The sequence below is a fragment of the Cibotium barometz genome, chromosome 21, assembly GCF_041138505.1.
Source record: "Cibotium barometz isolate CiBa-2024 chromosome 21, ASM4113850v1, whole genome shotgun sequence".
NCBI lineage: Eukaryota > Viridiplantae > Streptophyta > Polypodiopsida > Cyatheales > Cibotiaceae > Cibotium > Cibotium barometz.
The window spans coordinates 33,480,751-33,624,929 of NC_141066.1; the positions used below are offsets into that span (position 1 = coordinate 33,480,751).

The 144,179-nt window shown below is 43.0% G+C and overlaps 2 pseudogenes across 1 annotated transcript; both read right to left on the bottom strand.

The window, feature by feature from the left end:
• Positions 1–21,018: 21,018 nt before the first annotated feature.
• Positions 21,019–99,764, bottom strand: LOC147627105 (uncharacterized; annotated as a pseudogene). Its single transcript, XR_015268413.1, has 10 exons — positions 99,737–99,764; positions 98,592–99,628; positions 49,516–49,645; positions 32,135–32,598; positions 31,952–32,032; positions 31,756–31,854; positions 22,496–22,639; positions 22,218–22,305; positions 21,686–21,757; positions 21,019–21,515 (listed from the first exon to the last, which is right to left on the bottom strand). The product of XR_015268413.1 is annotated as an uncharacterized LOC147627105 (transcript).
• Positions 73,031–75,089, bottom strand: LOC147627106 (uncharacterized; annotated as a pseudogene).
• Positions 99,765–144,179: the final 44,415 nt, after the last annotated feature.

A 144,179-nucleotide genomic window follows, 5' to 3' on the forward strand; every position in this document is an offset into this window, starting at 1 on the left:
ATCTTGGGTTGTTTTATCCCAAGGGGGGATCGTTGCCACCAAATTTACATGCTTTTTCGGACTTAGATTGGGCTGGTTGCTATGACACAAGAGTGTCCACAAATGGTTTTTGTTTCATGCTTGGTAGCTCATGCATATCTTGGTTGAGCAAGAAGCAACCTACTGCGGCCATTTCTAGTTGTGAAGCTGAGTACAGGGCAGCTTTCACAGCTACGGTTGAGTGTGTGTGGCTCAGACGGCTTATGGCTAACTTGGGTGTTGGACAGGAGTCTGCCACCTCTATCTACACTAACAGTCAGAGCGCATTGGCAGTTGCAAGAAACCCAGCTTTTCATGCTCACACAAAGCACATTGAGGTGCATTATCACTATGTCAGGGAGAGACTCTCAACAGGAGAGATCAGCTTGGCCTATGTGACAACCTTGCCGATCTTTTCACAAAGGCGCTTCCTCGTGAGAAGTTCGAAGCTTTCTGCAAAGCTTTGGGCTTGCTCCCCTTTGTGGATTGATCTACTTCGGGCATGGCACTTCCCTATACATGAGTGCCAGCTCTAGTTCACACCATCACTCCTAGGGGGATTTGTTGCCATATATATAGGCAGTGATATTTGTGAACACACTTAGGACCGTCGGGGCACTTTTTCCCTCTTTAGGAGATTTTTCCCTCGGCTTGTATATACGCCCATCCTTCTAGGGCTAACTTATCTTTTGTACATTGACACAATCTAATACATGGTGTGTTGTGTGCATTCTTGCTTCTTCTTCTCCAAGCTTTGTGTGCTTTCCTGCAACCCTAATTCCAAAAGTCAAAGTACCATTTTAGGGTTTTATCTTCTAGAAGCTCAAATGGAGGTAACCACCATTTTTTTATTGCACACAAAAATATTATATTTTTCTTTCTTTATTTTCTTCTTTTTGACTTGAGAATCATTCTCCATCCCTATATTGTGCCTCTTGAATCTCCTATAATGATTCCCCCTATTGGATTATATCTCAGCATGGTGTTCTTCTTTCTACTACCCATTAGTGTTTTACTCATCAATGTTAAGCATTTGACATTTTTAAAGCTTTAATAATGGAAAAACATTACACTCTGTAAGAATTTCATTCACACTTTCAGCATTAAATCAATTACCATGGTTTTATAATTCACTATAGAAGTATGACTTCTACAATTGTAAAACCATTACTGGTTATATAGTCATAGAACTAATACTTCTACAATCATAGAAACTAAATGCTACAATCATAGAAATTAATTACCACATTTATAGAGATTGTGCACTTCCAACTGTCATCTTTCAAATCATCATCATTTAGATCAACCTCAATGATGTGGTAGCAGTCCAAAATTTCTAGAAAATGATTGTTTCATAATAGTCTTAGAAACGATTTCTATAATTGTAGAAATCCTAACCTATAGTCATAGAAATCCTTAAGAGAGTAATTTTGAGGTTTTGTTGCAAACTTTCTGCCATGGTTTGATGAATCTAATTTATCCCTTACCCTATTGTAAGTTGGAAGGGCTATTAAATAAACATGAAAATAAAAAGCGATAAAGATTAATTTTGATTTTGATGGTTTCTCTACAAAAAAACATATAAAATAATAATATTCCTAGAAAATTAACAACAAGCATTAACCTTTCCTTATGTATTTTTCTATTGTTTGCCATGGTATCCACCTACATGTGGAATACAAGGTGGAATACAAGACATAAAACATGAAAATCCACACACACACACACACACACACGATTTAAAAAAAAAAACACAACTTGCCTTACCTCTTAGTTAATTGCTCAACCTCCTATTTGCAAAAGTTACTCATGCTTGCACTTCTACTCTATTGTCACTTTGTTTTTGTGTTTCTCAATCCACCATCACGTAAGGAGAAATGCTTGAAGGATAGGCTATGCAAGAACTACCCCTCACACACTGGTACTGATACTTGCTACATTTTAGTGAGTGGCAATTGTTCATTCTCATATGTAAGATATGAGATATATTTGCAGTTTGAAAGGACATAGACAACACTCTCAAAGACCAAGAGCTACAACCCAAAAACCCATAAAAAGAAGAAATCTCTTTATGAAGAAGAAATTAGGTGCTTTACTAGGAGTGAATAGTAGACCCTATGATCCCTAGTCCATGTTTCTCCAATTCATGTTGAGGTTAAGATGTAGAGGCTAGGAGATGGCATGGCGAGGACTATGCATCTCCAAAGAGGAGATGTTGGAATTTGGATTTTTATTTTGGTGGTGGTAATGCTTTACTTTTATTAGAGTGTATTTGCAATTTGAATGGAGGCATGTTGTTCTCATCTTTGATAGTTGAAGGGAGGGTAAGGGTTATGCATGCTTTCGTCTTGTTAGAGTGTATTTACAATTTAAATGGAGGCATGTTGTTCTCCTCTTTGACAGCTAAAGGGAGGGCAAGGTTATGCATGCGCATTTTTGAATGATTTATTAGAGAAAAGCTTATTTGTGTATGGAAATTTGTAAAAAAGAAAGATGTATGGAGTAGTTTGTGGCACGCATGGCTAAGCACATGGAAAGCTTTAGTCACATATAAAGTGCTTAGTCTCATTGTGTATGCATGTCATATGAAATGCACAACATACATCGATCAAATGTGCTTGACCTATATATTGTTGTACTTGGTGCCCTCATTTTGAGATAAGTTATTAGTGCAATTATCTTAATTAAAGTTGTATCACTTATTCTTCAAGTTTTTTATTGTACTTATTAATTATGGATTATATGTTTGCTTTGATCTTCTTCCATGTTCACCTTGAATTTGTCAATATTGCATGTGATATTGGTGGAAGGGATCTCTCTAAATCAAAAAACTCTCATTGTGATTCTTTAACTCACTCCACACCAACTAACCCCAAGGGGGTGCAACATCTCTTGGGACACAATGGGCTACCAAAGGAGGTTTGTCCTTAAGGATGTAGGCTCACATTTTCTTCCTAGTCAACATTTTGTTGCATGTAAAGGTGCTATTTTGAGTGATTTGAAAGCTAGGAAAAAGTTATAGTTTTTTGAACTTTAATAACTTTTGCTATGTAGTCCATAATCACACAAAACTTAAGCAAAAAGATTTCTTTTCATCTATGCAAGATTTCTTTATGTAGATAATTTTTGAATATTGGATCGCCCCAATTCAACTTACAGATCTCAAGAAACAATCATTGTAAGTTGACCCTGTCCAGAGGCGTTGTCAACTCTTGGCAAAATATTATCAATGCTTGGCATTTTCTCCCACCTCAATTACTCTTTCTAAAATCAGACTTTTGCTAGGTGCTATAGGGACCTAGTATTAGCCTTGTGTGGATGGGTATATGACCTCAAATATCTAAATTTAGAAATTTCCTAAATACGATGCCCTTGCTCTTTTTCTTGTTTATGCCTAGCTAAAAAAATAGGTGGACACTTGGAAACATGATTTGAGGTGCCTGGACTGAAGATTTGAGGTTGGTCATACTACATGTCAAACCACATCTCATTTAAACTAATCTAGACCTAGTTGTAGACCAATCCAAAAAAGAAGTAAAAAAGCAAGGGTCCTTGGCTCCAAGTTAATCCTTTTTGGGCCTGAATTGTATGAGTTATTTATGCATGGCCCTAGATTTCAATTAGTAAGTCCAAATTACATGAGACTCAGTGAGGGTGAGGTACACAACTAGTGCTCTCTTATAGAACTTGATTGGGTTGCGTGTTGGTTATTTTTAGTAGTTATGTATACAAAGATCGTAACTAGTTCTCTCTTATAGAACTTGATTGCTGGCTATTTTTAGTAGTTCTATATACCAAGATCATAAGTAAGTGACTTTTCCATGCCAAGCTTTAATTTTAGTAGCTTATCTGCCTAAACAAGGAAAGCATGTATCTAGGGTGGATATCTCTCATCAAACTTATTGTGAACTAACTGGGTTGTGATTTTTAAAGATCTTATACTCATTGAGAGACAGCCTCAGAAGGTGAGGTTAACTTTGAAACAATTGAGCTTAACTGAGTTGTGAACTTTTATTGTCTTATACTCGTAGAGATAGCCTCAAAAGGTGAGGTTCTCTCTCAAGAGCTAACCTCAAAAGGTGAGGTTAGCTCTTATTGAGCTTAAAGAGAAAGAATAAGTCTGCGACCCGAGTAGCAAGCTTAGTTGTGATGTGTTTCATTCACCAAGTTGAATGCATGTTTGTGCTCCATGTAACCATATCTAAGCATTAAAACACTCAAAGAACCATTGGAAACTAAAAGACTGGAAGGGGTACAAAGTTGTTCAATTTGGAAACCTAGCAAAAATTATGGTTTCCTAAACTACAATAACTTTTGCTGTGCAATCTAGAATTGCATGACTTGCATAGGAAGAAAGTTTGATTTTTGCAGATAACTTCTGATTATTTGATCTCCCCAATCCACCAACTTATGGATCTCAAGATATGAGCCTCGCAAGTTGACATAGTCTTGGAAAGTTATCAATGCCTAGCAATATCTTTTACATCAAATGTTGGACTTTATATCAGCTTTTTACATGACTTTTACATTCAAATTGATAAAATATGGTGCCCTGACTTTTACTCCTATTCATGCCTGGCTAAAAATAGCAAGTGAGAGTCTAAAATAGGATCTAAGGTGCCAGACTTGCAGATCATTGGTTGGACGTGCCATGTATTCGATCTTGTGTCTTTTTCACATAGTTAGACCTTATTTTGGATACCTCCAAAAACCTCGGTCAATAAGCTTTCACAGTTGATTTTTTTGCTTTTTTGACATAGTGAGACCTTGTTTTGGATACCTTCAAAAACCCAAGTTAGATTTCACAGCTAAATTGTATGCTTTATAATAAAGACTTTTACACAAACTAGCTCTAAATAGCACCATAATTATTGGTTTTGGATAAGCACTTACACGGTGAAGATCCTTGATGGGCTCTACGACCCTGCTCAATTGGATTTTTATAGTTTGGCTAAGTTTTGGACTTGTGTGAGAGATCTCTTTTGGCTTATTTTAGAGAAAAAGTTTGAAATTTCACTAAGTTTGGAACTTAAAGAGCACTTTTGGTGTAGCCATAACTTATAAACCAAGAAGTTATAGACCAAGAATCCTATTGAGACATAGTCTGAAAGGGTGATAGTCTATACTTTACACTTCAAGCCTATTGACTCACTTATAAACCAAGAAGTTATAGACCAAGAATCCTATTGAGACACAGTCTAAAAGGGTGGTCTATACTTTAGACTTCAAGCCTATTAACTCACTTTGGTGAGACTGTGCTCTGTGAGATTGTGAGGATCTGGAAAATTAGCTATTGATATAATAACGAGTAGGGGTCAATTTTCTTAATTTGGCTCTTGGGCATTCCTGAAGAATCTATTTTGAGAACTGAACTTAGGCTTCACTCCTCGTATTGAGGAGTATCTACCCCTAGGTTTGAACCTATTCTAATAACTTTGAAAAACTTGCTATTTTTTAGTCACTATAGCTTGAGTTTATTGACTTAAACTTGAGAATTCAAGAAAAATTTGGCTCAAAAGTGAGTGTTTGAGCTTATTTCATTAAGAACAAAAGTTCTTTGCCATAGTTGATGAATGGTGTGGTCATAGATCCATTGTTTTCACACATGAGGGACTTGCATATGAGAACATTTAGTACCGAATACTAGAATCACTCATAGGACCTAAGGGGCCTTACTCAATATAGAACTAAGAAGTACTACCTCGATTGTAGATTGAAGATTGGATTTTTGTGTGCATTCAACTGTGATGTGTCATAGGTAACAAAATATTTAAATTTGTCACTACCACCTTTGGTTATTCTTGAGATTGGTACATTGATTCAGGAATAAAGTGAAAATTGAGGAAAGGAAGAGTAGTTTTTTTCTTCTCACTTACTAGTAGAAACATTTGTGTTTTGAAATTGGCCCCTCAGAATTTTGGACTCATTAGGATTTTTTTCTATGAACTTATAAAGTGGTAAAGTCTTATATAGATATCTATTTAGAGTCTTACATAGCTATCGGCTCAAAGGATCTGACAAAGCTTCTCACATTTCCAAGCGTAAAAAAGCTGGGCTAAAAACCAAATTGGAAGAGGAGTCGAGTAGTGAGTCAAACCACACATTAATTGTGAGTTGAGACTCTTGGTTTCAAGAAATCCTAGCGGTATTAGTGGGAAACTGCAATGGTGGGCTAGAAAAGAAACAACCGTGTGTAAGGTGACCATTCTAATCCTTTCCTTAGAACCTCTATAGTAGCGGGCGGCAAAGCCAGTAAGACAAGAATTAAGTGAACGATATCTTAGATATTGGGAAAATATGTCCTCGTCGAGAGGCATGATTTTGAGAAGATTTTTCATTTGTTAGATGATAAAGTATGTATATATGGATTCATAGAATCGGATTTTCAATATAGTTCTTATCGAGGGAACTAGTTTCAGCCCGTGTCCTAAAAATATGCTCACAATTAAAATGGATTCATAGAATAGGGTTTTTAATATAGTTCTTATTGAGGGAACTAGTTTGAGTCCATGTCCTAAAAATCCACATGCATTTAGAATAGATAGAAGAAACCTCGGGTTTTATTTTTATCATGATGTTAGGGGCAATAAGTACATACCCCCTCTAACGAGCTAAAAATAAATCTACTCTTAAAAGAGCTTAGGCAGGGGGAGAAAGAACCTTCTCTTATCCCTCATTCTAAGCCATCAGTTTGGCTTTGGCTCAACCTCCGTTATTACAAATGCTAGGTTTGGGGAGAAGGAAGTACTTTCAAAAGAATCTTGGGAAATTGTAGCCTTGAGTGGTTCCAACAATGCACTTTCTATAGCACCTTAAAAGAATGAATGCTTTCCTGCTCTTTTTTCACCTTTTAACTTTGTAGTTCTTGATTCTTTTAAAGGGACACATGGAACATAATCTTATGGTCGTACCATAAAAGTATGACAATACTATAGTTTCACCTACTATTGTTGCAGGGGAGCACTCTTTTGCTCATTCTTTGGCAAGAACCCCATGATGTCTCCCATGGGAATAACTTCTATATGAATGGTTGGAAGTCTTTATTAACAAGATTACATCACCCTAATCATACTTACACTCATCCATGTGTACATACTATCCTAGTAGAAGGAGGAACATTAACGAGAGTTCCAACTCCTATATGTGTAGAAAGACACATTCCAGTTGAACCATTGGTTCATCCTATACCACCTGTGGGGATGGTATCTACTACTGATAATAGCATAAGGATGGTAGAGGCTATAGTTGGAACAATAGCCAAGGAACCTCCAGTTCCTATGGTCGCTATGCCACATAGAACTAGAGAAAGAGAATGTAATAGAAGAAACTCTAGAGTTTGGAATGTGTCAAAGGCAATGCAATAGTTCACTATAGGGAGATGCCCTGGCCATTTGGAAACCTTCAAGTTTGTGATGCTTAGGATGTAAATGACAATCCCATAAGGATCAGAGCATTTAGCCAAATGGTCCCAAACTTTGGAATGAGAGGGTAAAGCAACTTATGAAGATTTTTGAAACAATACTTTTTGATTGCTTATGCCAAAATTGGTGCCAAATGGAGCTTGATAAACCACCTCAACACGCCAAGAAAAAGGAAGAAGATAAACCACCTCAACACGCTAAAGAAAAAGGAAGAATATACTATTCATGAATATATCAATAGGGCCAAGTATCTCTCTATAGTAGCAAGTGCAAAGCTGAAGAGAAACCTAGCTAGACACGATTGATTTCACTCTTCTTAGAAGGTTTACAAAGTGAAAGGAATAAATTCATGGCTTTAAAGGCATCGTTCAAAATTAGATATGAAAGTGATAAGTCAGGAGGATGTAAGAATGAAGAAATGAAGGAAGACCCTGATCTAATAAAGAAACAATTGAAACAATTAAAGGATGAGTTTAAAATAACTTGAAAGGAGGTGGGCAATTCCTATCTCTAGTCTAAATCTAATCAAAAGTTGAGCATTTGCACTTGAAACTAAGGCCAAATGTATGGTGTGGTTATTGTACTTGCATGGGAAACCACGTCACTAGCCATTGTTTAACCCAGCACCACTAAGAGAGCTAATCCAGTAGGAACACTCACTTTGCCTAGTTCTCAAAGCCCACTTGCTTTCACACCAACATCACTTGTTTGAACTTAAGTTTTAAAACCAAACTTGCAGAGATGCCTCCACGTGTTTTACCTCCTCAACCAGCACCACTAAGAGTAACTCAAATTTATCAAGTGGCCTCTAGGCATCTTTATAAACCCAATTCAGACACTCTGCTTTCATGTGAGACTTTTTCATAATACAAAAGAGTGGGGTTCCTCTTTTTAAGGAATTAATGTCCTTTCCACGCATCAATGCTACTATGTTTATCAAAGATGAAAATTCACATTTGTGATGCCACCATGGTATAGTGTGGAGGAATGACAAAATATTCAAGTGTATTTGAACTCTCAACAAGTGACTCATAGGATAAGTCATTCACAAAAGTCTCTAAAGTACTTCTCCCTTCTACTGGTATTGAGCATTTACTCAAAGAGTGTCCCTTTTGTACCATCCAACAATGGATCTATTGGCCCAATAATAGCCTTAATTCCTTTAAAAGAAGAGCCCCACTCTCTTGTTATGCATACAAAGGGTCTCACTAATAGTAGAGTGTCTAAATAGGGTTTATAAAGGTGCCCTATGGATGGAAAATAACCATGTTCCCTTTGATAGATGGTGTGCAATGGGTGTGGTGTTAAGCATTTAGTCAAAGACTATCCCTCTCTTGTTCTACATACAAAGGGTCTCACTAAAAGCAGAGTGTCTTAATAGAGTTTATAAAGATGCCCTATGGAAAATAACCACGTTCCTTTCGAGATAGATGGTGCGTAGGGTGTGCTGTTGAGCATTTACTCAAAGACTCTCCCTTTCACACCATCATGCAATGGATCTATTGGGCCAACAATGGCCTTAAAAAGAGGAGATTGTTCTTATGCCAATCAATAATGTAATGACAAGGGCATAAGCTAAAAATTCCACACAAAAAAATGGTGAGAAGGATATGGATGCTATCCTTTAACCATGCATCTAACCATCTTCATGAGAGTCCCATTTTATCTCTTGGCAACACCATTGTGCTGTGGTGTATGGAGATGTACACTGATGTTTAATGTCTTTTTGTGCTAAAAAATCTTTGAATGCATTAGACATATATACCCCCCCTCTATTTGAACGAAGAGTTTAAACTTTTAAGTCTATTTCATATATTCCCCCATGTCTGAATGCATTAGACATATATTCCCCCCCTCTGTCCAAATACATCAGACATATATTCCCTCTCTCTTTCTGAATGAAGAATTTAAACTTTTAAGTCTTTCATTTTTAACCATAGCAACAAAGTGTTGAAAATGAGAAAATACTTATGATTTTTCTTTCATAGGGTAAGACTAGTTGTACTTGCTGTAGTCATCAATGAATGTAACAAAGTATAAGTTTCCTTCCAAAGGAATATTTCTCAATGGACCATACACATCACTGTGTATGAGATGCAGTTTGTGGTGAGCTCTTTACTACATTTTTTGGGAAAGTTCGATGAGAGATTTTGCCAAGGATGCATCCTTCACAAACATATCTTGGTGGTGATCAAGTTGGGGAAGATCCTTTAACATCCTGTGTTTCTATAAAAGCATCAAAACACAAATAGAAGTGTTGCCAAACTTAGCATGCCACAACTGGCCTGCCAAACAATCAACATCACACTTGTCATACATGTCCAATTTGTACAAACCACTAGTGATTAAGGATCTAGTAAGTATAATCTATTTTGTCCTATTCTCTATGGATAATGCATTTATCATATCTACAAATTCAACATTAAGACCCCCTTGCTAGAGTGGGCATAGAAAGTAGATTCTTTGAATTCTTGGAATAAGAAGTACATTTTGTAGACAAAAGTCACCACCATTAAATAGTAGTGAAGAGAACTATCTCACCAATACCATTGACTAGGTAAGAGGCATTGTTGGCACACGTAATAGTGTGACCACCTTGCACAATCTCTATATATTTGACCAAATTTATTTTTTAGAAGTTCTGTACCTAGAAGCACTACTATCAAGAAACCAACTGTCAGAGACAATTGTACTGAAACATGTATCCTGTTTAGGATGATAACTGTAACAGCCATTGGTGAGAAGTCTTCATAGATAACGATATTGGTAGAGTCCTCTTTCTTTGAACTCTGATTTTACGAGGCAGAACTACTAGAACCCTTATAAGATTTATTTTTCTTCTTTTCCTTATTTTAAAGTTTGAAGCAATTTTTAATTGCATGGCTAGGCTTCTTGTAATATTCGTAAGTCACCTTCTTTGGCTATTCGGCATCACCTTTAGTCTCATAAGTTTTGCTCGAATTGTTCTCTGAAATTTCTTACCCTTATTCTTGGTTGCTAGAGCCTGATCATTGCTAGAACTCTTAAGGGTGTTCTCTCTAGACCATTCCTCCTACAACAATAATTTAACAAGCTCTTCATAAAGTAAGAGGAGCTGCATTGCCTCTCAAAGAAAGCCAGAGGGAAGTATTGAATCCTAGATAAGGTTCAAGGATACATTTAATGATATCTTTTTTAGAAATGATTTCATCAATATTGAAAACTTACCCTCTCAAGTCCTATAATTTTGTTAAATGTTTATTAATGGACCCCTTATCTTGCATAGTTTTAGCATCAAGTTGCCTTTTGAGGTAATCCTTACATCATTTTTAGTGTGATACATAGTCTATTAATGGACCCCTTATCTTATATAGTTTTATTCATTATTTTTAGCATGATACATAGTTTTTAGAGTGTTCCAAGCAAGCATGGATGTTTACAAAAGCGAATGTGTAGAATAATAGACCTTTTAACTTATAAGGCAAATCACTGCCAAAACTTGAGTATCATGGGAATCCCATCTTCTTTGGTCAGTAGTAGTTTGAGGGACTTGAGATTAAGTTTGTTGGTCCTAACCAATAAGAGAAATTGCACCATGGCAAGGATTACACCACTGACATGACCCCATAAGCCCTTTGCAATAAGGACATTTTTGACCATAACACTCCATAGAGAGTAATTTGATCCATTTAATTTATCCTCTTTGGAAGGATACCAAACAAATCATTTGTAGTTTTGTTGGCCATACATGACTACTGGTGAATTTGAGAAGGAAAAAGATAAAAATAAAGTTTAAACTGTCACTTGGTAGAATTGAACAATTTGCAAACTACTGAAAATCAGTAATAGAATAATATGATTCAAGAAAGTTGAATTAAAAAATCTAAGAAAGTTGAATCAAATGATCACACAAAGTAGAATCAGACGATCACAAAAAGTGGAATTAGACAATCCTAAAAAGTGCAAACAATCACAAAAAATGGAATCGCCCCCGAAATTAGATCACCGAGGTAGGATCATTAAGAACGACTCGACTTTTGGAATCGTTGAAAAATGGTGAACAGTGGAATCGATCGATCCAATAAAGTAGAATTGGTTGATCAAATAGTGGAATTAGTCGATCAAAGAAACCCACCATTCAAGAGTTCGAATACGATCAGATCAGTCGATTGTAGATGAAAACAATCACAAAAACTCTATCACATGCTAGTGAAGTGGTGGAAAAGTAGAATCATGTGGTGGGCTGCAAACCCTACTTGATTATTTAGCCAACTAAAACCAGATTCTTTGTAATGTTCGGAACATGAAGTACATATGCAAGGTACTTCACTTTACAAGCCTGCATAGACAATGGCACATCTCCAACATGGGCAATTGGATGAGAAGTGTCATCCCCTGTTTCAACAAAACTTGGTCTTTCAAGACTCTTCATTTCCTTGAACCACTCACCATGACTTATCATGTGGTTTAAAGCACCTGAATCAACATACCATACATCATCCTTACATTCTACTACATCATTTTTAGACACAACATTAACTACATGTTGCATAATGAACAACCTCTCATTATCCTTATTATTTCTGCTAGAGGATGCATAGTTATTTTGCTGCACTTTTTCATTTTGCATGTCACTCAGCTTCTTATAGCAATCTGCCTGCACATGTCTAGGCTTACCAAAGTAAAAAATAGCCTCGTGTATCATTATGTTGCCTTTGCCAATGACCTCGTTAACTCCCCCTGCCTCTAAATTGGCCTCTTCCACCTGTGTGTTGTTGTTGGCAAATCCTAGGACTGTTGCTCTGCTAGCTTCACCAAGGTGTCCCATGCCTCCTTAGGTGACTTGGCATCCTGTACATAGCCAATCATAGTGTCATGTATGCTGATAGAAAGCTAATACATGACTTTCCTTTCTCCTTGATTCTAATCCTTGAATTCTTTTATATCTGCAGCAGTTGGATTAATCTCCGGTATCTCTGGTGCCTCCTCATGTTCACCTTCATCAATGTAGTCCCAATAACCTTTTCCCATCATGAAATTTGTCAATCTAAACCTCCAAGCATGGAAGTTGTTCTTGTCAAGCTTTTCTGCAATAATCTGGTTTATTCCATCATTCGACATCTTGTTTGCAACACAAATTTACCAAAAATAGCACTCTTGTTGACGTGCACAAACTATTGTATTCTCTGCAGAGCGGTACTATATTGTACCAAACTGTCACAACCAGTGACCTCAATTTGCATACATATACCCAATGGTAAATTTTAGACCTCTTTGCAGTACACACAGTGTCTGCACAACCAATCACCCTTCTTGCAGTTCCAACAACATAGTTTTGGAGAGAATCGAAACTTACCGCAGTGCTCGTGAACGCTTGCGAACTAAAAGACGGAGATCTAGATGTGCCGGAAATGCATTTTTGACTCGAAAATTTTCGTTCAATGGACAATACAGTTGCCCTGTAACTCTGCTGCCGTGAAAAAAGCTCCTCAATTGGAGTTCATTTGCTGGTGCCTCCCGAAGAGCTCCCGAGACAAGGGTGTAGTAGCTAACACAAAGGGGGAAGAGTAGATGAAGCTCTTACCCTCGTACCGCTTCTTGTGCTTCTCTTGCTTGTTGCTCAGTCCTTATCATGAACCAGACTCTAATACCATTAAAAGATGCAGGGGAGAAGAGAGCTTGAGCTCTTGCAAACACACACACACTCACACAAATCCTAGAAGAGAACACACAAGGTGAGAGGTAAAAATTCTTCTTCTTCTTCATACAACAAAAGAGTTCTACAAAGAAGATAAAGTGATTAACACACGTAATAGAGTATATACAAGAGGTCCATAATGTGAACACGTTAAGTGGAGTGGGTAGGTGTGGACTAGTCGGTGTAGTCCAATTGTAGAATCTTTGGCAAAGATATGTCAATGCCAGCTACCTAACTCGCCAGTGATGTAAATGTCAAACGGTCATGCAGGTGCCTCATGAGTGTCAGCTCATGTTGAGCTTGACATCTTAACAGGTTGACATGCCCCCCTTCCTAATGTAGATTTCGTCCTTGGAATATATAAATGAAGGTTTGTCGACGGTTGCTGGTTGCATATTAGCGTTGGAAATGTCGAAGGTCTTGGGAGGCAACATGGTACAATAAGTGAGGTGCTCTTGTGGAAACATCAAGCATAATGCAAACATCAATCAAGTAGTGAGGAAATATTTTTGTGTGACTAGTCAAAGACAAGGGTAATATTAAGGTTGGTCCAAATTCGATCTAAAGTAAGATGGAGCAAAAGCATGCCTTGGGTTATGATCTAGTTTCGACACACTATCACTTTGGTGAAACTATCCCTAACTAGTGTGTTAACCCTTAGTTATCCTTAGTCATTCATCAATAATTATCCCTCAAATAGCTATGAAAACCCAACGGACATACTGAATGTATGTGACACATGTGAAAAGGTGAAAGATTCACCTTGGATGCTAAGTTATTGGAGTTTCTTGCTTTATGTTAATTTTATTATCGATTCCTTGCACTCTCTCTCTCTCTCTCTCTCTCTCTCTCTCTCTCTCTCTCAATGGAGTAATGAGGGTACCTTTTTAAAACTATAGCATTTCTAGTAATCTAGATAGCCCAAAGACATCAAGCTTTGATGATAACATTCCAAGTGATAGACATCATTTTACCTAGAAGGATTTCCTTCTAGCTAGGACTATGGTTGTGAATATGCTCAGTCCAGTGGTATGAAAACTTCCATAACTCTTTATTAGATTTCCATGTCATGAACTTTTACAATATCCTTATGGCATCTTTTACATATCCCATTTAAAATTCCAAACTACATGGCTCTACCACCAATCCCAAACCGCAGACTCATAATTAACATGTAGCTCTTTTTTTTTAATTTTTTTCAAGTGTAGCTTTGTTCTAGAGCTGTGTGAATTTCTTGGAGTAATTAGAATCGAACGACGTGTGCAAATAAATCAACCATGGAAAAAGCATATGAAAGCAAATAAAATCATAAATAAAATAACACAAAACAAAGCATTGGGTGCAATCCCCCCATCTCCTCCCTCCCCTCCCCCCACCAGACATGAGTGGCTCCACTCCCTACACACGCGAGCATGAGTGGCTCCACTCCCTACACACGCGAGCATTTTTTATATTTCTTCCAAAATAGCCCAAGGAGCCATAATTAGATTTCCTTACAAAATTGGACTTGTCTTTTAATAAAATAACCATAAGTCTGATAATAGACAAATGAGTAACTCTGCATGATACTACAAACGATAAATATGTGATATGTATAACCCTACACCCATACAACGTCCTAGTTAGCTCCCTCGTAGTGCTTATCACCTATTGCTTAACAATGAAAACCATATTAATTACTTACGATCAATTGTACTCAATCATCAATACCAACATGACAACATATGATAGGTACAAACATAAACACCAATAACACTAGCTCAATATATAACACGGAATCACCGCAATACCAATAACATGAGTGGCTCCAAATGTGCATACGCCAATAACATTAGCCTGTTAGTATTTAATATAAAATCACCTATGATAACAACTACCATCATGGTTTAATGGTATTTCATGTGTCCCCAATCTACCATAGAAGACTCTATCTCTCTTGGTTGATTTTGTAATTTTCCCACATGTGTGTTTGCTTATGTGTGCGGATGGTCTGGATAAGTGCAAAAAGGAATCCATTGAGCAACTTCTACTGGCTAACAATGACAACCATGTTAGTTACTTACAATTAATAATACTTAATCATCAATCTATGATAGATACAAACATAAACACCAATAACATTAGCTCAGTATATACACGGAATCACCGCAATACCAATAACACTAGTGTGGCTCCAAATGTGCATACACCAATAACATTAGCTCGTTAGTATTTAATATAAAATCACCTATGATAACAAATACCATCATGGTGCAATGGTATTTCACGTGTCTCCAATCTACCATAGAAGGATCTAACATCTCTTTTACTTGATTTTGTAATTTTCCCACATGTGTGTTTGCTTATGTGAGCAGATGGTCTAGACAAGTGCAAAAAGGAATCCATTGAGTAACTTCTATAGGATCGTTCTTGAAAGTCAAAAGATAATCAATCTATGTGCTTCCCATGCGTGTGGTAGTGTGCTGATGATCCATGATATAAGTAGGATGTGAAGGAGGTGGTACTGGTTTTTTAACAATTAGAGGTGGCTCTTCATAAGTAGAATGTGAAGCAAGTGGTCATGTAATGGTAGATCTTAATCGACATGCAAGGTCATTAATCTTTTGGTGACCCTAAATGGTCCATAGAAACTTGGTGCCAATTTTACCTACGAGATTCTTCTCAACACTTTTGCGACGTCTCTTTTTAATTCTTAAGAGAACATAATAACATTCTTTAAAAGATATTGCTTTAGACTTTCTTGTTTGCTTATTTAGCATACACTTCTTAAGATTTGGTAGCATGGCGTACTTGCTAAAATATGTTCTCAAAATCTCAAGAGTAACTCATCAGCAGCTTCTACTTTATGAGAAAGAAGAGTAGGAATGAGTAAAGCCTTTCCATAAATATGGTTGTAAAAAAAATAAAGAAGAATGTATTTATCTAAAGTCTAGGTTAGGATAGAACACATGCTCTAATTAAGTCTAGAATTGTACTATTAGAAACTCTTGTTTGTCCATTAGACTCTAGATAAAATGCGGTCATGAAATGCAGCCTAAGGTCCAAAAGTGACTCCAAAACTTGGAATCACGATTAGGCATAATGAGACCTATGGTAAGCTATAATGTATAAAGATTTTCTTGATAAACAAGTGTGCGACTTGTTGAGGTGTCAATGTCTTTTTGCATGGAATAAAATAAGCCTATTTACTACAATGGTCCAGATTATGCCATTATGACGACGTGTACTAGTTTGTAGCTCTTGATCTTTTAATAAGTCATGTGTTCAACAAATCTAGGTACATCCTTTTTCATCATAGGCTAACAAAATTCTCTAGCCATAGCATGTAATGTAAAGAATACCCCTCTATGTCCCATGTATGGAGGCTGATGTATCTCCTCTAAAACAATATCTAAATGGTCATGTGTGATGCATAATCTTTTCTAGAAGGAAAGGCCTTTATTATATGAGTATTCATCATCAGGAATCTAATTGTTATCTTTCATTGGGTTCCAAGCCTGTGAAATATTAACATCTTGCTCTCATAGTAATCCTTCATGTCTTCAAAGGGTAAACTTTCTATGGCTGAGATTCCTTTGAATCAAAGATGCCCATTTTACGTGTCTATCTAAAATCAAGGGTTGAGAGAGCAAGTATCTAATATTTTATTGATCGGCCTTGATTATGAATTCAAAACCCATAAGATAATGTTTCTCAAAATCCTAAGAGCATGTACTAAAGCAGTCAACTCTTTATCATATGCACTATAGTTTTACTCTACTAGCTTCAACTTGCAGCTCTCATAAGCTAAGGGATAACCATCCTGCATGAGGACTACCCAATCCCATAGCCACTGGCATCGATCTCAACTACAAAGAATGATCTAGAAAAGTCAAGAAGTAACACAGAGACATAAGTAAGAACTTCTTCCAACCCTTGAAAGGATTTATTATGTTTATCGGTCCAATTAAAATTTTTATCCTTTTTAGATCTATCAATGGATGTGCAATGTATGCAAGGTTCTTGACAAATTTTATATAATAGCTACATAATCTTAAGAATGATAATAAATCATGTATATTACGAGGTCTAGGCCAAGTGACAATGGACTCGATTGTCTTTAGATCGACTTGAATGCCCTCGACGAAGACTGTGGCCCAAGTACTCAATTTTATCTTGAAAGAAACTACTCTTCTCAGGGTTAAGGTAGAGTTAGTTTTATTTTAACCAAGAGTATGGGAGCACCTGAGCTACTAGGTCTAATCAAACCTCTCTAAAAGTTCTTCTACTTGACGCTAAATTTCTTTTTGTTCTAGCATATTGACTTTACAAATGCCAACCATGTTAGTTACATACATTAGTTATATACAATTAATTGGACTTCTCACAATCAATCCCAACATGACATCATTTATTAGGCACACATGTAGACACCAATAACACTAGCTCAATATATATAACATGGAATCACCTACAATACCAATAACACTAGCATGGCCCCGAATGTGCATATACCCAATAACACTAGCCCATTAGTATTTAATATAGAATCACACATGATATGCATGGCCCTGAATGTGCAAATAACCAATAAAACTAGCTCGTTAATATTTAATATGGAATCACCAACCACCAGCATAGTGCAATGGTATTTCAGGCATCCCAAATCTACCATAGAAAGATCTAGCTAACATGTTAAAAGGGATTAAGAGGGATTGGATCTAAAAGGATGGAGGGACAGAGGTAGATTTCTTCAAGTAGGGTAGTATTCCACTCTAAAGGTGTGTAAGAACATGGTTAGAAAAATGTTCCGATCTTCTAGGGGATTGTGGAAGGCCCTTAGGATCCATTTAGTAGCCATTCTATCAATCATATCCAATAACTTCGGGATGCCCATACCACCTACCTCTTTTTAAGGAAAGTGCAACTTTGGGGATTTTTTCATACTATGTCCCCTACCCATAAAATTTTTATGCATGTTGTATCTAATCTTTTCAATTCTTTATTAGAGAGTCTCCAACAAGGGTGGAAAAAGATAGTAGTTGGGATTACAAAAAACTTGAGGATAAAGATTCTACCATGGAGGCCTAACTGCATGCCTTTCCATTTGTCAAACTTGTCATGCAGCTTTGAGAGAATCCAATTTCATCTCTAGTGAAGGGTCACTTCAAAGCCCATAAAGATGGTGAGTAGCTTGAAGACTTTGCCATTATTTTTTGGTGGTTTTACATGATGAGAAGCCTTGTATAATAATACATGGAGGTATTCCCAAAAGTGAGTAATAAAGGCAAGGTCATTGTTGAAGTGTCATCTGACCTCTGTTATTATCAACGAGAGCAGTTCCTTTAATAAGGCTTGCATCCATCTTCTTCTAAATCAATCAAGATAGCCCATCAACAGCTAATTGATTTCTGAAGAGGAAAGAACAAGAACTCTGGCAAATGCATTACCAAACAAAACATTGACCTAGGCAATGAATTGGGGACCTAGTTTCATGTCCTCGAGGCTACAAGACATATGGCCATTCAAGCTTAGCATAAGCTTTTCCAAAGTCTTGATTATTGCATTTGGCATATTCCATACATTGCGACATTCTAATAGTGAAGCATTACTATTCAAGTCTAATCCATTTGGCATTTACATACCTTCCCACATGGATATATATGCCCTTATGTTAAGGGGCTTTGGCAAAGATTTTGTAAATTACATTCAGCATAGTTCAAAGTTCTCCAATGAGAAAACTGGTCTTTTGGCCCTTTCTTATGAACCAATTTGATGACATGTGCATTAGTACCAGGAGGGAGAGTCCCATTGGATGTAGAAAAATGCCACAACATCATTACAGCTTTGGAAACATGTTTTCAAAAAGTTTTAAAAATTTCCGTAGAGAGGCCATCAAGCTCGAGGCTTTCATGGCTAAAACGACAAAGTTCAGCAGTGAAGAAGGGGAGGTCTAGAATGGAGGCTAAGTGATATTATATTGTGGCTTCTCTTGCTTGAGAGATGACCTCAATGCACTAGTCAATTTTAGAACATGAAAGGGAAGGCTAAGAGAAGATTTTAGCATAGTAATCTCTGACAAAATGAAGGCTCTCTTCTTCAAAACCAGCATGGGAATTATTCTCCTTCTTCCTGGGCTACCACTCCCCTAGTGAGAGTTTGAGCTTGTCAGATTGGAATTTTTTCCTCGCTTTTTAATTCAGATTTGAAAGTCGACATTCTACTCACAAGTGGGCCTGGGAACTGAAATCTTTTCCAAAGTGGAGAGTTCATCATACTTATGGGTCCTTGTCCTCTCTTCGATGGACGAGACTTTCTTCTTGATAAAAACAAGGAAAGCTTGGGTTTCTGAACTAGCATTGGTCCGGATATAGGTAAGGTTAATATAGAAAAGTTTCCAGTCCATATTTCATCAATCTTTTTTGAGCAGTAGGCAGCTCAAAGAATGTAGAATGGGGTTTGAATTCTAGAAATGTGAGAATTACGGTTATCACAACAGGGTAGTGATCAGTGAGGGTGTGGTCTTTGGCTTTTGAAACTGGGGAATCTGATGGCAAATGCACTGGAGAGAAATTTTTTCAAGCCTGGCTTTCCTGAGGAAGCCAAGCACTTGGTTATTGGACCAGGTAAAGTCCTTGGAAAAAGAAGAATCAACCAGCATCAGGTAACCCTTAAGGATACCCCAGTGCTTCGTCTCATCTCCTCTGATAACTTGACCCTCTTGGTTGAATCTAACCCCTAAAGGTTTACCATAATGAAATCTCTTGCCAGAATGCAATCACCAGAGAGATTGAAAAGGAACTACCATAGCTGAGCTCTGGTATTGTGAGGTCTAGTATAGATATTGCAGTGATATCTCCTTGAGGGGTAGCAACAGTCAACCACCCGTCTGTTGGAGGGGTCAATTTGAGAAAAACTTCAGTGCTTGTTTGTTTTACCTTTGCTTGCAGTGCCTTGCTATCATCATACGTGGTTCTGTCTTCGTTAATGGCCGAAAGAGGGAAACTTCTTCCTGCTCGTCCGTCATCCCCAAATAATATGCCATCCACACTCTCGTTCTCCTAGTCTTCCATGTCATTCAGCACTACCTTTTGACTCATGTAAACGACAGCGAGGCGATGGAGATGGTGGGATGTCCAGAAGCCATTGTAGATGTAAAACATTGTACACCCCATACTATCACCCCTCATGAGGGTGCTGCTAGCTCCGCGAATCTGAGGGGCATTAAGAGAAAGTCCCCCCCCCCCCCCCCCCCAAAAAAAGATAAAGATAAAGATAAAAGAAAACAAGAAGAAGATTTCTTTCTTCTAAAAAAGAGAATCTGAGGGGCATTAAGAGAAAGTCCCCCCCCCCCCCCCCCCCCCCCAAAAAAAGAAGAAAAGAAATAGAAAAAAGAAAACAAGAAGAAGATTTCTTTCTTCTAAAAAAGAGAATCTGAGGGGCATTAAGAGAACGTCCAGCGCGCCGCCCCCCCCCCCCCCCCCCCCCCAAAAAAAAAGAAAAAAGAAAAAAGAAAAAAATTTCTTTCTTCTAAAAATTATGAAAGCGTGACCACAAATTCGATATGCAATGTCCGATCAATTTTGATGTCATCTTAAGGGTACAAAACACAAACAGCTGAACCTCATGGATGTAACATGTCGCCTCATTAATAAGTTCCTCTAGATCAAGCACAATGAGACAATGGCAAGTTAAATCTGGATCACATCGAAATATATGTTGAAGCCAGCGAGCCTGTACAGGTGCAACTATGGTTCTGCATGGGAAAGCTATATACTGTCTACTCTAGTGATCCAAGAATTTATGGCTTTGGCTTTAGAGTCAATGGTTAAAAACCTCTTCAAGTATTACAAGAGTTCAATTGTGAGCAAAAAAAGAGACCAGAAAAAGGACAGTAGAGAGAGAGAGAGAGAGAGAGAGAGAGACTCAAATGCCCTCCTTTCTAGAGGCAGAAGAAAAAGATGATTTCTCAATTTTATAGAACATCTCCCTTGTCTAAGCAAAATTTTGCCAATACAATTTGCAAAGGGAGATGCCGTTATCATTTCATTTAATACAATTACACAAATCTGTGTACATTTTACAACGATTCCTATGGTAGTACTGATACCATGGTTCTACCATTTGTTCTTGCCCTTTCGCTTTTTCCGACTAGCTTTTGCACGACCACCAGCTTTAGCATCAGTTTGATCTGGTCCCTCATTCACATCACTGAACATGCCTGAAGCCATGGCATTTTCCAGCCACTTGATGAACTCTTCTTCAGTCATGTTCTCATTCATTTGTGCAAAGGGAAAGTTGTCTGCACCATTACCATATGCAGTCTTATTTGCCCTCGTGCCCCTCGATTGATTTTTGAACATGCCGGCAGTGCTCACATGAAAAGAGGGTTTGTGGGTATTGGGCGGACACTTCATTCCCTGCTAGCCATAACAAAAAGCATTGTCACTCAATACAATCAGAATCTTGAAAACTAACCAAGGCACAACTGGCATGTTCCAAACATGCTTGTCTACAAGAGGGCATAAACAGACTAGACAACAACTTACATTTCAGATCTGTTTCTCTAATCACAAAAGCTCAAAATTACCTGGCATTGCACCCACTCGGTAACCTCGTAGATCTTGCTATACGCACATGCATATGCTCGAGGCACATCCACCTGACAAAATCATGTAAGTCTCACCATGAGAAAAAATTGTACAAAATCTTGCAACCCCACAACTCTTACTGACAATCTGATATCCTTGTTTTCCTCTCCTGATTACATAGTAACTATGATGCTTAAAAGGACCTGAGAAGTCGTAAAAACTTGTTCATTCACACAAACATGCATGCATGTTATGTAAGGTAGGCAAGTGTAGTTGCAAGTATGTGTACATACAAGTGCATACAGATGTATGTGTACACGCATGTACACAGTACATAACCTTCATGTACTAACACATTGTAATACATGTGCCCAGTACAAAATATTCATGTACTAAAAGAGCGTGTTTTTGAAAGCTTCCATGACACGCGGCAAAATTTGCCCAATTTGTTCTACAAGACTGATGAAGACGTGACACTGAAATACACAAAAGAGAGAAGGCAGCAGCAGAAGATGAACCTAGTCAACTCACCTTCTGAAACATTCCAAAGAAGAAAGCATTGCCCCAATTGCTCTACCCAACCATCACCATCTTTAGCTTGATGGTGATCTTGGCATTCCTACATGGTGCAAAAAAAGGCCCTTTAGAATAGAATTTGCTTTTATGAGCTGAAATGCATGCATTGCACCGACATTCACAAGGCTTCAGCCCCTAGTTAAGTTGGAATGGCTTGACCCCAAGTTCAAACCACAGCTAGTGTACTTTTAATTATAGAAAGGTCTTATCTTTTTCGTTGAAAAGTAGCACACCTGACACCATCTGGCATGTAGTTTGTTCCTGTCAGTGCAGATCCAACGGTGCATGTTGTTGCACTTCTTGCATACTATTTTTCTGGTGGCTGAGTCTTCATCACCTTCATCTTCAGAAATTTCTGCAGTTACAGCCCTGCCATTCTGGCAAAGCAATGAAGAGTTGTTAAATTATCATCACTTGCAAATTTGATAGTTCAAAACATGTGCTCTACCTAACACACAATGTCATTCTAACACTCTCCAAGAGCATCTCAGCACAATAGGATCACGCACCCTGCAGTGTGGTGCCATATGACACATTACCTCAACATTCAATGTATATTATACAGCATTAATACCTTTTTAGGAGTATTTGTCATATGCAGTGGCCCCAGTCCAGGTCATGTGAGACATGAGCTATGTAGGTCAGTCTCTCAGTCTTAGATGTTAGGGTCAGTCCCTTAAACCACATGGAGAACAAGCATGTAGAGTCATCTGAGGTTAGGGCGTGTCTAAGTCAGTCCATAGAAGCATATAAAATCATGTACAGAGCATCTAGGTATGCACATGGGCATGGGCCAGCCCATTACATGCGCTTTGCATGCATAGCATCATAGACCCACACATATACCATAAACATCATATATCTTCAGTCGGCCAGCATAAAACAGCAGTCAGCCAGCACCCAACAACAGCTGCTGACTCCACATGTGTGGAATGCACAGCATTTAATGCTGATTTACTCAGTCGTGAGCATTCAAAACTTGCTGACAGCCCTTTTATCATCACCGACCAGCAGCCTAAGAACCTATATAAGCAGCCCCTAGATCATTGTGTAAATCATCTCATTTTACAGGAATTCAGTCAAGCATTCAAGTGAACATGTGTGCTTAAGTTCCCTCGGGTTCTTGGAGCATACAAATCAGCCTCAAGCACTCCGTGCTTCAGTCCAAGGCAACATAGAACATCCTCTCATCTTTTGCTAGCATATGTGCTTATCCTCAGCAGTTCTGGATTGCATAAGTGGCTTCATAGAGTCTTCTACAGTGCTATTGGTTCAGCATATGGTTCAGCCTACGTTCGGTCTTCCTCGTCCTTGCATTTGGCAGTCCACAATCATCACTCACATCATTGTACAAAGTTTTCCAAAGTAATACAAACAAATACTCCTGCTTCGGAAGGGGGGGGGGGGGGGGGGGGGGGGGGTAGGTAATTGGGACCCAATTTGGTGTCGACTCTCATTGTCTTTCTCAACTCTTCTCTCTTAAGTAAAGTGGATTGCATAAACTCACAGGTTTAAAGAAGGCTTTGTTGCATGTTATGATAGACAGGTTCTAGAAAGTGTTGGTTACAATCCAAGTGTCTCGTGAGTTGACATACGGCAGCATGGTGGCAATCCTCATTGATGAGGATAGACGGCTTCAGGACCGCAATCCCAATAGTCTTGACTTGGAGAAAAGTTTCCTCACCAAACAGAAGGACAAAAACAAAGGGAGAACTTTCAAATGCATCTTTTGCAAGAAAGTGGGTCATATTGAGGACATATGCTTCAAGCGTTTGACTAAAGAGCAAGAAAGGAACCATGCCAACCTTGTTGCTGCTGAAGAAGAAGATGAAGAGTTTAAAGATGCTCTAGAGAAGCTGAAAGTCTGTACTTCAGCACCTGACGAAGCCGACAGTGCAATGGCTAATCTATCTCTTTCTGGATAGATCCAGATTGGGGTTTTTGAATTTACGTATAATTCAATAAGGGTTCTATGGTTGGGTTGTCCCCCGAAATTGGATTGTATCTACTTGTGTGTTTGTACCACCTTATGTTATAAAAGGCTTCACTATTCCAGTTTATACCCGTTTTGAGTCAGGACGTAGTCTAGAATGGTTGAGAAATTTTATGAGTGGTCAAGATCCATATCAGCCCTGTCATGAGAGTACAGGTGTTGGCACACCGTGCCTTTTGTATCATGTGTTGCAGTCAAGGGCCCAAATCACCAAAAATATGAAGGCCACTTCATAAGACACCACCTTGACTTTGAAGGGGGGTTTGTTGGGTATTTCAGAGTCTATGTATGTATCCATCATCTACATGTACCCCTGTTCATGCCTGTGTGTGAACATCCCTGATATGTATGTGTGTGAAACCTCACTTATGCAAGTGAGTTAGTACATGTGAACCACCTCTTATAGCCACTTAAGTATTTGTGTGTGTAAGCTATGATGTCACTTGTATATCCAAGTCACTGCCCTAGTGAGTAGAGTGTTGAGAAAGATAAGGCATTTTGCCTATAAAAGCATTGTACCTTGTGGACTTCAAATCAATCAATAGCGGCATTACATTGTGCATGCAAATACAGTCTCTTGAGCTTTGTTCTCTTCTCTCTCTCTCTACCCTTCTCTCTTTACTACACACATCACCATGTATAAGTTTGAGCCTCCATAGTTGCTAGTCTGCAAAGCGTAAGTCCCATAGATCAATAAAATCAAGCCCTCCCTAGGCTTGAGACGGTATGAGCACGCGCCACCTTCGCTCATGCAAGACATCTCTCACCGCCTGACCATAGAAAGTTCTGGATCAATCTTTGAATATGTCCAATGCATGATCAATGAAAAGCCCAGTAAGAGGTAATGTACGACATGGTGGCCAACAGAACTTGGTTGGCCGCTACGACTCTCAATCTAGCTGTGCTCCAGTAAAGGAGCTTCCTATGGATGCTTAGAAGGAGAGGGGCAATGTGCTGCTCTGTGGAAATATCAAGGCCCACCTAGCAACCCGAATAATGTATTGATTCACCAGGTGGAATCCATTGAAACTCGTCAATCGGACACTAAGTCGGGTTGGGTGTGCTATTGACCTAGAAACCACACGAATTGTGTGAGTTGATCCATGCCCCGAATTCCAGGTAAAACTCATCTACTGTTGCGGCAAAATAATGGGAGGTTATCCTCTCAACCTGTCAAGTATACAGTAGGGTCATCGGAAAACTCTACATCTAGAAGCTCCTCCATGGCTCGAATGGGAAGACTAGGCAACGTTGTATCAACATCAGGCTTTGCTACGCTAAGTGTTGTTGGTGTTCTAGAAGATGTGCACAAGTCCAAGGAGAGAAACATAGCATGTGTCAAGACCCCCAGAAGCTGGTTGGTGTTGGGCAAACCCAAGGGGAGGGTTTCATGAGAGTTGGTAGCCAGTTGGGGCTGCCCTAGAAGCTTTTATGAAGCACTCCAAGGGGTGGAGCCAAGGGTGCCAAGATTAGTTTCAAGAAGAAGGATTCATGTTTGTGTTCAAGGACAAGGCAAGAAGGCAAGGGGGAAAAAGTGGAAGAGATACACGAATCCCTACATCCTAGCATTCATTTGATTCATTTCATCTCCCTCTTGGAGATAGGTCTACAATAGTGGTAGGTTTTGATTTTCTCGAATTTTCCTTGTTATCTCTATTAGATTATGATCTATCCCAAGTTTCTCCTTTATTTCTCTCAACTTTTTTCTATTTCTAGTTACATCTGCTATATAACGTTAAAGACACACCATTTCCTAGCCACTTTTGTTTCCTAGTTTCAAGCCATTTGTGGTGCGGCCCTGCGGACTACGCTTATAATGGCTGAAAGCTTATAATAGAAGCAATGGGCCAAATATAGCCTGGTTATAACTATAAAGGGGGTGAGCTCGTGGTTGTCTCGAGGAAAGCCATTGCTGAAAAATTCAGCAATATGTTAAGACACAGAAGATGAATATTTTTATGATGAAGAGGAAGAGCAAGAGGCCTCTCTTGAGAGAAACGAATTCGAGGATATTCTTGTAGGAGAACAGGCTGCAGAAGATGCACAGTATGAGGATGTAACACAGCCAGAAGACATGCCTAGTAAAGAGGAAGATGATGCTCAGTTTAAAAATCGTTTGGCAGGGGTAATGGATGTGTTTATGCAGCTCACTCAAAGTGAGAAGTTTGCTGAATTTATGAGATCCCATTCTGAGCTTGAGAAGAAAAAGAAGAAAGTGCGTTCTAAGAATCCACCTCAGGGCAATAGTGGTTCCTTCTTACAGGATCCTTCTTTTGGACAGTTTCCGAACATGCAAAACACTTTTGGTGCAAACTCACAGAGTTCCTTTTTCGGACAGCCACCTATTCCACAGCAGTCTATGCATCCAGGCTATTTTGGTGGTGACTCTGTGTTCCAATCTATGACTGGGGGTTATCCTCAGGGAGGCATGGATATGCCAGGGAATTTTGGAGCTAGTTTTTAGCCTGGTATGCAAGGGAATATGTATGGTGGTATGCAGTCCAGAATGCAAGGAAACATGTTTGGGGGCATGCAGCCCGGAATGCAAGGAAACATGTATGGGGGCATGCAGCTTGGTATGCATAGTGGTATGTTTGGAAACATGGCCGGAATGTATGGAATGCCAGGTGTGGGAATTGGCAATGTTGACCCTATGATGGGCATGAATGCCGGGGGTAGCAATCTTGTGAAGCCACTTCCTTACGATAATCTAATGCCTATGGGTAAGGCGAAGGATTATAAGGAAGGGGGAGCTGCAGTGAAATTTGACACGTTCAGTGGGGCCAAAGATAAGCTAAAGGCACTTACCTTTTTACAGTAGTTTGATGCTGCTTTTTCTGGTGGAAATTACACGGAATCCTCTAAGGTGAGAAAAGTTGCGACTTTTCTCAAGGGCAATGCATTGCAGTGGTGGTCCACTCTTCTTTTACAGGGCATAGCACCATCTACTTGGATATAGTTTAAATAGGTGTTCTCTTCCATATGGCTCACATCTACTTTTGAGGTGGATCTAATGACAGCATGGCACAAATTGGATGCATCGAAGTGTGAAACTCTTGAGGATTATAATAAGAAGTTTTGGGAAGCTTTACTCCCGGTTACTTCCTATCGTGCACTGCCTTTGTCTGAGCAGGTGGAGAAGTATTGTTGTGGGCTGCCCAAGGAAATGCGTGACTATTGCATAAAGACTCCAGTAACAAACATGTCACAGATGATAGAGAATGCTATGACGGCAAACGCGTTACTCACTGGAGTCTCATCTGGATTTAAAGGAAGTAAAAGCTCAAGCAAGAAATCTGAGAAGTCAGGGCATGCTTCGCGTGATGCAAAAGGGTCTACAGAGAAGCGGTATAAGAAGTTACCAATGCCCAAGAGAACTCCTGAGGAGATACAGGCTTTGATGGATGCTCGGAAGTGCTTTTACTGTACACAGGAGGGACATATGTCTTTTAACTGTCCCAAGCGTAAGTCCCAAAAGGACTCTGACACTAAAGGGGAGCCCAAGTCTAAGAAATCAAAACCTTCTGCAGGGTTAGTTCCTGATCTTGTTGGGGAACAGCCAGGTGGTGAAGAGACTGAGTTGTGCAGGGCATGGGGCAAAGTGTGAGATCAAAATGCCTTGATTTTCTTTGACACAGGTGCTAGAGCCAACTTTATTTCACCGGATTTGGCTGGCCGATTGGGGAATTGCGCAGAGGAGATGGGGCCTTTGTATGAGGCTAATATGGCTTGTCCTGAGTGCAGAACCTGTTACTCCTATTATTGGGAAGCTCAAGCTTCATGTGCAGGGTTATGTGGACAGTGAGGAGTTCTACATCATGCCACTTGATGGATGTGATGTTTTGTTGGGTATGCCATGGTGCCATAGAGTACATGCGGTGGTGGATACATACAACAAGAAGATTACTTTGACTCATAGAGGGAAAGAGCATATTTTGGATGTAACGCTTTAAGGGGACGTGAGTTCCAAGATTGTTTTTTCCGAGTCATTGCCAGGAGAACTTCCTCCGGAAAGGCCAGAAGATCATGCTATTGATCTAATTCCGGGGAGTACCCCACCAAATAGACCGCCGTACCGCGTTAGTGCAGCCCAACAAGAAGAAATTATGAGTCAGGTACAGGAGTTGTTGAATAAAGGGTTGATCCAGCCTAGCTTATCACCCTTTTGCTCACATGTACTCTTAGTGCAAAAGAAAGATGGTTCTTAGCGCATATAGATTACAGGGCGCTAAACAAGAATACCATCAAGAATCGATTCCCTATTCCGAGGATCGATGACATATTGGACCGATTTTTACAGGGCTCAACAGTCTTTAGTTGGATAGACTTGAAAAGCGGGTATCATCAGATACGTATTAGACCTGAGGATGTGCATAAGACAGTATTTAGGACCACTTTTGGGCTATATGAGTTCTTAGTTATGCCCTTTGGTTTGACAAATGCTCCTGCCACACTTAACAGGAAGATGGATAGGATTTTCCGGCCTCATAGAGTGTTTGTGGGCACATTCTTTGATGATATGATTGTGCATTCACGTACAGAGGAGGAGCATAGGAAGCATTTGGCCATTGTGTTTGAAGAACTCCGGAAGCATAGGCTGGTCATTAATGGCAAGAAGAGTGAGTTCTTCTTGGAAGAGATTCACTTCTTGGGGCATATTGTGTCTAAGCATGGAGTTCGTATGGATCCTTCGAAAGTGGAAGCAATTCTCAACTGGCCAGATTTGAGGATCGTGCATGATGTACGCAGCTTTTTGGGATTGTGTTCCTATTACAGGCGGTACATACGGTATTTTGCTGAGATTGCTTCGCCCCTTCATGCCTTAACAAAGAAGGCAACTCCGTTTAGATGGGCTGATTAGGAAATTGCAGCCTTTAAAAAGCTTAAAGAAAAGCTTACTTCGGATCCTGTATTGGTATTACTGGATCTCCGAAAGGCTTTTGTTGTCCAGTGTGATGCATGTGGAAACAGCTTGGGGCAGTTCTCATGCAGGAAGGACATGTGATAGCCTATGAGAGTCGTATATTGCATAATGCCGAGAAGCATTTGCAGGTTTATGAGAAAGAGATGTTGGCTGTAATTCATGCTCTTTCTACATGGAAACACTATTTGCTTGGGACTGATTTCACTGTGTTCACTTGCTTATCATCATGAGCTTTTGATGAGATGAAAGAGCAGTTGCTCATGATGAGGATTTTGGAAGGCTCTATGATTAGATGTCTGAGGGTCAGCGGCATGATCATTATACTCTCAGGGATGGTTTTTTGTTGATGCATGGTAGATTGTGTGTTACCAGGCAATTACGACTCAAGGTTATGATTGAAAGTCATGCTCCACTGTATGCAGGTCATAGAGGTATTGACGTCAGAAGGTGAAGTTTGACCGTCAAAAGTCACCACGGTTACTTCAGCCTTTACCTATTCTAGATAGACCATGGGAGAGCATTGCCATGGATTTCATATTTGATCTTCCAAGGACACAAACGGGGAATGATGGCATTTGGACTATCATATGCACGTTCAGTAAGAGGGTTCATTTCATTCCCGTGCGTAAGACGATCAAAATTGATCATATGGTGAAGTTGTTCATGGCAAACATCTTTAAGCATCATGGCTTGCCTTCGTCTATCATCAATGACCGTGATCCATGGATGACGAGTTGATTCTGGAGAGGGTTGTTTGACAACATGGGTACAACTCTCAAGTTTTCATCTTCGTTTCATCCACAAACAGATGGTCAATCGAAAGAGGCTAATTCTACACTGTTAGATCTTCTTAAGTGTTATGTGTCAGAGTACAAGCAACAATGGGAAAAGTATCTTCCTTTGGTGGAGTTTGCTTATAACAACACCGTCCATACCTCGACGGGCAAGGCGCCTTTTGAGATTGTGGAAGGAGGGAAGAAGGTACCACCTATTTTGCACACAAAGGATAAGATCTTTGAGGCTGACCAATATGTGGAGAACATGGATGAAGCTTATCGGAGAGTTAAGTTGGCACTCCAGAAAACTCAGCAAAAGCAAAAGAAAGCAGTAGACCGTCACAGACGTTCATTAGAGTTTGCATTGGGTGATTGGGTTCTTTTGCGATTTGAAAAAGCTAGGCTCAAGAAATTGAAGGGTAAAGAGCGCTTATTCCCTAAGTTGAGCATGCGCTATTATGGACCTTTTCAGGTATTGGAAAAGATTGGTGAGGTAGCCTATCGCTTGAAGCTACCAGATCACTGGAGGATTCACAATGCATTTCATGTGAGTCTACTTAGACCTTTCCATGGGGATGTGCCTGAGGATGTATCAGATGAGGCTCAGCCGGAAGTTGAGGAACTTGATGAAGTTCTTATTCCAGAGCAGATACTGGCACATAAGGAAAACGAGGTAAAGTTTCCCATCACTATCTTGTGAAGTTCAAGAACTATTCACCGATGGATGCGAAGTGGATGGAGGAAGGTGACTTAACAGATTCACCTCAGGTTTTGCAGCTTTATCTCGATGCCTTTGAGTTGGAGCCGACTCTTGTTACGGCTCATTCAGGTTCAGCAGAGCATGAGTCTAGAGCATTGCCTGATGCTCAAGAGGGGGGGTAGCACCTCCACTCCCTTGATACAGACAGGCTCAGATCACATCTAGAGGTCGCTTGGTGCAACTTTTGTCTCACCCGAAGATACTGATGGCTGACAGTATATCTGTTTATGGGACTTCTATGATATATGTGTACTAGTCACATTGGATGTTGTGGTTGTGTATGGTTCACAGTGGTATACAATTTACACCATTGGTTTGCAGTGAATGTTGTTACATATGCATGGCTTAGAGAGATTGGGACGCTGATCTTGCCATATTGTACATGTTGCATTGACGATCATGCCAGTGTGTCACTGTGTACCCCAATGCAAGGTGCACGTGACAAAAAGCTTCTAGGGCAGCCCCAACTGGCTGCCAACTCTCATGCAACCCTCCCCTTGGGTTTGCCTGACAGTAACCACCTTCTGGAGGTCTTGACACATGTTGTGTTACTCTCCTTGGCATTGTGCACTTCTTTTGGGACACCAACAGCACTTAGCATTTTCAGTTTACCTATGCAAGTCTTGCGTTCAGAACACTTTAGTGTGCAATATCTAAGGTTGAGTAATTTGGAGCCTCACAACACTGATGGCAACAGCCCAAGTCCACCAGCATTTTATGCAGGGTTAGGGATCCTATCCTTCCTAATCAAGATGACTAGCAAGATATTTCACTCATCATTCAATGTTCCCAGGTGTGCAATACCCATCCTCCCCTCCCCCCAATCCACAAGGCCAACGCCTCAATCTTGTGAACTCCTTGAAGAAAGCCTCAGTAAGGATCTTTTGGCCATGCTTCAAATGCAGTTCAATCTGCAAGTTTGTTTATTTTCAAAAAGTAAAATTGTCCGGCTAGTTTTCCTGAGAGGGGACCTCTTTCTCACCGGAAACAGAATTTCTACAAAATATTCAGCCTAATCGACTTAAGAACAGGAAGTTTACCCGCAGCACTTCTTGTTGAAAACGTTTGAGAGCCAAAAGCACCTCCTCTTTTTTGAGTTCATCATCATAACCTTGTTTCTTTGAAGGATCCAACAAGACCTACTCCCACAAAAGGCAAGGACTCTAATCAAGCATAGCATTGCAAACCGTCTTGCACATGACAGATGAACCAACTAAAATGAATAACCACCATTACCTCATATGCATTCTGCAGGCGCTTGAAAGCTTCTTCTGCGACTGCATTTCCCAAGTTCTTGTCTGGATGGACCAGCATTGCCTGATGTTTCAACAATACGCACAACTAAGTTGAGAAGGCACCTAATGTACAGTTTCAACTAGGCATCTTAATTAATGTTCTAGTTGCAGAAAGTAAACACACCTTCTTCCTGTAGTCTCGCTTCAGAGCAGCAAGATCCACTTCAGCAAAGCGCGACAACTCAAGAACGGCATAATGATCCTTGCAGCTTAAAACGCGCTCAACCTCCTTCTCAACAGCACTAGATTCTCCTTCACTGGTAGAGGGACCTTTGGCAGTCCCCAATGATTCAGCCTGGTATGCATCCGCCATAGAGGCTGTAGCATCAAAAGCTCCTGATTGTTTGCCTCTACTTTGGGTCTTGTCTGCTCGATTAGAGTAGCCTTGTGTTGTCCCCGTAAAATCTTGGGCACCAGTATCAGGACCATTTGAATGCAGCATGTAAATCATCAAATTACTGAATATAAAGGATAAATTTAGGCATAAGAATAGAGCAAGCCACCCTCCAATGTTTTTAGCAGAGTATGTAGAATACAGTAACCCGACCAATATTGCTAGCCGTGACTGATCTGCAGTAAAAAGAACCCCTGAAAAAGATGAGGAGCATGGTCAGAAAAAGCATATATCTGTGTACATGGCTATTGCTTGAAATGATAGTGCCCTATGTTGAGGCAATAAATCAATTGTTCATTGCCACAAAGCTAACCCAGATTTCCTGCAATTTGAAACTTTTCTAGAATGTATTAAGCCATATATAGATGACGAAAGGGTCAAATTAAAATCCCAGATTACATCATGAATCACAACTTTAGAACAAGTCAACACCTTAAAAATCTTTGTGCCAGCATGTGCTTGTAAAGCACCATCCTGGCCCAAATTTCAGACATTTACAGCCAAAGGTTTGAAGAGAAAACCCTGAGCCCACAATAATATGCCAATCTTTACACACTTCCAAGTATGAAGCGGAAGGTAATTCCTGAACTACTCGCATGCATGCTATGAGCTTGTCATGTAATCAGTGTCATTGCATAGAGCTTGTCAAGAGCTTTAAGTCGATATGCCACATGTAATGTGTCCAACCAAAATGCCATGTCCGCGAACCATGCCATAGTGCCATGTCAACTGTCAATGTGACATCATGTGAAGCAAGTGTGTCTAGACTATGACCAAATGTCAAGCCACCAAATTGAGGTGGTCGGCAGCAGGCAAAGCTAAAGGAAAGCATTCCCTGGGAGTTGTGTGCCCAAAGGAGCATACCATTGGCTGTCATATCAGTTCCAAAGGTGGAACATCAGTCATAATCAGTCATAATCATTCTCCGCAGCAGGAGACCATAGCTGTGTTAAGGGAAAGGGATTCCAGGAATGGGGACAAAGTTGAATAGATGCATAGTTCTCAAACCAGACTTGGAGTGGAATCAGAGGACTAGCAGGTTTCAGTCAAAGTCCAGAGCCAAAAGTCCAAGGAGAAAGGATGACAAGCTTCCAACCCATCATCAAGTTTAGCACAAGGGAATGTCACATGCACACACATGGACATGGCTAATCCCATAGCTAATCCTTGATTAGGCAAGGTACAGTAAAAGCCCCCAAAGGCAGCCCATCAGTTAAGAGTACATAACAGGTTCCACCAGGTACAGTAGAAGCCCCCAAAGGCAGCTCATCAGTCAGCCGAGTCAAGAGCATCAAACAGACAAATTCAGCCGCATTTAATAATATTATATGAATATTTTGCTTATTTCTGCTGGCCAACAGCAGCTGGCCTGTTGTAGGGATATTCACCTGAGCCTATAAATAGAAACTCCCAGTCTCAGTCATAGCCATCTGATCACCAGTTGCAGGCACATCATGGTTCATCACTAGGCAGTCTTTTGGTCAAGAATTCAGTCCACTTTTGGAAGGCCAAAAGCCACAGCGGATCAAGTGAAGCAAGGCTTCCGCGCATGCAACATCATGCCTTCCGCCTCTTTTACTAGAATGACCTAACCCATAAAGCCACTCCTTGCCTAGGGCCACACCTGCCCTATCTAAATTCATAATTTGAGAATCCAAAGGTTGTCCCTACTCTTTAACTTCTGCCTCAATACCATTTATCATGATACCCCACATCTTAGTAGTGCTCTTTGCCAAATACACCACATACTCGTAAGCACTTGGTGTTTCTGGCAATTTCAACTTCTTGGCCAATACATAGTTCAAGAGGTTATGTATTGCACTATCATCTACCATGATCACTCATGCTAGACTCAATCCCCCTTGCTGCCCAGGGACTGCCATGTGGCCAATGCCTTTTCTAAGGTTGAACCTCTTTGGGCCTTAACTCATTTAACAACTTAATCAATGCAATCCTCTTCACATTTGACCACCTTACTCACTCCCCCAGCCCTCTAGACTCCCTATTTACGCAACCGCTCCCGTTAAACAGGACATAATAGTAAGCCACCACCTCAGAGAAGGCTAAGGCTTGCTAAAGAGGGCTTAGTCCCTCACTCGTACTCTTGTTCCACTTTTTTGAAATACAAACTAAAATGCTCATGTCTCTCATGAGCCTTGTACTGCTCCACTATTAGGCTTGTCTTCATGTAATCACATTTATATGTAACCATAATCCTTGCACATTGTCTCTACACTTGGTATCAATGCACTTACATTTAATAGCCTTGTATACTCATTTTTGCAACTTGTAGATCTCCTAGAAACCATACCTTACTGGTATGGTGTCCTGTCCATTTCCCAGCATTTGTGACCCCTTGTTGGCGCTATTGGAAAATCTGCATAAATGGGATTGCATACTCGGTTACCCGACGCAACGGAGGGTCTCACTCCAGTATCCGCTTGGTAGTAATTTTTTCCTAATAGCCTTAGGTCTTCAAGACACTACTGTTCTAAAAACCTAGACGTCATTCTCAACAGAAACCATAATTGGTAGCAAAGTCACCTCTAACAACACTTGCACCCTTTACCTGAATCCTACCTTCTACATCTGCAAAGTGACCACAAACAAAAGCCGATGGTGTCGTTGAAGGGAAAGGGTGTGGCATTGGAAGGAGTGCAGGGAGCAGGTGTGGCGATGGAGGGAGCGGATGGGCTCAACGAGACATCACAACTCTCTATCGTGAACAAGCCAAATTCCTCTAGCCACATATAGCTTGATGAGGTTTTCTCAAGGCATTTTTTTCTAAATCCTTAGGGTCCACCCCTAGATTCTTTAGGAGATTATGACTCCTAGATCATTCATCTTAGCTTTAGAGGAGAGCTTCACGTGCAATGAGGGTCTTTCTAAAGTCAACCACTTATTTATTTTATGTGGATGACATCATATGCAATGATTTATGTCGAGACTGCCCAGATGATGGCCAGTGCTTCCGAGAAGTACCAAGCTCTCTTGTTTTTCCATCGTTGGTGGTCACAGGGGCATGAATTCGACTTTTGAGAAGCTAGAAAGGCAATACTATTGGCCAAGAATGAGGTGAGATGTGTTCACTCATGTGCAACACTGTGATGTTTGTCAGAAAGTGAAAGCTCCTTGTGGGAAGAAGATAGGGTTGTTACAGCCTTTACCCATGCTTGAAGGACCCTTCCAAGATATATCTATGGATTTTGTGACGAACTTGCCTCCCAGTCCGGCAAGCGTAAATACTCAGTGCTTAACTATTGTTGATAGATTTAGTAGATTTGTTATGCTTATTCCTTGGAGGGCCAATGTGACTGCGAAGATGTTGTCCACTTCTTCATTCGGCTTGGTACCTGATTGGTGGAATTCCTAGGACCATAGTGTCAGATCCAGATGCCAAGTTTACCGGTCATTTATGGAGGGGGCGTTGTTTGACAATTTTGATACTAACCTGAACTTTTCTAGTGTGTTTCACCCACAGACGGATGGCCAGACAAAAATTTACAACTAGTTGTCCTTTGACGTGCTGAAGTGTTATGTCCACGATCAGCAAGGTAAGCAAGAATCATATTTGCCTTTAGTTCAAGTAGTTTTGAATGATTCGTTTTCTTCAGCTAGTGGTAGGATTCCTTATGAAGACCATTCCAGTCACTATTGACCAAAACCTTATCTTCAATTCCTGAAGCGAACAGATTGATGGAGTCTTAACAAGAGATTCTTGGAATTAGTCAAAGACAAGCGTAGAAGGCGTACACTTGACATGCTAGTGGTAGGACTCCTTATAAAGACCATTCCAATCGCTATTGACCAAAACCTTATCTTCAGTTCTTGAAGCGAACAGATTGATAGAGTCTTAACAAGAGATTCTTGGAATTAGTCAAAGACAAGCGTAGAAAGCCTACACTTGACATGCCAATAAAGATCGAAGGGATGTTTAGTTCTTGGAAGGAGATCGGGTTTATCTTCAAATTATGAAGCAACGGCTTAAACAAGTGGGCAAGTGATGCCCAAAGTTATCTTTCAGAAGCTTCAGACCTTTTCCTATTCAGAGAAAGATCAATGAGGGGTCAATGAAGTTGAAGTTGCCTCTGAGCTGGACTATGCATGATGTGTTCCATGCCAGTTGGCTAAAACCATATGCAAGTCCACTCCCTTTAGAGATTAAAGATGAAGCGGAACCAGACATTGTTGATGAAGCTGAAGTGTAGATTCTTTTGAACCGCTTCAAGCACGGCTCCAACCGAAGACGGAGACAGTTCCTCACGAAGTTTCAAGCCCAAGGGACACACGAAGCAGTTTGTCTTGACAAAGAATTCTTCGATGACTATCTAGCTTTATTGAACGGACTATCTGGAAGCTATGCAGCTTCCGTCAAGTTAAGCAGAAGATGACCCTTTATTCCTCATTGCATCAATTTGAAGCTTATTTTGCTGTTGTGAGAAAAAATGATACTGACAGAGTGATCTTGGCTAGTTGGTATTTAGAAGGTGAGGCCATCCCGTGGTACTATGGCAAGTGTCGACGAAGAGAGAATAAAGAACTTCAGAACAAGAAGCACCAGGCAATCCTTCGAGGACGACAGACATGAGTGTGCACGAGATGTTCCAGAGACGAGAGCAATCGCAAACTAGAGCACCAAGTGGAAGAGCAGAAGGCACAGATCTTGGCCCTGGAAAAAAGAACTCGTACTCCAACCCCTTTTTCTATGTCTCCTCTTCCCAAAAGCCAATAGCAGATCCTCTTCTGGATAACCCTCCTGGAGGATTGCTATTGCAGCCGAGTTCGACACTCGAGTTGCGGATGTGAGCATTGGAGATTTGATTGATGGAAGACATGTGATAGCATCCCGTGCTGCTACACAAGGGGAATATGCACTTCCTTTCTGGAATGCAACAAAACCATCCACTATGCGTGTGGGAGAATTTCCAAAGGCTTCCAGAGGCTAAAAACCAACCGTCCTTCTAGGAACAAGAGTCACACCAAAAGGGGTGATCCTTGGAGTCTAGAAACCAACCACGCAAGCCCAAAAAAAATTATTTTATTTTTTTAAATGGGTTTTCTCACTGAATCTTCACGCTTGAACAAGAAGGCTCTAATACCAATGTAACATGCGGAAGCTTGATGAGTAGAATCAATAACTTCAATGGACAAAATTCAGCAATCTTTTGCAACGAAGATAACGCACAAGATAGAGACACAAGTGCAAAAAGAGAGAGAGAGAGAGAGCAAGGGAGTGCCCCCACCACCAATGGTGTAGTTGCTTTATTAGAATGATGCAAATCTATAAACAATATTCTGGTTCTTGACCTTTCACCTTCACTTTGGTTGAGAGCTTTCCCCTTGGTTGTCCTGGCCCTTGGAAGACTTCTGCCCTTTGTGAATGCTAAGATGCTCAATTGAAATCTTGCCTATGCTATTTATAGGCCCAGTGGGTCCTTACAGCAGTCAGCCTGCTTTTATTCTCCATGACCTCGATTTTAATGCCTAAATCAGGTGCCTTTTCCCACTGGGTGCTGGCCGCCTTTTATGTTTGTTGACTGGCCACCTTGCATGCCTTGGCTAGGCCTACACATGGCTGTGCAGCCTCTAGGGTTGGCCAGTGGCTGCCCGACTGCCTAGGGGCTGGCTGACTAGCTGTGCAGCCCCTTCCAATGGGCTAGCCGACTGGGCCACAGCCCCCTTGCCTTGCTGCCATGCTGTCCAAGACTCCTAAGGCTGGCCAACAAGGCCTATGCCTATAAGGAATGGCCACTATGCTCTATGGTGCTTTATGGGCCAAAGGTATGGCCCAAAGTGTAGGGTACCACCCTACACTCCATGCAAACTTACATGCAACTACATGCTTTTACACAGATGCTTGGTATCTGGCTACAAGCCGAACACCCAGAACGCCTGACATCAATTCCAGAGGGAGACTCACAGTACAAACTGACACTGCTTCATGTGCAGGACAATGCACACTTGACCAAGACCATGTATGGGACTTGTACACTTGACCTTGGATGCTTAGAGTGGAACCCTAGCTGACTCGTCCCGGACTCGGGCTCACATGGGACTCTAGGTCCTACACCTGCCTCCAAGTTGTGACAAGGGCATTGTTGACCCTAGAAACCTTGTCAGACCATGCTAACAAAAAGCTGAATATCACCCTCGACCTGCCCTTATATACTGCTAGGTTTGGTTGGTCAGCCAATTGTCCACGCCCATAAACTGCACAAGGGCTGTCAAGATTAGGCCTAGCCATCGGCGCCTGGCTTCCCATGTGCCCAGAATCCCTTTCTATGAGCCCCAACATGGCCTTTGAACCTACCTTTTAGGCAGCTACAACATATAGATGTCCATGAGCATCCCAATTACGGCATGTACATGACAACCCATCCTATTAAATTTGGAGCACCTGGGCACACAATGCATCTTTGCTCCACTTCTTGTCACAAACGGGGGCGTGGTTATACAAAATTTAATACTGAAATCACAAGATTTATCATCCTCTGATCACTGCCATATCCCACATACATAGCCATAACAATTGATTATACAATGTGAAAGTACTAAAAAGAAATGATACTGCACTAGGGACCAAAAGATGGGCTCGTCCCGCACCACCCGCCCCCCCCTCTCAGGATATGTATTGTCTTAAGGGAGTAAGAATTTTAAAACTACATAAAACGGGTGGATTGGGTCAACCATACGCCACCGTTTCTTCCAAAATGATTGAATATAAAAACAACTTACAAACACTATACTTGCCTACAAGTAGCCCAGCTACAAGTTAGCAATATGGTGACCAACACCCTTCACTAAGATTGCCCAATAATCCCGATTTCTGCAAATGTAGCTTACCTTCAATGAGATCAACCATCTAGTGGTTGAAAATCAGTCTTCGGAAAATGCCCAACACTTCCCAAGGGTTCTCCCACATAAGACTTATAGCAACCGAAGACAAGATGATTCTTCCACAGCTTCAATCTTTAGAATTTGTCTTCTTTTTCTTCTTCTAACTTGAATAGAGACTTTCAATTCTGAAAATCGGAATTCAACCAGCTTCTAAGTGTTTTGGAGAGGTGAAAACAGTATAGTATGGTTCGCAAAATACTCTCCAATAATTGTATTAGATAGAGCAATAAACAAAGGCCAAGAAGTACTCTTGAATGAGGCTGGAAATCTGAATTTATAGAGTTCTATTCAGCCTAGAAGGAGGCGCCTTAATGTTAGAAAAACTATATATATTATGTACAAACAAGTACATAAAAATGATCAAATTGATATTTAGTAATTAAATGATAAAAGTTAAGAAAATAAATTATTACAATATGAATCCTTTTTTCCTAGATTTTTTCTCAACTTTGAACACTTGAAAAAAAAAACCTTTCTTTGATGTAACAATACATGTAGTGTTTTAAAAAACACTACAAGTGTTTTGACAATACTTTTAGTGTTTTAAGGGCCTTGTTTTGTTGTTGGCAGAAAATGTTGAGATATTGAGCTCATCTAGTGAGGCAGTGGACACTGATGACCCGCTGGGGGATAGGCCCCACACTTACACCATTGGCATGGTTGGTGAGATCATGGGTGATATGCGGCCAGTGGGATGACAGGCTACGTGACAGCCATTCTAGAGATTGGCATAGTTATAGCGCCAGCCCATTTAGTTGGGTTCACACTATAGAGAACCCTAGTATGTATTTGGTTGAGTACCTTTTCATATTGTGTGTACTCTTATCTTTGTATATGGTGTGTTGAGTGTTGTGTGAAGAAGAAGAAGATTTTCAGCCTCTCACCTTGTGTGTTCTCTTTTAGGGTTTTGTGAGTGTGTGTGTGCTTGCAAGAGCTTTGCTTGAGAGCGTTGTATGGCTGCCCGAACTTGTGCATAGGCGGTTTCCAGATCTCTAACATATTCATCAGCAACAAAAATCTCATCCTTAGTGCGAAGGATGGGTGGAAGTATTACCTTGCCATAGATAACCTCAAATGGAGCTTTGCCAGTGGAGGAATGGATTGTATTGTTGTATGCAAACTCAACCAAGGGTAAATACTTCTGCCATGCTGCCTTTTGATCAAAAACAGCATTTGAGTAGATCGAGGCCCACTGAATTTGCTATTTCACTTTGCCCACCTGTTTGGAGATGATAGGTAGAAGAGAAATTGAGCTTAGTGCCCATATTGTCAACGAGAGCTCTCCAAAATAAGCTTTTAGTCCTTGGATCTCTGTCTCTCACAATGGACTTAGGCATTCCATGATGTTTAAAAACACATCAATCTCGGGCAGATCTTCTGTGACAGGCTCTTCTGGATTTGGCCCCACATACTTCCACAAAAGACTCTGGTGAAAAGCATTGTGAATCTTCCAATGACTGGGTAAAGCAAGCCTGTAGGACACTTCATTGATCTTGTCAACTACTTTGAAGGGTCCATAATATCGAGTAGAAAGCTTTGGATATGATCCCTCTTGTCCTGGGCTGTTCCGAAGCCTAGCTTTCTCAAATTTCAGCAATACCCAATCCCCTTCCTTGACTTGCATGTCCCGTCTATGCTTGTCGGTAGCCCTCTTATGCTTTGTCTTGTGACCTTGCAATGGCTGTCCGCTCCTGAGCAAAGGCTACATCCAAGTCACACACAAACTCATCGGCTGCAAAAATCTCGTCCTTTGTACGAAGAATGGGTGGCAAGACCACTCTGCCATAAATAATCTCAAACGGGGCCTTTCCCGTGGAGGCATGTACGGTGTTATTGTAGGCAAACTCTACAAGTGGAAGATACTTCTCCCAAGCACCTTTTTGATCTGCCACATAACACTTCAACAAATCCATCACAACAAAATTTACAGCCTCACTTAGACCATCTATTTGGGGGTGATAAGCAGATGAGAACTCAAGCTTAGTGCCCATGTTATCAAATAAAGCTCTCCAAAAGAGGCTCGTAGTCCTGGGATCTCTATTCCCAATAATGGACTTAGGCATACCATGATGCTTGAAGATGTGAGCAAGAAAAAGCTTCACCATATGATCAACTTTAATGGTTTTCTTGACGGGCAAGAAGTGAGCTTGCTTACTAAACCTGTCAACTATGGTCCAAATAGCATCATTCCCATCAAGTATAAAGCTTTAGGTGCTAAATTAGTCATTAAGGGCATAGAGTTTGTGCGTTGATTTTATGGTTGCCCCTCTTGTAGGAGCAGACATAATCTTGGGCATTCAGTGGTTTCACATGTTCCTTCCTGATGTCAAGTGGGACAAGCACACTTTCTAGATTGGCCGGAATGTGTCCAACGTCCCGGTGACCATTAAGTGTGAGCCAGGAATCCCGAACTTTCCACTCATAAGCCACTTGCAAGCTAAACGAGCAATCAGGAAAGGCGCACATTGTGCGATGATTTACATCCAGACAGCCCAGATGGCGGCCAATGCTTCCGAGAAGTATTTGGCTCTCCATGAAAACTTCCAAAAGATTTTTCTTCGAGACAATCTCCCTCCCCAACTCCTCTGTCTAGACCGAAGGATCACAAGATCGACCTCCTCCCAGGCAACCCCCAAGCAAGTTTCCATACCGCCTTTCCAAGGCAATGGAATCGGAGTTGGACCGCCAACTCCAAGAATTGTTGCAATTTGGCTTCATCCATCCAAGTGTGTTGCCATTTGCAGCACCGATCCTGTTTGTCAATAAGAAAGATGGGTCTTCTCAATTGTGTGTCGATTATCGTGCAATCAATAAACTGACTATCAAGAGTAAATTCCCGATGTCTCGAATAGATTATATTCTCAAGACGCTGAAGGGGCTAAGGTGTTCTTGAAACTCGATTTGAAGAGTGGGTACCACTAGGTAAGGATTGTTGAGGAGGACATTCCCAAGACAGCCTTCCGTACGGAACGGGCCCATTATGAATTTGTGGTCATGCCTTTTGGCTTGAAGAACATCCCAACCACATTCAACTGCATGATGATGCGGGTGTTCCGGGAAGTGTGTTCATATTTCTGGACGACATACTGGTATTTTCAGCTACGGTTGAGCAACATGACATTGATGTGGAGAAAGTCCTGAGGTTGCTGGAAAGCAACAAGCTCTACGACAATGAGAAGAAGTCGGAATTTTATTTGTTCGAGGTTCATTACCCTGGATATATAATTAGTGTAGAAGGCATTTGACTTGATCCGGCCAAGGTGGCCGAGATTGTCAATTGGGAAGTACCACAGACTGCTTCTGACATCAGATCCTTTGTGGGTATATGCCAGGCATACTCCACCCACATAGGACAAGTTTTCTGACCTCTCGGCGGATCTCACCGATCTGCTAAAGGGTGTCAAGACTAAAAGGCAACGGATTCGAATGACTCCACGAGTGTTGGAGGCATTCAAGAACCTCAATGTGGCTTTGTCAGAAGCGCCTTGTCTAGTGCTTGCCTCGTGGGACGAGCCGTTCCAAGTGATCACCGATGTGAGTAACATCGCAATTGGAGGTGTATTACAACAGAATGGCCATCTAGTAGCTTACATGTCTCATAAGTTACTGCTCGCAAAAAAGAATTACTCGGTCTACAATCGGGAATTCCTCACAGTTATTCAGGCCTTGAAACATTGGAAACATTTCCTTTATGGCCGTGACTTTGAGGTTCGCACTGACCATCAGGCATTACGCTGGATTCAGACCATGCCAACTGCACAGTGGAGTGACCGTCAACACCGCTAGAGCCAGATATTCCAACAATTTGGTGGTATGATTGAGTACCTTCCAGGAAAGGCCAATCTAGTGGCCCATGCTTTGAGCCGGAAGGAACAAGTGACTTTGATTCAGACCACTAGACTCGACCTTCTTGGTATGGGACTAGATGACATGAAGCACACGTACACGGATTTCGAGGAATTCGGTACACAGTGGGAACAAGCATTGGATGCCACAAGACCATGGCACTTTTTGATACGCGATGGTTGGCTTTTCTATAAAGGCCGACTGTGTTATGAAGTCGTTCAGGGCAGCTCTCCTCCATGACGCCATTACTGGTGGTCATAAGGGCATGAATTCGACTTTGGAGAAGTTATAACGGCAATATTATTGGCCGAAGATGAGGCGAGATGTGTTTACATATGTGCAACAATGTGATATTTGTCAAAAGGTGAAAGCTCTTCGTGGGAAGAAGATAGGGTTGTTATATCCCGTGCCAATTCCTAAGGGACCTTTCCAAGATATATCGATGGATTTTGTCACGAATCTACCTCCCAGCCCGGGTAAGGGTAATACTCAGTGCTTGACTATAGTTGATAGATTTAGCAAATTTGTTATGCTTATTCCATGGAGGGCCAATGTGACCGCCGAAGATGTTGCCCATTTGTTCATTCGGCATTGATACCCGATAGGCGAGATCCCTAGGACCATAGTGTCAGACCGAGATGCCAAGTTCACCAGTCATTTTTGGAGTACATTGTTTGATAACTTTGGTACTAAATTGAATTTTTCCAATGCATTTCACCCACAGACGAATGGCCAGACAGAAATCTACAACCAGTTGGTCTTTGATGTGCTGAAGTGTTATGTCTACGATCAGCAAGCTAAGTGGGAATCATATCTGCCTTTAGTTCAAGCTGTTTTGAACTATTCCTTTTCTTCAGCTATTGGTAGGACTCCATATGAAGCAACGTTTGGAAGACCATTCCAGTCGTCGTTGACCAGAACCTCATCTTCAGTACCTGAAGCGAACAGATTGACGAAGTCTTACCAGGAGATTTTGGAGTCGGTAAAAGACAGGTTGGCTAAAGCGCAAGAGGCCTACACTCGACAAGCCAACAAAGCCCGAAGGGATATGAAGTTTTCGGAAGGTGATTGGGTTTATCTTTGGATTATGAAGCAAAGGTTGAAGCAAGTGGGCAAGCGATGCCCAAAGTTGTCATTCAGGAGCTTCGAACCTTTTCCCATCCAGAGAAAGATCAACGAGGTGTCAATGAAATTGAAGCTACCTCCGAGCTCGACTAAGCATGATGTGTTTCATGTCAGTTGGTTAAAACCATATGCAGGTCCGATTCCTTCAGAAGTGAAAGACGAAGCGGAACCAGATATCATTGATGAAGCTGAAGTGATGGTTCCAAAATAGATCCTTTTGCACCGCTTCAAGCATGGCTCACGCCAGTTCCTCACAAAGCTTCAGGACCAAGGGGACCCACAAAGCGGTATGGCTTGACAAAGAGTTCTTCAACGACTATCCGGCTTTATTGACGGACTATTTTGAGGCTATGCCGCTTCCGTCAGGTTAAGCAGAAGGGGATGTCACGTGCATCCCGCACTTGGATGCCACGTAGACATATCTGAACAAGAAGGTGCAGGACCTGGAGTGGAAAGCTGGTCCCATGTGAGCCCAGTCCGGGATGAGTCAGCCAGGGTTCTACTCCATGCGTCCGAGGTCAGGTGTGCATTACACATGCGTCCAAGCTCAGGCGTGCATTGTCTTGCACATGAAACAGTGCCGGTCCACGCTGAGTCTCCCTCTGGAATGATGTCGGTAACTGTCTATGTGCAATCCAATCTCCGAGAGACCTAGCTAGTCCCATGCTCAAGGCGCCCCAAGATATATGCGGTCAGGCCCCTAGCATGTGGCCACTCAGTAAACAGATTAGGGGATTCCAGACCAAAGGTTGCTGAAGCTGCTCCTCTGAGGCCACTGGAACAATCTGTCTAAGGGCTGGGTATCATCCAATGCATCATAATTGCTCTTGGAGGACTGGGAAAGCTATGCCAGAACAGTGCGAATTTAGGCTCTACAGCGGCAGTGCAGGCTCAAAATTCGCACTGTTCTGGCACTGCTCCTCTAGCCACTCAGGATCATTTCTGATGCATTTATAATGAAGTTGAGTACACTAATTGTGAGAAACAATAGTTTATAAGATAAAAATAGCTTTAATCATGTGTAAAATTACATTGTTATAATGAATTTATAATGAAGTTGAGTACACTAATTGTGAGAAACAATAGTTTATAAGATAAAAACAGCTTTAATCATGTGTAAAATTCCATTATTTGTCATCCAATGCATCAGAATTGCTCCTGGAGGACTGGGGAAGCTATGCTAGAAAAGTGCGAATTTAGGCTCTGCAGCACCGGTGCAAGCTCAAAATTTGCACTATTCTGGCACTGCTCCCCCAGCCACTCAGGATTATTTCTGATGCATTTATAATGAAGTTGAGCACACTAATTGTGAGAAACAGTAGTTTATAAGATAAAAACACCTTTAATCATATGTAAAAATATAGTGTTACAGTGGTATCAGAGCCTACTTCAAGTGCAAAGATTCAGCAAAGAAACCAGAATTTTTTCTTGCCCGTGTGGTTGGTTTTCAGACGCCGGTGGCCTACCCCTTTCGGAGTGACTCCTGTCCCTCGAAGGGCGATTGGTTTTCAACCTCCAGAAGCCTCCGGACGTCTCCCACACACACAGTCGATGGTAAGATTGCGCTCCGGAAAGGAAGTGCGTTTTTCCTGCTATGGCGAGCTTCGACGACGAGAGAGACCAAGAACCATGGGACCAGAGTGCACCGGGCAGCCCAGCTAGGGCACCAGGCTTGAGTATTATAGATATGTTCCAGCAGATGATCAGAGCAATTGCAGACCAGACAACCAAGTTGGAAGAGCACAAGGCGCAGATCTTGGCTATGGAAGAGCGTACTCGTTCTCCAGCGTCGCGTTTTCCATCTCCTCCTCCCTCTCCTTCTGTATCCCAGATTCCAGATCCTCGACACAGGGAGCCTCTCACAGGGTCACGACCGCAACCGAGCTCTTTGCTTGAGTTGCAGATGCGTGCATTGGAGATCCGACAACATGAAGACGAAGCCATGCGACGCGTGGAACACGATCGTTACCTAGCAGCTTTGGACGCCAGATTGACACCGGCGGCACCCTCGAATCATTTTTCCGAGAAAATGAACTTCAGTAAGTATAATGGTAAACTCGACCCCACAACTCTCTATTCATGGTTGCATCAGTTTGAAGCTTACTTTGCCGCAGTTAGAAAGACAGATACTGACAGAGTGATCTTAGCCAGTTGGTACTTGGAAGGTGAGGCCATTCCTTGGTGGACTCAGTGGGCTCATGCCCACACCAGATTAGGTATGGCAGCTTATGTGTGGGACGAGTTTGTCCGCGCCCTTAAGCAACGGTTTCTACCGCCTCACTACCTTGAGCGACTCGAAGATACATCTTGTGTTCTTGCTCTCTCTCATATATGTTGCTCTATCTTGCCATCAACTATTGCTTCCGTTGTGCATACTCCCCATTATTTTGACATGGTATTAGAGCCTTGCGAAGGCTAAGTTCCCCTTCAATCCCCTTTTCTTTGAGGCAGCGTTTGGAAGACCTTTCCAATTGTTTTTTGACCAAGACCTCGTCTTCAGTACTTGAAGCGAACAGAGTGACGAAGTCTTACCAGGAGATTTTAGAGTCAATAAAAGACAGGTTGGCTAAAGCGCAAGAGACTTGTACTTGACACGCCAATAAAGACCGAAGGGATATGAAGTTTTCAAAACGGGATTAGGTTTATCTTCGAATTATGATGCAAAGGTTGACGCAGGTGGGCAAGCAATGCCCAAAGTTGTCTTTCAGGAGCTTCGGACCTTTTTCCATCCAGAAAAAGATCAATGAGGTTTCCATGCAGTTAAAGCTACCTCCGAGTTGGACTATGCATGATGAGTTTCACGTCAGTTGGTTAAAGCCATATGCAGGTCTGATCTCTTCAGAAGTTAAAGACGAGGCGGAACCAAATATTATTGATGAAGCAGAAGTTATGGTTCCAGAACAAATCCCTCTGCACCGTTTCAAGCATGGCTCAAGCCGAAGACAAAGACAATTTCTCACGAAGTTTCAGGACCGAGGGACCCATGAAGCGGTATGGCTTGACAAAGAGTTTTTCGACGACTATCCAGCGTTATTGACGGATTATTTGGAGGCTATGCAACTTCCGTCAAGTTAAGCAGAAGGGGATGTCACGTGCATCCCGCACTTGGATGCCACGTAGACATATCTATACAGAAGGTGCAGGACCTGGGATGGTAAACTGATCCCATGTGAGCCCAGTCCGGGACGAGTCAGCCAGGGTTCCATCCCAGTCGTCCGAGGTCATGCACATGAGTCCAAGGTCAGGTGTGCATCATCCTGCACATGAAACAGTGCCAGTCCGCGCTGTGAGTCTCTGAAATGATGTCAGTGATTCTGTGTATCTGGTATGGTACTGGAAACCAGATCATTGTGTAGATAGTTAGGGTTTGCATATAGGAAAGGGGCCAGCCCATAGGGCTACCCCAAGTACTTGTGTGGGCATGGGGACAGTGTAATACCACCCCCATGAGGGCCAAGAAGGTCCTGGCTGTACCCACCAGCCATGGAGGGCTGTAGAACAGCCCTAGGGGCAGGCCAGGGGTAGCATGCAGGTTGTCCAGCCTTTTTATGGCTGTAGGGCAAGTATGGGGCAGCCCATACAAGCTCCCCAGTCTCCAAACAGCATGTATACAGTGCGCAGGCCTTCTAGAAACCATGCGCCTAATGCCCAGCCAGTCATGAGAGCATGCGTAGCATTTTCTAGAATATTTATTTAGCATTTAATGCTGAATATACAGTTGTGGGCTGAATTTATGCCAGCCGACCTGATTAGAGCTGGCAACTGCCTTTATTGGGTAGTATAAATACTTGAGCCCACAATCCATTGTGTTATCTCATAATTCACCAAGAGCTAAGGCAATCAAAGGGCCACGACAGCCAAGGATTTGCTAATGCAAAGGGGTGAAGGACTGCAGGTCAAGGGCAGAGTCAAGAAAGGCCAAGTTTTCTATTTTCTTTTCAGATTTGCATCATTCTAATAAAGCAAATACACCATTCGTGGTGGGGGCCCTACAGAAGGTATTCGGGACCCAATACTGTGTCCTCTCCTCTCTCCCTCTCTCTCTCTCTATTTTTTGCACATCTTCATTCAGTTTTGTGCGTTAATTCCGTCGCGAAAAGTGTGCTGATTTTTGAGCATTGAAGTTACCGATCTTCCCCAAAGCTTCCGCATGTTACAACGGGAAACTGCATAACGAGAGAGGGGGGAAGCGAAGGGAGCAGAGGAGGCAGCAGCTAATCAGCGAAAGGGGGGAAGGGGGGGAGGAGCAAGCTATGGGTGGCGGCAGCAGCCCTGCACAGAGGGAGAGGCAGAAGAGATGGGCGCACAGCAGGCTTGGGGGGGGGGGGGGGGGGTGTGTTCTGGCTCCTTACGATTATCCGGGTAAACTTGATGTTGCTATCCAACCCCCTGAGGAATTGCTTTCCTCGGAGATTCTCTCTTGCTTGAAGATCTACTCCCTTAAAGAAAAAACACAAACGTTCTTCTTGGATTCGGGCTCCTTGGAGGGTGCGAGGGCTATTGAAGTGGACCCAGACTCTCAAAGCTTTGGAGAACCAGGGTGTTCCGTGGAAGGTTTCCTTCTGTTTACAGATACACAGGGTACTGTGTAGAAGGGTTCCTTTTATATAGGAATACACATGACTACGATGTAGACACGTTTATTTGACTTTGCTTTCATCAATTTAGTTGTATTGGGAATCTGGTAGTCTATTGACCATCCACAAGCTTGTATATACAACAACTCCTTGTAGGTAATTGAAGATACTAATGAAAGGGGAAATCATCTTCGACCCCCACTTTGGTGTCGGTGGTGTTTGCTTTTGTGTTCATTTTAAAGTGTGTGTGTTACTTAAGTTAATAGTTAATCACTCCCGAGATCTGCAGTTCCCGTTCCATGGGTATCAGAGCCTAGGTTTCCTTTCCTTGGTTGGAAGATGGTCCTATCTTGTAAGTATTGATTATTAGCTTGATTAAAGCATGACGGCCAGTCATACAAGCCATGCCGATGCTAGCAAGAAGACCAAGGTGCAACATGGGAGGAGCAGCTCTCAGCAAATAGAGACGTGCTGCTCAAACATTTAGGTGCCAAGTGCGCATTAAAGAGATGAGCTAAAAAAAGGCTCAAATTCGACCATACAAGTATAAAGAGCCTTCATGCTGTCATAATAGGTAGCTTTGAAAAAGGGGGTTCATCTGCAGAAACTTCATAACTGTGACAGCATCAACCAAAACCTTGAGAGATTCAATCAACAAAAACTTACCTCCTATAAATACTATTCCTCCAGTGAGCCAAAAACTGCCATACAACCAAAGGATGACCCCACTAAAGATGCCAAATATCGCGAGTGCATATATATAGCCCAAGAAGAAAGCTGCAGCTGCGGATAAGACCTGCAAAAGAGCTCCATTTAGCACAAGAGCGGAGAAAGGCACCATCAAAATAGAGAATCATTCTTGATGGAAAAGAAAACCTAAAACCATTACTTGCAAACAAACCAGCTACCAAAGACTTAAAAGGAATCTGTCGCAAAGGAAAAGGTGTTGTATAAGCAGCTAGCAGTTGTTGCATTAGTCAGCTTGCAATCCAAAGACTAAGGTAATGAGTTAACATGGCACGTGCATTTATAGGAAGATGTCTTGATAATTGAGCTTTGACTATCCATTCAAGGTGACCTTCGCAGAGACAAGGAGAATACAGATGCCTCAAAGAGAGGAACTCATGTCACGTGCACGCCCGTGCCATGGCTAACCCTGTGCATGAACAGTCTTAATCCCTGGTTAAGCATCAGTAGGACATCATTAGCGTTACCATCAATAGCATCATCATCAGATCAGCAGCATCAGCAACAGAATCATCTTCAGCATCATTATCTCCATCATCATCAACATCAACATCAGCAGCACCATAATGGGAAGGTAAAGGGGCCTGTCGGCTGGCAGCAGGAACCTGTACAGCAGGCGGCTAAGGCCTCGGCAGTGGCCAACATCGGGTGGACAACAAGCGCAGTATTAAATGAAGTGAAGTCAAGTATTTTTGTCCAGTCTTCAGACTGACAGCAGGGCAGATGGCTGACTGCATCCCTCACATATATATAACCATAAGCGCATAATTCTGTCAATGCAGTTCATCATTCATTCAGAAGTCTAGTCATAAGTTAGCATGTAGAAAGGGGCCCCTATGGGGCTGACCAAGGCCCAAGCATTCACATGCATCCCGCACTTGGATGCCATGTAGACATATTGAAACGAGACCCAAGCAGGGGTCACCCCTTCCTGGACTCACTTCTCCAGTTAGCACTTTAATATACACTCTTAAAAGACAACAGCACAAGACAAAGTAGCAATAAAAAGTAATTAACAACTCTGAGCATAGATAGATGACACCACACTGAGGCCGGAACGGCCGGCCCCCCCCCAAGGATTGTTATTATTACTTGGGAGAATTTGTTACAAGTACACGGGCCCAAGGCCAGATTTCCAATAAGCAATGCACGATGAAAAAAAACAAAGTATCAAACCCAAGTCTGCAGTCACCAAGGGCTGCCCCGTCCATAGCACCTTCCAGAGTCACACTCTGCGTGCAATCCACCCGTCCCTGGCACTACGGATCACGCCGTGCCAGTCCTAGCGATGGGGCACCCTCACGGAGTTGACTCGGTGAATGGAAGAGGAGTCCAGACATAGGAGAGCAGGAGAATTCCTCATTCTTCGCGATGAAAATCTTCTGGAGCCACCGTACAGCCAGTAGGAAGAGTGAAACAACCTGGGCCACTTGTAGGAAATGCGTATGTCCTAAATCCACGCGGATAACCCCACTGGTTTGACCTGCTGTACCTGCTGTACGACCAGAATCAGCAAATAATGATGGTACTGTACCTGCTATACCTGCTGTACGACCAGAATCAGCAAATAATGATGGTACTGTACCTGCTGTAGCTGCTGTACCTGCTGTACGACCAGAATCAGCAAATAATGATGGTACTGTACCTGCTGTACCTGTTGTACGACCAGAATCGGCAAATAATGATGGTATTGTACCTGCTGTACCTGCTGTACGACCAGAATCAGCAAATAATGATGGTACTGTACCTGCTGTACCTGCTGTACGACCAGAATCAACAAATAATGAGTGCTCCAGCCTGTTTTTTTCTAAATCTCAGCAAGCAGTTGTGTTTTCTTCCTCCAAAATGCAAGGGAGAGGGCTGGAAGTGAGGCGCCTTCCTCCCATGCAAAGGATTGGGTGTGGTAGGTGGGGTAGGTGGCCAACCCCCACCCCACATGCTATAAAAGGGTGCCCACTCCAAAAGAAGGTGCCCACACTTATAAAGTGTCCACCTACTTTTAATGAAGTATGAAACCTGTAAGTTATAAGACTTATAACTTAAAACTCTTATTAAAATAAGGATTTCCCACCTGTTCACACGCCACAAAACCTGTCAGAAGACAAGGCATTCCACGGCTCACGGGAGGGCGTCCCCGACCCCTGAGCTAGACACACATGTCAAGCATGCAAACGAAACCAGTTCACGCGAAAACATTTCAAAGGCAGGCAAACATGAGTGCACAATGCAACATTGTTAAAGGATAATCTCCGTTCATGTACTTGCACAATACTTGACATTTCCGGGCACAAACAGGCCCACCGGAAAGTCAATTCCAGGTACACACACAGTGTACAATCCACCCGTCCCTGGCACTACGAATCACGCCGTGCCAGTCCTAGCGGTGGTAATCCAGAAACATACACCGTGTGCAATCCACCCGTCCCTGGCACTACGAATCACGCCGTGCCAGTCCTAGCGATGGAGCACCACTACGGAGTATGCTCATCCAGAGCCCAAAGCTCACACAAGAAGATAAGAGGACCATTAGATAGCTCAATGGTGACATCTCCCCGTCTTCTAAACAGTTGTCCGCAACTGAAAAGCTTCCAAATAGTCATGGAGAAGCTGCGGATAATCTTTGAAGTAGTCCTCATCAACCCACTTAGCATCAATGGGGAGATAGTTCTTGAACTTCACCAAATAGCGTCTTACAAGCTTGCCTGCAGATAGCTTACGCTCTTTATGAAACACAATCTGCTCTGGTTGCAAAATCTCTTCCAACTCATCCACTTCTGGTGGATCCTCAATGATAGGAAGACTTGGTTCCGGACCCACATACTTTCGTAAGAGGCTAACATGGAAAGCATTATGTATCTGCCAATGGGATGGCAATGCTAAACGAAAAGCAACTTCATTGATCTGCTCAATGACCTTGAAAGGCCCATAATACCTGGATGAGAGCTTGGGAAACATCCCCTCCTTACCAGATCTCTTACGGAGTCTAGCTTTTTCGAATTTCAGCAATACCCAATCATTTACCTTGACATCCAAATGCTTTCTATGCTTGTCTGTAGCCTTCTTATGCTTCTCTTGAGAACGGGCTATGGCTGTCCGTACCTGTGCAAAGGCAACATCCAAGTCCCTGACAAAGTCATCAGCAGCAAAAATCTCATCCTTAGTACGTAGGATGGGAGGCAATACCACTTTGCCATAAACTATCTCAAAGGGAGCCTTCCCAGTAGAAGCATGCACCGTGTTATTGTATGCAAACTCCACAAGTGGCAAATACTTTTCCCACAAAGTCTTTTGATCAGCTACATAGCATTTGAGAAGGTCCAATACGGCTGAATTTGCTGCTTCACTTTGACCATCGGTTTGAGGATGAAAAGCGGATGAAAAATTCAGCTTTGTGCCCATATTGTCAAAAAGTGCTCTCCAGAAAAGACTGGTAGTTCGAGGATCACGGTCACCCACAATAGATTTAGGCATACCATGATGCTTGAATACCTGAGATAAGAAAAGTTTTGCCATATGATCTGCCTTGATCGTTTTCTTGACCGGCAAGAAATGAGCTTGCTTGCTAAACCGGTCAACGATAGTCCATATAGCATCATTACCTTGCTGAGTGCGAGGCAAATCCATGATGAAATCCATAGCTATACTCTCCCATGGCTGCGAGGGAATAGGCAATGGTAGAAGCAATCCAGGAGACTTCTGACGATCAAACTTGACCTTTTGGCAAATGAGGCAAGCACGTACATAAGCCTCAATGTCCTTCCTCATCCCTGGCCAAAAGAAGTAGCGTTCAACCATATGAGTAGTAGGTAGAATACCTCTATGTCCTGCATACGGTGGAGCATGGCATTCTTCCAACACTTTTTGCCTCAAATCTGTGAGCACACAAAGGCAATTATCTTTAAGGAGATACCCATCTTTGATCACATATGATGCATGAGTATGACCAGCCACCAAATCAGCCCATAAATCTGAAAAATCAGCATCTATATGGTACTTATTTTGCATAGACGACAAGTCTCCATGAGAGGCAATTGAGATAGAAGCTACATACGGCCTTCGAGACAATGCATCGGCCACCACATTCTTCTTTCCCGGTGTATGCACAATCTGAAAATGAAACATAGAGAGGAAATTTGCCATCCGCATATGCTTCTCTGAGAGCTTAGTTTGTGTGAGAAAATACCGTAAGCTTTGGTTGTCGGTCTTCACCATAAACTCTGCACCCAGAAGATAGTGCTTCCAAATGGTCAATGCATGAATCACTGCCAATAGCTCCTTCTCATAGATCCCCAAAGAAAGCTCCGTATCACGCAAACGGCGGCTCTCAAATGCCACGGGGTGTCCTTCCTGGTTTAGGACAGCACCTAAACAATCTCCACATGCATCACATTCCACAAAGAATGGCTTGTGCAAGTCAGGAATGATCAACACGGGCCCAGATATGATTGCATCCTTTAGTGAATAGAAAGCTTTGCTTTCCAATGAAGTCCACTGAAAGGGGACTTTCTTCTTTGTCAACTGGTGAAGAGGGGCAGCAATCAAAGCAAAATGCCATATGAACCGTCTATAGTATGAGCATAACCCAAGAAAACTACGGACCTCATGCACTGACTTGAGTTCAGGCCAATTCTTGATAGCCTCAATCTTGGCGGGATCCATTCGTATGCCATCTTGAGAAACAATATGCCCAAGATAATGAATTTCGGAGAGGAAGAACTCACTCTTCTTAGCATTGATGTGAAGTCTATGCTTTCGGAGTTCTTCAAAGACTATGGCCAAATGCTTTCTGTGCTCTTCTTCACTCTTGGAATAAACCAAGATGTCATCGAAGAAAACTCCAGTGAACGATCGATGATCTCTAAAAATCCTGTCCATCATACGGTTAAAAGTGGCAGGAGCATTTGTAAGACCGAAAGGCATAACAAGATACTCGTACAAACCAAATGCTGTCCTGAAAGCGGTCTTATGCACATCCTCTGGTACTACCCGTACTTGATGATATCCACTCTTCAAATCAATTCGGCTGAAATATGCCGAGCCATCCAATCTATCCAAAATATCATCAATACGAGGAATAGGAAACCTATTCTTGATGGTTAGTTTATTTAGAGCCCGATAATCCACACACATACGATAAGAGAGATCCTTCTTCTGCACTAGAAGTACGGGAGAGCAATACGGTGAAGAGCTAGGGCGGATCAAACCTTTTTGCATGAGCTCATTGACTTGCTTCATGATCTCCTCCTGCTGTGATGCACTCACACGGTATGCCGGCCTATTTGGTGGAGAACTGCCAGGCACAAGGTCTATACGATGATCCTCCGGCCGTGGTGGTGGTAGCTCCCCTGGAAGTGAATCTGTAGAGCAATCTGCATATTGTTTCAAAAATTCCAGCCTATCACATGTGAGAGAATCAAGAGAATGATCAACATGGTCTATTCTATCCTCACGAACAAAAATCATGTACGAGCAAAGACCCTTTCTCATGGCTTTATTTATTTGAATGTGGGATACAATAGGGATAGAATTCCCTTCCACACCGGCATCAATAACATGCTCTTTGCCCCTATGCATAAATGTGATCCGGTTGGTCTTGTAAGCCTTGCGAGGATCAAGACGGGAGTGCCAAGGCTTTCCAAGCAATACATCACACCCATTTAATGGTGCAATGAGGAAGTTCTCATGGTCCAAATATCCCTGAATATGCATGCGAAGCTTGCCAATAAGGGGTGTGACCTTGACTTTCTTGCCAACAAATGCACTTCCGGCCTCAATCTCCGGTCCCATGTCATCCACACTAATGCCCAATGCTGTAGCCATTTCCAATGATATGAAGTTGTCCGTGGCACAATCATCAAACATAAATAATGCGGGTTGATCTTTGAGCTGTCCCCATGCCTTGCATACCATCCTATCCAAAGCATCATGGGCTGTCCCCCCTTGTACATCGGGCACCATATGCACATTAACCTTGGTTTCCTTTGCATCCTCTTTGCCTGCTTTCTTTGGGCATTGCCGGACCATGTGATCTTTACTACCACAAGAAAAGCACTTACCGTCACGTATATATTGCACCCTTTGTTCCGGAGTAAGTCCATAGTTAGGCCTTTTGTTGGGACGCTTCTTCTCTGAGGTACTTTCAGCTTTTGGAGCTCCCTTAACTTCATTGGAGTCCCTTTTAGGTGGCTGTCCACCCTTATGCAGATTTGGGACAGCCTTGTCCTTCCCCTTTTGAGCATGTCCATCTCTATAATTTTGCTTCAGCTTTTGCTCCAATTGTTCGGTGGCCAAAGCAGCTGAAATGAGCTGTTGTAGAGTGTGGTTTGGGTACAACTCCAAGCCCGATTGATAAACCGGTTGGAGTCCCGATTCAAACTTTCTCTTGCGTTCCTCATCATTTACCTGCATAATAGGGGAAACTTCCAAGAGTGTTTTCCAAAACTTGGATACATAAGCATGAACTGACTCACCTTCATTCTGCTTAACCCAATCCCACTTCTTGCGGATGTTCTTCTTGGCATTAGGAGGTAAGAATTGGACATAGAATCTAGTTTTGAATTCAGCCCAAGTGTCCACGGGAGTGCCTGAGAGCTTTTCGGCAAGCCACCAATGAGCGGCCGTGCCCTTCAAGAACATGCTGGCATGCCTCACCTTGGACTTTTTCTGAAAAATCCTCATCACTAAAAGCAATGTCAAATTGGGAAACAAATGACATAACCTTGGAAGCATCAAACTCACCATGATATGTCTCGAACTTGACGGATTTGTCCCCGGCTTTGAATTCCTTTTGCTTATGAACATGATGCTCATAATCCCCATGCGTCCTCTTGATTCCACGTTCATGTGGATCAGCCCTGGCATCCATAGATGCTCCTGCATACTTAGGTGGCATACGTGGACGTGAACCATGTGCTGTACCTGCATGCATGTGTAGCCCCACCACTTTCTCTTGCAGCATAAGCATGATCCGGAGAGGATGTGGAGATGGGAGCATGAAGAAATGGCTCTTCATGGGAGAGTTCAACAGGTAAAGTAGTAGTACGGGGATGTCGGTGCTCTCTAAGCCCATGAGAAACCTGCAATGATGAAGAATGAGGCTTGTAACGATCATCTCTAGAAGTAATGTTACCTTCATAGGCATGGCTATGCCTCCCATATAAGGTAGAATCACGTCGGGATGTAATGGAAGGCTCCTCTTTGTGGACAGCAGATTTCAGCTTTGGAGAGGCTATCCCAGGCATGTCCACCAATGGAGATCTCTTTATAACAAGCTCCCCATCCTGGCCCTGCAATACATCACCCTTTTCCACTAAGAATGAAAGAGCTAGCTCACGAGGTTTCAGCCCTGATCCACGAGCCAAAGCTTCAAAGTCTTGAAAGACGGTTGCCTCTTTTTTTCTTTGCATCTAGCACTTGTTGAATGTGTGGGTCCTCACGTAGGCTGGCCAATTCCATCTCCCTGGCATGGAGAAGCTCTCGCATACGCTGAATTTCAGCATTGATGGCACTTGGCTCTTGCTCTTGCTCCTGCATTTTCTCCTTGCCACGGGACGGCTGTCCCAACCATACATGATCACGGGCATAAGGCATCCGTCCACTTGCTTGAGTTCCACTGGAGTGCCCCTTTGAATTTGGCACTTCCTTGCTACTTGCTTGGCTAGCCATAATAAGAGTAAAGTCACTAATGGAGAGTGGTCAGGAAGCCTTTGGATCGTCTCCCCATGTAGAAAAAGGAAGATCCGTGCTCTGATACCACTGAAACGAGACCCAAGCAGGGGTCACCCCTTCCTGGACTCACTTCTCCAGTTAGCACTTTAATATACACTCTTAAAAAACAACAGCACCAGACAAAGTAGCAATAAAAAGTAATTAACAACTCTGAGCATAGATAGATGACACCACACTGAGGCCGGAACGGCCGGCCCCCCCCCAAGGATTGTTATTATTACTTGGGAGAATTTGTTACAAGTACACGGGCCCAAGGCCAGATTTCCAATAAGCAATGCACGATGAAAAAAAACAAAGTATCAAACCCAAACATGTTTGTTGATGCCGAGTCTGCAGTCACCAAGGGCTACCCCGTCCATAGCACCTTCCAGAGTCACACTCTGCGTGCAATCCACCCGTCCCTGGCACTACGGATCACGCCGTGCCAGTCCTAGCGATGGGGCACCCTCACGGAGTTGACTCGGTGAATGGAAGAGGAGTCCAGACATAGGAGAGCAGGAGAATTCCTCATTCTTCGCGATGAAAATCTTCTGGAGCCACCGTACAGCCAGTAGGAAGAGTGAAACAACCTGGGCCACTTGTAGGAAATGCGTATGTCCTAAATCCACGCGGATAACCCCACTGGTTTGACCTGCTGTACCTGCTGTACGACCAGAATCAGCAAATAATGATGGTACTGTACCTGCTATACCTGCTGTACGACCAGAATCAGCAAATAATGATGGTACTGTACCTGCTGTAGCTGCTGTACCTGCTGTACGACCAGAATCAGCAAATAATGATGGTACTGTACCTGCTGTACCTACTGTACGACCAGAATCAACAAATAATGAGTGCTCCAGCCTGTTTTTTTCTAAATCTCAGCAAGCAGTTGTGTTTTCTTCCTCCAAAATGCAAGGGAGAGGGCTGGAAGTGAGGCGCCTTCCTCCCATGCAAAGGATTGGGTGTGGTAGGTGGGGTAGGTGGCCAACCCCCACCCCACATGCTATAAAAGGGTGCCCAGGCCAAAAGAAGGTGCCCACACTTATAAAGTGTCCACCTACTTTTAATGAAGTATGAAACCTGTAAGTTATAAGACTTATAACTTAAAACTCTTATTAAAATAAGGATTTCCCACCTGTTCACACGCCACAAAACCTGTCAGAAGACAAGGCATTCCACGGCTCACGGGAGGGCGTCCCCGACCCCTGAGCTAGACACACATGTCAAGCATGCAAACGAAACCAGTTCACGCGAAAACATTTCAAAGACAGGCAAACATGAGTGCACAATGCAACATTGTTAAAGGATAATCTCCGTTCATGTACTTGCACAATACTTGACATTTCCGGGCACAAACAGGCCCACCGGAAAGTCAATTCCAGGTACACACACAGTGTACAATCCACCCGTCCCTGGCACTACGAATCACGCCGTGCCAGTCCTAGCGGTGGTAATCCAGAAACATACACCGTGTGCAATCCACCCGTCCCTGGCACTACGAATCACGCCGTGCCAGTCCTAGCGATGGAGCACCACTACGGAGTATGCTCATCCAGAGCCCAAAGCTCACACAAGAAGATAAGAGGACCATTAGATAGCTCAATGGTGACACATATCTCAACAAGAAGGTGCAGGACCTGGAGTGTGAAAGAAAGAGCATCACAGGTTGTAGGCCCAAAGCACAAACTGTAGAAGGCTGGAAACAGTTGATTATTGCTGAAAATGAGCACGAGGGAAGCCCGTAGGTGCTTACAAGCATAAGAGACTGTTGCTACAACCAATGACCTCCAGCAGATATGCAAGAACGAGATGAAAAGTGAGGGGAAGGGTCAGCACCCTTATATATCCCTCTAGAGAGCTGGTCGGCTAGCTGTAGCATGCCGACAGCTGTCTAGTAGCATAAAATGCTATAAAATGGCTTAAAAATGGTAGAAAATGCCTAAATAATATCTGCTAAATATGCCAATGCAAGGTCTCATAAAATGACCAGTACAAGCATGAAAAGGTGATGTAGACCCTCTGGAGATGATATATAATCCAACACCTCCTCAGCACCAGAGGGGCAGTCCAATACCAACACGTTGAAGTAACACCTCCAAAGTAGCTCTCGGAAGTGGTTTGGTGAAGAGATCAGCCACATTGTCCTTGGTAGAACAATAGGCCAACTGAAGAAGTCCCAACTCGATCCAGTCAAGAACAAAATGATAATGCACCTCAATATCCTTGGATCGACCCCGTATCACAAGATTCTGAGCTAGAGCAATAGCAATCCAAGAAGATGGTAACCGGGGAAGTGTTGGCACAACACAAATGCTCCAGAATCTGATGAATCCAAAGTGCCTCAGTGGAGGAGAGAAGGTAGGATTTGTGATCAGCCTTCGTAGAACAAGCAGAAACAGTCCTCTGCTTTTGAGACTTCCAAGAAACCAATCCAATACCTAGCATGAAGCAATATCCAGATGTAGACCTCTGAGTATCAATGCAGCTGCCCAATCAGAATCTGTGAAACCAACCAAATCAACACCACTGGAATAGGTGATGCCATAATCTCAAGTATCTCGAAGATATCGAAGAACTCTCAAGGCTGAAGTGTGCAGCCAGAGCCAAAACAATCCTAATGGTGGTATACCTAGCTGTAGGAGCAAATGTCTCATCAAAGTCTTCACCTGCCTTCTAAGCATATCCTCGAGCAACAAGGCGGGCTTTGTACTTATCCAAAGTACCATCAGCATGAAACTTGACTTTGAAAATCACAAGTGAAATCATCCACAAGAAGAAGAAAATATCGAGCCCCTCCAAGAGACTTAACCTCCATGGGTCTAGCAAGATCTACATGTATAAGCTCCAATCGTCAGGTTGCTCAATGAGTGGCCTCCTCTAGAAAAATGCATCTTGCTAATGCTTGCCCATCATGCAAGATGAGCAGATGTGTGAAAGAGACCTGAGCTGAGGTACTCCATTGACAACCTGTTGAGAATGGAACTTCTGTAAGGCAGCAATGGGAACATGACCTAAGCATGAATGCCACAAAGAAGTATCTACCTTAGAAACCAAAGCCATCAAGGGGGAGAAAAGCTGATGAATATCTACGTTAGTGCGAGGGATCTCAAAAGAAAAGTTGGTGATCTTGTAGAGACCCCCATCATGGACTCCATTGGCAACAATCGAGAGAGTCTTCCTGTCGATCACTTCAATGACCTCATCATCAAAGTACACACCAAGTCCCTTATGGGAAGCTTTGTATATAGAAAACAGATTTTTGGAAATCCATGGTACATATTAAACATCATGAGAAACATTACCAACACTGGTGACACGAAGCAAAGAGTTTCACCGATACGAACTGAAGAAGAGAGAGTCTGGTAGTCCTCCAAGATATGGGCTTGATTGGTCATGTGGCTAGATCACCAATCCATTCCATCGCTTCAGGTGTATCACTGACCTCTTCTGGAAAAGTCAACGTTGTGATCACAAGGCGTGAATGCTGTGAAGAAGTAGATGAATTTGTGACTGCCATGTATGCAAATTTGGTAGATCCATTCCACCGCTTCAGGTGTATCACTGACCTCTTCTGGAGAAGTCAACGTAGTGATCACAAGGCGTGAATGCTGTGAAGAAGTAGATGAATTTGTGACTGCCGTGTATGCAAATTTGGTAGATCCCTCCTCTGAAACTTTGTCCTTGCCCTTGTCTTTGGTATTGTCCTTGTCAGATGCTTTGGAAGCATCTTGGGCTTTATACTTGGCTTTGGCTACTCGAGAGTCATCACAATGAGCAAAGTAGCGAGCCTCGGTATGACCTTGTTAAATATTAATAGTGATTAATGTGAGAATAAACAAGTGCTAGGCGGTTGAGTAAACTAGCACTGAATGTAAGCCTTAAATAAAGCGGTTCCAATGTGTGAAACCGCTAGTATGTATAAGTCTCTTGTGTAAGAGCAGCCTCTTAGAAGGCATATGTGGTGGCATCATATTTGACATATGTGGTGGCATCATACTTAGAATATTTGGTAGAATCTTATTTAGCATATGTGGTGGCATCAAATCAAGCATATGCTTAGAATATGTAATGAGGTCTCTCCTATAAAAAGAACCTACGTGTATAATGAATTTATGCTTTCCACTACATCTTGTACTCCCACAATCCCCTCAATCTTGTGCTGATTCTCTTGTTAATTATCATCGCTCCCTCTTCTCCTCACTTTTGTGTGGCTGCACTCTTGACATTAGCCATCAATTGGTATCAGAGCTAGTGTTGTGCAGTCCATGGAGCTTTGCGCCCAGATCCCACCGCCGTCTCAGAGCCAGGCGCAGCCCATCTCCACCACACCAGAGCCCTACGCTGCCGCCTCAGAGTCCATCGCCACCATTTGCCGCCGTTCAGAGCCATACGCCGCCAGTTCAAAGCCAGCCGACCAACCGAGTGGCACTAGTGCCCAGTGCACTACCTCCGCCGGCTAGCTGGGCGGAGCGACTGCCACCAGCGCCACCTCTGCCTGCAACCACCGCCTCAGCCAACTCCCACTGCTGTCGCGCCAATTTTCACCGCCCCAGCTGGTGGTGCGCACAGTTCTGCCACCTACGCCCGTCCCTGTTTGCCGACTACGTGCGCCACTGCCGCCCTACTCAGCTTTGCCTCGGCCAGTCTGCGACCTGCCTAGCCTCTGTTCTCGGCTCCTGCTCCATGGGTATCTAAGGAAGGGAAAGAGGGGAGAAGCAACTCAGCTCACCAGCATCTTCTTCGCAGAAGTACATGCCTTTTTAGGGCTTTCATTTTAATACATTCATTGTCAAATTCAAGGTCTCTCTACTGCATATTTGGGCATTCTTGTTCATAAGGGGAAGTTTTCTAAGGTGGAAGCATCCATAGGTACTCGAGACCATGTTCCAGTCCCGTAATGAAGCACGAGACATGTACCTGATGCAAGAGCTGGACAACTTGACCATGAACGAAGGTGATTCCATTTCACATCATCTTACCAAGGTAACAGACCTTAAAGAACATCTGTTAAATATAGATGAGGTAGTTGATAATAGGAAATTGATCACCACCATTCTTAACTCCTTACTTGAGTCCTATCAAAGTTTCCATACTTCTCTGAATCTCTCTATGAGAGGAGTAGGCAATCCTATATCCTTCGAGAAGCTGGTTGAATTACTTCTCCAAGAGGAGCAGACAAGGAAGAACAGATCCAGGGGTGATGCAAGCAAAAGAGACAGAGTCTACTTCTCCAGGGACAAAGGCAAAGTGAACTCGTCATAGGGTGACACCAAGAAGAAAGGAAAGTGTCACTACTGCCACAAGCTAGGACACTACATCGAAGAGTGTCGGAAGAGGCTTGCAAAGCTGAAGGCTGATAAAGACTCTGCAAATTCCGCTTCTTCTATCTCCAACGACAAGAAGCACCAACCAGAAGCTAAAGTAAACCTAGTCCAAGATGATTGGACTTTCTAGCCACATTATCACTATGGGGGGGGATGTCAAATATTAATAGTGATTAATGTGGGAATAAATGAGTGCTAGGCAGTTGAGTAAAGTAGCACTCAATGTAAGCCTTAAATAAAGTAGTTCCAATGTGTGTGAACAACCGCTAGTATGTATAAGTCTCTTGTGTAGGAGCAACCTCTTGAAAGGCATATGTTGTGGCATCATATTTGGCATATGTGGTGGCATCATACTTAGAATATTCAGTAGAATCTTATTTAGCATATGTGGTGGCATCAAATCAAGCATATGCTTAGAATATGTAATGAGGTCTTTCATATAAAAAGGACCTACTTGTATAATGAATTTATGCTTTTCACTACATCTTGTACTCCCACAATCCCCTCAATCTTGTGCTGATTCTCTCGTTAATTATCATCTCTCCCTCTTCTCTTCACTTTTGTGTGGTTGTACTCTTGACATTAGCCATCAGACCTGTCTTGCCACAGTAATCACATTCATTGCTTTTGTCCTTGGACTCCTTTACATCCTGTTTACCCTTGCCTTTGCCTTTGTTTTTGTTGTTGTTGTTGTTGGAGGTCCCTTTTCCGCCCTTGCCTTTGCCCTTGTTAGAGGCAACAAAAGCAAACTCCGACTTGCCTTTTCCGCGAAGCATGCACTTGTCGTGGAGATAATTCACAACTTTCTCAAAAGGGGGGAGAGGATCACAGAAATAAATATTATCCTTAAAAGAATCAAAGGAAGCGGGCAATTTACCAAGAAGTTTATGGATGGGATTGTTGATGGTGCTCCCGTACTCCTCAAGATGCAATTTGATACGGGTGAACTCTCCAATCTCAAATATATACCTAGATGAATCCAAGAACATGTCCAAATTCACCTTATAAGAAAGTGCAATTTATAACCTCATGGTAGTCATCCACAAGTCTCCAATCTATTCAATCAAGTTATCTGACTCATTGATTGTAAGCTTCTCCAGATCTGACTCCAATTTGGCAATCTTCACTGTCGAAACTCTCCCATACCTCCTCTGGATCTCTGTCCACATCTGATGAGCATTACTCCAAGTAGAGGCAAAATGTGCCTGTATAGATGGAGTCATTCAATGTATGATGATAAGACGAGCCCAAGCATCCAATATGCGTCTCAAAGTCGGGTCCACCAAGTGAGGTGTGGAGATAGCCATCCAAACACTGGGTCCTTCCAGCAAAAACTGAGTGTAGAAAGACCATGTATGATAGTTGGTTGCTATAAGCTTCATGGAGTCAATGACTTGGGAGGGATTGTAGGATGGTATTGTTAGACGTCATCTCCTGTCTATATTTATACACCAGGGCCTCTGTTGTGGGTGTGCCCGCCCTGTATAAGGTGTTTTATCATTTTTCCTCACTCCCGTATTTTTCCCTATTTTTTCCATGGTGTGGATGGATGCCAGATGGTTGGCAGGAGCACCTAGTGGCTGGCCGACAGTCCTTCCAGCAGTCGTGTGACTGGCCGACTGCCCATCAGCAAGCGTGGAGTATTTTATTGCTGGCCGACTTGCTGTATGCAGTCGTGGACTTCTATACTACTGGCCGACTGCTGTATGCAGTCGTGGAGTGCTTTTACAGCAGGCCGACTGCATGCATGGGGCATATAAATAGGCCCCATGCCCCCCACCATTGTATCATTCAGTTATTTGCGGGATCTTGTGTATAGAGAAGAGTTTACACACCTATCTCTCTGTGTTTCTTGTGCTGTCTATTTTCTGCATTCTACTTGCGCTTGTCAACCCAAGTTTGGTTATCATTTCCGCTGCATATTTTGACATGGTATCAGAGCCCTAGGCTAGTGATAGATCTTGGGAGTTTTTCTGAGCAAGAGGGGGAGCGTTAGGTTGCTGATTGGTGGACTGTTTTGGACTATACGGGAAGAGAAGGTGCAAGAGAAAGGCGGGCTAAGGTGCTTGACAACCACTTGCAGGATTTACCGATTTTTTTTCCCACCCACCCACCCTTTCAGTTTACTCCCCGTGATGGCAGATTTACTAGAGATGGCTGAGAAGCACGTGAAGATTCCGACTCTCCCCACGTTCCCAGTGGACCGTCAGTTGGACGGGTCCAATTACGGCATCTGGAAGGTCATGATGGAGTCTGTGCTGGAGTCATATGACCTTGTTGATTTCATCATCATCGGGGTTCCACGGCCGGAAGCAGAGGAAGGGGAGTTACTGTCGACGAGGAAGGACCGAGAGGCACAGAGGCACATGTGGGATCGTGTCAACGCCCGGGTCCGGTCATTTATTTTCCTCAATTGCACACCACAAGTGATCAATCATGTAAAGCACATGATGCTGGCGAGAGGCATATGGGAGCACTTGGCTTCTCTTTACAACAAGGTATCACCCATGAAACGAATCTCCTTGGAAGTGCAGATGCGGGTTATGAACCCTGCAAAAAGTCCTCGACGATGCGGGAACACACAAACAAGCTGCAGGCCCTTCAGCAGGAAGTCCTACAAGCTGGGAAAGAGATATCATCTGAAGACATGGCCATCACTTTGCTGTCCCACTTGCCTGCTCAGTATTCTACTTTCTATTCCTCGTTGATTACGAGTGGCAGGCTCAGCACCATTACCTGGGAGGAGCTTGTGCCAATGGTCTTGGACCAGGAGGAACGTTTCACGAACCCTCCTCACAGCGGCGGTTCGGAGGCCTTAACTGGCCAACGGTCGAAAGGCCGGAATGGCCGGAATAACAACAAGGGCAAAGGGAAGGCTTCACCGGAGAAGTCTTCTGAGAAGAAGCCCGACTCAAAACGAGAGAAGCTGAAGGCCGAACGATTCTGCAATGATTGTGGCGAGAAAGGCCACTATTGGAGGAAGTGCCCTAAGCGGACAGGGAAGAGTGCTGATTCTTCAGCCTCAGCTGCAAAGACTCCGGCATTTGTGCACTTAGAGATGGTGGACTCCGACGCTTCATCATCTTCGAGCGAGGAGGCAGTTGGCTTCACCGCGAAGGATACTCGGGAATGGATTCTTGACAGTGGTGCTTCCAGGCACATGATTCCATCCCGTGACTTCTTTTTGGATCTGAAACGGCAGTCAGGTCGCATCTTTATTGGCGACAACTTCACTATTCCGATACATAGTGAGGGCCGGATGGAGATTATTCCCGACGGCAAGGGGGGCAAGCATGCTTCCCGTGTTCTTTATGTCCCTGCTCTGGGTTTTCATCTTCTGTCAGTGCATGAAGTATGCAAGACTAGCTTTCGGGTGGAATTTGAGGAGCATTCAGTTGCTCTACGGGGCCATGAGACTGGCTAGGTTGTTTGGGAAGGCGGTGTGGAGAATGGTATCTACAAGCTCTCTGCACTCTCCTCTTTGACAGGTTCTCAGGTCGGAGATTTGTGGCACTTTCGTTTTGGCCACTTAAATGTGGATGCATTGAGGCGAGCTTTCCGAGACCAGATGGTGGTTGGCTTGCCACATGTTGGCAGTAGGCAAGGGCGTTGCCGTTCTTGCATACGTGGTAAGCAGCACAGGGAATCCTTTCCGAAGCAGGCTTCCAGACGGGCTTCGAAACCATTGGAGTTGATTCACACTGACTTGTGTGGACCTCAGCAGACACCATCTTTGGGAGGATCTCTCTACTTTATGCTGCTTGTTGATGATTGTACCAGATTCACGTGGGTCTACTTTCTTTCCCAGAAGGACCAAGCTTTTGCTCGGTTCAAGGATTAGCACATGATGGTGGAGAAAGAGTCTGGATTTCAGGTCAAGACTCTCAGGGCTGATAAAGGAGGTGAATTCTCCTCGACTGTATTTCTCAGATTTTGTGCAGATCATGGCATCAAAAGGGAACTGGCCAATACAGGATCGCCTTCGGAGAATGGAGTTGTTGAACGCAAGAACAGGACTGTGGGTGGTGGAGATCGCGAGGACCATGCTGGAGCATCGTGATCTTCCTCGTCCACTTTGGGGAGAGGCTGTGGCAGCTGTCCATACCCTCAACCGATCTCCGACGACTTCAGTACCCCATATGACTCCATTTGAGGCATACTTTGGCAGGAAACTTGATGTCTCGCACTTCCGTGTCTTTGGGAGTGACGCGTATGTACATATTCCGAAGAAGCAGAGGGGGAAGCTTGACTCCAAGTCCCGCAAGCTTGTATTTGTGGGGTATAATTCTCTTTCCAAGGGATACAGGTTGTATGATCCAGACAGGAACGAGATTGTTGTCAGTCAGGATGTGGTCTTTGACGAGCATGTTCTAGTATCCACTGTCGAGGAGCCGCCACTTCTTGGAGATCCAAAGGAGTCTGATGATGATTCCCAGACCATCATTCCAGTTGATCAACCTCAGTCAGTACAGGAGGTTGAGCCCGCAGCTGGAGTTGAGCCCCCGCGACCACAGGAGGCTCCACGATCTATTCGAGTACCTAGGTGGTTGTTAGTCAGGTGTCACAGAGCTACCCTCCGAGTGGACCACAGAGGACGGCCCTCGAAGATCACATAGAGTCCGAGATAAAAGCAACACAGCGGAGCTTCTTCAGGTGAACTATGCTTTGATGTCTCGTATTATGCGGGACAAAGAGCCCACTTCCGTAAAGGAAGCCCTTTCACAAGATACTTGGAGGAAAGCCATGCAGGTGGAACTTGATGCCATCGAGAAGAATAACACTTGGGAGTTGGTACCGAGGCCGTCGAAGCGGTCAGTCATTGGTGTCAAATGGGTCTTTAAGACCAAATATGCGTCTGATGGGTCGGTGGACAAACACAAAGCCAGACTTGTGGCTAAAGGTTATGCTCAGTGGCCAAGCATCGACTACGAGGATACCTTTGCACCGACAGCACGGATGTCCACGATTCGGACCGTTCTTGCCCTTGCTTCTTCTCAGAGGTGGCCCGTGTATCAAATGGATGTAAAATCTACGTTCCTTAATGGTGACCTGCAGGAGGAGGTGCATGTTGAGCAGCCTCCAGGCTTTATTGTTCCAGGATCTGAAGGGATGGTTTACAGGTTACGTAAGGCCTTGTATGGTCTTAAGCAGGCTCCCAGGGCGTGGAATCAGAAGATTGATTCCTTCTTTATTCGGACTGGATTTCAGAGATCGATTGCAGATCCAAACCTGTATCTCTTTCGGGAACGCGGCATGGTCACGCTTATCATCCTTTATGTGGATGATCTCATTCTCACTGGCGGTCATGTGGAGCCCATTAGAGTGACGAAGGCTGCCTTGTCAAAGGAGTTTGAGATGACCGACTTAGGCTTACTCCACTTCTTTTTGGGATTGGAGATCTAGCAGACCCAGAGGGGGTTTTTCGTCTCTCAGCAGCGGTATGTTCATGAGTTGCATGAGGCCTTTGGGATGAGCCGATTACTTCGCCGATGGACCCGAACACAAAGTTAACCGTTACTGATCCTTGTGAGCCAGTTAATGCCTCGCAGTACTGGAAGTTGGTTGGTTCATTGATCTGGTTGCTGAACACCAGATTGGACTTGAGCTTCTCCGTGGGGCTATTGAGCTCTTTTATGCAAACGCCATTGAAGTCTCATTGGGACGCAGGATTGCGGATCTTGCGATACCTGAGGAGTACGAAGAATCTAGGACTCTTTTACACAGGAGGGGATGGAGTCAGGCTCCAAGGTTGGAGTGACTCAGATTGGGGAGGAGATCCAGACACGAGGAGATCTACTTCAGGATACAGCTTTTACCCTCGGCTCAGAAGCAGTTTCTTGGAGCAGCAAAGAGGCAGCCAACTATTGCCCTTTCTTCGACAGAGGCAGAGTACCGGGCTGCTTGTGGTGCTGCTTGTGAGGTTGTGTGGCTGCGGAGACTGCTAGGCGAGATTGGGTTTCCACAGAAGAAGCCCACAGTCATCCAGTGCGATAACCAGAGTTGTATAGCTATTGCTCGGAACCCAGTCTTCCATGCCCGGACCAAGCACATAGAGATACAGTATCACTTTGTACGTGAGAAGATCTTGGCTGGTGACATCTTGCTCCTTTATTGTTCGACGGAGGACAATGCGGCAGACCTCTTCACGAAGTCTTTACCTCAGGCTACGCTCAGGCGGCACTCCAGCTCCCTTGGGTTGATTTCACAGCCAGGAGCTGAGAGGGGGTGTTAGAAGTCATCTCCTGTCTATATTTATACACCAGGGCCTCTGTTGTGGGTGTGCCCACCCTGTATAAGGTGTTTTATCATTTTTCCTCACTCCCCGTATTTTTCCCTATTTTTCTCATTTTTTCCATGGTGTGGATGGATGCCAGATGGTTGGCAGGAGCACCTAGTGGCTGGCCGACTGTCCTTCCAACAGTCGTGTGACTGGCCGACTGCCCATCAGCAAGCGTGGAGTATTTTATTGCTAGCCGACTTGCTGTATGCAGTCGTGGAGTGCTTTTACAGCAGGCCGACTGCATGCATGGGGCATATAAATAGGCCCCATGCCCCCCACCATTGTATCATTCAGTTATTTGCGGGATCTTGTGTATAGAGAAGAGTTTACACACCTATCTCTCTGTGTTTCTTGTGCTGTCTATTTTCTGCATTCTACTTGCTCTTGTCAACCCAAGTTTGGTTATCATTTCCGCTGCATATTTTGACAGGTATATGGGTAGGGATGGGAGCAAGACCTGGATGAGAGAAACTCAAAGAAGAAAGATTGGAAAGAGGAACCACCTAGGGAGCGGGAGTAGTGGATCCACGCAATGAAGGAGCTGGAGTATCAACGGAAGGAGGAGCAGTAGTAGAGAAATCTCTTGAAACCATGTCCTCTGACAAGAAACCTTCTCTGAAGAAAGAGGGCTGTAAAAAACAGCAAATAGCCTGTGCACAGCAAGAGGAGAGAAAGAAGAGAGGGAGGGAGGGTGGGAAAAGAGAAATAGAGAAAGAAAATCTTTCAGGAACCCTGTCCTCCACACCTAGAAGATGGACACTTTGCCTTGGTGATGGACACTCCGCAACTGTTGTAGAAAGTGCTCGGGGCACGATAAGATGGAGCAAAAAACGCAGCAGTCCAACAGTATAGATGCGGAAAAAACACAACAATGATGAAGCCTCTGCTCCAATATAAAAAAATGCAGCAATCCCTTGCCTGTAGATCAGCGTTTGGCTCTGATACCATGAAAGAAAGAGCATCACAAGTTGTAGGCCCAAAGCACAAATTGTAGAAGGCTGGAAACAATTGATTATTGCTGAAAATGAGCACCAGGGAAGCCCGTAGGTGCTTAAAGAGACTGTTGCTACAACCAATGACCTCCAGCAGATATGCAAGAATGAGATGAAAAGTGAGGGGAAGGGCCAACACCCTTATATATCCCTCTAGAGCGCTGGTCGGCCAGCTGTAGCAGGCCGACAACTGTCCAATATCATAAAATGCCTTAAAAATGGCAAAAAAATGCCTAAATAATATCAACTAAATATGCCAATGTAGGGTCTCATAAAATGACCAATACAAGCATGAAAAGGTGATGTAGAGAGCTTGCAACCAAGTACTATGGGCCTTTTCGAGTGATCAAGAAGATCAATGAAGTGGCTTTCAGATTGGCATTGTCTAGTCATTGGCACATACACAATGCTTTTCATGTGAGTCTCCTTTGCAAGTATGTAGGGCCGAAGTCCAATGAAATAGTCATTGAGGATCCACCAAAAGTGGATGAACTTGAGGAGATTTTGCAACCGAGCAGATTGTGTATCACAAGGAACGCAAGCTTGCTACAAGCAAAGTTGTCAGGCGTCACCTTGTGAAGTTTAAGAACAATCTTCCCAGTGATGCTAAATGGGTAGATGAAGAGTTCTTCAGAGATTGCCCGCATTTGCTTCAGATATATTTGGATGCTTTTCGGTTACAGACAACTGTTTAGAAGCTAGGGGGGATGTCATCATTTGGCCACCCAATTGGTCCACCCGTGCTTTCTCATCATGTATGCACATTGGACTGGCATCCATGGCATTTGTATCTACCGGAGATTGATGCCACTCATGTGATACTGTGGAATTGGCTTTTCGTCATGGAAATGGCTGGTGGATTGGTGTTCCATTGGGTCTGGTACCTCGTGTACTTGCCTGGATGCACGTCCATTTTGGTAGTCTCATGAACGGGGATTGTCCATACCAATGTTGCATTGCATAGCATCTTTATGTACTTGCTTGCAATTGAAATTGAATGTTGTTTTCATGCTTGCTTGACCAATGTGTAAGGAGACCCGCCCATGAACCGTGCGTGTGAAATTGTCTGCAGACATGGTTATGTGGCATGTGACAGGTGGTAAGTATTGGTCATAAACCTAGCCTTAAGAATTAGCACTAATTTATAAGTGAGTGTGTACACACTTCATTAAGTTTTGGGCGACCAAAACTCACTTATAAATTATGACCAGCTCGGTGTTCACACACACTGATGCACCGAGGTGGACAAAACCCAATGCCCACCGCCCAGACTTTATCCCCTTTGTACAAAGGGAGTAACCAGCCATGTGTCCGTTCTAGCTTGCACCACAAAGCACCTAGATGCCACCTAGAGTGGACAACTCACCACCTCACTCTTCCCTCTCTCTCTAGAAGGATGCCTCCTTCACGAGGCCTCTTTGGTTGTATTTTCTACACTTTCTTCTTCCCAACTCTATATCCAAGCTTGCTAGGGTGTTTTTCCAGCTTCCAAGAGTGTTTCCAAGTGTTGTACACTCTCCTACAACTCCCAATGACTGAAATTCAGAAAAAACAGCTCTTATTTTTGCTATAATTTCTGGTCTTTTTGCTAAAAACCCTAATTTCAGCCTTCCTTTCTCAAGTTGAACCATAGGGAAAGCTTTCCCAAGGTTCCCTTCATCCTCTTGAAGACTTTTGCCGTGAAGAATTGCGACAAATCAAAGGTTTCAACACTCCAAGCACTTCCATAGCAAAGACTTCCGCTGTCATTGACTCTACTTGCAATTGGTAAGCTTTTATGCTTAAATATGGAAGCAAGTAGCAAGAGGGAGGAACCGGATTCCAAGATCACATACCCTGTGTAGTGTTCTCTTGTCTTCAAGGTGGAAAGGTACGTAGTGTACGGCACGCTATCAGCACGTACGGAACGTACTTCTGTACGGAACAAATTTTAAGGTACGTAAACAGTACGTACCATTTGTAAACAGTCCTAGAAACCTGAATATTTTATAGACATAGCAACCAAAATACTTAAAATAAAGACTGAACCTCATTACTTAAAGTTTAAATCAGTTACCAAGCCCATCACACAATACCTCATGTCAACAGTCAAAGTGATATAAGCAAGAACCATGAAAGTCATAGATGATAAAAGAGAGTACAAATATCATGTCTACAGCACATGTCCTGGTCCACAAGTGCAAAAAGCAAAACAATGAAACACTACAGTTGTCTAGACTCTAGACGCAAGAGTCTCAAATCTCATCATCAGATGAAGATGATGAGTCTTCTGAAGAGAGCATGCCTCCATCATTGATACCATTGCCCTCTTCATCGAACTCTGGCTCAGCAACAACAAGCTCCAGTGCATCCTCGTCATGTGCCTCGAGAATCTGAGTGTGAATGAGTTCGACAGCCTCATTTGCACGCCTCTACTGGGTGCGACGAACTGGAAGCTTTCCCCTGCGAATGCTCTCTCGTCTCGCAGAGCCTGGATCTAGAGCTGCCTGGCGTAGAGGAATGCTAAGAGATCGTGCACGTGAGCGGGTCACACAACAATCCACGCTCTCAAGCTCTCTATGTAAAGCTCTCAAAATCTCATCTTGCTCATCTCTAATCTGCCGATCCACAAGCTCCAGGCTGGGTTCATCTACCAATTTGAGTAGTGTTGGATCAACCTGTTTAAACATGCCACAAATTGCATATTGGATATTCATTGAACTAGAAAAAAATTTCTACTTCTAAGTTCTTCTTGAGTCTAAATTCCAATTTATACCTACTTCGGTGACCCAAAGCATGGTAGCTTCGCACGAGCGTCATGTTAGCTCTGCAGTACACCAACTTCTCTAATTGAGAAGTACTAAGGCGATTCCGAATCTTGGTGTGTATAAGAGAGTATGAGCTCCAGTTCCGCTCACATGCTCCAACTGAGCAATCCTGTGCAAAAATGAGTGCAATGCGAGCAAATTCGAAAATCTTTTAATGCTAAAACATCAAGCTTCACTTCTGAAGTCTATACTTTAGAGATTAATTACAAGTTACTTGAGATAGAACACGAAGAGCAAAGCGTGAGGTTTGGAAGACCAACCCTTCCATAAGAGTGCCACCATGTCAAAGGGAATTTCATGGCTTCCTTCCTCAATGACACAGGTCTCGCAAATGAAGCACCAATACCACTCATGTACGTGGTGAACTCTCTATCGATCTGAAGTTGCTCCTCCTCTAAGAACATCCTTCCAACATACTCTGATTGCTTCATGCTCAAAGCAGTATTATTCCATAGCTCTGGCGACCTGTAGAGAGGATGGAGCATGGCAACCATCGCATGGATGGGACGGCTCATGAATGTCCACCGTTTGTCTACAATGTCCAAGATCTCACCTCGGCTGAAAATGAGAGATTGAAAATACATGTCTTAGGTTATAGTGTACACATGTCAGTCCTGACATGTCATGAGAATCGAGAATCGAGAAGTCATAAAAATCAAAGAAAGAGGAAGAAATTAGAACTATTGCTTACCGTTGAGCAGTCATCATGGAGCACTGAGCAACATGGTCTTTCATTTGCATAAACAAATGAAAGACCAGCCCCAAAGTTGAGCCCTCCATGTCTGTAAGTCGGAGAAGGACATACACGGGCTTAAGTGCAACTGAAAGCCTATGAACTTGTTGCCAAAAATCATCATCCAGGATCCGCCTCTGCAAGTATTTTGTACGCTCATCCTCTGAATGATGCATCTATCGCCACCTTGGATCCACAACTGTTGATGATAGTGAATCTCTTATCTTGTAGAGCCTATCCAAGACCAAGAATATGTAGGCAAACCTGGTCTTGGAGGGTCTCACCATATCCAAAGGGCTATGGCTCCGGAAGATGGCAAGAGCCTGATGCTTCTTGCGGAAGAAGGTGGTGATCTTTACAGCATCTGCAACAATGGGCTGCACCCAAACAAGCTTCCCAATGTCTTCCATAAGTAAATCAAGACAATGGGCAGCACATGGAGTCCACACTATATGTGGAAACTCTGCCTCGACCATTTGACCCATTGCCTTGCAGTTAGAGGCGTTGTCGGTCACCACCTGCACAACATTGTCCTCCCCAACCTCAAGGATAGCCTGTCAAATGTGGCCATAAATGAACTCCCCTGTGATCCTGTCTCCTGCTCTCCCTGCATCCACGGCACGCAAGAAATAGGTGCCCAAGCAAGATGACACAAGGATATTGATTATGTGCCTCTTGCGAATGTCTGCCCACCCATCTGAAATAATAGTGCATCCAAACTCCTGCCAACCTGCTTTCATAGGAGTGAGCACCTTGTCTATCAAGGCCTTCTTCTCATCCAACATGGATGTACGCATCTTCGTATACTCAAGACCTGTCCACGTCTCAATAGGCCCTACCTGCGCAATTGCTTTCACCATTCTTTTCCATTGGTCTGTCCTTAACACATTGAAGGACATATTACACTCAATAAGAGTACGACAAATCTCCATTTCTGCCACCCTTTGCCGCTCCTTTACCCAAGCTTGTGATGAGATACAAGAACGCAGAGTGGATTGCTTTGATGCCTCCCCTGTACCTCTCGCATCTTGTGACAGGAGGTCCTCATCATCGGCAATACGTGCCCTCTTCCTGCCTGTGGTGGATTGGGCTGAAGCCAAAAGACTTTCACCCTCATCTAGTGTACCTGAACCTGTAACATCTCCAATAAAAGCATCATGGAGAGCATCTTGCGTACTTTCACCACCTCTAACACTACTTGCACCACCCATTGCAGGACAATTCTCCGCAATCAATTGGTCCCTCAAAGCTTGTGGTATTTTATCACATGGACCACATTGATTGGTGCACCCGATACCTGTCATGTGCTTGATGACGCGAGTTATGGTGCTAGTGTACTGCTCCCCGCAATACTTGCATGCCCATAGCCGAGTACCTGACCCTTGCTGAGAAGGGGTGTTAACAACCCTCAGGACATTGGTGTGGATTGCCCAGTTCGGGTTAGTCTTGCGCGGCATGATGAAGTCTGGGCGGGAGAGAGAGCGAGGAAATTCGCTCTGCAAAGTTTTGCAGATACACACAGGACACTCGATTTTGCAAGTACACACAAAATGTCCAAAATTTGGTCGCTTATCTACAATCGCCTGATCGCCACACACGCGCCTCGCCACACGCCACATATTTTTATTTTTTTTAAATGATTGCGTACGGATCCGTATAGTACGGTACCATACCGTACCGTACGACCGTACCGTACTGTATAGATCCGTACGTACGTACGGCAGCAACCTTGCTTGTCTTACGTGCTCTCTTGCAGATTGTTGCTACCATGTGTTGGTGGAACAATAGAGAGTAGATGGTAGGGAACATGGACACTTGAGAGAAGTGAATAGGGTGTGTGTGGGAACAAGCTCTTGGACAGAGGCTGTAAAAGAGGAGATGTAATTGTGAAAGAACCTGTGAAAAGGTTAGAAGAATCTACTGGGAGAGAATAAAGGGTAGCATGAGAGAATTTAGGAGTGTGAGTTGCAAGTCTACACCGACAACCACTTTGTTTGCAATATTGTATTCATATGCATTGGTATGGAAATCTGGTCCTGAATGCCCATGACACTATGTACTTGATTCTCCCAAGATCAATATACTTTATTTGAGGGAGGGGCCGGCCGTTTCGGCTCATTGTGCGTCTCTTGTCAATTCAACAAATTACTTCTTGTATTGAGCATGTTGTCCATTAAATCTTGGCGTATTTAAGTGTATTGATTAGCATTGAGTTCAACCAAGTTACAACATCCCCAAGACAGCCTTCCGTACAGAACGAGCTCACTATGAATTTGTGGTCATACCCTTTGGCTTGACGAACGTCCCAACCGCATGATGATGTGTGTTTTCAGGGACTTAACAGGAAAGTGTGTTCATATTTCTTGACAACATACTAGTATTTTCAGCTACTATTGAGAAGCATGACATTGATGTGGATAAAGTCCTAAAGTTGCTGGAAAGCAACGAGCTCTACGTCAATGAGAAGAAGTCAGAATTTTATTTGTTCAAGGTTCACTACCTTGGATACATTATCATTGCCGAGGGCATCCGACTTGATCCAACCAAGGTGGCCGAGATTGTCAATTGGGAAGTACCACAGACCACTTATGACATTAGATCCTTTGTGGGTATATGCCAGGCATACTCCACCCACATAGACAAATTTTCTAACCTCTCGGCGAATCTCACCGATCTACTAAAGGGAGTCAAGACTAGAAGGCAGCAGATCCGAATGACCCCACGAGCCTTGGAGGCATTCAAGAACCTCAAGGTGGCTTTGTCAAAATCACCTTATCTAGCGCTTGCCTCGTGGGACGAGCCGTTCCAAGTAATCATCGATGCAGTTTCTCGGTCTACGATCGAGAACTCCCAGCAGTTATTTAGGCCTTGAAACATTGGCAACATTACCTTTATGGCCATGAATTTGAGGTTCGCACTAACCATCAGTGCATTACGCTGGATTCACACAATGCCAAGTGCACACTGGAGTGACCGTCAACACCGTTGGAGCCGGATCTTCCAGTAATTTGGTGGTATGATTAAGTACCTTCCAAGAAGACCAACCTAGCGGCCGATGCTTTGAGCAGGAAGGGAACCGTGACTTTGATTTAGACCACAAGATTCGACCTTGTTGATACGGGACTAGATGACATGAAGCACAAGTACGCGGATTCGGAGAAATTCGATACACAGTGGAAGCAGGCATTGGATGCCACAAGACCATGCTACTTTTTGATACGCGATGGTTGGCTTTTCTACAAAGGCCGACTCTGTGTCATGAAGACATACAGGGCAACGCTTCTCCATGACACCCATGACGCCATCACTGGTGGTCACCGGGGCATGAATTTGACTCTGGAGAAGTTAGAAAGGCAATATTATTGTCCACGAATGAGGCGAGATGTAATTGTATATGTGCAACAGTGTGACGTTTGCCAGAAAGTGAAAGCTCCTCGTGGGAAGAAGATAGGGATACTACAGCCTCTAGCGATTCCCGAGGAACCTTTCCAAGACATCGATGGACTTTGTCACGAATCTACCTCCCAGTCCGGATAAGCGTAATACTCAGTGCTTGACTATTGTTGATAGATTTAGCAAATTTGTTATGCTTATCCCATGCAGGGCCAATGTGACCGCAAAAGATATTGCCCATTTATTCATTCAGCATTAGTATCCGATTAGCGGAATCCCTAGGACCATTGTGTCAGACCGAGATGCCAAGTTTACCAGTCATTTTTGGAGGGCATTGTTTGATAACTTTGGTACTAAATTGATTTTTTCTAGTGCATTTTATCCACAAACTAATGGCCAAATAGAAATCTACAACCAGTTGGCCTTTGATGTGCTGAAGTGTTATGTCCACGATCAGCAAGGTAAGTGGGAATCGTATTTGCCTTTAGTTCAAATTGTTTTGAATGATTCCTTTTCTTTAGCTATTGGCAGGACTCCATAGTCCATATGCAGCAGCGTTTGGAAGACCATTCCAGTCGCTATTGACCAGAACCTCGTCTTCAGTACCTGAAGCAAACAGAATGACGGATTCTTACCTGGAGTCAGTGAAAGACAAGTTGGCTAAAGCGCAAGAGGCCTGCAATTGACAAGCCAACAAAGACCAAAGGGGTGTGAAGTTCTCGGAAGGAGATTGGATTTATCTTCGGATAATGAAACAAAGACTGAAACAGGTGACAAGCGATGCCCAAAGTTATCGTTCAGAAGCTTCGGACCTTTTCCCATCCAGAGAAAGATTAACAAGGTTTCAATGAAGTTGAAGCTACCTCCGAGTTGAACTATGCACGATGTGTTCCATGTCAATTGGCTAAAACTATATGCAGGTCCAATTCCTTTAGAAGTGAAAGACGACGCAAAACCAGATATAGTTGATGAGGCTGAATTGATGGTTCCAGAACACATCCTTTTGCACCGCTTCAAGCATAGCTCCAGCCGAAGACAAAGACAATTCCTCACAAAGTTTCAAGACCGAGAGACCCACGAACCAATATGGCTTGACAAAGAATTCTTTGAAGACTAACTGGCTTTATTGATGGACTATTTGGAGGCTATGCAACTTGTATCAAGTTAAGCAGAAGGGGATGTCACATGCAGCCCGCACTTGGATCCCACGTAGACATATCTGAACAAGAAGGTGCAAGACCTGGAGTGGAAATTGGTCCCATGTGAGCCCAGTCCGGGACAAGTCAGTCAGGGTTCCACTATACACGTCCGAGGTCAGGTGTGCATTGTCCTACACATGGAGCAGTGTCAATCCGTACTCTGAGCAAACTGGATGCCGGACATCTGTAGCGCATGTAGGATTTGCATGTAGGAAAAGGGGCCAGCACATAGGGCTACCCAAGAACAGAGCCTAAGGCTCTTGCATGGGCATGCGGTAGGCTTAGAGCCACCCCAAGGGACTAGGAGGGCCCCAAGCTGTGCCCACCAGCCCAAGTGTGGGCCTTGGCTAGGCAGCCGACAGGGCCCAAGGCCCTGCCCAGCCAGTCGGCCGGATGTGGGGCAGCCCACATTTATTGCACTTGGCTGCCCAGCAGCCTAGCCTTTTGAGCAGGCTGGCCAGCCACTTCAGAGTGTGAAACGACCACATTAAATGGCCATTTAATGCTATTTATTCACGGGATTTGACCAGCAATCCAACTTCTGTAGTGCTTGGCCGACCAAAGCAAGAAAGGGGTATGCAAACCCAACATTGAATTCAGTTTCAGCATCTCATTATTCATGACGGGTTGCTGCGTTCCAAGGGCTAGGACAGCCAAGGGGAAAGCTCCAACAAAGGTGAAAAGTGCAAGTCAAGAGTCCGTCTTTATTTTCAGATTTACATCATTCTAATAAAGCAAATACACCATTCGTGGTGGGGGCCCTACAGAGGGTATTTGGGACCCAATATTGTGTCCTCTTCTCCCTCTCTCTCTCTCTCTCTCTCTCTCTCTCTCTCTCTCTATTTTCTGCACATCTTCTTCAGTATTGTGTGTTATATTCGTTGTGAATGATTGCTGAATACTGAGCATTGAAGTTACCGATTCGATCACGAAGCTTCCACATGTTACAAGCATGTACATAAAATCAGTCACCTTTTTGTACCATAATAATACAGAAAAACCATCACACCAATCTCTCTCTCCTCTGTCTTAATCATGTTTAAATTAGCATCTTGTTCTTAATCAAGCTTAGGGCTGTGGATCAGTACAGCAAGGCTATTCATGCTCAACCACTAAGCATAGTCCCAAGGAAGGTGCGCAATTCCAGCAAAAGAATGCAACAGGGTAGCAGATCATCTCCTATCTTTATCAGACACCAGGGCCTCTGTTGTGGGTGTGCCCGCCCTTTGTAGGTGTTTTCTTCACTCCCCGTATTTTTTCCCCATTTTTCCCTATTTTCTTGGCTTGGGTGGTTGCCTTGTGTTGGCAGGAGGGCCCAAGAGCTCACCGACTGATCATTCAGGTCCACGACCTCTCACAGCTGCTAGCCGACTTGATACAGCTGGCCGACTTGATACAGCTGCTGTCCCCACCGAGCCACGAGCTGAGCTAACTAGATGGACGTACCGACCAATCTCTACCTCACGACGTCCCATACCGCCACGAAGCTACCCTCGCGGGCCTCGAGACTGCTGCCGGCCTCGGCTGCATAAAGCAGGTGCACGTCTGCACTAGATCCAGGCTCCAGACCATAGAGCTCTCACAAAACATGCAAGACTCTATATGACTAATGACTAACCTTGGCCACCCTTTTATAGGCTCTTGGCCGGTCATCGGGCGTCCACACTTGGGCGCCCGCCCGTTAGTCTATCCCTAACTCAGCTCGCCAATCAGCCTGCCTAGCTCCAAGCTTCCCCGAACCTCGAAGCTAGTCTTGTGTGCGTGTAGCACACGGTAGACACACACTGTGTACATGACATACTCCCCTTCCTCTAAGAGCTCACTCCTGAGCTCACTAAAAAGCCAGGGTAATCTCTCTCAAGAGTAGTCATGTCTCTCATGTAGCGTCCTCCTCAACACGATCCTTCCACTTGATCTTGTATTCCGTGATAAGCGTATTACGTAATCTTCTTTCACGAAATCCAAGAATCTTTTCTTGAGGAGTAACTATGATTTCTTGAGGAGTAACTAACAGGTCTGTTCCACCCAATACTTCCTTAATCTTCGACATCTATGATTTCTTGAGGAGTAACTAACAGGTCTGTTCCACCCAGTACTTCCTTAAGTCTACTGACATGAAATATAGGATGAATTTTCACATGAGAAGGCAAATCCAATTCATATGCAACTAAACCAATCCGTCGTGTAATACGAAATGGTCCACAGTATCTAGGGGATAATTTCGGAGATCGACTTGTTCGTAAAGTCTCGGAATCTTTCGGAACTCGCAAATACACCATCATTCCTTCAGAGAACTCTCTTGGTGAACGATGTCTATTAGAATAAAACCTGTCTCGGTCTTTAGCACTTCTAATAGATTCGTTCGCAACTTGTAACATTTCTTGCATATCTTGCAAAAAATTACGTGCTGTATCATGCTGAAGTCCTGAGAATCCCACTGTAATAGGTGATCTAGGTTGAAAACCATACATAACCATGAAAGGAATAAAACCTGTACTCGTATGCTTAGTATTGTTATATGCAAATTCTAACATAGGAAGATAATCCTCCCATGAGCTCTGTCTTTTGGATACATATACTCGAAGCATATCCTCCAAAATCTGGTTCACTCTTTCAGTCTGGCCATCAGATTGAGGATGATTTGAGGAACTCAAATTCAAAATTGTTTCCAACTTCTCAAAAACAAGTTTCCAAAAATCACTCGTAAACTTAGAATCCCTATCTCACTGACTATGTCCTGCGGTAACCCGTACAGTCTAAACAATTGCTCGATAAACTGCCGTGCTAATTGCGTAGCTGTAATAGTCTTCCGGGTTGGTAAAAATCTAGCCATTTTTGTCAAGCGATCTACCACAACCCAAATAGAATCGTGGCCTCGATGTGTTCTTCGCAATCTCGTAATAAAATCCATGGAAATACTTTCCCATTTATTACTTGGGATTTGCAAAGGATGCAACAACCCAGCCTCTCGAAAGCGTTCAGCTTTATTTGCTTGACAAATTTGACACTTGAGAACATAATCTTCTACATACCCTTTCATCTTTGGCCAATAAAAAGTGTGTTTCACTAACGAAAATGTCTTGTGTACCCCAGGGTGTCCAGCAAAAGGGGCGTCGTGACACTCCTTAAGAATCTTGGACCTAATGTCCGGGATCTGTGGTACACAAATTTTGTCATTACGGAATAGTAAACCATTCCGAATCATCCACTGGCCTTCTGCAGCCTCAATGGTAGACTGCTCAGACATTGAGTCTTGGTCAATCAATGAGCTCCCGTCCTGGATCTTCTGCCAAAATGGACCAAAATAACTATCAGTCCTGCAAAGCCCTCTCAATGACTGAAATAAGTCAGTAGAAATCTTGGTGAACGACAAAGTATTCACCTCTCTAATTCGACTAAGTGCATCTGCAACACTATTCATGGACCCTTTCCGATAACGAATCTCAAAATCAAAATCTTGCATTAACTCAGCCCAACGACCTTTCCTTCCTCTCAAATCATCTACATCACACACATACTTGATTGACAGTCAATACCACAAACTTGGAGCCATATAAATAATGTCTCCAAACCTTGAGAGCGTGAATCACAGCATAAAGCTCTTTCTCAAGGGTTGGCCAACGAGATTGAGTATCGTCTAGCTTTTTACTTTCAAAAGCAACAGGTCTACCATCTTGAAATAACGCAGCCCCGATGGCATAGTCACTGGCATCAGTTTCAAGAACATAAGGCCAACTAGAATCGGATAATGCTAAGATAGGTGCTTCCTTGACTTTATCTTTCAAAAGTCTGAAGGCCATATCCAAATCGTTATTCCAAGTGATAGGCTGATTTGACTTACATCCACGACCTTTCAACAAGTCGGTCATCGGTAGTGTGAGCTGAGAGTACTCCCGCATAGATTTCCGAAGAAAACAACAAAACCGAGAAAAGAACGAAGTTGTTTCACTGTTCTTGGTATAGGCCAATCCAGAACCTTCTAAACTCGGTCATAGTCAATGCTCAATCCATCTCTAGTGATCTTGTGTCCCAAGTAAATGATGTCTGTCATAAAAAACTCACATTTACTTAACTTAGCATATAGTCGATTCTGTCTTAAAATAGATAAGACAATCGTGAGGTGTCTAACATGATCCTCAAGACTGTCAGAATATGCAGCGGAGATGATGACCAAATCTGGGAACACGAGCAAAAACGCACGCAGAAAAACAGCACAAGAGAGAGAGAGATGTAGGCGTGTAACTCTGCTCTATATACACAAGAAGATCCCGAGATATGATACAAATGAGGTATGGGGGCTGAGGACCTATATATACCCCCCTAGAGGACAGTCGGCCAGCATAAGGAAAGGCCCACGACTGATAAAAAGGTCCACGACTGCATAAATGCAGTCGGCCAGCAATCTGGTGCCCACGACTGATGAAAACCAATCGGCCAGCAGCAAGAGTGCCCACGACTGATAAACATCCAGTCGGCCAGCACTGTACTGCTCTTGGCACCCTCTGGCAGCCCTCCCAAGCCTCAGAAAAAATGGGAAAAATAGGGGAAAAATGCGGAGAGTGGGGAAAAATGGGAAAACACCTCATAAGGGCGGGCACACCCACAACAAAGGCCCTGGTGTATAAAACTAGACAGGAGATGACTTCTAACACCCCCTCTCCGCTCCTGGCTGTGTAACCAACCACTGGGAGCTAGGGTGCCGCCTGAGCAAATCCTGAGAGCGACTTCGTGAAGAGGTCCACCGTACTGTCCTCCGTCGAACAGAGCTCCAGCAAGATGTCATCAGCAACGATCTGTTCAAGAACAAAGTGCCTCTGGATGACCATGGGTTCCTCCAATGGAAGCCCAAACCTGCAATGTAACCTCCTCCTGCTGCTCCGTAAAACTGCTCCTGGGCCTGAAGTAGATCCCCTCGTGTCCGGATCTCCTCCCCAAACTGAGTCACTCCATCCGCGGAGTCGGACTCCATCCAACAATCCCCCTCCTGTGTACAAGAGTCCATGATCCTTCGCATGCCGCAAAATCCACAGGAAACGCAATCCTGCCTCCCAAAGAGACATCTGCAACCATGAGCTCAACCGCCTCATTAGGAAGCTCCCGTCCAATCCGGTGTCCATCAACCAGATCCATAAACCATACAGCTTCTGAATCACAGAGACATCACACTGCTCACAAGGATCAACACCTGTTACGGTGCACAAACAAGTCCTGGAAGCCTGATGAAACCTGTCAACCACCCCCTCTGAATCCGGAACCACAAAGCCTGGAGAAACCACCTCCTTCTGCAAGTAAGCACCTGCCACCTGCCTGGCTTTCCAAAAAGTCCCCGTGGAAAGAACATCCTCAACTACTAGAAGTTCTATGTCCCGAACACTACGAGACATCAGAGCATAAGTGACCTGTTCAGCTTCCTCTGACTCACGAACACAAGAACTACCAACATCAGTACTGGAAAGTTCCTGCCAACTGCTGCCATCTACTAGTACGCTATCCACCATCTGGTCTCGGAAAGCCCGCACCTGCAGCGTATCCACACTTGAGTAGCCATCACCAGACTGCCACTCATCACAATCCTGAGGACCTGGGAGAGAGAGTGCTGAAAGCCTGTAAACTCCATTCTCCACTCCGCCTTCCCAAACCACTTGGCCTGTTGCTTTGTCCCGGAGAGCAACAAAATGCTCATCAAACTCCACCCGTACGCCAGTCTTGCAAACCTGATGCACTGACAACAGATGAAAACCAAGTGCCGGAACATACAACACCTGGGAGGAATGCTTCCCCCCTCTGCCATCGGGAACTATCTCCATCCTGTCCTCACTGTGAACTGGGATAGTGGACGTATCCCCAGTAAGAATATGACCACAAAGCCTGCAGAGATCCTGTAAACCAGAACGGGAAGGAGTCATTTGCCTGGAAGCACCACTATCGAGAATCCACTCCCGAGTATCCGTTGCGGAGAGTCCTCCAATCTCCTCCCTGCCTGAAGAAAATGAAACATCGGTGTCCATCACCTCCAGGTGCACAAAAGCCGGAGTCTTCATGATTGCTGACGAGTCTTCACCCTTCTCGGTCTTCCGCTTGGGACACTGCCTCCAGTAGTGGCCTTTCTCGCGACAATCATTACAGGTTCTCTCTGCCTTCAGTTTCTCGCGGTCAGCGTCGGACTTCTTCTCAGAAGACTTCTCCGATGAAGCCTTCCCTTTGCCCGAGTTACGGCCTTTCGACCGTTGGCCAGTAAAGGCCTCCGAACCTCCACCCTGAGGAGGGTTCGTGAATCGTTCCTCCTAGTCCAGGACCATGGGCACAAGCTCCTCCCGCGTGATGGTGCTGAGCCTGCCACTAGTAATCAAAGACGAGTAAAATGCTGAGTACGAAGAGGACAAGTGTGACAGCAACGTTATGGCCATGTCCTCTGACGATATCTCCTTCCCAGCCTGAAGAACTTCCTGCTGAAGAGCCTGCAGCTTGTTAATATGCTCCCGCATCGTCGACGACTTTGCAGGGCTCATAACCCGCATCTGTACTTCCAAGGAAATCCTCTTCATGGGCGATACCCTGTTGTAAAGTGAGGCCAAATGCTGCCATATACCTCTGGCCAGCGTCATATGCTTTACATGATTAATTACCTGTGGTGTGCAGTTGAGGAAAATAAACGAACTAGCCCTGGCGTTGACACGATCCCACATCTGTGTCTGAGCCTCCCGGTCCTTTCGGGTTGACGGTAACTCCCCTTCCTCTTCTTCCGGCCGTGGAACACCAACAACGACGAAATCAGCGAGATCGTAGGACTCCAGAACGGATTCCATCATCACCTTCCATATGCCGTAGTTGCTCCCGTCCAACTGACGGTCCACCGGGAACGTGGGGAGTGTCGGGATCTTCACATGTCTCTCGGCCATCTCAAACAGATCTGCCATCGCGGGGATGTACTCTGCAAAGGGTGGGTGGGTGGGAACAAAGAAGAACTGATACCTGCAAGTGGCTGTCCAGCAAATCAGCCCGCCTTCCTCTTGCTTCTCCTCTTCCCGAACAGTCCAAAACAGTCCACCAATCAGCCACAAAAACAGTCCCCCTCTTGCTCACACAAATCCCAAGACCTATCTAGAGCCTAGGCTCTGATACCATGTCAGAATATGCAGCGGAGATGATGACCAAATCTGGGAACACGAGCAAAAACGCAGGCAGAAAAACAGCACGAGAGAGAGAGAGATGTAGGCGTGTAACTCTGCTCTATATACACAAGAAGATCCCGAGATATGATACAAATGAGGTATGGGGGCTGAGGACCTATATATACCCCCCTAGAGGGCAGTCGGCCAGCATAAGGAAAGGCCCACGACTGATAAAAAGGTCCACGACTGCATAAATGCAGTCGGCCAGCAATCTGGTGCCCACGACTGATGAAAACCAGTCGGCCAGCAGCAAGAGTGCCCACGACTGATAAACATCCAGTCGGCCAGCACTGTACTGCTTTTGGCACCCTCTGGCAGCCCTCCCAAGCCTCAGAAAAAATGGAAAAAATAGGGGAAAAATGCGGAGAGTGGGGAAAAATGGGAAAACACCTCATAAGGGCGGGCACACCCACAACAAAGGCCCTGGTGTATAAAACTAGACAGGAGAAGACTTCTAACAAAGACTACGACTATATATCAAAATATCATCCAGGAACACAACCACAAATTTTCCCAAATGTTCACGAAAAAGATCGTTCATCATTTGCTGGAAAGTGACTGGAGCATTGGTTAACCCAAAAGGTAATACGAGAAACCCATAATGGCCATACCTAGTCCGAAAGGCGGTTCTTTCAACATGCCTTTCATGAATACGTATCTGGTGATAGCGAGTACGTAAATCTATCTTTGTGAAATATTTCGCTCCTGCTAACCGGTCAATCAGGTCATCTGATCTAGGGAGAGGATAACGGTTCTTAATTGTCAGCTTGTTCAATCTCTTGTAATCTATACACATTCTCCAGGTGTTGTTCTTCTTTCTCCTAAGCAACACAGGTGCACCCCAAGGTGATTTACTTGGACGGATTTGGCCCATCCTCAAATAATCTTCAAGTTGTTTAGCCAACTCATCTTCCTCAGCTTGGCTCCTCCTGTAAGGTGGAATACTAACAGGATGAGCACCAGGGATCAGTTCAATACGGTGATCTATTGCCCTTTCAGGAAGTAAGCTCGATGGTAGTTCCTTAGGAAATACCTCTTGAAACGAATCAAGTATCTTCTGTAATTCTTTGCTTTCAAATACACTTAATTCATTGACATCCATAGAAGGTATGAGAAATTAAGAAAGTGGAATCAATACACAATGGAAAGCAGTATACAAAGAAGAATCCATTATATTTCCAAAATCAACTGTATTTACAAGAGGTCCCTGAGAGGAATGTATACAATCACCTAAAATACTATACTGGGTGTTCCTATGTTGAAAAGAAAAAATATGACTAGACCAATCTATCTGGACTTGAAGAGTCTTAAACCACTCAATCCCTAATAACAAGTCTACATGTTCTAGGTGCATAATATAGCATTCCAGAGTATCTTTGTATTCCTGAATTTGGATTGGTAGCATCTCCACCTTTCGATCCCATACTTGCCGACCCGCAGGTAGACGTACCTCATAGGTATGATCGCTGGGTGACGTATCAAGACTCAATTTCTGCACAAGTTTGTAGTTAACAAAGTTGTGTGAGCTGCCAGGGTCTAGAAGAATGTGGATTCTATGGCCATTCACTTCTCCATAAACTCGGAGAAGATCATGCAAGCCAAAAACTTTAGAGTTGAACAGACAATCAGAACATGTACTAGGGCGAGAAAGTACAATAACTGACGTACCTGTCAAAGACAACTGGTTAGCTGTCTTTGGCTTGGGTCCTGCGTTGGTCTTTGCACCCTTTTGCTTCGGGCACTCGTTACGCATGTGTCCTTTTTCTTCGCAGATGAAACAACGTTCCTCCTTCTTGAGCTTTAAAGCCTTAAGGAGTCGTTTCTTCTTTGCTGGTGTCGAACTTGAATTCTTCGAAGGTTGGTCCGAAGACTTTCCTTCAGTCGTGTTAGCCATTGGTGCGGAGAACTTTCTTTTGTGCTTGTTCCCCTGCTCGGTAACGGGTTTGGACTTGGAAGAGACCATTGTATCATCATAGATACGAGCTGAATGAATGGCCTCGTCCAAAGTTTTGCATTTGTTATTTTTAACCTGTAAACGGTATGAGTCTGGTAAACCGGCTATTACGAAGAACCCCAAAAGAGTTGTGGGATCCATCTTCGTAGCTTTCATCTACAAGTCCCGAAACTTCTGGAGGTAGACCTCATAAGTGAGGTGCTGCGAGGTCATGGTCAAAGCGGTAAACCGGGCAACAACATCATACTCATCCTCTTTCTTGAGGAATTCTTTCTTGAAGACGTCTTCGAATTGTGCCCAAGTCGTTGGCTTAGGGTTGAGTTCCTTCCACCAAAGCAAAGCTTTGCCTGAGAGCAAACCTGCTGCTAACTGGATCTTTTTTCCATCATCATATGGATGAAACTGAAAATGGACTTGCCACTTATGTAGCCAAGTGTCCACAATCTCCTTGGTACGCTGCTTTTGCTCGCCCCCAAACTGTTCCGGAGTAATGTTGGGGCCTAAAGCAGAGGCCAAGGTATCCATACCCGAAAGAGTAGATAGGGTAGTGGTCAAAAGAGAGATGGAGTTCTGCAAAGCTTGCATCTGGGCGGCGATTTGTGCCTGACGTTCCGAAGAAGAAGCTTCGAGAACAACTTTGAACTCTTGGAAATCTGATTTGGACACATAATCGTCAAAAAGATCGGCATCCGTATCTTCCATAGCCGGCAAGCCTTCGCGTTCGACAAGGGGCTCCAACTCGGATTCTTGGGTCGACATCGTGAAGAGGACAAGTGGAGAGAAAATTCGATCTTGCACAAGAAAAGTGCGAGAGAACTTGAGAGCTTGAGAGCTTGAAAACTTGAGAGATGTGTGGCAAGAAGCCCACTTAAGGAGTTTATATAATCTTCCCCAAAAGCAACTTAAGCTTTTGCTTTTGTGTTTATATATATATATATATATATATATATATATATATATATATATATATATATTCTGTTTTCTTTAAAAAAAACACCTTTAAACCTTAAGGGGGGTCTTTAAACTCTCTTTTTTTTTTAATTAATCCAAAAAAAACAAAAGCAAACTGAATTCGGCGTGAATGCTTTTACTGGTTTTTTTTTTCTCCCCTCCTGGATTTAGCGCCGTCGGCCTGCCTTGCTGCCGGCGCCGCCTTCGCCCGGGTGTCCATGGCTGCCTGCGCCCGTCTGCGCCAGCCTGTGCCTAGGCTTGGCCACCTGCCCACGACTGCCTACATAGGCCTAGCCTGGGCGCCTGCCTTCGTAGGCCTCGACGCCTACCTGCGTAGGCCTGGGCGCCTATACGCCTGCGCCTACAACAGCCGGCAGTACAACTGTACCCGGCCAGCATACACGATCAGCAGTACCCCACAAGCAATCGCTTCTCTCGCTCGCTCTCTCTCTCTCTCTTTCAAAAGCGAACATGCTTTTTTTCTCTCACACAATTGTTCATGCGACTGCACAAACACATCCAGCCTTCTTGCAAAGCAAAACAACCCTTCTAAACCACCTACTCCCTCATCACGGGTTTCTTTGATGAAAAAGCAACATACTAATTTGAAAAACAAAAGTATGCATAAACAAAACAGCAAGCTTCTTGAACACGTACCTTTCTTCGACCTCATCTTCTCTACCTACCAATTTGCTCATTCACGAGGCACACTCTGATACCACTGTCAAATCCCCATAGGATCTCCTCGTAGAACGTTCCTGGTACAAGACTCGAAACCTGCAAACAAACCAAACAAGAAGGGGGTGCAAGCCTGACTCACCTCCCAACCACGACAGCCATGGGCAAGCCCACAGACTTGGCTGTCCCCACCGAGCCACGAGTTGAGCTAACTAGATGGACGTACCGACCAATCTCTACCTTGCGACGTCCCATACCGCCACGAAGCTACCCTCACGGGCCTCGAGACTGCTGCCGGCCTCGGCTGCATAAAGCAGGTGCACGTCTGCACTAGATCCAGGCTCCAGACCATAGAGCTCTCACAAAACATGCGAGACTCTATATGACTAATGACTAACCTTGGCCACCCATTTATAGGCTCTTGGCCGGTCATCGGGCGTCCACACTTGGGCGCCCGTCCGTCCATACTTGGGTGCCTGCCTGTTAGCCTATCCCTAACTCAGCTCGCCAATCAGCCTGCCTAGCTCCAAGCTCCACAAACCTCGAAGCTAGTCTTGTGTGCATGTAGCACACGGTAGACACACATTGTGCACATGACAGCGTTGTTGATTGGTGGATTGTTCGGGACTCTTCGGGAAGAGAAGAAGCAAGAGGAAGGCGGGCTGAGTTGCTGGACAGCCACTTGCAAGTGTAAGTTTTTTTTCCCCCACCCACCCACCCTTTTCAGTTACATCCCCGCGATGGCAGATTTGTTGGAGATGACTGAGAAGCATGTGAAGATCCCAACACTCCCCACGTTCCCAGTAGACCGTCAGTTGGACGGGAACAATTACGGCATATGGAAGGTTATGATGGAGTCTGTGCTAGAGTCATATGACCTTGCTGATTTCATCGTTGTCGGGGTTCCACGGCCAGAAGCAAAGGAAGGGGAGTTACAGTCAACTAGAAAGGACCGCGAGGCACAAGCACAAATGTGGGATCGTGTCAATGCCAAGGTCCGTTCATTTATCTTCCTCAACTGCACACCGCAAGTAATCAATCACGTAAAGCATATGACGCTGGCCAGAGGCATATGGCAGCACTTGGCTTCTCTTTATAGCAGGGTTATCGCCCATGAAGAGGATTTCCTTGGAAGTAATGCGGGTTATGAACCCTGCAAAGTTGTCGACGATGCGGGAGCACATTAACAAGCTGCAGGCCCTTCAGCAAGAAGTCCTCCAGGCTGGGAAGGAGATATCATCAGAAGATATGGTCATTACTTTGCTGTCCCACGTGCTTGCTCAATATTCCGCTTTCTACTCCTCTTTGATTACTAGTGGCAGGCTCAACACCATTACATGGGAGGAGCTTGTGCCCATGGTCTTGGACCACGAGGAACAATTCACGAACCCTCCTCACCACGGAGGTTCGGAGGCCTTAACTGGCCAACGGCCGAAAGGCCAGAATAACAACAAGGGCAAAGGGAAGGCTTCACTGGAGAAGTCTTCTGAGAAGAAGCCTGACACAGATCGAGAAACTGAAGGCCGAGAGGTCCTGCAATGATTGTGGCGAGAAAGACCACTATTGGCGGAAGTGTCCTAAGCAGACTAGGAAGAGTGCTGATTCTTCAGCCTCAGCTGCTGCAAAGACTCCAGCATTTGTGCACTTAGAGATGATGGACTCGGATGCTTCATCGTCTTCGAGCGAGGATGCAGTTGGCTTCACCGCAAAGGATACCCGGGAGTGGATTCTTGACACTGGTGCTTCCAGGCACATGACTCCTTCCCGAGACTTCTTTTTGGATCTTAAACGGTAGTCAGGTCGCATCTTCATTGGCGACAACTCCACCATTCCGATACACAGTGAGAGCCGGATGGAGATTATTCCCGACGGCAAGGGGGGTAAGCGTTCCTCCCGTGTTCTTTACGTCCCTGCTCTTGGTTTTCATCTTCTGTCAGTGCATGAAGTATGCAAGACTGGCTTTCGGGTGGAATTTGAGGAGCATTCAGTTGCTCTACGGGACCGTGAGACTGGCCAGGTTGTTTGGGAAGGCGGTGTGGGGAGAATGATCTACAAGCTCTCTGCACTCTCCTCATTGACAGGTTCTCAGGTCAGAGGTCTGTGGCACTTTCGTTTTGGCCACTTAAATGTGGATGCACTGCGGCGAGCTTTCCGGGACCAGATGGTGGTTGGCTTGCATCAGGCAAGGACGTTGCAGTTCTTGCATACGTGGTACGCAGCACAAGGAATCCTTTCCGAAGCAGGCTTCCAAGCGGGCTTCAAAACCATTGAAGTTGATTCACACTGACTTGTGTGGACCTCAACAGACACCATCATTGGGAGGATCTCTCTATTTCATGCTGCTATGACTATACCAGATTCACGTGGGTTACTTTCTACCAAGCTTTTGCATGGTTCAAGGATTGGCATGTGATGGTGGAAAAAGAGTCTGGATTGCAGGTAAAGACTCTCAGGGCTAACAAAGGGGGTGAATTCTCTTCGAATGTTTTCGTCAGATTTTGTGCAGATCATGGCATCAAGAGGGAACTGGCCAATACAGGAACGCCTTCACAGAATGGAGTTGTAGAACGCAAGAACAGGACTGTGGTGGAGATGGCGAGGACCATGCTGGAGCATCGTGATCTTCCTCGTCCACTTTGGGGAGAGGCTGTGGCAACGGCTGTCCATACCCTCAACCGGTCTCCAATGACTTCAGTACCTAATATGACTCCGTTTGAGGCATACTTTGGCAGGAAACCTGATGTCTCCCACTTCCGTGTTTTTGGGAGCGATGCGTATGTACATATTCCGAAGAAGCAGAGGAGGAAGCTTGACTCCAAATCCCGTAAGCTTATAATTGTGGGGTATAATTCTCTTTCCAAGGGATAGAGATTGTATGATCCAGAGAGAAATGAGATTGTTGTCAGCCGAGATGTGGTCTTTGATGAGCATGTTCAGTATCCACTGTCAAGGAGCCGCCACTTCTTGGAGATCCAGAGGAGTCTGATAATGATTCCCAGACCATTTTTCCAGTTGATCAACCACAGTCAGTACAGGAGGTTGAGCCCGCAGCTAGAGTAGAGCCCCCGCAACAGCAAGAGGCTCCACGATCTGTTCGAGTACCCAGGTGGTTGATGGACACCCTTCGGGAGTCGGGTGTCATGGAACTACCCTCCGAGTGGACCACGGAGGACGGCCCTCAAAGATTGCACAGAGTCCGCGACAAAAGCAATACAGCGGAGCTTCTTCAAGTAAACTATGCTTTGATGTCTCGTATTATGCGAGACAAGGAGCCCACTTCCGTTAAGGAAGCCATTTCACAGGAAACTTGGAGGAAAGCCATGCAGGTGGAACTTGATGCCATGGAGAAGAACAACACATGGGAGTTGGTACCAAGGCCGTCGAAACGGTCAGTCATTGGTGTCAAATGGGTCTTTAAGACCAAATATGCGTCAGATGGGTCGGTGGACAAACACAAAGCCAGACTCGTGGCTAAAGGTTATGCTCAGCGGCAAGCGACTACGAGGATACCTTTGCACCGACAGCAAAGATGACCACGATTCGGACCGTTCTTGCCCTTGCTTCTTCTCAGAGGTGGCCTGTGTAGGGATGGTTTACAGGTTACGTAAGGCCTGTATGGTCTTAAACAGGCTCCCAGGGCTTGGAATCAGAAGATTGATTCCTTCTTTGTTCGGACTGGTTTTCAGAGATTGGTTGTAGATCCCAACCTATATCTCTTTCGGGAACGCGGCATGGTTATGATTATCATCCTTTATGTGGATGATCTCATCCTCACCGGCGGTCATGTGGAGCACATTGGCGTGACGAAGGCTGCCTTGTCTGTCACGTGCATCCCGCACTTGGATGCCACGTAGACATTTCTGTACAGTAGGTGCAGGACATGGGATGGTGAACTGGTCCCATGTGAGCCCAGTCCGGACGAGTCAGCCAGGGATCCATCTCAGTCGTCCGAGGTCAGGTGTGCATTGTCCTGCACATGAGTCCAAGGTCAGGTGTGCAATGTCCTGCACAAGAAGCAGTGCCAGTCCGCGCTGTGAGTCTCCCTCTGGAATGATGTCAGATGTGCTGTGTATCTGGTTTGCAACTGGATGCCAGACATCTGTAGGCATGTAGGTTTGCATGTAGAGATGGGGCCAGCCCATAGGGCTACCCCAGTGCGAGGATTTGCACTTGCACTTGTAGAATGGGCATGGGGGAGGTGTAGAACCACCCCCAAGGGGCCAGGAGGGCCCACATTGTGCCCACCAGCCATGGCTTGGGCTGGAAGGGCAGTCGGCCAGCCCTAGGGCTGCTGGACAGGCAGCCGACAGGGTCACAAACCCTACCCAGCCAGTCAGCCAGGTGTGGGGGACAGTCCCACACCCATGTGCATGGTGCCCAGCAGTCCGGAGGCAGTCCCAGAACATATGCGCAGGCTGGACAGCAGTTAATCAAGTGTGAAAACGTTTATTAATTAGACTCAGTCGTGGATGCTCCCTGAAGCCAGCCGACTGCATAAAGTAGAGGGTATAAATACCCAAGTCATAAATCATTTCACTCATCTCATAATTCACCAAGAGCTCCAAGCAACCAAGGGCCAGGACAGCCAAGAACATTGCTAAAGCAAAGGGGTGAAGGACTGAAGGTCAAGGACAGGTTTTCCAGCCAAGAAAAGGTCAAGTACTTTGTATTTGTTTCAGATTTACATCATTCTAATAAAGCAAATACACCATCCGTGGTGGGGGCCCTACAAAGGGTAATTGGGACCCAATACTGTGTCCTCTCCATCTCCCCCTTCTCTCTCTATTTTTCTGCACATCGTCTTTCAGTTTGTGCGTTAATTCCGTCGCGAAAAGAGTGCTGTTTTCTGAGTTTTGAAGTACCGATCCTTCTCCGAAGCTTCCGCATATTACATTGTCAAAGGAGTTTGAGATGACCGACCTAGGCTTACTCCACTTCTTCTTGGGATTGGAGATCTGGCAGACCCAGAGGGGGTTTTTTGTCTCTCAGCAGCGGTATGTTCATGAGTTGCTTGAGGCCTTTGGGATGGAGAACTGCAAGCCTATTACTTCGCCGATGGACCCAAATACAAAGTTAACTGTTAATGATCCTTGTGAGCCAATTGATGCCTCGCAGTATCGAAAGTTGGTTGGTTCATTGATCTAGTTGCTGAACACCAGATTGGACTTGAGCTTCTCCGTGGGGCTATTGAGCTCTTTTATGCAGACGCCATTGAAGTCTCATTGGGACGCAGGATTAAGGATCTTGAGGTATCTGCAGAGTACGAAGGGTCTAGGACTCTTCTACACAGGAGGGGATGGAGTCAAACTCCAAGGTTGGAGTGACTCAGATTGGGGAGGAGATCCAAACACGAGGTTACAGTTTTACCCTCGGCTCAGGAGCAGTTTCTTGGAGCAATAAGAGGCAACCAACTATTGCCCTATCTTCGACAGAGGCAGAGTACCGGGCTGCTTGTGGTGCTGCTTGCGAGGTTGTGTGGCTGCGGAGGCTGCTAGGCGAGATTGGGTTTGCACAGAAGGAGCCCACAGTCATCCAGTGTGATAACCAAAGTTGTATAGCTATTGCTTTGGAACCCGGTCTTCCATGCCCGGACCAAGCACATAGAGATGCAGCATCACTTTGTACGTGAGAAGATCTTGGCTGGTGACATCTTGCTACTTTATTGTTCGACGGAGGACAATGCGGCAGACCTCTTCACAAAGTCTCTACCTCATGCTACGCTCAGGCGACACTTCAGCTCCCTAGGGTTGGTTTCACAGCCAGGAGCTGAGAGGGGGTGTTAGAAGTCATCTCCTGTCTTTATCAGACACCAGGGCCTTTGTTGTGGGTGTGCCCGCCCTTTGTAGGTGTTTTCTCATTTTTCCTCACTCCCCGTATTTTTTTCCCATTTTTCCCTATTTTCTTGGCTTGGGTGGTTGCCTTGTGTTGTCAGGAGGGCCCATGAGCTGACCGACTGATCATTCACGTCCACGACCTCTCACAGCTGCTGGCCGACTTGATACAGCTGGCCGACTAGTGCATTTTGCTGGTCGTGGAGAATTCAATCCCTGTCGTCTGCCCTTCTACTGGCCGACTGCTCTCTTGGGGCCATATAAAATGGCCCCATAGGCCCCTTGCCATTGTATCTTGTTTACACTTCGGGATCTTGTGTATATAGAGCAGAGTTACACGCATATCTCTCTCCTTCTCTTGTGCTGTCTATTTTCTGCAATCTACTTGCTCTTGTGGTCTCAGATTTGGTTATCATCTCCGCTGCGTATTTTGACAGCAGATGTGGTCTGCAATAGGCGAAGCCAAAGGAAGCATTCCTTGAAGCGGCAAGTGACCCACCGCTATGTTAAGGGTAAGAGAAATGCAGGCATGGGGATAGCAGATGAACGGATCCTCAGTTCTTCAGCAAAACTTGGAAGTGGAGATCACGAGTGAAGGTGTTCAAACAAAAATATCAGTTAAAGTCAAAGTCAATAAAGTAGAAGGTCAAAGTCAGTAGCAGTTCAGAGTTAGTAGCAGTCCATGGAGGAAAGATGACAAAGTGTCCACCCTGTCATCAAGTTTAGCAGAAGGGAATGTCACGTGCACACCCGTGCCATGGCTAACCCTATGCATGAACAGTCTTAATCCCTGGTTAAACATCAATAGGACATCATTAGTATTACCATCAATAACATCATCATCAGATCAGTAGCATCAACAACAGAATCATCCTCAACATCGTTATCTTCATCATCATCAACATCAACATCAGCAGCACCATAACGGGAAGGTACAGGGGCCTGTCAGCTAGCAGCAGGACCCTATACAGCAGGCGACTAAGGCCTCAACAGTGGCTGACATCAGGTGGACAACAAGCGCAGCATTAAATGAAGTAAAGTCAAGTACGTTTGTCCAGTCTTTAGGCCGACAATAGCAGGGCAGATGGCCGACTGCATCCCCCACATATAATCAAGTTCATCATTCATTCAGAAGTCTAGCATAAGTTAGCATGTAGAAAGGGGCCAGAAGGTCAACCCTATGGGGCTGACCAAGGCCCAAACATGTACATAAAATCAGTCACCTTTTTGTACCATTTTAATACAGAAAAACCTTGACACCAATCTCTCTCTCTTCTCTCTCCTCTGCCTTAATCATGTTTAAATCAGCATCTTGTTCTTAATCAGGCTTAGGGCTGTGGATCAGTACAGCGAGGCTTCCGCGAATGCAACAACTCAAGTCAACCACTGAGCAAGCTACTACATATAATAAGCTCAAAGCCCAAGGTTCGCAGTTTGATAACAATAAAGTACCCTTTCAGCTCAGAAACAATGTATTAAAGCAGCTGTTGCAAAGGAAAAAAATGTTGCATGCATGATATAGATGAAATGCCAAGAGGTGAGAAAAAGATACTGAAGAGCATGCACCGTCTGTGATATCAATATATCACAGAAACATCATGAGAAGACTACATATTCCATGAAGGCTGCCAACCTACTGAGTAACAAATAGTGGGATGCTGCTCTGTAATGGCCAAAAAGCAGAACAAAGAAGACTGCCGAATTCGCTGTGGTATTGCTTATAAGCTTTTTTATAAGGGCTAAGAGATGGTTCATTCAGCTAACCAATCCATATCCTGCAATAGGCCCCGTTTAGATCAATTTAAAAATGCCTGTATAGCTCATTCCACGAGCTGGAGCCTAGATCAGCTCGTGGCTCAATGGTTGGGTGGTTACCAGAGACACTTTGCACAATGCCAAGCAAATAAAAGATCCCTGGTCAAACCAAAAGAAAAATTGTATCCTGTAAAACCAGGAGCTGTTTTACTCCCACCAAGCACCTACAGAAAAAGTCAAGTACAACAGCTCTACTGCTATATGCTCGAAGTAAGGCACTTTCGGCCATACTCTGCCCATGCCAGGACCTCTCTTTCCCAGTAAGGCTGTTTGCACTTTAGTTTAAAGAGAACAGAGCTGACAACACACAGTCACTGAAAAGTGGCAAATACCTGAACTACACATGTGTATAGCCAAGATATGAAGAAAAACTGCTCTACAAGAGAATATACAGCTGGTAATCCTTTTTAGAATAAAATTTTGCAAGTCCAATGGCCTTTTAAATCCAACTTCTGACCTTTAAAAACAACACATTAGGGTCATTATTGGTTGGCCCAAACATGTACTCATGAAAAAAAAACCCTTTCTATCACCTTTCTGGCCCATTTTCACAAGATTTCATTGCGTGAACTGCAGCTAATCTCTCTTGATGATTTCCCACCCTTTCTCTTGAACCATCTAGTGACTCCGTTCCTTCAATTTGCACTATAGAATCTGTGGGCTGTGAATTGCAGTACCCTTTACCTGGATCTTTATCCAGTTTTCCATATGTTCCTCTTGACTGCATGATTTGAAAGCACAACCACAAGGTTCTCACTACTCCACATGTAAATACAGGTAATAATCCACCATTCATTGCATGTGAAGAGCTGCTTAGCTACTGGCCACCCTCACTACCTTTGATTTAATATGCCGCTTCTTTTTCTTAATTGCTGACACCAAAACCCCAACTCTGGGACTCGTCTTCTCCCCCTTTTCTAGAGCCTCTACACATGTCCCTGAGCTCCTTTCCAAGCCCACGTGAATGTTCATGCATTGATTTTCCAATTTCACATAGTCATCACTGCCTCCGCCTCCATCATCATTGATTCCACTCATTCTGCTTCCCCTTAGATCTGCCCATCCAACCATAACTTTTCTGTCACTTAATGTGCTTCATCAAAATTGATTTTCCCTCAAATGATTGTTTCAATCCTTAACATGACTCCTTGTTGCTATTTATAACTGCTCAACTCTCTGAAATTTGTCAAAGCTAAGGGCACCTAACTCCCCCAAGACACTCAAGGCATCCCTCAAACCAAGAAGAAAAATTACTGATCTAATTGCTTGACAGAAACATTGTGTGAGGTGACAAGAAAATGAGAAGGGAGAGTCGTTCTATAGGCTAGCCCGCAGGGCATCCAAGCAGCAGCAATTAACAAGGCAGACTTAGGGCCAGGCAGATGCTTACTGACCACAGGCAGATTAACGGCTGCCCCATACAAGTTGGTCCTGCTGTTTGTGATTCTGACACAACTTTGCCCTGCTGCTTGTCTCTTTCCCCTACTCAAGATTCAGGTGGTATATCCCCTCCCTTGGCAGGCACAGCACTGGCATTCTTCATCTTAACTCAATGGTTATATTTCCTCTCTTTTTGAATCTCGCATTAGTGCCTCTGGATCTGTTCGCTTCTCACATACAGGCAATGCAGCGAATCATCTCATTATTTCAGGTTGCTCTAAATGAAGCTCCCAAAAACATTATAGGAAATGGAAGGTTCTCAAATCAAGCCTAAAATATAGACTGATACTTAATTAAAAGTGTTCTGTACGATCATTTGTGATGTATTGTCAATACTGCGACATGACAACCAATAAAGGAGCTTCAAATGAGAAAAACAAGGCTGGGGTAAGGTGGGAAAGGCAAGTTCAAGACCCCCTCTGGAGGCTGGTCAGAGCAGCACTAGCCTGCCATGACTGCACAAGAATGAGCATCCTCACGCATGAGGCACTGGAAAGGCAGAGAAGAGCTTCAAAGCCAATTTCATTAAAGTGTATTTTAGCTCAAACCTTCATTAGAAGGTCATCACGAAATGAAATTGTACAATCAGACAGCTCAAGACAATAGAATGCTAGGCAGGAGAATCACTTACCTGCTCTTTTGAATTGAACTAGCACAATATGTCTCTGATGAAAAAGCAAAAGCAAATACTATGCCATTGAAGTGTAAGAGATTACCAGGGATATGAAAAGTTTGACGAAACCCCCAAGAATGCCAAGGTTGAGTGCACTACAGCAGATGAACATAAACAAGGCTGCCGATCCCAATTGAACGAGGGAATTGAAGCCTCGTATGGTGCAATTGAGCCAGGTAAGGGCAAGGGTTACTATGATCCGACCCACGATCACCAGTGCATGACGCAAGGGCGGCCAGGCACGCCGCATGAGCAATTGAGCTCGGCGTCTCCACTCCAGCATTCTTGCAGTGAAGGCATCAATACGGGGCTTCTGCTCGCCATAGAAGGCAACGGCATGGCCCCTGCACCATGCGCAGAAGGCATCAAGGCCTTGGCTTCTTGTAGGGTAGGCTTCTGTGGCCATGGAGCTTTCTGCAGGGTAAGCTTCTGTGACCTTGGCCTCCTCCTCCCCCTCCTCCTCCTTTGAATTCGCAGGCCTCTCTGCGTTCTGAAAATCATCTGGAACTCCAGAAGAAGGCGATGCGTCAGAAAGTTTGCGAGCTTTACATCGAGCTGAGCCGCTGCCGGTACCTCTTTCACCTACTATTTCGCCCTCTCTGCCTGCTTCTTTACTCCCTTTGGCCTGTGTTCTGCCTCCGCTTCTGCGGCTGCTTCTGTTCGATTTTCCAGCAGAATTGGAAGCTCGGCTGGGAGCTTGATTCGGATGGGAAGAACAAGAAGGCGAAGCGGTTGATGGAGAGGAAGGCGATGGCGAGCTTTCAGCACAGGAGACGCAATCTGTGGGAAGGGCAGATCGGCCCATTGATGGTGATGGCGAACTCTCCTTCTTCTTCTTCTTGTTTCTGTCCTGCCCTTCATCTTCATGAACAACACCACCCGGACCACGTTGGCATTTCACACAAACGCAAGAGGCCACTGTGTCCCCTTTGGCCCCTTGGACTTTAGTATGACCCCTTACACAACAATGCCACCACTCTAATGTTGTTAATGCGTGACCCACAAGGTGTGAATAGATGTCGAGAGCAACCTTAAAATTGGAGCCGGCATAACATCGTGAAGTTGCCGCTTCTGCGTAATCTAGGTCAGACAATGTCTAGGTATTTTCTTACAAGTCTGGTAATAATAATTAGTCGATTCAACATTAAGTATACTTACCCCTGATTCACTCATGTCTGGTTGGCTCACATCTATTCACTTCTATATCTAAACCCATGGCTCATGTGTCCACTCACGGTTCATGTATATTAACTCATGTGTTTGACTCGTGTCTTTTTTCGTGGGACTATGGCTCGTGTCTCCTAATCTAAAAGCTAGTTAGGCCTAGTTTTTTAGAGTTTTTTGGACTTGATAAGGGTTGATTAAGGTTCTTAATCCTACTTAATGATGGTGTTAAAGTGTTTTTGATTGTTTTTTATTAGTTTTTCATGCTTCTAAGCTGCTAATTCAAATAATGCATGAAAATTTATAAAATGCATGAACATAAATTATATATCCGACACTAATCCACATTAATAAAGCTTAATGCTCATATTTTTGGAGTGGATTTCACGTCTCATGTCTATAAGTTCATGTCTCACGGATTTTTTTTTAATGAAATAGGCCTTCCTGGGGTAAAAACTTTTATAAAAATAGGTCTTTCTAGGATGGAAACTTTTATGAATTAGGCTTATGATAGGAGGGTTGGTATACAATTGTTGAGCAATAATTGTATAATAGTTATACTATGATAGGGTTGGTGGGGGCCAATCATTAAGCAACAATCGTACTTTAACTTTCTAATAATTATGCAATAATTATAAAGGACGATAATTTTTCTTGGAATTTGTAGTTGTTACAAATAGATTATAGTTTCTCAATAATTATAAAGGACTTCTTGGAATTTGTAGTTGTTACAAATAGAAATCTTTATAGGACACAAGTAACTATTTCCTTACAAGTCTGGTAGTAACAATTTGTCGATACAACATTAGATACACCTACCTCTAGACTCACGTCTGTTTGATTCATGTTTGGTTAGCTCACATCTATTGAGATTGACTCATGTCTGGTTGGCTCATATCTACTAACTTGTATATCTACTGACTTGGCTCATATCTACTGACTTGTATATCTAGACTCGTTGCTCATATATGTTAACTCATGTCTTTTTTTGGTGGGACTATGGTTCACATCTCCTAATCTAAAAGCTAGTTAGGCCTCGTTTTTAGAGTTTTTTGGACTTGATAAGGGTTGATTAAGGTTCTCAATCCTACTTAATCATGGTTATACATGTGTTAAAAGTGTTTTTTGATTGTTATTTATCAGTTTTTCATGCTTTTAAGCTACTAATTCAAATAATGCATGAAAATTTATAAACTGCATGAACATAAATTATATATCCCACACTAATCCACACTTAATAGAGCTTAATGCTCATATTTTTGGAGTAGATTTCACTCCTAATCATAATTGCTAATCTATTCATTAGCTTAATGCAACAAGATCAAAGCGTTATGGGCTTCAAAATCATGCAAAAGGCCAATGAAATCAAGGTTTTACCCTTCTAAGACATGAAAATAGAATTCCCTAATGCAAGAAGCTTCAAATTAAATAAAAAACAATAAAACTAACACATCCAAGACTCTAAAATTATATATTTTTTGGAGTGTGACTTCCTAATTAACACCAGGAAATATTGGATAATCCTAATAGCTTGGAATGGATAGATGAATAAAGCTAAGCCCTAAGATAGTCCCCATCGAGACATCGCCAAACATGTTCAAGTCAAGAGCTTACCTTAGCCTTGGTGAATCATGTGTTGCTCAACCTTACCTTAAAACTGTAATTGTATCTTCCCAATATGGATATAGTAGCTCATCCATCTCGTTTCACACTAGATTGCTCCTTGCTAAAGGGGTGAAGGAAGAGCTCTCTTTGCTTAGATGGAGGCAAATAGAGATTCATCTTTTGTGATGGTTCTCTCTCACAAAAGTCAAGGGAAGAAGAAGAAACTAATGCAAGTGGAAAACCTACAAACAATCATATCTAGCAAGCATCCATGAATAAGCATGCAAGTGGAAAACCTACAAACAATCATATCTAGCAAGCATCCATGAATAAGCATGCAAGGTTCAATAGAGCATAAGCAAGCAAGAGAAGGAGGAAAGAAGGGGAGCTCACAAGTAGTGTTGTCACACTAGATTGCTCCTTACTAAAGGGGTAAAGAAAGATCTCTCTTTGCCTAAATGAAGGCAAATAGATATTTATCTTTGGGATGGTTCTCTCTCACAAAAGGCAAGGGAAGAAGAAGAAGCTACTGCAAATGAGAAACCTACAAACAATCCTATCTAGCATGCAAAATTCAATAGAGCATAAGCAAGCAAGAGTAGAGAAGAAGGGAAGCTCACAAGTATTATATTATAAGGAAATGAATTTCTTGATGGGAAAAGGATTTTGGGACTATGATGAAGGAGACAATGAGGAGCCTCTAGAATTGCTTGAAGAGAATGCTAGAGATAAAGGCATTCAAAGACTGGAAATGAGGGTGCAAGGAAAGTCATGTATTGGCTTTCAGTTAGTGTGACAAACACTATAATAGGACATATATAGGATGCCAATTCGAAGTTGCATGGCAAAACCTGGTGAAGATATTCAAAACAAACACAAAGGCAAGGAAGTTATAGGTAAAACAGGAGCTACATATAGTGGAGAAGAACATCATGTCTATTAATGAGTATGCACTGAAGATCAATGGTATTGTTGAATCCCTTAGATTTATTAATGTCTTAGTGGAAGATGATGACTTGTTGACCATATGTTTCAATGGGCTTGGCAAAGAATATAAGCCGTTTAAAACCTCAATTGTTGAGAGAGAATGTTTCCAACTTTCAGGATTTGGTGTCTATGTTAATTATACAAGAGAAGTCTTTGGGTGAAGGCTCTCTCTCCCAAAGAAAGAACACTTCAGAAGAACATACCTTTTACTCAAATTCAGGTTGAGGTTGAGGTTGAGGTTGTGGTCGAGGCCAAGGTGGTGACTGTTTTGGAAATCAGAATTATAGTGATGACCAATGATTTGTAGCATAGCAACAACAAACACACACAGGAAACACACATAGGTGGAAGAGGCCAGTCTCAAGGCAAGGGGATTAAGTTCAAAGGATTGCTTTTATTATGGCAAACTAGGCACTTTGCAATAGAATGTCGCAAGAAGAAGAGTGACATAAAAAGTGGTAAGTTGCAGTAAAAAAATTATGCACCTTCAAGTAGGCTAAAGCACCACATGTTGAATTCAGTGATTGACTACAGATGTACCCACACAAACGATATAACCCAACTGCCACCAATAGAGATGGTGATAGGAATCCATCTTTGATTATCCATATCAAAGTTTTTATATATTGTAATAGCTCTAACAGAGGAGCAGGGGTGCCTAGGATGTGAGGTCTCCACTCTCCCTAGAAAACCTGTCTTCGGTTATTCAAGAACAGTATACCTTTTGCATAATGGGTCAGTGAGTGAATGAGAACAGCGGTTTAAGCCTGAGATCTTACCGAACTTAACATAGCGTAATGTAGAAAAAAAAAGAATGAATTAGAAAATCGATAGAATAACTGAAATAAAGAAAATGATCTCTTTCGCGGCCTCTCTCCTATCCCTCTAGAAGCAAACATAAGCCCAAACGCAGGACAGAAGAAGAGAGAACCTTCAAAACGCAAGAAGATGGAAGAAGAGAGAACTTCGAAAACGTGCGAAATTCTTAGAAATAAATTCATTCAATAAATGAGCTGGGAAATTCGAATAATTTTTAGAGGAAAAAACTACCTTTATTAAATGAGCTGACAACACTCTAGTTTTCATGTGCATTAATGAGTTGTCAGTATAAAGCGTGGTCTAAGTATTTTGCAAATGCGATTTGTTTTTCTCTATTAATAATATATTCATATAAAGAATGTATGAAAAACATCTAATTATCAAAAGTTCCATTACGAAGGCTTTCTTCCTATTGGTCCAGACCCCTTCTCTCTCTAGATGATGTTGGTATACAGATTTGGGAGCCTCTAACCACATGGCTTGTCATGGTGAGCGGTTTAGAGATATCAAAAATTTGGAAAAAACTGGGGGATGACACAACTCATCATATTGCTCACATTGGGAATGTGCCATTGGCTAAGTAGGCTAGCAAGATGAGGTACTTGGCTGATGTATTTCATGTGCCTAACATAACAAAGAATTTGGTTTTTATTGGGCAGATGGTTAATGTGAGACCCCTACCCCCTTTGCGCATCGACCGAACTATGGAGTGTTGGCAGCGGAAAAAGCAACCTTGCGCGCATGGCAGCGCTTCCTAGACGGGGCCTCACCCACGAATGTCCGGACAAGAGACTAATTCGGCAGCTCTTCCAAAACCGAACCCGAAAAAAACTTCCCTCACCTAGAAAGCATAGGCGATTCCTCTAGGAAAATCTTCTAACGTAGTCAAGGGCCTTATCTATCCTTTGTATTCCGACCAAACCCATGGGTCACATGGTCGAATCAAGGAGGAACTTGCACTTGGTTCATAGAAATCATCGCTTTTTTCCCTTTAAGCGCCCCTTAAGCGAGGCACAGCCATTGATTCTTTCCCATAGAACAAGAATCTTCCTGGGACTTACTTTAACTACCATAACTTAATCTTAACTGAACTTAGTTGTAGGAATCCACCGATCCAGCCTAACCCCAACCGGCCCCCATGGGTTAGCCAACCGCCCAACCACTATATTGGTAGGATTCCTTTTTATAAAAAATTGGTTGTGTTTTGTCCCCAGTACCAGGGAAAAGAGTTCCTAGGCCCCCTAGCCGGCACTCATGCAAAATGCAAAATAGACACATCACTTACGCAGCCAATATGAAATTGCCTTTTCTCAGATTCAACTATCTTCAAACAGAATTGGAATGAAACCATAGTGTTTTACAATCAATTTGTCATCTGTACTCTCTGTTGAAGACCAGCTAGTCTACCAATAAGATCCAATTTTAAGTTTCCAGTTCACTTAGATAATTTCTCGCCAATCCCCATGAATATCTTCCTCGACATACGCATGGGTATCCTAGCAGAGCCGTGAGCCCGTGCATCGCTTGGTCAGAACCCTCTAGGATCCTCCTTAGGTGTCCTAGTATCTCACTCAGGGACCGCTTCGTCAGCCCTCGCCCATCGTACTGGAAGCGCACCATTTTCAACCATACCGAGGCTGTTAAGACCTTGGCAGGCTTTGTCGCATGGGAGACGTCCATTGATGACTCCCTGCCATCTGTTGCAACATAACACTCCTTAGATTAAACCATAAGCCAAATTCTTCCTCCAGCATTCTGGCGTTAGATAGTCCTTTAAAAAAAACAGAGTTTCTATGCAAGTAAGCATTTTCCATTGAGTTTGGTTTCAGGAGACTCCCTTGTTTTCAACCCAAGCTTTCTCAAAAATCACGAATCAAGTATCTCAGTGATCCATCCCTCAATTACAACGAATTTCTAACTTGTTTCTAGACGATTTCAGATCTTAGGGAAAACTTATCTAGATTAGCTGGTTATCCATTCTTTGTATTGAAGAAATGGAAATGGTCACAAGACTTGGTTTAATATCTAATTCAAGAGATGGGCAGGTATCTTACTGACCCACCTTTCTCACACGGTTATGGTCTAACCTTGAATTACTCGGATTTAATCCTAGATTTGTTCCCTAAAGATTTTTATCCTATTTACTTGATAAAATAACTTTGATTTCCAATCGTAATGATAAAAATCCAAAATTATGAAAATTCATTCTTTCTTGGACATAATAGAATTATAAATAATTCTATTCGTAAATAATGGAATTTAACAAGAATATTTCTTTTTTCAATGATCCTTTTTTTGAATATGTATACATCATTTATTTAAAATATTCACATAGAATTATACTAAATTTTCTTTTCTTTATTTGAACCTCGGCATTGACATGCCGTAAATTATCTAAGTAAAATATGGTGAAACCTTCTCTTTTGTTACCAATTTTAATTTATGCATTTTCCTAATTAAAAGTACGATAAAAATTTCTCTTTATGATAAATAAATAAAAATACCCATGTATATACATACCATGAATATACTTATTTTGAAATATGACAATTATTCCTCTTTTGATATTTAAAATATTTGTACATAGAATATCGTGAAAATTCCTCTTTTTGCATCTAAATTTTTATGCATGCACATACTAAAAATAAATATAACAAAAATTTCTATTTTCTCCATTTAAACATTTATGCATAAATACTATAAAAGTATTTTCAAAAAATGTAACAAAAATCCTTCTTTTAGCATTAAAATGCTTATGCATAGAATATGATGAGAATTCCTCTTTTTGCATTATCAAATTTATGCATAGAATTAAATTCATTTTTAAAACTTTTTTTGCCAAATATGGTGGGATTTCTCTTTTAATTTAAAAATTCATTATGCATACCCAAGCATAATTATGAGCATAATTATATTTAAACCTCTTGTTTATTTTTAAAAATATCCCATTATCATTCCCATATGAAAATAATTACAAAAATGTTAGCATAAACTCTTTTTCAACTTAAAATGAATAATTAAGAATTTTCTAATCATAAAACAAGCTTGAATGAATTAATTCTTATTTTAATTAGAATAAAATCATAAAAATGCTCAATCTCTATCTCTAGCTTGTTAAGCCTAGAGTTTTGATTAAGAAAAATGAGATTAATACTAAGATCTATCCCTCCAAGAAGGATTCAACCATAAAGATGAGTAATCTTTCTAAAAGAGATATTTACTAATAAAAAATATTATATTTAAGCATTAAACCATTTAAACAATATGAATCACTAGAAGCTTGGTTTTAAGAAAACCCATTGATTAAAATGCTTTCCAAGCATTAGAGAGGTTAGGAAGAAGATTACCATTGAAAAAGATAGAAAAACACCATTGATTTAGACTTACCCTTGGTTTTTGGCTTGATTCTTTAGAGAGAAGTGAAGCCCACAAGAGAAATCTTGGCCACCAAGACGAAGAGGGTAATCTCCAAGAGAGGATGAAGATTAGTGAAGCCCCAAAGCTTCCCAACAAGAAGAGGCAAAATAGAGGGATAATAAAATTACACTAATTTAAAGATTTTTTTGGCATGTAAATACACAAAGATAAAAATACAAAGGAATGAGGATCTAATTATAGGTGAGGGAGGCCACCAACCAAGTCCAACTGGGATCTAGAGGCTTCCAGCTTCAGTTTGATCCATTTTGGATAAGTTTTGGACTAGTTTGGCTCACTTTTTGATCTAGTTTGAAAGAGGAGAGAGGAGAGATAAAAATGTCTTATTTTTTTAATTAAAAATATGGAGTAATGATGTGAAATAGGCGCTTCCTTCATGAGCCCCCTCCCTCCTTACTGAGGTGTCAAAAATTCATTTTTTTACTAATAAACCTCTTTTTTTAAACTAATAAACCTAGTACTTTTAGTCAACTCTTCATCTTATGTGAGAATTTACTCATTTTTGGGGGATTTTCTTTTATTCTTTGCATTTTTCTTATTGAAACACTTGGATTAATCCTATTGATCCTTTAGAACACTCTTTGGACCTTAATAAAAAATTCATAAAAATGTGGACCCTTAGGCTAAGGTCTCTAATACACATATTCAATTAATTTCTAATGCACATTGGAAAATTCTTTTTGAACTTCTATTTCAAGGGAATTCATCTTAAATATAAGGAAAAACTTTATATCTCAAAATTGAATTATCTCTCTCTAGGCCAAAAACAAAGGAAAATAATGTTTTCTTGCATTCTGAAATAGGGGATGATTACAGAGGACTGAGAGAAGAGCTTATACATCTTTTAGGCTGAGGAGGAACCTTACAGTTAAGCAAGGTTTACAAGTATGATTTAACCTTGATGGATGCTATGTTGAGGACTTTAGCAATAAATGTTATTTGGTTACAAACAACGTTGAAATGTTGTTTGGTTGAGTAGGGTTTATAGGTACGCTTTAACCTTGAGAGCTGTTATGTTGAGCACTTAAGCAATAAATGTTACTTGGCTGCAAAGGACAAAAGAGTGGACATAATGTTTACTTTGGATGTAAGCATGTCTGAGGTGAAAGTTGCAATCTTTGCACAAGGTGCAGGTGTTGTAAAGCTGATATAGATATCTAGCATAAACATATCGGTCATGTGAATGAGCAATGATTGAAGTTTATACAGAATTCAAAAATTGTTATAGGTTTGCCAAAGTTTAAGGTAGATGGAATGCATAAAGTATGTGAAGCGTGTCAATTTGGAAAGCAAACAAAGAATGCATTTCCACATGACAAGAATGTAAGTAAGAGAGCACTTGATGTAGTGCACTCAGATATATAAGGGGCGATTAAAACGGCATTAATGGGAGGATATCATTACTATGTATCTTTCATTAATGTGACCACGTAAGGAAGGTGTGGGTCTATTTCATGAAAGAGAAAAGTGAAGTGTTTACTCACTTTCAAAATTTCAGAATATTAGGTTTGCAAGTTGAGTGCCTAAGGTTAGATGAAGGGAGAGAGTACTTCTTCAATGAGTTATGTTAACCCTCATTGGACACCTCTATAGCGTCAACGCCATCCATTGGCAACCATCACTTCATTTGGCCGTTGACATAAAAATGGTAACATTGTATATTTTATGTGTGCGATCCACTTGTTTATGAAAGGTGTGCCATGGGATGAATTATGGAGATTGCAAGCTTAGGTTAAGTGTTTTCACAAGCCTAGGCGGCCTTAGAAAGCCATGGGCCTATATTTTAAGTAGGTCCGGCCAAGGTGTGAAGAGGGAGGCCAAGATAAGGGTCAATTTGTATGCAACTAATAGAGTGCTCTTCTTCTCTACTCTCTTTCTCTCTTGTGTGTCTTGCTTGCTTGCCTAATTCAATTAAAGCTATTATATGCTCATTGTGTAGGTGTGAGTTCATGTGAGAGAGGGAGATTGAGTGAGAGGAGGGTCAAGCTTCCTTTGGAGTGTGGCGGCGATGTTAGAGTGGATCTTTGGAGTGTGGCTACCCGGCAACATTATCTCCTACGAGAATTCGAGCACAAGTGTTTATAAGGTGAGTGACACACCTTGCCCATGTAATTGTGAGCTAGGTTATGGAAGATTAGCTTCTCGATTGAGCTGTTTTATGCTCTCAAGTGCGGTTAGGCAAAGTCCCATGACCTTGGTTAGTTCCTACACTCTTTCTATGGTGCAAGGGCTTTTCATAAATGGCACCGATGTTAGTGAATAGCCCCACCATAGAGCCACAATGCATTTTGAATGCATGTGTACATATGATTAATTTATATTATATTTATGTTTTTTGTTTTTTAAAGAATTGTAGAAATGAATTACTGAAAATCTATCCATTTTGTGGCATTGTTGTTGAAATCTGGAATTTCTACTTATTATTCAATTTCTGCAAGTTCTACATGTTTCTTAATTTCAGCATGTTTTGCAATTTCTATATGTTTTGCATTTTCTGTAAGTTCTGCAATTTGTGTATTTAGGTTAATTCTCCTTGCACTTATCATTTACAAGTTCAATTTGTGATTTTCTGCATTTTTCAATTTTGAAAAAAAAATAGTCAATTGAACATTAAATTGAAAGAATGGGTTAAATAAACTATAAAATTGGTTTTCTAGCATAGTGTTTATCCCAATTTTGACCTTACGTGGAGAAATCGAGATAATAACATAAATTAGGGGAGGATTGGCAACACATAAAAAATTTTGTGTTTGCACATTTTGTGTTTTTGCATTATGCTTAATCCTCTCTCTAATTTGGGGCATCTTGATTGGCTGGCTGGGCATGATTTTAGTAAACCGAAAATGTGAAAAATAAAAAAGTAAAAAAAATATAAAGTAAAAATACAAATAAAAAGTGGGAAGGTAAAAGGGAAAGGGGAAAGGTAAAAGGTCTGTGTGCAAAAAAAAAAACAAAAAGAGTAGTACTCACACAAACTTGCCTAATATATGTTTTAGGCTATTACGATTATGTTGATGCAACTTGTGTGACACCCATAAATTTTACAATTTTACATAATAAGGAGCTTCCTTAACTATGGGAGCCAGTGCCCATAGTGCTTGACTAACTCGAGAAAATACATTATTTCTAGTGCCAGACGAGTTAAGAAACACAAAAGATGTGTTTTGGAAAAGCTTTGGCCAATCCAAAAAAAATTCGGTAAATTTTTTTAAAAAGAAAAATTTTAAAAGTTTCCAAACTTGTCTGAGGCGTCTGTAGGACCTTCTAACACCCCATATTCACATGTACTTATGATCTAGGTGTGTATTAGAGGCCGATATAGATGATAGTGCATCTATTAAGCTTGGTGCATACCAGCCTACACTGAGCTCAGGACCTTCAATCGAAACCCAATTCAGCATTTTACAAAGACTTGTACTAGGGGCCAGTGATACATCGTTAGATTTCGAGTCAACGCCACATGCCCATGATTACCACGATAGCCAACACCACTTCACACATGGAGCCCCTTGCGCCTGGCATATATAGTATTACTATTCCTAGAGGGGTCACATCTCATTCTAGTGCACCCATGAAACATACCATCCCTAGAGTGAGTGTGCTACCAACTCCTGCTCTACGAGACTAGCTGCACCTAATGTCCACATGACTAAAGCACCTATTGGGGCGCCATTAGGAAACATACCTTATATGTAGCACATCTACCCCCACGAGGGTTTAGACCAATGCATGTTGCACCTCCACCTACTCATATCATTGCTTATGTTATGCCATCACCAGCTCTACCCATAGACCCAGTTGCTTTTGCACAGGCCCTGGGAAGAGCGGTAGTGGAAAGCATAGCACCTATTGTGAGAGATGGTGGTCGATAGAGTCATGGAAAGGCTGCCCAGATAGCCAAGCTAACTCATCAATTCACTAGAGATGGTGATCCTAGGAGACATTTGGAAGTATTTGATTAAGTGTGTGAGGCCCTAGGAGAACGAAATGAGGTTTCCAAGACCAATGCCTACCGTCTAACATTAGACGGTAAGGCTCGGGATTGGTATAGAACTCTTAGGGTCGAGGAACGCTTGAACTTCACCACTCTTAAGATATTGTTCTTGAAGGAATTTATGTGTGAAGAAGTCTTATGGGGTGTAGCTTCAAAGCTACACAAAGCCGAGAGGGCAGGAGAGGAGTCGGTTAAAGATTTCATTAGCCGTCTCAAGTATTTGCACTCTCATTACCTTCTACATGAACGCTATTCGAATAATCAATTAGTGGATACATTCATCCATGGGCTTAACCATGAAGCGATCTATAATGGCTTAGCCACTACATGGGATGAAGTCACAACAAATGCCATACAACTAGAAGATAATCGCATGGTCAAAGGAGCTAAAGCATCGGATTCTAAATCTATTGATTTTGGAGTCACGGGACAAAGCACTTCTACAGTTAAACCCCTTGCTAAAGGTAACACTTTAGCGAAGATGAATTTCACATATTTCATGAAAGAACTCCAAGAGGGAATGAAGGCCAATAGACCCCTTGAAAACATATATATGTACCCAAGGAGAGAGCTTTAATAGTGCTCAATCTGCTGTCAAGGACATTTGACTAGTGAATGTCCAGTCCTAGGCACGATGTAATGGTAATTGTACTTTTTGTTGACATTATGGTCATGAGGCTTCATAGTGCCACATACATTTGAAAACCCTTGAAAATGCTTTTAGGCCTCAACAATTGGCTTTATCGACCCCATCATAGCCACAAGCCATAATGCATATGGCAACATCTCAACCCAATGCTAATGAAACTATAAAACAAACTATTACAAGGGGGATTTACAATGCATAACATGTGTCGTTACCTCCACCAGTTTTGGAACCTCAACCTCCACCCCCACGAGAATCACACCATTGAATCAATTAGGTTTCAAGAAACCTTTTGACTGTCCAGAATATGAGGTTAACTTGGACAATGCCTCACCTATCTCGCTGAGGACTCCACAGAGAGCTTTATCTGGACTACTATGTAGTCGATGTAAGAGACGGAGTCAAACCAGTATACTAGCTAGCCGCAGTAGGAAGAGGTTGAGACATCAACTCTACTCTCAAGAGAATGCCTCTTCAATGCTATCATTGTCAAGGACCACATCGAATCTCTGAGTGTCCCATTAGAAACCAACCAATTATCCTAGTTGCATCTTCCCTCATCATGCCACCTCTGCAACCTGTAATAGTTGTGGCATAAATCATTGGATCAAAGATTACCCAATAAAAGTGGTGGTTGTAAATCAACAGAATGGTCCTACCATCACACCTCTCAACATGATTGGAGTGGGTGGGCAAACTCAAAGATCAATTTTGAGAAATCCTAACTCATCTCGTGAATGCAATAACGAGACTCATGTTTCAAAACACACCTGTTGTGGAAAAGAAAGTAGAAAACCAAGCTACTTCAGCAACATAATCCAAAAAGAAGAGGGGCCATAGAAGAAAGAAATGTAGAAAAGGGAGGAAAACAAAGAAAATGGAGCGAGTGAACTTGGGAACACCTGATAAACTAGTCTACATGAATGATATTCATGAGGATTTCGATTCAATGGACACGCATGCTGGTTCTGAGCAAACTAGAGACACTCAAACAATAACTAACGAGACAAAAAAAAAGGGATTCAAGCCCCCAAGAAACAAAACAAAGAGAAACTTGGTTTATATCTCGACCCTGTAAAAGAATTGGAACAACTTCATGAGCTCAGGGATATGGTCACACGTACTCATTAGGAGGAGTTAGAACTAATACCAAAACAAGTAAACATCTCTGACACTATGCATCCAAATAACCTAAAGCCGATCGTAGCCCGTAATCCCTTGGATATACCTAGTGGAATCCTCGAGGTCAATGAGAACTCACCTGTCCCAAGCATGGATTCTCAACTCTTTAGGAGAATGTTTGAGTATGAGAACCCTGAACCCATTCAAGAGGTGGAAATTCTAGAGTCACCAACACCCTCATATGGTAGAGAGAAGATGGGTACTCCCTTGAAAGCTCTTTTAAATGGGAACTCAACATAGGAATGCCACCAATTGTAGAAACCCACAAGACTCAAAGTATAGGAATAAATTGGGTCAATACTTTGAAGGTGATGAATCTAACACATTACTATCAGTCATCATCGTCAAGGGAATCATAGCAATGGGAGTGCGGGAGTCAATATAATCACCAAAGAATGCTAGGAAAAATGGCCAAACCCAAGCTTGAAGTCTCAAACATTGTGGCTAAAATGGTTGATGGTACTATTACCAAACCAATGGGGATGTTGCGTAATCTTAAGATTAAGGTGTTGAAACATCAAGTGAGACATACGTTCATTGTGATGGACTTTTCCAAGCAACCCGATTCTTATGAAATGATCTTAGGAAGACCATTTACACATGAAGCTAAAATGATCCATGATTAGTTCAAAAACCATGTATACCTACAATTTTATGACTCAATCCTTAGAGTAGACCTGGTGACTAGTCACGTGCATCCAGTGGGTAGTGGTGGACTATCCAACCAGAGATTTGATAATACTATCCATTCAACCCCTTTGCAATATTGCTATACTTGCAGAGAAGAGATCGATGTAGAAGAGGACCCATCTTACAAAGATGTTAAAAAACAAGCTATTGAGCTTGAAGATAATCTAAACTGGATAAATATGATGGCAATAATCGATAGGTGGGAGGTAGAGGATCTACCTCCCACCTATAATCGATAGGTGGGAGGTAGAGGATCGATAGGTGGGAGGTAGAGGATCTACATGGGTTACCCTGATGGTGAGGAGCTCCCTAAGGTCATGCCCCTATGAATGATTTGTGCTTTACCTTCTAATACTAAGGGGATTGGTTATTAGTGAACTTGAGCCCACATGGGATGACTCAAGCTCAAGCACCAATAGTGGTGAGGGGTCTGAGACAGAGACTGAAAGTGACACCAACTTCTCAGTTTCACCACAAGAAAAAAAGAGCCCACAACATCCAAAGAAATTGTAGGCAGTAGCTCTAAATTTGATACGAATTCCCAATTTGAAGAAAGGGACAAAGTTCGTCAAGACGCCAAGGAGCATCTTTGAAGATGACGGAGACATAAATGCTATGTAGTGAATCATCATAAAAGGCTGCAAGAAAGAACAACTACTACCCAATAGCTCCAGTATATGGGTGCAGTTGACTTACATCGAAAGTTTATAGACAATTGGGGAGAGGAGTTACAAAAGGTTAAATATTGTAGACCACCCCCAATTGATATAGCTAAGGTGGAAGTCTTTGATGAACCAAAATCAAGTTGCTTAGCTAGAAGGAAACAAAATTGTGAACTCGCATAAAAGGAACGAGAGGCTAAGGCTGTAGCTAAAGTAGCTAAGGAAAGGAAAATGAGCCTAATTTACGCCCAGTACCTGAGCATTACAAGTCATACACTATAGGGGAACGCAAGTTAGTGTTTGATAATGCTAAACATAACCCCACAAGTAAGAGTGGAGGAGTCTATAACGGGCCCATAGAGGTCAAGAAAGTAGACTTAATTGAACCAAGAGAAGTTCCTAAGCCTATCTAAATAGCTAAGGACTTAAATAAGATCGAGGAGGCTGAGCTTGTAGCTCTCCTTAAGGAGTATAGGGATTGCTTTGCGTGGATGTACCATGATATGATGGGAGTTCTCGCTGCAGAGGTGGTACAACTCACTATCTCCATGGTACCCAAAGCTAAACCAGCCAAACAATGACCCTATTCAGTGAATCCCAAATATGCAAGCATTATTAAGAAAGAGATAGATAAACTCATTGAGTGTGGATTCATCTATGAGATTGAACACTCAGAATGGGTCTCACCTATTTTGGTTGTGCTTAAGAAGAATGGAAAACTTAGAGTGTGTGTTGATCTCACGAAAGTGAATGCTGATCTCACGAAAGTCTGTGTTGATCTCACGAAACTTAGAGTGTGTGTTGATCTCACGAAAGTGAATGCTGCCACACGCAGGGATCACTACCCCTTGCCATATTCAGAACATGTGCTCAAACGAGTTGTGGGGAAGGAGGCTTATAGCTTTTTGGATGGATAGTCAAGTTATAATCAAATTTCGATTGCACCTGAGGACCAAACCATAATAGCCTTTGTCACTGAGCGTGGTGTATATGCTTACAGAGTTATGCCATTCGGTCTAACCAATGCACTAGCCACGTTCCAAAGACTTATGAATACTGCTTTTAAGGACTAAAGCCACAACCTACCCTTAAGTGGGTCCCTAAATCCTCTCCAATAGTTCTTAATCGCCAACCTACTAGTAAAAAGTGTCAGAGACCCTGTCGTCGCCAACAAAAATCAATCCAAACCACAGGTTACCTCTTGATGGACTCTAACTCCTCTTCTTAAAGCTCAAGACTACTATGAGGGTAACACATGGATTTGGGTGCCGAAGAGGATGCACATATCTACAGCCTCAACAGTTAGACACATCAATCGGCCAATCAATAGTCTCTACCAACCCTAATGCCAGAGCAAACAAAGGAATACAAATTAATATACATCCATTACCAACATCCCAAAAGATTTGGATTCCAAAATGTGTTCAAAAGATGGCATGCCCCTTAAAGGAGATAAAGCCTCTAGTTTCCATGAGGGCTCTACAAGTTCTTCAACGCTTACTCAGCCTCCCTTTTTAAAATTACTTCAAGAGAACCGAGTACTTGAGCAAAGGCCTGCTATTCAACAAGTTCTTACATCAATGTTAACACCTCTCCAAGAACCCATAAGCTCTATTCGGCCTGAGAGCCCTTTACTCTGCCATTAAAATTGGAAATTTACAGACCACATCAAGTAAGAAAGGGTGCTTCTAGTCAACAAACGCTGATGGAGCACAGTAGGAAGGGATGGTTACAAAAAACTACAACACCTTTTGGCGAGGTCAAGGTATGATAGAAAGTAGAAAGGGGGGACGTATGCTAATATCATTACTTTTACCCCCCACGTTTGCTCCCCAACAAAGTTCATGTCCATATCAAGAGGGAGCTTGTTGTTTGCAAAAAGCTACCCCAGGACAATATAGCTTGCACCAACATGTACAACAATATACCACCTATACACATACTAAATATCCAATTAACCATTAATTTTTTTAAAAACAAGATAATGCGAAAGAGCATATGTCAAAATTAAAGAATGAAGTACGACTCATGTATGACTACAGGCCATGAGCATGGACCTTTTGTGGACCGACACGAGTGACCATATCCTGGACCCGAATTGCTAGGAATAGTACTATCGAGGGCAACTAAGTATTCCTCCTTTCCAGATTCATTCATGCTATTTATATGTACCACTAGGGAAGAGATGTTGTGGAGCCACCTTTGTGGACCTATTCTACCTATAGTTCCATCCCCTTATACCATGCTTTACCTATAGGCATCACATGTTGTATGTAATATTCTACTTATCTTGGCACTATAAAACTTATTTTTGGTGCTATGGGATAGGACTGTCGTTGCAATCCATGGTAGGAGAGACACCACCACAACACGATCACATGAGTATATGTTACCTAGTTAGAGGACCTTATCAAGATAGAATTGCATAGGAACAGCTTGTAGATCAGGGAAGGAGGGCAAGAACTTATGCACTTACACCATCATTTATTCAAATAATGTTTCTGACTCCTTGTCCCTTTTGGAGCATGGTGGGTGATGTCCTAGACAACTTAGCTCACTTACCTATAGTACCCATGCCATATCACACTGAGGATGGACTCAGACTGTTGCATGCCAAAAAGTAGGACTGCCAACAAACTATTTGGCTATTGCGGACTATAGTGTTGCGCTGGGCGATGGCGGTGGCGATGAGCAAAGGCAGAACGGAGCAATGGCGATTCAACTTCTTCTTCACCATGGCCATGGTCTCATCTGCCCAAGAAAACAACAAAAAGAGAGGAAATGTATGTCTTTACTGGCTCTCATCTCTCTACGAGGATATCGTCTTTCACTTGCGGTCGGCATTCGAGCCAGCCTCCTCTGCAACAAAGTGCCCCTTGGGTCATCCTCTCCATCGCCGCCCTCAAAGGCTTCCTAATCTTCAGCGAGAAACCGCCTGCTCCAGGAGATTAGCATGCATCTTATGTGTTTCTCTGCGCTGCAAGCATGTTACACACTTATCAAGCTCCAAACGCGCTACTTGGTTCTTCAGAGAAATTGCCTACTCGAGGAGATTAGCATTCAACAAAAGATTAAGCTCCTCAACTTGACCGTTCAGGGAGGAGATGCTATTTTGTGTGCAGTGGCCATGGTGTTTTTTTTCTCAGCATCCAGCTGCTCCATCAGGGGTCTTCTGTTGTGAACTCAGATCAGAGAGAGCAAATTGCATTTCATTTTTCGTGGCTAGGGTTACCTGCTTTCCCGCCACCAAGGAAGAAATGTTTCTCTCTTCAGCAGCATCCATGGCCCTTTTCCCTGCATTCACCTGCTCAATAAGAGCCTCCCCCTTTACTTCCAATTCAGAAAGATCACATTTAGCCTTGTTTTTCTCGGCGAGCATTGCCTGTTTGTCTCCTGTCAAAGAAATAATGCTTTCCTCAGTTGCAGCTATTCCCCTTTGCTCGGATTGAATTTGCTCCAAAAGGTCACTCTGCATTGATCTCAGGCTGGAAATATCAGCTTCCAGCTTCTCTTTCGTTTGTAAGCATCATTTGTTTCTCAGTAAGCATCATATTTGATGACGTGGTATATTCATGAGACCGCATGTTGCATACTCTACTCAGAGTGGCTAGATTCTATTATGCAGATCCATGGGGATGCTTCATGCATCTATCCTCAGTCTGTTGTGACTCCTATTGTATGTATTGATGATGGGAGTAAAGAATGTTCCACCACCTTACTTGCTAATGTTGATATGTTTATCTGTAATGATCTAGCCATGGCCGATGATGCACATGGTCTACTAGATGGGTCCCCTCACCTTACTGAGGATGTAGATGTTTTACTTGATGTAGACATGGCCAATGATGCATATGGGCTAGTTGATGCTATCCCTCACATAGTTGACGATGATGATGATGTGTTCTTTGATGTAAATGTAGCCATGGCCGATGATGCACATGGCTACTCAATGATGACCCTCACATCATTGAGGATGATACAGTTATTATGATTCCTTGGGCACCTTGGGATGATGGGGCTATAATGATTTTCAATGCACGGGAAATACACATAAGCAAGAGCTTTTTTACAAAATGAACACTAAAAGTTAAGATCAAGCAACCTTGCATTTGAACTGCAAGAACCTTGGTATTACACCAAGCTCTACTTGTTGGGAGCACGCTTGGTCTTGCGCTAGTGTGGTGCACTAGTTGCAGGGGATTTGATCAAATCTAACACTAAAAATGGGAAAAAATTGTGAGTTGTATCATGACAAGGATAACCACAATAAAAATTGTCAATTCTATTTATGTAAGCACTATCATTGGAGAATGAGTTCACGGGAATCGTGCATGCCTTGTACAAATCTAAATCATATAAGAAAGAAAGAAAGCAATTAAAAATCTTAAGGATTTCATGAGCACATTAAAAGAAGCATACATATGGAACATGACATGTTTGTTTTAATGATCCAACTCATCTATGCCTATTGCATGGAGTACATAGAATACATCCTTCACCTCGATGGGAAACTCAGGGTGGATGACCTAATGGACATATATGGTAAGTTACAAATTGTAAATACATCAATTGTTGTACATTGCCTTGAAATATTGTATGAATAAAAACATTCAAAAAATATGGTATGAGGGTCAGAGGAGAGGCCCATAGAGGTCCTTACTGTGTCCCCTATAAGTCCAAGAGAAATGGGCATGAAGGCCACAGGAGAGGTTCAATGAGGTCCCTACTGTGATGTGTGTAAGTCTTAGAGAGAGAAGGCATGAGGTCTGGAGGATAGGCCCAGTGAGGTCCCTACCCCGTCGCTTGTAAGTCCAAGAATGAGGCATGAGGGCCAAAGGAGAGGCTCAATGAGATCCTTACCGTGAAACCCGTAAGTCCGAGAGAGAAGGCATGAGGTCTAGAGGAGAGGCTCAACAAGGTCTCTACTATGTCGCCTATGAGTCCAAGAGAAATAGACATGAGGGCCGGGGGCGAGGCTCAATAAGGTCCCTACCGAGACTTCTGTAAGTCCGAGAGAGAAGGCATGAGGTCTGGAGGAGATTCTACGCTAGGTTCCTACCAAGTTACCTATAAGTCCAAGGAAAAACAGAATATAAACCAGATTGAAAATGTTTAAAGTATAAGAAAATGATGTAATGATTTCTTAAACACAGTTACTTGTTGTAATTTCAGGACCCAAGGGAGGACTCACTTTACGAACTTTCAAAGATGAAGCTTAACCGACACAGATGGTAGCACACTTGAGTACCCATGGAGGATGAGATTCTTCATTGGGTTGGTGAAAATCATTTTCCCACCATCTCCTTGGTCTACCATTAGTTTTATGTGGTTCTACATGATTATATTATATGACTTGAAATGGCTAGCATTATACCTTGTAGCAACCACTTATTCACATATTTTCATGTTGTACTTGGCATTGATAGGAGATAGTACACCCCCAATTAAACAAAGGGGAAGAGAGGTGTCGCGACTGGTGGGAATACTCCCTAGAATTTTGGCATTAGCTTGGGTATGAACACCCCCTAGCATTACTAGCATTACTAGCATTAGCTTAGGCTAATGAGTTGTGAGATTTGGTCATTATAAGATGTTATATCAAGAAGTGGTTACAAGAGGGCTACTGGGGAGTTAGGATCTTGTGGAGGTTATGGGAGCCCAATACTCACATGGGTATCCCAAGAGTCACATGGTTGGATGGCTATATATAAAGCCCCTCTTGTATACAAATTTATGTCCCAAGTGGTACGGCAAAAGAACATGTCATGTTTTGTCGTAACTACGATTGTTGGGTTGCTTCTCATTCATGATCTACTTGGGATAAATCCAACTTAGGATTGACACCAAATGTTTGAACATTATAATGTCTAACATGGTTTGACTGCTTCTTCCTATGGGAGCAAACCTTGAGGTTACTGGTCTTGCTTCCACTCTTTTACTGGAGCTACGCCCAAAAGTAGGGCTATTAAACAACTTCTTCATAAAATTCAAGGCATTTTTTACAGATCTCGTTGGTGAATCTAGAGTTCCATGGACCTTAGCAGGTCTTGTTTCTCAGTGTTCCACTATTTCTTATGTTTTGTTAGCCGTTTCCTCTCAAAGCTCCTCGCTTGAGGTGGATCGTAGCCTCTTCAACTACAAAGCACTATCTTGAGTGCATTTGTAGGGATCGACGAAGGCTTGCTGGGTTTGAGGAGGCCTGATTTGATGCATTGCAATTGAGTATAATGTCATTTCTAACAATTACTCTAGATTTCTAGATCAAGTCTGAGAATGATTTCAAACAAGGTTTTCTTTGGTTTTTCGTTTTTTCCTTTTTTTGCTACTACTATGCTCACTAGGCTCACATCTCTAGACACATCTCCAGACTGGCTCACACCTTTTTGGTATGAACTCAACCTCTCACAAGGTTAGTGTGCACTTACTCGAAATAAGTGCACTTAATTTTCTAATAGTTACAAAAACTTTACAAAAAAAGGACAAGAATTTTTCTTAAAATTTGTAGCCTACACATTGTATTGCAAGAAAATCTTCCAAGGACATGGGTAGGTGTGGCTGTACAGGTCCATTATGAATTTTTTGGACCTAAAAAGGGCCTCTTAAAGGATTCTTAATTTTAAAGGATTAGAGTTTAAAAAGCTGAGCTTAAGGGAGACAAAGGTTATGATAACCCCTATTTTTTACCTTTTTGCCACATCAGCCATACCCCCCTACTAGTTTCACTTTTCAAAGGGAATATTCTCATACTCTCTCTCTTACTTTTTGACTTTTCTCATACTTTCTCTCTTACTTTTTGAATTTTTTATCTTCACTCTCTACAAATTGAATCTTTCTTGTCAGTTTGAAATCTCCTTTCTCATAAAGTCCCACCATATCTCCCTTCCACATCAGCAAAACATTCTCGTATTAGGTAGGTCCCAAAAAGTTAAAAAATATTTTTTTATTTTTTTACATTTTGAGGTGGAAAAAACACCACCCAACCAATATGTATGAATTTTTTATCTTAACTCTCTACAAATTGAATCTTTCTTGTAAGTTTGAAATCTCCTTTCTCATTAACTCCCATCATATCTCCCTTCCACATCAGCAAAACATTCTCATATTTAGGTGGGCCCCAAAAAGTGAAATTTTTTTATTTTTTATTTTTTTACATTTTGAGGTGGAAAAAACACCGCCCAATCAATATATATGATGAAAATAATTTTTTCCCTCCAAAAAACTTGTAATTCAAGGGTCACGTCATCAAAAGCTTGTCAAGAGAGCCAGTACATCCATAACTAACTGTCAGGTCTCCACAACCCCATAAACATAACTAACTATCATGAACCACTACATCCATGAGATCCTAAAATTGTGAGAATCCCAAAAATTATTATTTTTTAATTTTTCTCATAAATGTAATTTATTGATGAAAAACTCCATGTTAGAATATTTGTATATCAAAAATATCATTTTCTACTTAGAAAAACGGATTTGTGTTAAACCTCCCCAACAGCAAAGTTTTAACAGTCTCTCTCTCTCTCTCTCTCTCTCTCTCTCTTTCTCTCTCTCTCTCTCAGGATCTCAGGATCTCTCTGCTTTAGCTTCTTCCTCTGCTTAGCTATGGAGCCTTTGTAAGCTATGTGTGTAGCCCCTTGTGAAGCTAGAAAACAGAAGGTTGATTTACACATTCGTATTCCTGAAGAGTATGGCAGCTCTAAAAAAACCCATCCTATGCACAATCTGTCCAAGCTCATGGGATAGCTAAGGAAAAAAATGTAAATCTTTGGGTTGATAGGCGTCTCTATCCAATTGACCCTCCATTAAGAGCAAACCCTCCTTTCCGTGATTTATCATCTTTTATGCAATTTGTTGGTGAAGGAGAGCTTGGCTTGTTAGGATACTGTAAAAGATTGACTACAAGTGGAGCTTGGCAAACCCATATTCTTCAATCTCAATTGCAAGCATCACAATTCAGCCTTTTACAATGTTAAGGACTTAAAACATCATCAGATAAAATGAAAGAGATCCTCGCAGAGAATGTGGAGAAGGATGCAAAGATTCAAAGACTAGAGGAACTTATCAAACGACTCAAAGCAACACCAAATGGTGCTTGTGAACGCAAAAAGACATTGGCTGTTATAGAATCTCTTGTGTTTAAAAGTGAAGACTGCACGGAAGAAAAAGATTCGTACAATAAAGTAAGTAAGTAACATAAACTTTCATTATGCACTCAGTGATTTAAATAAAATAGTCATGATTTGTGTTTTGCCAAAAATTTTCTGCAAGAGGTGTGGTTCTAACGAAGAGGGATGGAAGGATTTGGTCAAAGCCATTGTGAATACCAAGGATATTCTCTCAATTATTACTGACCCTCATCGTCCTAAAATACGCCAAGCTGTTGTCAGCAATGTGATGGTGAGCAAGATTACCACCTCCATCGATTCTTCATTAATTCAACATGCTTGTGATGCGGCTGGAATCAGCATGAAAGGGTACCAAGCAAAGATACATTTCTAAAACAAGGAATCACTGGCACTTTATTTCCTACATACTCAAGGTGATTCACAATGTCAAGCGTATCAATAATGATGATGTGCAGCGAGCTATAGGACAATTTTATCACATTGAGGGCACACTAACAGTAGACACAGGGTTGAGCACAGGGTCGAGCAGAAAGAAAATCAAGACAACAAAAGTACAGAATTTCACTATGATGTTTACAATAACATCTTTGTTCATATTGAGAGACTACAACAAGCTATGGTGAAGTTCTATGGTCTTTCACCAGATGGTGAGAACTTGCAATTGCTACTATTCATGTTTTTCAGTAGAAAATGAAGACGATTATTTTATTTTGAATATTGTAAATTATCGTTTATTTGCAGTTTTGGGGAGCACGCTTTCATTTGTGCTCAAGCTAGATGAGTGCCAAATTGTGAAAGGTCGAAAGCTGGAACGTATGAGCATTATGCTCATGAATGAGGCCATGATATGTGCATGGGGGGAAAAGACTACCAAACCAAGTTTTAGTGTACAATCTGAGAAAGAGGTTTGGTGGCTTGGTGCATTCAAGGTACCGAAGGAGACACGTGAGGTTTTGACAGGGATGTTTGAAAGGACTTCCTGGATATAACAAATGTAATCAAAAAGCAAATTGATGATCAACTTTTAGATGTAGAAAACATAGGAAAGTTCAAGGTGGATTGGCATCTTGGGAGAGATTTGAAGACAATTAAATGCATGATGGGTTGTGCTCAAGGCGCGACATCGAGATGGCCTTGTCCATACTGCAATGCTCAGATTGATATTCCTAGGCAGAAAAAGACAAATAGAAAAGGTATACAGGAGGTTGGTTGTGTTGGGAAGGATGCCTCGACGAAAGATCCCAACAAGAAAGGGAAGAAGCAACAAGAAGATGTAATAGATCCAACCGAGTCAACTGATGATGAAAATGAGGAACAACCAAATACAAGATGGATGGAAGGTGTCATGTCTCCTGATATGCTAGGAGAACCAAACAGGAATTAAAATTGGAGCCCCATCATTAATTTTTCACTAAAGAATATTCACTTTTGCACACTTCATGCATTCATGAGAATCTTTGATCGATTGCTTAAGTGCCATATTGATTATGCATTCACAATGCCTACACAAGAGAGGAAAGTTGCAGCCCTTGGTAAATTAGAGCATCTTTTGAATTCTCTGGGCTGCCATGGTGGAAACGTGAAAATTAAAGTGAATAAGCAGGCCTCTCGTATGTCATACGAGGTTGCTCAAAAGGTCTCCATGACTGGATCAAAGGCAAGGAGATTTTTGGAGAACCCAGCAAAAATAGAGAATTCAAAGAAAACTTGGGGACTCTGGAGAGACCTGTATGCAATCACCACAAATGTAGATTGTCCAATGCCAGCTCTTGTAAATATGCGCAAACAGCTTTGGATAAATTTCAATAACATGGTTCGCATTATGAATCAAAGTAGCACAATTGCCCAAGAATGAGCATCATTCCAACAACATATCGTAGAATTCACCAAAAGTGTGCTAGGTGCTTGGGGAGAGAGTAAAGTAACACACTATATGGTAAGTTGTACAATAAAAAAATAAACTGGTGTTTTAACCTGGACTTTTTCTAATTAAATTCTATTGTCATGTGTACAGCACATAGTTTATGCGCATGGTGCGTATTTCATGAGAACAAGTATGGATCACTCGACATCTAGAGTACCCAAGGGATGGAGAAATCACATTATAAAGCAAGAGAGGTTTATTTCAAAAATACAAGACATGGAGGTGGAGCTTCAGTAGGAGGAACACGTACAAACTATCTACAAGAGATGTTTAATTGGTTTTATCGCACAACCTTTGGAAGAGTATTGGTTAGGAAGCGGGCCCAACAATCTAAGCTTGCGCAAGAGGCACGCAAGGCATGGTGCTTAGTGTGCACGAATGAGGAGACAAGGGAGGCGTTGGGTTGTGCATGCACCAGCATAAATCTAGATGTAATAAGACTAAGAAAATAAGTTTAGTTAGGTTTTTTTTTCCTTAAAAAAAAACTATTAATAGTTCCTTCTCTCACTTCATTTTCATTTCACTTTTTAAGAGAGCTTGAGCTCAAGATCTACATAGACACCCACGTAAGGACACCAGCACATTACCACGTTAGCATAGTCGTACATGGATATGGCACGCACCAAGAACACCGGCACCAAGAACATCGTACGTGTTACCATGCCTTCACAAAACACAGTACAAGGCACCCAACGACCACATACTAGCGACGCCACGGAAGAGAGTGACCCCTTGGATTCTAGGACACGTCCAATGGGATCACGTGAGTCCAACCCTCCTCCCACAGCAACCCCAATGCACACACATGCAGGCCCTTCTTGTGGGAGCAAGCGTGTGAAGAACACCCCACAATGCAGCCACCCCAGAGATCAAGACAGAGAGGCCAATGATGTGAGCAGTTTGACTAGGTTGGTGAAAACATTCCTACATTGCGCAGCACCATAGGTGGCAAGACCCTACGGTCCCCTACCTACCCGGGAGGAACTTGATACACAAGTACCACAACAACAGGAGGAGGAGGATTCAGACTATGAGAGAGACCAAGAGGAGGTTCCTGCAAGTGCGCGCAAGCATAGAAAGGTCAAGCTCTTCAAGCCAAGAAAGTCCCAACCTCGCCAACACACCAACACAACACAGAGAGCTCCAAGGAGAAGGATGCGCCAAGGGCATAGGGCTCTACAAGAAATCAAGTTTTATAAGAGGAACACTGAGTTGCTAATAAGAAGAGTCCCTTTCGCTTGCACAGTGAAGGAGATTCTCTAACAATATAGAACAGAGTTCTGTGTGCAGGAGGGGATTGCCCTTGAAGCATTGCAAGAAGCCTCCGATGCTTACCTTGTTGGGCTTTTTGAAGACACCAACCTCCTTACAATACATTCAAGAGGATTACCATATCTGCCAAGGACATGCAACTAGCTCGGCGCATTCAAGGCAAGCGAGACACGATCTAGAGATCTTAGATGTTAACCTTCTTTTTGAAGCAACTCTTTTGTTTCAAACCCCCCTTTGTAACAAGCCTATCTGGCTTTCATTTGTAACCTTCTGATAATTAAAATTTTAAGTTTCTCTTACAATGTCTCGGTGTCATCATGTTTGTTTAATATGGAGTGTCTATCATGTGCCAGTTTGTCACCCACCAAGGCATCAAAAATGCTCCTGGAGGACTGAGGAAGCTGTGCCAGAGCAGTGCGAATTTGGCCTCTGCGCAACGGTGTTAACCCATGGCGGACATTGAGACGTACTATGTTTTACGTCATTAATTTAAATATTCTGAGTCATGGGCCGGGCTTGTCGGCACCATATGTTAAGGATGAAGGGATTGGGTGATCGCCGATGAGAGGCGCACCTTGGATATCAGTAGGATAAGGGTTAGGGTCGGCCGGCCATGTATGGGCACCCAAGTGTGAACGGCCAAGTCACCTATAAGAGTCAAATGTAACCCTAAAATCCTCATTCTCATGTGTTGTGAATAGAAGAGTGCTCTTGCCTTATCTCCTTGTTTTCCTTCTCCTGCGTGTGTGAGAGAGAGAGAGAGAGAGAGAGTGAGAGAGCGATCGAGTGCACTGTGTAGCGGCACGGCGAGGCAGCGGAGAGGCGGTAGAGCGGCGACGGCGGCTCCTCCTTCACGGCTGCGACGCGGGAATCCTTCAAGGCGGCAGTTAAGCGGTGAGTGACACACCTTTTGCATTCTGTTTTGAGCTTGCCTTCCTGGTTGTATGCTTGCAGCCATTCGTGGCTCGCATACGGTGTTCGGCAAGCCCCCAGCTTCTACGACCTGTGCGGCAAAAGCGCACATTTTTGGCGCCGCTGCCGGGGAATTGCCCTGCACCAAGCTCCAGTTTGCAGCTCGGCTGCTGCGTGAAGTTTAATCTACACTGTAGGAAAGCGACTGTGTGTTTGTTGTTAAGGTGTTTCTGTGTTTTGCAATCTGTTTCTGCAATCTGTCTGCTGCATTTCTGTTTCTTTTGTTATATTTTCGCTCCGCGTGTGGACGTGCATTCTGTTTTCTGGTTTTCTGTGTGTGAGGGGGGATTTCTGAATCCCCAGACCTGTGCTGCGTCTAAACCGCCTGGCGGCCAAGGCTAAAGGCTGAACCGTAAAGGAACCCTAGAAAACTCATCTAAAAAAAAACAGAAAACAAAAATTTAAAAAAATTAAAAATCAAAAATTAAATTTTATTTCTAAAGAAGAAACCAAACATGTGAAGAGGAAAGATTTTTCAATTGAAAAAAAATTGAAAAGAAAAAACCCCCAATTAACCCATGACCACGACCCCGGCCCCGGCCCCGGCCTCGGTCTCGGTCTTTTGATATATATATATAGGAGAGTGAGCCTCCATAGCTTTCTCTCAAGTGAGAGCTTATGGGAAGTTGTGCCCTATATGTAGCCCACTCCCCAAGGAGTAAAGTGAGTATGTGGGATAAAGCCCTCACCCTTTCCTCCACAAGCAAATAGGCTTTTGCCCCTTCCCCCCAAGGGAAACGGACTGTTTTGAGGACTACAGGAGCTCTAGATAGGCGAACACGGTGCTGTAAAGCACACTAGGATCCTTTGAACGATACGCTCGTTTCGAGCTATCATACGCCCTAGTCCAAGTTCGACCGTAAGTAAGGGGGTCAAAAACGGGTTAAAAACAACACAAAAACAAGTAAAAACGGGGTGCGAAACACCTAAGAAACCACTTGTGTGAGTTTCAAGGGTAGTTACCAACGCACGTAGGGTACCCACGTCACATGCATCTACGCTCTGGTCGGGTGCTGGAGTCTGAGCCACTAGAAAGCGTTTCAGTCTACGCAGGCTCACACCATCCCTCCACGTTGGCATCTTGGCCTTCGGCTGGAACCCAAGGGAGTGCAACCCAAGATCCACGAATAGTGGATAGTGACTCGTCTTCCGACTCAGAAGTCATGGAAGGACACCCTACCAAGAACCCTGAGGAGACAAGCCAAAACATGCCAGTGTGGGCCCCACAACCCGGATCTAGCATGTTTAGTCGTCTAATAGAGACCTTTAGTAGAGCTACACGCTCTGAACATGCTACAAGCGAAGTAAATGAGGAAGGAGGGGTAGTAGATTCGCCATTCACATCTTATATAGACCCTACCGTCCCAAAGAGTGTCCATGTGGATATTCTACCCACTTCGTTTAATGAGGGCCCTACTGAGCTACCACATTCCAATGCTCTTCCTAAAGTAGAGGTCCCTAGAAGCCAACCCATAAGAAGTGACATTGCGTCCACTTCAAGAGAACCATTTGGCACACCAAGTCTAGATGGGATATTTCTCAATGAAAATTGGGAATATAATCTACACACAGAGACTCTAACTGACCTATACACAGGTTACACATACTATGTAGGTTGGTTAGAAGTCCTACGATCTACATCTAGCGCCACTAATCTAGAGGAGCAACAACACATGATATGTGATGTTATTCATAGAATTATCCAGATTGAGAGGCAAAATAGGGGAGTGGACCTAGTTTCCACTGGCCCTATGAGGTTTTTGGATACCGGCAAGGTCAAACAACCAACCCTATCACAATTGGAGACTCCCTCGGTGAGTCCCATAGACCCTTCATATGTTGTTTCGCCTGGAGTCTCAATGCAGGTTGAGCCCACGAGTAGTAACTTTAGCTTTCCAACCTTGGCTCAACTTTCCATTAGGGAATCCGCAATGCCTACCCCAATGATGAGCATAGCTGAAAGTGCACCTGTTACCGCTGTAGTTAGTACGACACCGCTACCTAGTGGAACAGTACCTACAACAGTGCGTGCCAGTGCCTATCGACCCTATGTACCTATCGCTACTCATGCTCAGGTAGCTCCTACGCCTCCTAGTATGCCAATGGCGTATGCTCCAAGACCGCCTTATCACCACCCTTATCCAAGAGGAGCTAGGCCTAGCCACATATCATATCCTACATCATTTGCCAACCTACTTAGACCAACGCCAACTCCTATCAGCCAGGCTATCCCAGAAGTGCTTCCACTAGCTATGCCTGCTCACCTAGGTGATCTCGCAGCGTTTGCTCAGACGATCGGACGATCTATTGCGGAAAACATGCGGGGTATGCATGAGAGAGAACCTAGAAGCAAGGCAGTACAAGTGGCTAAGCTCACTCAAAACTTCAGTGGTAACGAGGATGTTAGGAAGCACATTGAAGTCTTTGAACACGTGTGTGATTCCTTGGAAGAGCACAATGAGCTGCATAAGTGTAAAGCCTTAGGCTTAACCTTGAGTGGGAAGGCTGGAGATTGGTATCGAACCTTAAGGGTTGAAGAGCGCACTCACTACCCCACTCTCAAGAGACTGTTCTTGAAGGAATACATACGTGAGGGTGTGCTTTGGGGAGTAGCATCTCAACTCCAAAAAGCTGAACGCGAGGAAGGGGAGTCAGTGAGAGACTTTATAAGTCAATTGAAGCATCTAAATTCTCGCTGCACTCCCGATGAACGCTTCAATAATAACCAACTCCTCGATAGATTCATCCGAGGATTGCGCCACGAGGACATTTACAATGGCCTAGTCATTAGAGGTCTTACAACGTGGGAAGCAGTCACACTGCCAATGCAATCCAGTTAGAAGACAACTTGATGATTGCAGGTAAAAAGGTGTCTTCGGAGACAAAATCCGTTAGTTCGCAAGTATCTGGGCACGAGCCAATGACGGTAAAACCTATTGCAAAGGAGCCCAAGATATCTGAAATGTCTGTGGACCGACCTTACTAAGGCTCTCCAAGAATACTTTAGGGGTAATCGAGCTCCTCAGAATAGCCATATGTACCCAAGGAGAGAGCAACAATGGTGTTCGGTGTGCTTAGGACCACATAGCACGAGTGAATGTCCCACATTCAGAGTCAAATTCAATGGGAATTGCAATGCATGTGGTAAGTATGGCCATCAATCTAAAGATTGCCTAACACTTAAGCGAATGTTGGCAAACCAGGCTCCACTAGCTTGGTCAAACACACCTCAAGTACCCGCGCTAATGCCTGCACAACCTGTCGAGCAACCGTCACAGCACATAGTTCCAAGGAATCCGAATGTAGTCCAGTCTGTGCCGTTACCACCGCCAGTGCTAGGACCACAACCTCCACATCCAAGGATTACTCCTATAAACCAAATGGGTTGTGAGTCACATAGTGCGTGTGGGGATTATGAAGAGGAGATAGACCCCACTGCTCCATACGGGATTGATACATTTGAAATGATTCCCCAGTACTACATGGAGGATCATCTCGGGCAAGTCAAGCCTGTATATCAAGCGGCTGCTCTCGCCACAAGAGGGCAAAACCTTAATACCATGGCAAGGAGACCACCTCTTCAATGCTACGAGTGTGGTGGACCGCATCGTGTAGCGGAGTGCCCTAATAGGCTACAGAAGATCGCTACTCAAATGCAACCAAATCAAGGGAGCACATCGGGAATGCCGGTACTTACATGTAATCGTTGTGGCATAGACCATTTGATTGCTCAATGTCCACATAATCCTAATGCACCCAAGATTACGCCATTGAATTTGGTTGAGGTCACCAACCAAGCACGAGGAACCACACCTGTTGTACCCGCGAATGTAGTTACACGGTCAATGCTTCAAAATCAAAACTACATTCTTGAAGAGAGGGATACTGCATCAATCGCTTAGGCAAAGAAAAAGAAAACACGGCGAAAGAGATCGCTTAATGCCACGAGCTCCAAGCCCAGTTCAAAGACTAACATAGGGACAGGAGACGACCCCGTGTATATGAATGATCCTGAAGATGATTCTGATTCAATAGAAACCATGGGGACCAAAGCCACTACCTTAAGGGAGGAACCCACTCGGGAGCTCAATGAAGGAGAATCAAACGAGTACCTAAATAAGGGAAAACAAAAGGAAACTTCCTCGGCCCCACAACCAAGTCAGTTAATGCCCTCTCGACCACCCAAACTGACTGAGACTCCCCAAGACAAGCCACATGGGCCAAAAACCCTCAAGAAAAAGATTGGAACTTACCCGAACCCAGTTGAGGAGATTGAACAAGTGCAACACTTAAGGGGTTTGGTGGAAGAAACACAACGAGAACTGGAGCCAAACCCGAGAAAAATCAAAATTCCAGACACAGTGTTTCCTACGCAAGTTCAGCCTCACCGGAACCATAAACCGTTAGCTATACGGAGTATCATTCGGGAAGAAAGTGAGGATAGGACATCCGGAAGTGGACAAACACCCTTCTTACTGGAAAGAATGTTTAGTGAGGGAATGCCTGACCCCATCGAAGAGGAAGTGATTCCATCTTCACCAGTCCCTAGTCAAGGGGCGATGTCTCGAAAAGTACCGTTGAATGTGTCTAAGCTAATGGATTTCATGTCCTCTGAGATCAGAACCACGATCATATCCAAATTATATGGAGATCCTGAGCTATTTTTAGCTCTTCGAGCATTTCTCAATGGAGAACTAAAGGCGGGGCTACCACAATTTGCAAATATGGATAGACCCGACACGCTTCAAGATGAAGGGGAACATTGGGATCTACAACCAAACCTAGATGAAGACTCGGTCGTGGAAATACCTGTGAACAAGTTGGGACAGTACTTTGAAGGGGACGAATCTAATGCCACCCTCCCCATTACTACCAAGGGATTAACTCTAAAGGGAATCCTTGATGGTGGTGCTGGAGTGAGCATTGTGACTAAAAACTGTTGGGAATCTATGGGAAGACCTCACCTCGAAGTCACAAACATAGTGGTTAAGATGGCAAACGGAACCATAGCTAAACCTATTGGAATGTTAAGGGACCTTAAGATCCAGGTCCTGGGATACAAGGTAAAACATACCTTCATTGTAATGGATTTCTCCAAGCATCCTATGTCATATCAAATGATCTTAGGACGTCCTTTCATGAGGGAAGCACAAATGGTGCATGACTGGTCGAAAAACCATGTCTACCTACAATTCCAGGACTCTGTCACTCATTCGAGTTGATCTTGAGAATGGTCGCGCGCATCCTTTAGGAAGCAAGGTTATCATCGATAATCGATCGGATACCACTGTTCACTCTGCCCCATTAAGGTATTGCTATACATGCAAAAAAGAGACTGATGATGGGAAAGATTCTCCTTATATGGATGTCCTACCGGGTATGATTGAGTCGGATAACGTGGATTGGGTACACCTAGCGGCAACCATAGACACATGGGGAAATAGAGGTACAAGTTGGGTAACACCTGAGGGGCAAGATATGCCACCATTAGTGCCAATAAACATGATAGGTGTTATGCACTTGACCCCTAATGGCGAGAAAGTGGCCAACTCCACTGACACTGAAAGTAGCGAAGACTCTGACCAACGCGACTCTGAGTATGAATCTCAAGAAGAAACTGACCCTGAGTATGAATCTCAAGAAGAAACTGACCCTGAGCCTGATGGGAGGGATGAATCAAATATTCACCCAAATGTGGAAGCAAGGTGCTCAAGGCCTAGGACAGTGACCTCCTGCAGTTCGTCCGAAAGTGAAGATCGACCAAGTGAGTCCGAATCTGATAGAAACAAAAATCAAAAACTTGGTAAGAAGAAAACGAGACATAAGCGCCAACGCTATCGAGCTAATGTACGCACTGCAATAAACAAGGAAAGATCTACTGCAGAATGGCTTAGTTATGTAGGAGCCATTGACACTCATCGGAAGATAGCGGATAATTGGGGACAATACCTCCAAAGTGTCATGTGGTGTATTCCGCAACCTCATGACGTTGCCCAATTAGAAATCGAAGAGAAGCCAAAACTAAGTCGTACTGCAAGAAGGCGGCAAAACCAAGAGTTGGCTCAACAGCAAAAGGAAGCGGAATTGAAAGAAAAAAGCCTGGCACAACAAGAACCAGTAGACTTACACCCCGCACCCGAGCATTTCAAATCATTCACCACAGGGGAACGTAAAGTGGTCTACACAAAAGCCCAACGAACGCCTACCAATGGGAGTAGCGGTGTCTACGATGGCCCTGCGGTAGTTAAGGAGATAGACTTAGCAGATCCAGGTGAGGAGTCTAAACCCGTTTTTATTGCTCAAGACCTCACCAAGGCAGAAGAAGCTGCACTTACGAAGCTTCTTAAAGAATTCAAGGACATATTTGCCTGGACATATCATGATATGAAGGGTGTTCCACCCTCGGTGGTGCAACACACGATCCCAATGATTAGCACTGCTAAACCAGTCCAGCAACGTCCCTACCCAATGAATCCTAAGTACGCAAAGATTATACAAGAGGAAATTGAAAAGCTTGTAAAATGTGGATTCATATACCCTATTGAGCACTCAGAATGGGTTTCTCCGATAGTCATTGTACCAAAGAAGAATGGGAAACTCAGAGTGTGCGTTGATCTCAAAAAGGTTAATGCAGCCACCAGAAGGGATCATTACCCCTTGCCATATTCTGAACATGTGCTTGAAAGAGTGGCAGGCAAGGAGGCATATAGCTTTTTAGATGGGTACTCGGGTTACAATCAGATCACAATTGCAGTCGAGGACCAAGCTAAAACAGCATTTATCACGGAGTTTGGAGTGTTTGCCTTTCGCGTCATGGCCTTTGGCTTGACCAATGCACCTGCAACATTCCAACGATTGATAAACACGGCCTTTAAGGAATATCTAAGGGACTTCTGTGAAGCTTTCTTAGATGATCTTTGTGTTCATTCCTCGTGGGACGAGCACTTGATGTGTTTACGAAAAATATTTGAAAGGTGTAGATTATATCGCATCTCCTTGAATCCTTTCAAATGCCAATTCTGGGTTAAACACGGAGTTATCTTAGGGCATATAGTGTCCAAAAATGGGATTTCCACTGACGAGAGTAAAATCAAGGTCATTCTGGAATTGCCACCACCCACCAACTACAAGGGAGTCCAACGCTTTATGGGCCACGTTGGTTATTATCGAAGGTTTATTCTATTCTTCGCCGAGATAGCTCGACCATTGTATAAGCTTCTCATTGAGTTTATTTGGACCGAAGAATGTGACCGTGCCTATGAGCTATTAAAGAAGGCCTTGGCGAGTGCTCCAATCTTGAGAATGCCTAACTGGGATTTACTCTTCCATGTGCATATTGATGCATCAAACTTTGCTATTGGGTGTGTTTTAACTCAACCTGGAGAACACAAGCTAGACTGCCCCATTAGCTTTGCGAGTCGTCGCCAGTTGAACGATGCTGAGATGAACTACACCACTACGGAGCGAGAAGGGTTGGCAATGATATATGCAGTAAGGAAATTTCGTTATTACCTCCTTGCCACCAAGTTTGTTTTCTATGTAGATCATCAAGCATTGTTGTATCTGGTAAACAAACCATGCTCCACAGGAAGAATCACACGATGGCTATTGATTCTTCTTGAGTTTGATTTCACTGTTGTTGTGAGACCTGGCAAAAAACATGTTATGGCTGATCATTTGTCTCGCATACCTAATGGTGAAGCTCCTACGGGAGTTGATGATGACTTACTTGACACTTCCTTGTTCATGGTGGAGACAATGCCTGAATGGAGTGAGAAGATTGTTAACTTTTTGGTTAATGGCTTCCCACCCAAGGAGCTTCGTAAAGACCTAGCTCGAAAGCTGATCAAAGAATGCGAACCCTATTGCCTGATAGCTGGGACTCTTTATAAAAGAGGAAAGGATGACGTTCTTAGGCGTTGTGCCCGAGAGGATGAGTATCTATACATTTTACAAGAGGCACATATGGGCGTAGCCGGTGGTCACTTCTCAGGAGACTTAACTGCGCGAAAGATCTTACAATCAGGGTATTGGTGGCCCACTATGTTCCAAGATGCCAGGCACACAATCATATAGAAGTTTCTACATGCTCTACACCTACTCTTGTCAACACCCAACAAAAAACCGATGAGTCTACGTCTCCCCTTGTAATAGTATCGTCGGAAACCATTTCCTCCATTCGTCAATGGGACCGTACACTACCATCTCTACAGTTGGATGTGGCCACAAGGGTCATAAAAAGCTATCTGCCCACATCACAACCTATGACCCGCTGGACAAATTGGTTCCAAGAGGCTGCAACATCATTGCAAATAATATGATCTACCCAAGGAAAGGGGGAGCATGTACTCACGCTCGACATTCTAATGCTTCCTCCTTAGCCTTCTCCCCTGACCATGTAATTGCCAAATTCAAGGGGATGTATATATATAGCTTCATACATTTTTTTAAAAAAAACAAAGAAAAGAAAAACAAAAAATAGTAAAAAGAGCAAGAGCACAAAACAAGAGAAATATCCGTATACAATCAAGAACTAGATTGACCTGTCTAAACCTACTGATGCTATATCTGTGTTTGTAGATATGGCAGATGCCCGATCATCATACACTTCATCCACTCCTACCTTTGGTGAGAGGTATCATCTGTACCTTTCTCAGATATTCCACATGTGCTATCCTGTAATTGAAACTGAATGGGATCATATAGATATACTAGCCAGAGAGGAAAATGTTGAGGAATTAGAATGGCTAATTCGCCTATTGACCATGACTGACCCCTACTCCGTAGAGGACATATCCCCGATAGCCCAATGCTTTCCTTTTCCACAAGATGACTATCCTCGCATGGTTATATTCTTGATGAGTCTATGTGGATGGGAAAATGAAAAGGAAATATCTGACAATGATGAATGGACGGATGAAACTCATGGCACTACTGAGGTTGATTTTATTTATTTGGATGATGCGGATAGAGGCTTAGCCTTAGGGCTAGAGCCAGGACTCTACAACATCCTCTTACCGTATCCTCAGTAGTAGTGTGGTGACTAGTAGGTAGGTTAGTATTTTCTAGTTTTTTCTAGTTTACATTCTTTAAACGAGTCTTTGATTTTCCACACTGATGTGCCTCTCGAGGTATAGTGCTTGTTAGTTGATTGTACAGGTTAAAAAGTTTGAGGTGGGTTCGCTTTCAAGTCCTGAGACTGCCGCAACGTTCATCAAAATATATCTACATCAAATTGCAAGCTGTCTCGTCAAATCAAGGAGATCTCCAATTACAGGTGTAATTCTTCCATACCCACTCTCTTTCGTCTTTACTGTTCAATTAATTTCATAAACTATAAGGCATGACCACATGGAAATTGTCAATGTACTACTTAGTTTTTGAAGTTGCTTGCATGCTAGTGTAAATCATTAATGAGCTTAACTTTATTGGAAATATTCCTAGGCAGCATGACGTCTTTAGTTAACCTTGGAATACGATTGTCTTAGGTCTAGGGTCAAACCATCTTAATGTTTGAACACCTGGCTGTGTGTGTGTTGACCTCTAGGACATAGCTTTTACCCCTTGTCGAAAGGATGTAAGAACACATTTTAGTTTAGGAGCGAAGATCAAAAGAAACTTTATTTAAAAAAAAAAGCCTACAATAAATGGCAATACAAGTCTATAATGTGCTTTAATGTTGGCTTATCGCCTTATTGATACTTGGTAGGCGAGGAGTATTCTACTCCAGACCGATGCCTTGGTTGGTAGGGGGTAGCCTTGCCTAAAGTGAGCTAATAGATTCCTGGATAATGCCTTGTGTTAAACATGGTACCAGGATCGATGTTAGTTTTGCCTTAGGAAGGTCGCCATTGTGTGTAAAAATTGTCACGTGCATCCAAAAAAAAATAATAAAGGCAAAAGGCTCCTGTAACTCTGATGTTTCTTGTGTCCCTAGACGCGTGGTATTAACTTGTTCTTAGAGTAGACACAGTGTGGTCATCTGTTATTTATTAAGCTTGGTTATTTTTCTTGACTTAGGCCAGTTATATAAACCTTGATTAACCTTTGACACCTTGCTAACTCTTGAATTCCTTTCAATAATTTTAAACTCCTATTAATTTGCTACACTAGCTCATTCATGTGACCCTTAAACTAAGTTCTCATAAGCAATATCCATTGTAATCTAACATGCTTGAATTTATACACTTTATATCTTTTGAATTCCAGCATACTTTCACTCTTTTCCCTGTTTTGCAGACGGTCAACCACAACAACCCTATCGAGCTTACCATACCATAGCTTCCGAGGACGGAATCTACATCAGGAAGGGGGGCATGTTAACCCATGGCGGACATTGAGACGTACTATGTTTTACGTCATTAATTTAAATATTCTGAGTCATGGGCCGGGCTTGTCGGCACCATATGTTAAGGATGAAGGGATTGGGTGATCGCCGATGAGAGGCGCACCTTGGATATCAGTAGGATAAGGGTTAGGGTCGGCCGGCCATGTATGGGCACCCAAGTGTGAACGGCCAAGTCACCTATAAGAGTCAAATGTAACCCTAAAATCCTCATTCTCATGTGTTGTGAATAGAAGAGTGCTCTTGCCTTATCTCCTTGTTTTCCTTCTCCTGCGTGTGAGAGAGAGAGAGAGAGAGAGAGAGTGAGAGAGCGATCGAGCGCACTGTGTAGCGGCACGGCGAGGCGGTAGAGCGGCGGAGAGGCGGTAGAGCGGCGAGGCGGCGGAGAGGCGGTAGAGCGGCGACGGCGGCTCCTCCTTCACGGCTGCGACGCGGGAATCCTTCAAGGCGGCAGTTAAGCGGTGAGTGACACACCTTTTGCATTCTGTTTTGAGCTTGCCTTCCTGGTTGTATGCTTGCAGCCATTCGTGGCTCGCATACGGTGTTCGGCAAGCCCCCAGCTACGACCTGTGCGGCAAAAGCGCACAAACGGCGATGCAGGCTCAAAATTTGCACTACTCTGGCACTTCTCCCCTAGCCACTTAGGATCATTTCTGATGCATTTATAATGAAGTTGAGCACACTAATTGTCAGAAACAATAGTTTATAAGATAAAAACACCTTTAATCATGTGTAAAAATACAGTGTTTATCATCCAATGCATCAGAATCGCTCCTGGAGGACTAGGGAAGCTATGCCAGAAGCGAATTTAGGCTCTACAGCGGGCGGCGCAGGCTCAAAATTCGCACTGTTCTAGCACTGCTCCCCTAGCCACTCAGGATCATTTCTAATGCATTTATAATGAAGTTGAGTACACTAATTGTGAGAAACAATAGTTTATAAGATAAAAACAGCTTTAATCATGTGTAAAATTACATTGTTTGTCATCCAATGCATCAGAATTGCTCCTGGAGGACTAGGGAAGCTATGCCAAAACAGTGCAAATTTAGGCTCTGCAGCGGCGGCAGTGCAAGCTCAAAATTTGCACTGTTCTGGCATGCTCCCCCAGCCACACTTAGGATCATTTCTGATGCATTTATAATGAAGTTAAGTACATTGATTATAAAAAACAGTAATTTACAAGATAAAAATACCTTCAATCATGTGTAAAAATACATTATTTGTCATCCAATGCATCAGAATTGCTCCTGTGTGGAGAACTGGGGAAGCTATGCCAGAACAGTGCGAATTTGGGCTCTGCAGGCTCAAAATTCGCACTGTTCTGGCACTGCTCTCCCAGCCACTCAGAATCATTTCTGATGCATTCATAATGAAGTTGAGTACATTGATTATGAAAAATAATAATTTACAAGATAAAATTACCTTTAATCATGTGTAAAAATACATTATTTGTCATCAATGCATCAGAATTGCTCCTGAAGAGCTGGGGAAGCTGTGGCAAAACAGTGCGAATATGGGCTCTACAACAGCGGTGCAGGCTCAAAATTCACACTATTCTGGCACTGCTCCCCCAGGCTCCTAGGGTCATTTCTGATGCATTTACAAAAACATTGATGGTACAAACTAGAGAAAACAATGATATACTTAATGAAAATAAGTTTGCAAAAACTGTATTGTATTCATAATAAGAAGTGATACATCATCTTTACAAAAGCTTTCTTACAATATTGAGCTTCCTTCTCTTATTATTGTGGGCAGAGTGTGCTTTAAGGAGTGATTGGGCTATTTCTTGAGGATCCTCTATGCCTATGCTTTTGGCTATTATACCTATACGAGCAAGAAGCTTACACCTAAATCCAGAACCAAAAACATCAAAGGCAAGGGATTTTTTAATCAGAACTATACATTTGGTGCTCTGTGCCATAGAGCCTACATTGAGCATCTTAGAGAGGGCTTTCAAAAAGAAGAGAGTGAAGGAAGATTGAGGGGTGTAGTCCCTGTGTGGATAATGGCGACGCCATCCACACAAGAAGAGAGTGAAGGAAGATTGAGGGGTGTAGTCCCTATGTGGATAATGGCGACGCCATCCACAAGAAGAGAGTGAAGGAAGATTGAGGGGTGTAGTCCCTGTGTGGATAATGGTGACGCCATCCACAAGAAGCCGACCAAGATAGTGCGCCAACGTAGCATCATGTCCATGGACCTTGGCCTGGTCTCTGCCTGCCGCCTCTCCTAGCAAATGTGTCAATTTCAACCACCCTCTGCAATCAAAGGAAAAATCAAAATATTTCTCTATACATAATTACAAATGTTTCTAGGTCGATTATTACCTCTTGCTCAATGTCTTCTTTTGCCAAAGTGCAGGTGGGAGCGGAGAGGTCAATCGAGGACTTAGCCTCATCCTTTTTAGGTGCTTTGGTCTCCTCCATCACTCCAGCAGCAAGGGTATCCTTTTCAGTCTCTAGCTTGTCTTGTAAGGTTGTGAATTCCTCCTCTGGAACTAGGGCTTGCTCCGCAGTCTCAACCACAGTTTCCTTGATCAAAGCAACTGTTTGCGAATAGATTCTCCAAGGGGTAATATAACACTATCTAGGTGAGGACCGAAGGTGGACGTATCAAGGTCCACCTCATATCACGTGCATATAATGCCCAAGCATTCATCCATTCTCAAGCCAGCTGCCTTTTCAAGGTCATGAAGAAATAAGTATTCTTCACCTTCCACCACAATGGTACTCAAGAAATTGATCTTAAGCTCTGGCAACACCTTGCTCTCCTCGTGTGGGAAAGATGGCCCTGCATCCTTTACTACAGTGGGTTGTTCAGCTGTTGCAGATTGTGCACCCTTTAGAAAGTGCTCTGATGCAAGCTGCTCTTCCCTTCACTTCCTTGTCATCCTTCAAATACCCTGCCAACTGCAATGCAGGCATCTCTACCTCCTCATCCGAATCCTCATCTCGCTGATGAGGAACGCAAAAGTGGCGAGCCACGAGAGGAACCTAGTTCCTAAATTGCCCTTCCCCAACCTCTTCACCTCTCCTGTTTATTGAAGGTACAGTAAGCTCCTGCGGGGATGCAGATGTCGATGAAGCGTTCAAGGCACTGGATGTAGGGATGGGCATATTATTGAATGAACTTAAGCAGCTCAACAGGCACCCACCATCGATCACTGGGGCAATGGGGAAAGGAGATGGAGTGGGGAGCCAAGTATTGCTCCATGTATGCAATCTCCGTCTCATAATGTTGGGATGCAAGGGTGAGCGACTTTTCAAAGTCGACTTCACGAGCGAACATGACAAAGAGCTCGCTCTTGCCCGCCCACGGGGTGGTGGAGAGGAACTCACAGAACTTGTCAAAGGGGGTAGCCATGTGAATGCAAAGAGATAGTGTGAGCTCGTGCTTGGTTTCTGTCACGTGAAAATGAGAAAGAAGGCACCTTTGGCTATTTATAGTTAAAATTTAAAGTTTGGCCTTTTCACACTAGACCGCTAGACAAAAAAATCACAGTTTGCAAAAATATTAAGATTTCAATTAAATAGGTTAAAAAAGAGCCTGCTACAAAATTACAAGCATGTCATCTAATCTAAAATTGTTATAATGTCTTCATTTTTTGCCGCTCTTGTGACATTTACTTCATGTTGATCTCCATCTCCTTGTTGACTTGAAAGCTTGTCATTGCCTTCACCTCGATCCTGAAACTCTTGCCCCTCACGTGCATCAGAACAGAGGCTATTTTCCCATATACCCAGTTCATCTTCAAGCTCTTCCACATGCCTACTATGTGTTGGTAGGGCTATGCACCTTGCTCTGCTGAAAATTCAAGGTCCCCCATTTGCCATGATTCTGAGACCATGGTTGTCCCCTCCTTACGCTTCCCGATCTATAAAAATATAGAAAGTGGCTCAATAACTAGAAAGTGTAAGGGTTAATTCTAGACATGTAGTGGAATCAGATATACCTTTCTTCTCATCAACTTGAAACTTGACTCTTCCACATTGTCAAAGCCCATGATGCTAAAGTGTTGACAAGGTCTACTAGGCTCCAATGCTTGCTTGCTCTGCCACTCGCTCAATCCATCCATTTTTCATCATCACAGCTACCTCAATAGAGACACAATTTCTTCTTTTGAGGCGGCTTGAAGTGGGATCCATGTCCTGTGCTTTTGCATCCATCTTTGGTAGTGCAAACGCATGTACAAAATAGAGCGTGCCTTCAAGAACCTGAAAGACACTGTAGAATCTACTAGATTGCACTTGTACACATCACCTTGATGTGACCCCTCATTAACCTCCCAACCCTCTCCTAGTAATCCTTGAATGAGGTCAGACCGTACCTCCTTATTACAAATATACATTGTTTTTGTTTGGTGCATTGGCATATGGAATTGAACATGTGCACAAAACATGTAAAGGACAAAACCAATTTAGCCCTACTGACCTATATGCCTTTGAAAACTTGAGTGATGTCTTGATATCACTTACCATCTTAAACTTTAAGCATAAGATGGTCCAAGCATCAGGTTTGGGCCATTCGGAAATTGTTAAGAGGGGGGTTGGGGGTCTCTTCTAGCTTGCCAAATAAACCTGGTTTTTTATCTACAAAATATGAGTGAGAAAAGAAAAAGATATTGTTCTGTACAAGATCACTTGGGCTTTGAGATACAAACATTGCCTCTCCAATGGATGCATGCATTTAGCATAGAAAACTCCAATGGATGCATGCATTTAGCATAGAAACTCCAGTGAGGCTTTGGAGTGGTTGTTCCTCAACATAATTAGAGGGGAAAATATATGCAGAGAGACATAAGAAAATGGAGAATCATAAGAAAATTTGAAACAAAAAATCCAATATTAGTATGTTGTTAAAGCTGTGTTTATGTTACACTGACAATTTGAAGGAAACCTTGGTCGTTGGCCTTGAATGTATAGGTCTCCAAGGGTATACACATGTTGCACTATGGTACGCAGTCCTTCCTTCTTAGTATGCTTGAAGCCTTGTAGCCGCCCCTTCCAATGATGTAGCATATCCCCAGTTTTGACGCACTCGATGTGGTCCCTTAGATCTTGGCTGCATGTAGACCCAAGCCCCAACCCTGAATCTTATTGGAGCCCAAACTCCATTCTCATCTCTTGTGTTATGTAGCACAAGCTCTTCCACCTTCTCCCTAGGTCTTCTCACATCACTGGTGGAAGAGGCCATGGTGGTAAGAAAAGAGAAGAAGGGATAAGAAAAGCTTGTTTTACAACAGAGGAGTGGAGAGGAGAGAAAGTTCAGGGTTTTCAGTGCAGCAATGGAAAGCTTAAAAGAGGGTTAGAGTTTGAGAATGGGCTTCCTGAACCTAGAGTAGACTAAAGAGGGATAGAGTTTTTGCAGCAGCAATGGAGAGGGAGGGAGCTTGAGAGAGAAAGAGAGGGAGATTGAGGGGGAGGGAGCTTGAGGAAGGAGGGAGAGCTTGAGAGGGATGGAGTTTCTGCGCAGCAATGGAGAGCTTAGAAAAGGAAGAAAGAGGGAGAGGGAGCTTGAGACTAAGGGAGCTTGAGACTAAGGGAGCTTGAGGAGGGAGAGCTTGAGAGGTATGGAGTTTCTGCGCGGCGGCAATGGAGAGCTTAGAAGGGGAAGAAAGAGGTTCAAAATGAGCTTTCTAAACCTAGAGTATGTTGGGGGGAAGTTTGAGAGAGAAAACATACTTTTGGAAAAAAAAAAATCAATTTTTAGGGTTTTTAATCTGCGCGATTCTAGGTGGGAGGACCTCTAAGTTTGGGCCCAAAAGGTAGGGGGACAAGAGTAGTAATTAGGCCCCATTAGCAAACCAAAGCCTAGGTCCCCTCCTAGGGTCAAAGAAGTCAAAAATGTGCACCCAGCCCTCTTCCTATTGATCCATTCCTAATCAAAACTTAATCCAAGAGGCCCTCTTTGGGTCCAAAAAAATCCTAATGCTTTATGGTGGCTACAATAATTAGTCCATACTTTATTAGGTATACCTATCCCATCCTCACATTCTCCAGGCTCACGTCTATAGGTTCACCTGTCTAGGCCCATGGCTCATGTGTCCACACTCATAGCTCACATGTCCGGGCTCGCATGTCTGAATTCACATTTATTTGCATGGGACTGGGGACGCATGTTCCCTATTCGAGAGTTAGTTTAGCTTGGTTTTTGGTAATTCTTACAATTTTTAGACTTGATGGGGTGAGATTAAGGATCCTAATCTTAATTAATGATTTTAATATAACTCATTAAGTATTTTTTATTGTTTTTAGATGATTTTGCATGCTTCTACTCTACCAATTCAATAATGCACGAACAAAAATTAACAATTTCACTCTAATTCAACCTAATGGAGCTCAATGCTCATGTTTTCAAAGTGGATTCCACTCTTAATCGTAATTGCTAAGCTAATCCTTGGATCAAAGCAATGAATTAGAGTGAAATTAATAATTTTACTCTATTTCAACTTAAGGGAGCTCAATGCTCATGTTTTCAAAGTGAATTTCACTCCTAATCACAAGTGCTAAACTAATTCTTGGATCAAAGCAATGAATTAGAGTGAAATTAATAATTTTACTCTATTTCAACCTAAGGGAGCTCAATGCTCATGTTTTCGAAGTGGATTCCATTCCTAATCACAATTGCTAAGCTAATCCTTGGATCAAAGCAATGAAATCTAAGCCTCTTGGGCTTAAATTTTCTTATAAATCACCAAAAAATCAAGGTAATAAATGAACATAGATTTCTCTAATGCAAAATAAACTTCACATAAAAATCAAACACATCCAATGCTCTAAAATCGTATGTTTTTTGGAGAGTGATCTCCTAATCAACATCAGGCAATATTGGGTAATCTCAATAGCTTGAAATCGATGGAAAACAAAGCTAAGCCCTAGGCTAGTCCCCGGTAGTCCAAATATGTTCAAGTCAAGAGCTTACCTTAGCCTTGCCAAAGGATGTGCCATTAGGTCTTACCTTCGACCGCAAATGCAACTTCCCATTGTGGTTGTGCTACCTCATCTGTCATGTCCTCACTTCATTATCACATTGGAATGCTCCTTGCGCCAAAGGAGTGAAGGGAGAGCTTTCAATGCCTAGATAGATGCAAGAAGAGATGGTCCTTTGCGAACATTGGCAGGGGAACAAGAAGCTATTTGCAAGAAGAAAACTTATAATCAAACCTATTTAGCATGCATCTGTTAAGCAAGCAAGATTCAAAAGCATACAAGTAAGCAAAAAGATGAAAGAGGGAAAGCTCACAAGTAAACTATTGCAAGGGAATGATTATGTATTGCCTATTGTCAAAAATGACTTATATACAAGTGACTATTTTCACACTAAGCCAACCAAACTTAAAGATGCTCCGGCCTCTATTACTAGTCTTTATACACTAAATCCGAGAATTTTCCTATTTGACATTAAGCTCACGGTAAGAGACTTCTTTATATGTTCCACCGCCCTCTTACCTGCGCGAGTAAGATTGAAAGCACCTAACAGTAGGTCAAGCAAGCCAAACCATGTCAACCACTGCAGTTGTTAACATTACTGTCCTCATAGTAGGGCTCCATGAGAGAGAGAGAGAGAGAGAGAGAGAGAGAGAGAGAGAGAGAGAGAGAGAGAGAGATTAAAAGGGAGGAAAAATGAAGGTAATGTGAAAAAGATGAGAAAATACCTAAAAGAAGAGTACTAGGTGGGAGAAGTTAAGGGAAGACAAAATGAGGGTGTTCCGCATGATAAAAGGTGCCAATACTAAGGTCAAATATGCTGATTAGACATGAACTAAAGGTCTATATTGACTATTAAAGAGACTGGTTTCCAACACT